The sequence below is a fragment of the Tamandua tetradactyla genome, chromosome 1 (assembly GCF_023851605.1).
Source record: "Tamandua tetradactyla isolate mTamTet1 chromosome 1, mTamTet1.pri, whole genome shotgun sequence".
NCBI classification, from domain to species: domain Eukaryota; kingdom Metazoa; phylum Chordata; class Mammalia; order Pilosa; family Myrmecophagidae; genus Tamandua; species Tamandua tetradactyla.
This window is the reverse complement of record NC_135327.1, coordinates 182,381,222-182,525,400: the sequence shown is the minus strand read 5'-3', so window position 1 is coordinate 182,525,400 and position 144,179 is coordinate 182,381,222. Positions and strand designations below refer to the sequence as shown.

General features: G+C 35.5%; 1 protein-coding gene and 1 pseudogene across 3 annotated transcripts; both read right to left on the bottom strand.

Moving 5' to 3' along the window:
- Positions 1-26,373: 26,373 nt before the first annotated feature.
- UBN2 (ubinuclein 2) lies at positions 26,374-139,819 on the bottom strand. Of its 3 annotated transcripts, none has more exons than XM_077144932.1 (17): positions 139,729-139,819; positions 133,308-133,400; positions 116,755-116,856; positions 110,444-110,581; positions 108,325-108,428; positions 104,861-105,353; positions 80,412-80,482; positions 77,097-77,226; positions 71,920-72,038; positions 71,381-71,494; positions 70,692-70,835; positions 69,980-70,030; positions 69,564-69,606; positions 57,666-59,216; positions 43,352-43,583; positions 42,859-42,948; positions 26,374-36,606 (listed from the first exon to the last, which is right to left on the bottom strand). In XM_077144932.1, exons 2-17 carry the CDS (start codon positions 133,335-133,337, stop codon positions 36,557-36,559), a joined length of 3,462 nt encoding a protein of 1,153 aa, XP_077001047.1. In that variant the 5' UTR covers positions 133,338-133,400; positions 139,729-139,819; the 3' UTR covers positions 26,374-36,556. The 3 variants fall into 3 exon arrangements, with proteins under 3 accessions (XP_077001047.1, XP_077001116.1, XP_077000973.1); XM_077145001.1 differs by lacking the exon at positions 139,729-139,819 and adding an exon at positions 139,578-139,695; XM_077144858.1 differs by lacking the exon at positions 139,729-139,819 and adding an exon at positions 138,202-139,389.
- On the bottom strand, positions 108,465-109,235 carry LOC143679687 (small ribosomal subunit protein eS12 pseudogene; annotated as a pseudogene).
- Positions 139,820-144,179: the final 4,360 nt, after the last annotated feature.

Here is a 144,179-nt window from a genome sequence, read left to right as displayed (position 1 = left end):
AACAGATAAAGTTTGTACCTAAATTATTCCTTGATAGAGTTGATAAGGAAGAAAATGGACTGGTGAAAACTCAAGTTTTTAAAATATTTACTTTTATTAGCAAGTTTTAATTCTCTTCTAGGAGTACATTCCAAAAGGGTCCCAAGAAAGGGGTAGAAGTGGGCTGCACTGGTCACCATTCCCAGCAATGTTTAGAATTCAAAATCTGCCACAGTGTGATTTCCAAATGGTGATTTCCAGCAGCATGACTTCACTGTTGAGAGTATGTCTGGAATGCCAAAAATAAAGGAAAATAACCTTAAATATAAAGTAGGATACCCCACAATAGGAACTGAGAAAAATGGAGGAAAAAAAATCCTCCAAATACAAGTAAAAACTAGCTAACCTATAACACTTATCAAAAGCAAAAATTTTAAATATTCTAGTCAAGAGTTTTTATGTTTAACAGGGAACATAAAGCTCCAAAAATACAGCAAATACAATGTGTATTTATATATAATGACCACTTACAGGAAGCAAGAGTCAGAAAAAGAAGGAGAGAACAGGGTAGAGGAATATAAAGGTCCAGATAAATAAAAGACTCTTTAAAAGGAAGGAAACAGAATTGGGGGAGGGCACTCATTGGATTGAGTTATGTATAAGTTATAATTTTACTATCCCAATCACCCACTGTGCGTGGGCTCTGAGTATATCAGTGATCCCCTGCTCTTTCTGACCTTATTTACCATCTGTTTTAATGAAAGGCTAAGCTGCTGTAATAAATCTCAAATACAGTGGGTTAAATAATGTATTTCTTTCTTATATGATAGTCTAGAAATGGTAATTCCAGGCTGGCAGGATAACTCTGTTCTAAAAAGTCATCTAGGGACCCAGCTTTCTTTCATCTTATTTTCCTTGTGCTCCCAAGGTGCTGTCCTTGTCTGTATGGTTAGGAATTTTATGACCGCCATGTCCACATCCCATCTCAGGGAAAGTGATTTCCTTTTAAGTCAGGTGTGTGGAACTTGCACAAATCATTTTTACCCTTGCTACTTTTGGGAGAATGCAGTCATGCTACCACACTTAACTGTAAGGAAGCTAGGAAATGTAATCTCCAATTGGGTGCCCCTGTGCCCAGCTGACATGCTAGGACTTTGGGAGAAAAGGTGAATATAGTTGGGGAAATAATCAGCAGTCTGCTATACCGTTTCTTCCCCATGATCCTTCTTCAGCCTTTCTGTCCCTGCTTACCCCATTATAAGTTCCTGTTCTTTAACTTTTCTTGGAGCCCTTTGTTGCCCCTGATTCTTTAAGACTTTTTAATCTTTTCACTCTCTAGTGTACTATCTGCTTTTCCAAACTGTATTCTTTCCCTCCAGGCCCATATTTCATCATACCCACTCATTAATTCACATATGAAAATAAGTATTATCACAATTGACCATAGGCCCCTCATCCATCACTCTAGCCTCTTTGGAATATTTTTAACTCTACTCTAGCCCTCTTCTACTACCCTTCTTCCTCTCGAGTCACTGGGTTTCAGTGGAAGAGGATTTCCTCATTCTGAAAGCCGTATTTTTTTCCACTTGTTCATCCTGAGAGATAGTCTTCTTACACTTCCTATCCTCTCTACCATCTTGAGTGCCCCTCTGCCTAAAAATACATTTAAGTCTTCTTGCAAAAAAAAAAAATCATTTGAGGCATAGTTGGGTTAAAATTTTCATCATCTTGATATTGTGAATTACTGATTATATATGTAGAACAAAATGATCACATGTAAATGTTTTAGTTCATTTGTTAAATTTTTTTCAATTAATAAATAAATTTTTAAAAATTTCATCATCTGATTCCTTGAAAAAGCTTCATTGCCTGTAGAATTATGTCTGAGCTCTAAAGCCTGGCAATCAGGATACTACATTGTCTGATTTTTCTCTTCTCCTTGTTCAACCTCATCTCCACTTCTTTTCAAGATGGACACATTCTCTGGTGAGGCCTTTATCCTTATATCCCTGGATATCCTTGAATATGCCCTTGGTAACCTAACTCCCAATCTTTGCTCATGATATTCTCCCTGTCCTGAAGCTTCCTTCCCCTTTTCTCTAGATGCCCAAATTTTACACAAATATGAAGGGCTCATTCAATCCTATTAGGAAGCTTTTGTGACAGCTCCAGGCCATAGAGAGCTCCATTTCCTCTGAAACTCTAGAAACAGGGATCCACAAACTGCGCTCCACTAGCCAAACATGAGTAACTGCATGTTTTTGTAAATAAAGTTTTATTTGAACCCAGCCATACTCATTTGTTTACATATTTTCTGTGGCTGCATTCACACTATAACAGAAGAGTTGAATAGTTGCAACAGAGACTGTATGGCCCACAGAGCCTAAAATATTTATCTGGCCCTTTAAGAAAAAGTTTGCCAACCCTTGTTCTAGAACACTGATGAAATATACTTAATCATGGACTATTTTACATTAAGTCATTATTTCATATATATATATATATATATATATATATATATATATATATATATATGCCTTTTCTCCCTACTGTAATCCATAAATGTTGAATAATGGCTTGTGTTTTTTTTTTATTTTTAACTTATATACAATAAAATTCCCTTTTTTCTTTGCATGTGTGTACAGTTTTAGGAGCTATAACACATGCATAGTTTTATATAAACACCACTATAATCAGGTACAGGATAGTTTTATCATCCTAAGAAATTCCCCTGTGCGCCTTATTTGTGGCCAAACCTTCCCTTTCTGTTCCCAAATCTCTACTTACATCACAAGTATATATCCTGTCATAATACTGCTTTGTCCAGAATGCCATATGAATGGAATCACACAGTAACTTTTTGAGATTGCATCTTTCTCTTAGCATAATGTATTTGAGGTTCAACTGTGTAGTTGTGTGTTGTCAGTAGTTTTTTCTCATTTATTGCTGAGTGGTATTCTGTTTTATGGATGTACCAGTTTGTTTATCCATTCACCTGTTAAAGGACATTTGGATTGTGTCCAGTTTTGGGCGATTATGAATGGAACTGCTATAAACATTCATGTAAGGATACATATGTAAACATAAGTTTTCATTTATCAGGAGTAAATACCTAGAACTGGGATTGCTGGATCATATGGAAAGTGTATGATTAACATTTTAAACAACTACTGACTTGTATTACTCTTTTGTGATTACCTAAATACCTATGATGATCATACCAGTCATTTATCTGACACTAACTCTGTGCCAAGCACTATGCCAAATGCTTTACATATATCTTTTTTAAAATATTTTTTATTATGAAATATATATAAAAGCAATGAATTTTAACGCACATTGTAACAGATCATTATAGAACAGATTTTAGTTTGGTATGGGTTACTCTTACACAATTTTATGTTTTTCCTTCTAGCTACTCCAAGATACTGGAAACTAAAAGAAATATCAATATAATGATTCAGCACTGATACTCATTTTTAAGTCCTGTCTTCTCTGTTGTAACTCCTCTTTCTCCTTTGATCCTTCTCCCAATCTTTATGGGTATTTGGGCTCTGCCCATTCTAACTCTTTTTTTCTTTTCTGTGGAAAAATAACATACATACAAAAAAGCAATAAATTTCAGAGCACATTGTAACAATTAATTGTAGAACAGATTTCAGAGTTTAGTTTGGATTACAATTCCACAATTGTAACTGCTCTCAGGTACTGGAGACTAAAACAAGTATCAGTATAATGATTCAGCAGTCATACTCATTTGTTAAATTCTACCTTCTTTGTATAACTCCACTATCATCTTTGATCTTTTCCCCACTCTTTAGGAGTAATTGGGCTATGCTCATTCTAATATTTTCATGTTGGAAGGGGCTGTCAATAATATGGGATAGGGGCATGGAAGTAGCTGATGTTCTGGAGAGTCTGGCTCCTGTAAGTTTCAGGACTTACCTGGTCCACAGACCCATCTGGAAGTTGTAGGTTTCTTTAAAGTTACCCTAGCACATGGAACCTTTGTAAAATCTTATGTAACACCCTAGGTATTCTTTAGGATTGGCAGGAATGGTTTTGGTTGGGGTTTGGCAAGTTATGGTAGGTAGCAATGTCTAACTGAAGCGTGCGTTAGAGTGACCTCCAGAGTAGCCTCTCGACTCTATTTGAACTCTCTCAGCCACTTAATTAGATTATCTTATTTAACCTCATAGTGATCCTGCAAAGTAAGTACTATCATTTTTCTAATTTTACAAATGAAGAAATCCAAGCTCAGGGTAAGTATATTGCTGAAACATAATATGATCTCAAAGATAAGACAATCTTCATTTTTCTCAAGAACATTTTTAAAAAAGGATTTGAGACAATTTGAATATATTAATTTTTAAGGATATAGATAATATAGCTAATTGCATAGTTGTACTAATTAATCAATTTAATTTGGACTTACATCTTTAGATTCTACTATAAAATATATTAATTTAGAAGCACACTTTGGATCTTTACTTCTTTTTTCCTTTTGGAGTGCATGGGCCTGGAATTGAACTTGGGTTTCTTGCATGGCATGTGAGAATTGAGCACTGAGCTACCCATGCACCCCCTCTATACTTCATTTTGCACTAAAAAATGTTGTTCCTTGGTATATACTCCAAAGAATTGATAGCAGGAACTTGAGCAGATATTTGAACACTGATGTACACAGCGGCATTATTCACAATTGCCAAAAGATAGGAGCAACCCAAGTGTCCATCTACTGATGAATAAATAAAATATGGAATATATATATATTCCATGGAATATTATTCAGCTGTGAGAAGAAATTAAGTATTGATATGTGTGACAACATGGATGAACCTTGAGGACATCATGTTGAGCGAAATAAGTTAGACACAAAAGAACAAATATTGTATGATCTCACTGATTTGAAACAATTAGAATAAGCAAACTCATAGAGTTAGAATCTAGACCACAGTTTACCAGGGGACAGAGTGGGGATAGGGAATGGGAAGTTAAGGCTAAAAATGTAGCACAACATTGTGAATGCTATTAATAGCACTGAAATATATATCTGAATGTGATTAAAGGGGGAATGTTACATTATATGTATGGTAAAACAATATAAATTTTAAAAAGAATCCACGGAACTATACTACACAGTGAACCTTAAGTTAAACCGTGTAATTTATTTAATAGCACAAAGTATAAAATATGCTATCATCAATTGTAATAAATATTCCACACCAATGGAAGGTGCTGATGGTAGTGTAGTATATGGGAATCTTGTATTTTATGTATGATTATTCTGTAAACCTACAACTTCTCTAATAAAAAATTAAATAATAAAGGAGAGATAGAGAAGAATGTTCTTCCAAATAACAAATATCTGTTCACATAACCTTAGAACAGGTTTTATTTTTAATTTCTTGGTCTCCACTAATACTCATTACATTGATTTTTTTTTGTATGCTGTATGGCGGGGTCACATTTCATTCTTTTTCTACATGAGTAGCCTGTTATTACTGCACCATTTTGTTAAATTTTGTTTGTTTTTGTTGATTTCTTGGTTTGTTTGTTTGGGAAGTGCATGGGCTGGGAATTGAACCCATGTCTCCTGCATAGCAGGTGAGAATTGTACCACTGAATTACCCTAGCACCCCTTTGTCATACTGATTTTTAAGAGAATTTTAAAAACATTTCTTTACAACATCAAGTGCTTGCAAATGTGTGGTGATACTACCATTCGTACTAAGAATAAATCTGTATAAAGATTTCTCTGCTATTTTTTTAACTGATATGGTTGGGTAGCCTATATAAGCATACCCAAATTGAATTAATTGATGTCACCTAAGGCCAATGTGCATTTGAGACAAATACTACTTTTTCAAAATAAAGTAATTGAGAGGGTACTCTACATGAAAGACTCTATAAGAGCTCAATTATAAGGTATCTCATTTCAAGGATTTTTGGTGGGGAAGAAATACATGTTAAATCAAGCATATATTGCAAGGGGAACACAGCTTATTTAATAGGGGAGCCAGCTCAAGAACCTAGGAAAATTAACCATAAAGCTATTGTTCTTAATCGTTGCACCTTAATACCTTTGCAATCATGGACAGTTATTTGTTGAATTAATTAAATATGATCTGGGGGATGCTTTTCTGCTTTTTTTTAACTTTTTTTTATTGTATAATATAACATATGCTTTTCTGCTTTTATTTTGAAATTATGCTAGTGATCCAGTTCCTTTCTCATGGATGCTAAATTCTGGTCTGTTGGCAGCTAGCCAGCTGTGCTGGTTTGGAAGGATGTATATCCTCTAGAAAACCATGTTTTAATCTAAATCCCATTTCATAAAAGCAGAATAATCCCTATTCAATACTGTATGTTTGAAACTGTAATCAGATCATCTCCCTGGAGATGTGATTTGGTCAAGAGTGGTTGTTAAACTGGATTAGGTGACAACATATCTCCACCCATTTGGGTGGGTCTTGATTAGTTTCTGAAGTCCTATAAAAGAGGAAAGATTTTGGAGAATGGGAGATTCGGAGAGAGCAGAGAATGCTGCAGTACCATGAAGCAGAGCGTCCATGAGTTAGCAACCTTTGGAAATGAAGAAGGAAAACACCTCCTGGGGAGCTTCCTGAAACCAGAAGCCAGGAGAGAAAGCTAGCAGATGAAGCCATGTTCACCATGTGCCCTCCCAGCTGAGAGAGAAGCCCTGACTGTGTTTGCCATGTGCCTTCTCACTTGAGAGAGAAACCCTGAACTTCATCGGCCTTCTTAAACCAAGGTATCATTCCCTGGATGGATACCTTTGATTGAACATTTCTATAGACTTGTTTTAATTGGGATATTTTCTTGATCTTAGAACTGTAAACTAGCAACTTATTAAATTCCCCTTTTTAAGAACCGTTCTGTTTCTGGTATATTGCATTCTGGCAGCTAGCAAACCAGAACACCAGCCTACATAGAGCAGAGTTAAATTTCAAAAAAGGGTTTGGCCTTTGTTGATTTTTTTTTTTCATCACATAGCTGTGTATTAATTTCCATGGTCCTTTTTATAACATTTGCATAACTCCAGAAAAATAAGTAAAAAAGAAAATATCCCATACCACTTGCCTCTCCCTCTCATTGATCACTAGTATTGCAATCTACCCAATATTTTTTTACCCCTTATTCACCCTTATTTATTTTTTGTCCTTATTTTTACTCATCTGTCCATACCCTGTATAAAGCGAGCATCATCCACAAGGTTTTCACAATCACATGGTCACATTATAAAAGCCCCCATATAGTTTATAATAGCTATAAGTTATACAATAACTATATAGTCATATAAGTCATATAATCACCTTCAAGAATCAAGGCTAGTGGAATACAGTTCAACAGCTTCAGTTTCCTTCTAGTGTAACAGAAGGATATAGAATATATTTCCTTCTATTACACTAAAAACTAAAAAAGGATATCTATATATATTATAAAAATAACTTCCAGATTAACCTCTTGACTCTATTTGAAATTTCTCAGCCATTGAAACTTTATTTTGTCTCATTTATCTCTTCCCCTTTTGGTCAAGAAGGCTTTTTCAATCCTTTGATACTGGGTCCTGGATCATCCCTGGGAGTCATGTCTGTTGTAGTGGGGAGGGCAGTGAGTTCATCTGCTTAGTTGGCTTAGAGAGAGAAGCCAATATGAGTAACAAAAGAGATTATCTGGGGGTGATTCTTAGGCATTGTTAAGTATGGCCTTCATTTTGAATAACTGCAAATAGGAACATCTTAGGGGAAGAAGATGTTCTGAGGCCTCTAGAAGCTCCTACATATAGCAGCCACGTGGGAGTGCTTTCTGTCTGATTTCTGCTGGTTTGGATTTTGGATTTATGAAGCTTAGGGTGGAATATCTATTTTTGGCAGTGGATTTGCCTCTGTTTCTCTGAGGGTGAAGGTGTTTGGCAGTCTGTCTTAACTCTGGCTACACATTAGAATCACCTAGGGAAACTTTAAACAAACAAACAAACAAATAATATCTGGGACCTACCTTCTAGAAATTCTGATTCATAGTTTGGGGAGAGTCCAGAAAACAGTTTTTTACTTTTAAGTTAATGTATAGTCAGGGTTAAAAACTGCTGTCTCAGGCAGATGAGCAATTGGAGCAGTCGTTACCTGTGGGAAATCTTAGTAAATATTCTTCCTACCTGTCAGGGTCCAAACTGCTCAGAGATATCTCTAGCTCAATAGCCCTTTAAAAAAAGGAGGAGCAGGTTTGTCTTTGAAAAAAATTATTTTACTCTTAGCACAGAATTCACAGCAACTTGCCACATTGGCTTCCAAATCCTGCCCCAGTCTTATTTCACTCTAGCGTCTTAGGCATTGAAATTTATGGTATGTCATTGCTGCTGAACATCCCTGCATTAGTTTATAGAGTACGGGTCATCTTTACTTTCTACTCATGGGTTTGGGTCTTCTGATTTAATATATTCCTATCATTTCCGTAGTACTGACCCTGAGTCATCTTTGGCTTGACTCAGCATTTATCCCTATTACTTCCCATGTACTCTTTCCCAGTAATAGCTAGATTACCTGTGTCTCAGCCCCATCATCTTCTACAGGATGCAACTGTTCAGACTCCATATATCCTTCCTAACAGTATTACCCTAAGTCCCTGTCGGGGATCCCAGCTTCAACTGTGGCCACCTTTAGTATATAACCTTTCATATATTGGCTGGAATCCAGACACTCACCGAGTCAACAGAAGAGGAACTAGCATGACTTAATGGGAATTAATCTCTCCCTGTCACACTCATACTCATTTTATTGACCTGTAGTTCACAGGTATCTGATCTTAAAAGGCAAATAGGGAGAATGCTATTATTCTTCTCTTATTATAAATGTTTGATCATCTTGCTAAGATGTAGCAAATTTTAGCCAATCCTGAGGAAGTGGGAGACTTAATGGGAAATAGGTCTTCAATAATTGTTGAATTGTTGTGGTCAGAAGAATAAGAAGTAATTCTAGAATTCCTTTTTATTGAACTGTCAAGGAGCTCTTCTCTTCCACCCTAAGTCATTCTTATACTAAGGCAGAGTAAATAATCATAAAATTTATGTAAGCACTATGTGTTCCTTAGTCTCCAAAGATGGCTTCCCAATAGTCCACTCTTCCTTATATATATGTGTTGCTCCTTACTTCAACAACTAAAGTTTACTTCCCATCCTGTCCACCCCATACCATTGAATCTGAGTTGGCCTTTGACTAGCTTTGACCAAAAGATTGTAGCAGAAGTGACATTCTGAGACTTCCAAACCCAGGCTTTAAGGACACTGGCAACTTTCACTTCCTGCTTCTTATCCAGCCACTGTGCTGTGAAATGCTCAAGGTAAATAGAGGAGTACTAAGACAGACCCAGCTGAGCTCTCTGTTGACAGCAAGCATCAACTGCCAACCATATGAGTTATTTTCAATGTTCCAGCCCAGTGGATGCCCAGGATGACTGAAGTCCCAGCCAATATCACACGGAGTAGAACTGCCCAGATAGACCCAGGTGATCCAAAGAAACATTGATATAATAAAATGGCTGTTGTTTTAAGTGAATAGGTTTTGGAATTATTTTTTGCACAGCAATAGAAAACCAAATCAGTCTGAAAAAGTTCCTAGAGACTTGAGCCAAACTTTAAAACTTTGCAGCTTTAGAAAATTTTTATATCCCCTAGTTCAGGGATACAAATTCAAAACCAGGTAGGTAACATTGGGAGTATGTCAGGCCAGGAGGGTTCCTCCAAACAAGGCAGACTCTTTTCAACTTATCTCATTGTCACAATGTAGGAATGTGATCCCAGTGTTGCCAGAGACTGATTTTTCAAAAGAAATCATAAATCCAGAAGCTTTATGAAATACTCTAACTTGTAAATTTTAGCAATCAGTTAAAAACAACAATACCTATTTGTCAAAGAAGATACTTCTGTCGGCCTTATATAACCCAGGGTTGCAAGTTTGTGAACTGTGTCCTGCACCACTATAGAGGCAATATATATATATATATATATATATTGGCCATTTGTATATCTTGTTGGTAGAGAGGTCTGTTCAAGTGTTTTGCCAATTTTTAATTAGATTGTTTGTCTTTCTGTTGTTAAGTTTTCTTTATATAGTCCGGATATTAATCCTTTATCAGATAGGTGGTTTCCAAATGCTTACTTCCATTGTGTAGGTTGTCATTTTACTTTCACGCTAAATGGAATTCATACTGGTCAATGGTAGAGCAAAGGCAATCTAACTCCAAAGCCCATTTAAAAGTATTTTTTAAAAATTTGTATAGCAGAAAAAGGATATTTATTAAAAGTTTGCTAGGTGACTCTCAAAATTTCCTGGTAAGGTTAAAGAACCAGGCCTGGAAGCTATATAGCCAAAGGAACCCACTCACAATCCTACCACAGATCTAGTCCAGTAGAAACTCCATGAGGCACAATTACTACTGCTCGTAGTATTGACATGGTGATATTGGGCAGCTACTGGACACTGCTGCTCCAGGACACTGAATTGGAATTGGATTCTCTGCTTCCACTTGCACCAGAATGGATATAAGTCATTACTCAAGAGTCGCTTCTCAGGAGGGTGCTTCTAACTGGTAGAGCTGGGATCATGTGCCCATGCCATGGCTTCAAGGGAGGATGGGAAAGCAAATATGTTACTGTTCAGTACTTTACTGAGCACCTACTGTGGTCTGTCCTTCTAAATGCCAGGGAAACAAAAGCAGGCAAAATAAGTAAAGCTTCCTGTATTCATGAGGCTTCCATTCGAGAAAGGAAAAGACATTAATCAATCAATCAAGTAAAATGAAGTTTTGTCAAATGGTGACAAGGCTATAGAGAAAATTCCAGCTGGGAAAGGGATTGAGGAACCTGCCATTTTATAATATGTTCAGAGAAATCCTAACCAATAAGGTGATAACAGAGCAAAAACCAAATATGATATGAGGAATATGGCATTTTCAGTTTGTTTGTATGTGGGCGCATATGTGTTGGGGTAGGACAAAGCCCATATTTTAAACTAGAGACCCTACCTCCATTAATCAGCCCTTTTTAGGTCACCTTTACCTTGTACTTTAAGTTCTGTGTGAAGATAAAGGAGAAGTTCTGGGACAATAGTTTTCCATGCCCCATGAACAGACCTCCTAGGGTCCAGTCTTTACTCTTTGTAACTCCAGCCGTGACTGAATACCTGGCCATGCATACAGTAATCTGGGACTAATTTTGGTGAGAAAGCCAGGACTAATGAAAAGGGGTGTGTACAAGACAGTGTATATGTGTACACACTAGCTTCCATCAATTGTGATATTGTAGATGTGTATCATAAGCAGTGGCTTCCAAACTTTTTTTGATTATGTACCCACCTTGACAAAAATCTTGTGCCCCACCCTACATAAGTCTTTGTAATATTTATTTTAAAATTATTTACATATATTACTGAACAAAGGATATAGCCCAGATACTATAAAACATGCTGAGAATAGAAATTAAAAGCATGTCATGGGCAGGCAATGGTGGCTCAGTGGCAGAGTTCTCACTAGCTATGCCGGAGACCTGGGTTCTATTGCTGGTGCCTGCCCATGCAAAAAAAAAAAGTATGTCATAAAGATGAAATAAACAATATTTTGAAAATATTTTTATTTTATTTAGTAACAGTAAAAAGTCCTAATTTCTCTCAGTAAACAAAGATTATTATTGTTTATTTTAGTGAAAACAATGTAATTCAGTATGTTTCATTATTTTGAAAATCTTGGTATAACACAATGTTTTAGACAACAAAATCACATAGCAATAACCATTTCTTAACATCCATTTTCACATTTCTCCATAGCATGAATTTCTTTTAAAAGGCAGTTAATTTCTCACTTACAGCTTTAAAAAAAAATCACTTTTAACTTAGAGGGACCAATTAAGTATGTTCATTTCTTTCAAAACATCAACTAGGTAAGTCAGGTTTAAGTCAGAAAAACAGAAACCACTATAGGCATGTTAAGCAGATAGGGAGTGAATGCAGGACATTTAGATGCTTATAACACTGTTAGAAGGAAATATAGGAGTTAGGTGTTGGGTAAAAGAAGTTACCATTAACTTTAGGTGTGCCATTGTGCAGTAGTTCAGAGTATTAGGAGGATGCTGCTGTCACCTAGGTCAGAACGATGCAGTAACACTTCTGTTGTTGATCATGGCTGCCCCTACATATTGCGGTACGTGGCTGATAAGAGATCCTTGAAGTCTAATACAAAATTTTAAGTCTACCATGACCTACACAATTGCTAGATGCTGCCAGAGGAAAAAAAAAAACACATTTCCTCCCACCTAGGAAATATCATGTGAGTATACTGGCAGAAGTAAATCATGTCCCAGAACCTTGAAAGCAAGGGAGTTTCGGAAATACAGTTTCCTTAATTCTGGTAACTATAATAAAGACAGTAGCATATAAGAATGTGAGAATGAATGCTGATTGCCAAAAACACATGCCAGACCACACAGTACAATCCTCCTGATAGCCCCCTGTTATCACAGAAAAGGCTAGCAAATTAAAGGATATAGGTAATTAATACTTTTGAATAATTTTCAGCAAGATAATCAGTAAATCTCTGTGTGGTATACACAATTTTCATGGTTACAGCCCAATTCTTTACAAAGAGCTAGAGTTTCTGCTCTTAAAAGGTCTTTTAATAAAATGAACCACATTGTTAACATCCTGTAGCATATAAATTGCAGTACATCATAATACTCAAATGTAGATATAACAATTAGCAAACAAGCTGGACGCAAGTAGAAAGTAATTTATTCCTTCTCACCACTGCTGCTTGTGAACCCCCTGGGTGACTTCTTCCTCTCCTGCGTGAGATCTTGAGTGGTTCACACAGCTTTTCCAGGAAATATCGGGAAAATAATAAATTAGATAAATAAGTCAGGACAATTTCTTTGGTTTTAAAAAGTCCAGGCTGTATAACATTAAATCAAACTTCATCCAATCAAACTTCTCCCCATTGTCAGTTGAGGCTGCTCTGGGATGAAAAACCAGTAGTTGGGGTAGGAGAACAGGGTTAGCCGGTCTGTTTCCCTAACTTGCTCTTCTATTCCTCAAATACAACCTGTTTACTAAATAAGCTAGACGTGGTAAGGTACAAACAGAAGGCGATTTTGTTTTCTTGTGAGTGCCCCTACAAACCTGCTGTAATGATTTATTCTTTCCTGTGCCTGGACGAAATGTATAGCTTTTTCAAGCTCTTTCAGGTAACAGACAGGTAAAATAGTTCTATTATTAGTAAAAGAATTATTTCTTTTTCTGAAGTTTTAACAAGTCTCATGCGGTGTAATATTAAAACTTCAAATGTCATTTAATTTAAAACTTCTTCCCTACTCCAGCATGGAAATCTGTGGTGGAGAAGTGGGTGGTTAAGGTTAGGTTCATTTCTATTTTCCACACTACCTCCTCCCAACTTGTTAGTTGCTGTTCTGGACCCATCTACAGTTGTAGCAGGGCAAGGAAGGAGAGGTAAGGTCTTACTCGGGGACAGTTGTAAACTGGTGTTAGTGTCCTCTTGGAGTAGCAGAATCCAAATGTTGCTTCTTTCTCACAGGTTCTCAAGACAATCTCCATCACCGAGGATCTCTCACCTGTGGTTCCCTTTTAGGCACTGCCTTCTCTAGACAGACACTTAGGATTCCTGCCTCAGCCCTCTTAGTTTCCATCAATCTTCCCCTCCATTGAGGTAATCTCATCCCTCCAGGTTGGATTTGGCTGGATTCCTTCTTAAAATGACCACATCTGGCTTCCTTTCTCGAGAACCACATCAGGCCCACAGGAATGCAGGAACTCTGGGAGTGCAAATCATTTCAAATATAGCCATCTGTCTGCTTCTATTTTCTTAAGAAGCTAGCCGTCCACAACTTGACTTTTTAGGAATGAGTCAAATACGAGTCCCTGCGTCCCTCAAATTCCAAAGGACGCATCAAGCTTTCCAGTTGTTCTCTTGAAGTGCCCCCTCATTTGGCACAAGTTGATGAGGAAACACCCCCACCCTTTCCTGTTTGGGGAGACAGGAAATGTCCAGCATACTGACAAATGCTTCCAAAGAAATCTGCTTACATTCTCTTATATAGCCTGGAGGTGGATGTCGAGTTAATGTTTCCCAAAAGCGAACTAATGCTTCCCAATATTGGTTTCAGAATTTCTTAGCACGTGGTACATAGGTGATCTAGCTCCTCATCCCTTTAGAATGTGGAAGTACTTGGCACCTATTGTTTTGTTCTCAGCCTTTGGGGTCTCTGGTGAAACTGACACAGAAAGAGTCCCATTTTAGTAAAGGCAGTTATCATTGTCAATCCCTCCTCCTTATGGAACTCCCATTCTTCCATCAGGATACCTGATGTGCTGTAGGTCACATGTGACAGTCTGGCTTATGAATATGAATGTACAGTCTTACTCCTTATATTTAAACAGTTACATTAACTATATAAAACATATAGGACATTTGTTTTTAGCATTATAGAAGATTAGATGTGAGAGAGATCTCTTTCAATATAGAATACCTTCAAGTGTGAAATGAAATCTTAACAAAAATAATTTTTAAAGCACATCTAAGCTATCAGGAAAGTAAGGGAGACTAGAATAACCAGAGGTCAGAAAGACACAGAAATTGGCAAGTGCGTACTGAAAGCAGCATTTGTCCATAGGTTATCTACTGATTCTGGTATCCTGGAGTCTGAATTTTAATTTGCCTCAGGCAGACAAAAGAAAAGAAAGCCTGGGCTGGGAATGATGCTAACTAAGTCTTTGACTAGCCAAGAAGAGACTTTTCTATCTGAACCTTAGTTCTGGTTAGGGTGGTAGGGTGGAGTACTATCTGAATTCTTAACCATAAGCTTGCACTCACATACATTTGGGGATACAATTCATACTATCTCTATGATCCCAAAATCCTTTAACTGAAAATTTAGTTTAAAGTATTCCTGGGTTGGTAATGTCCTTAGAAGCCTGAAAGAAGTAACTCAAATACTCTTTGGAGGAACATAATTTAATGCCAGACCTCAAAGTACGTCCACAGCTAAAATTCCAAAGAGCACAAGTATATAACAAAAAATTGCACACACAGAAATGTCACCATGTGTAAGTTAGTAGAAACAATAAACTGCAGAATCAGATCCACAGTTTGATTCAAAGTCTGACACTGGTGGCTGGGCCTTTTCTCTGGGAAATGGCCCTGATGCTCCCAAACCCCTTCTTGCAGCACATGCAAACCTTGGCCTTTCCACTTAGTATATACATCAGCAGCTAAGAAAGCTGATAAACTCAGGGAAAGATAAACTCACAGATTGAAATAACCAGATATCTGAAGAGTACAAACACAATAAGAGATAGAAACTAAATAACCCGAACTAGATAAAGCAGAATGGAACAATGCAGATAAAAATCTAAATAAGTATAATAAAGATCCTCCCAAAGAAAGAGGATAATAATAAGGGTCAAGTTATACAGAACCAAATCAGAAGAGTGGGTGCGAGATGTGTAATGGTAAAGCAAATCCAATAGACTTTACCAGAACGGCAATATTATTGAAAAATGAATAATGACTTAGATGAGCTCAAGGAATTTATTTACCTAGGAGTTGCTGGGAACTAATAAAGAGAATAGAAGTGTCAATATCTGCACAGTATGAGTCTCAGAGAAAAAAATTGGAGGGAGGAGAATATTTACAGAAATTATAAATGAGAACTTTCATAAAACAAGGATAAGGATTTCAGTTGAAAGGTCTCATGGAGCGCCAACAATAGATAAGGAAAAACCTAAACTTTGACACATTATAATGAAATTTTAAAAAAGACAAGGAAAAAATACTAAAAGCTTCTACAGAGAAGGAGCAGATAGCACTCAAAGAAATAAGAATTGGATTGGCATAGTCTTAAAAGAGACACTGGAGACAAAAAGCCAATGAAGTTATATTTCCTAAGTGATAAAGGTAAAGAACATTGAAATAATATATCCAGTTAAACTATTATTTAAATGTGAGAGTGAAAAGAAGAAACTTTCAAACATACAAAGCCTTAGAAAGCTTACACCACAAGACAGTCTTTGAAAACTCTTTCAGAAGTACATTTTTTAAAAAAGGAATAAATCTAAGAGGATGTTAAGGCAAATGTGGAAAGTTAGAATGAATGAATAATCTAATATAAGTTCAGTATGGCCTTAAAAAGCGTGAACCTAAAGAAAGATTGAAAATGTATCCACGAAGCTGACAAGCCTTTAGCTACAATGACCAAGAGAAAAAGAGATAAGACTCAAATTATTAAACTCAGAAAGGAAAGCAAGGACATGATTACTGACTTTTGCATATGAAAAGGATTATAAGGAAATACTATGAACAACTGTATTCCAAAAATTGGATAATCTAGAGTAAATAGACAAATTTCCTAGAAAGATGCAAACTACTGGAACATAGAAAATCTAGATAGACCTAAACCAAGAAAAGAGATTAAATTAGTTATCAAAAACTTCCCACAAAGTAAAGGTCAGGCCTATGTAGCTTCACTGGTGAATTCTACCAAACATTCAAAGAAGAATATCAATTCTTCATAAATGCTTCCAAAAAAATAGAAAAGGAGAAAACACTTCTCAACTCATTCTTTGAGGCCAGTGTTACCCCGATAGCAAAATCAAAGACATTACAAGAAAAGATACTACAACAAGGGTGCCAAGACAACTCAATGGGGAAAAGAATAGTCTTTCCAATTAATGGTGCTGGGACAATTGGATAACCATATGAAGGTGGAGCCCTACCTGTGCAACATAAAAAGGTTATCACAAAAGTGATCAAAAATCTAAATGTAAGAGCTAAATTCTAAAACTCTTGGAAGAAAACATAGGAGTAAATCTTTATGACCTTGAATTAAGCACTGATTTCTCAGATACAATCTGAAAAGCGCAGGAAACAAACAAAAAGATAATTTGGACTTCATCAAAAATTAAAAAAAAACTTTTGTGCTTTTAAGGATACCATCAGCAAAGTGCAAAGACAATCCACAGAATGGAAAGAAATATTTGTTCATATATCTGATAAGAAACTTGTAACCAGAATGTATAAAGAACCCTTACAAGTCAACAATAAAAAAAAATCTTATTTTTAAATGGGCAAAGATTTGAATAAACATTTCTCCAAAGAAGATACATAAATGGCCAGTCAGTACAAAAATATGCTTAACACCATTAGCCATTAGGGGAATGCAAACTAAAAATACAACAAGATACCAGATCATATCCTCTAGGAAGGGCTAAACTAAAAAAGAGAATAAACAAGTACTGGTGGTGGTGGGGGGGGGGAGGATTTATAGAAATTGGAGTCTTACATTGCTGGTGGGAATGTTAATTGCAGCAGCTTTGAAAAAACAGCTTGTTAGTTCCTCAAAAGGTTAAAAATAGAATTACCATGATCCAGAAATTCTACTCTCAGGCTAAGTATATACCCAAGAAAAATGAAAACTTATATCCACGCAAAAATGTAAACCCTGGTTGCTCAAGTAACTGAGCCACATAGGTCTTCACACAAAAAATTCATACAATGCAAGCTGTCAATAATAGGTGGGGGTAATACAGAAATGCTGTAGTTTTTAAATGATTTTTCTATGAATCTACAACTTCTCTCTGAAAAAAAACAAAGGGCATATGTCACAGGCCTGTGCATTGGGTGTTTTAAATGAAGTAATCTATGTAAATTGCCTCAGACAGTGCCTAGAACACTGAATCAATAAGTGCTAGCTACTACTATTAAGAAAAAAAAGTACAATGATATAAAAGTACTATCATCAGTTGTAGCAAACATTCCACACCCCACGCAAGGTGGTGGTGGTGGGGTGGTATATAGGAGTCCTTAATATTATGCATGATTGTTCTGTAAAACCACAACTTCTCTAAGAAAAAAAAAAAATTTAACAAAAAAACCTTGCATACAATGTTCATAGTAGCATTTTCATAATAGCCCAAAAGTGGAAATATCCCAAATGTTCATCTCCTGATGAATGCATAAATAAAATACGGTATATTTATACAATGTAATATTATTTGGCAATAAAAGGGAATGAAGTACTGGTACATGCTACAATATGGATGAACCTTGACAATATTATGCTAAGTAAAAAAGCCAGAGACAATAGGTCATAGAGTATATGATTCCATTTATATATGTCCAATGCAGATAAATTCATAGAGACAGAAAATAGATGAATGATTGCCAGGGATTGGGGAAAGTGGGAAGGAAGGTGACTGCTAATGGGTATAAGGTTGCCTCTTAGGATGATGCAACTTTTCTGAAACTAGATAGTCTTATAGTTGTACAACTCTGTGGATATCCTAAAAACCACTGAATTCTACACTACAAAAGGGTTGACCTCTATGATATGCAAATTATATCACCTAATAAAACTTATAAAAAAACCCAAAATCTATCCATAATGATTAAAAAATTAAATAGAGGTCATTAACTTGGCCATGGCAGGGGTAAAAGGGAAAATGACAGCAAAAGACTGGAGAAAAGTATCTTATTGCCAGGGAAGTTGTAGATGTTGATAAAGTAAAAGAAACTCATAGGGAAAAACAAACATAAATATGAATAAAAAGAGTGTGTGTTCATAACTTAAATTCAGCAAAAGAAAATTCAATCTATGCATTGAAAGGTAGGAATAGGGAAAAAATAAAGTGTGGCAAGTAGAAAATATGAAAAAACATGGCAGAGAGAACCAAATTACACTAAATACAATAAAGTTACAATAGAATAGCATTGTAATAGATTTATTAAACAAAAGACAGACTTAGAATGGAATAAAAAATCAAGATTTGGAAAAATGCTTTAAACAAGTGATGCCTAAACTTTGAAAATAGAGATGGAGAAAATATGGCAAGCAAATATATACCAAAAGATAACTGGTTTATCATATTTATTATTAGGGCAAAAAACACATCAGAAAGAATAATGAGGGAGTTTATATATTGGCAAAAGAACAATAAATTAAAAAAATATATATGCACTGAATAAGAAAGGACAACCTTTGGCAAAACTGACTGAGAAAAAGGGATGAAAATGCATATAAACAAAACAAATCAAAACAGGGAAAAAAGTATAGATACAACAAAGATGATAAGAATAAAAACTTTTATGAACAACAGCAAGTGAATATATGTCTATGAAATCTTTTGCAAGTTTGATTACATATAATGTTAAGGGAAAAGCATTAATCTGGTTCAACACATACATAAGATAAACATTTCCAGAAAATTAGGAATAGAACTTTCTTAATATCAAACAAACATATACAAAAACCTAGAACAACAACCAAAAAAACCTAAAACAAACACCATAGTAGATGGAGAAAATTTAGATATATTCCCATTAAAATAAAGACAAGACAGAGATGTCATTTTCACCACTACCATTTATCATCATATTAAAGGACCAATGTAATGCTCTAAGACAAGAAATAAAATGTACAAGAATTGGGAGAGAATACATAGATCAGTCATTATTTAAAGATTACATGTTCATATACACTGAAAAATTAATAATCAGATGAGTTATTAGAATAAGAGTTTGGCAAAGTCGTTGGATATGAAATCAACTTTCAAAATCAATTGCATTTCACACTAAAGACACAAGGAACACAAGAAATAAAAAGATAAAATGGACTTCATAAAATTAAAAACTTCTGTGCATCAAAGGAGATTATCAAGAAAGTGAAATGATAACTTACAGAATGGAAGAAAATATTTAGAAACCATGTATCTGATAAGTGTTTAATATCCAGAATATATAAAGAATTCCTACAACTCAACAACAAAAAAAGATAAACAACCCAACTGAAAAATGGGCCAAAGATCTGAATAGACATTTCTCCAGTGTAGATATTCAAATGGTCAATAACTGTAATGCTCAACATCATCAGCCATTAGGGAAATGCAAATCAAAAGCACAATGAGATACCACTTCATTACCCACTAGGAAAGCTACTATTTTTAAAAATCTAAAAATAACCAGTATTGGCAAGGATGCAGAGAAAAAGGAACACTTGTACACTGTTGTGGGAATGTGAGATGGTGAAGCCACTGTGGAAAACAGTTTGGCCATTCCTCAGAAAATTAACATTAGAATTTCCATACGACCTGACAACTCCACTCTTAGGTACATACCCCAAAGAGCTGAAAGTCAGGGCCTGAATAGATATCTAAATATGATATTTATCACAGTACTATTCACAATAGCCAAAAGGTTTAAGAAAGCCAAGTGACCATCAACAGATGAATGGATAAACAAAAAAGTGGCATATCCATACAATGGAATATTATTCAGCCATAAAAAAGTGAAGTGCTGGAACATACTACAACATGGACGAAACTGGAAGACATTATAATGAGTGAAATAAGCCAGAAACAAAAGGACAAATACTGTATCATTTCTCTTATGAAATACTTAGAATAAGCAAATTCATTTCATAGAGACAGAAAGCAGAATAGGGGTTACCAGGAGTTGGGGAGGGGGAGAATGGGGAGTTACTGCTAAATGAGTATGTTTTGGTTTGGGATGATAAAAATAGTATGGAAATAGTTAGCATGGAAGATACATAATATTGTCAATATACTTAATGTCAAAGAATTGTCCACTTACAATGGCTAAAACATTTTGTCATACCCTCAAAATAAATATTGTAAAATTCAATAGCATTCCTTAATATCAGTACCAAGTAAAAAATATAATAAAGAATAACATACCATCCTCAAAAGCAACAGCATCAAGTACCTAGAAATCAATATATGGTGACTTTAAAGAGAAAAATTTTAAGCTTTATTAAAAGAAATAAAAGATCTGAATAACTGAACAGATAAACAATGAGTGGGATTACCTAAAGATTCTGTTAATCTTCCTAAACAATTCCTCTAATTAAATTTAATCCTTATCAATATTTCAACTGGATTTTTAAATGGAACTTGAAAAAATACTCTAAAATTTATATGGAAGAACAAAACCCCACAATTAGCTAAGACAATATAGAAATAGAGAGGGAGACTCTCCTTACTAAATATTAAGGGGTATACAAATCCACAGTAATGAAAAACGGTAAAATGCAGGAATAAATCGTACAATGGAAGAGAATAAAGTTTGAAGTAGACATTTGAATATATGAGAACTTGACACATGATAAAAATGGTACCACAAATTAATGGGAGAAGTATTGGTTTACTAGATGATTTTGGCAAAATCGGCTAACTATATGAAGAAAATAAAGCTGGACTCTACATTGCACAATATATAAAGTGGATAACAGTTGGATTACAGACGCAAAAAAAAGTGAAAGGTAAAGCTATAAAACTAACAGAAGAAAATGTAGGAGGATATCTTTGTGATGTAGGTTTAGAGAAATATTTCAAAAACAAATCCCTGAAAACACAAACATTAAGACAAAAGTAGATAGGTTTTACTGTTAAAAAGTAAGGATTTCTGTCCAATAAAGGATGTCATATAGTTCAGAGACAGGTAACAGACTAGGATATCTGCCACATCTAAAATTGATAAGCGATTAATATTGGTAACATAAAAAGAACTCCTAAAATCAAAAAGAAAAAGAAAATAAATTGACTAAAGAGCAAAGGAGATGGACAGGCAATTTACAGAAGAGAAGACTGACTATAGCCTTGTTTGTGTTAATCAGGAACTGAGACAATCTAGGTATCCATACCTAGGGAAACAAATATGTAGATATAATATGGTAGATGCGTACTACAGAATACTTAACAGCAGTGAGAAGCGCCAAACAAAATGTACATATGGCAACATGAATAAATCTAGGAAAGTATCAAGTGAGAAAAGTAGGCAACAGCAAAATTTATAGTATGAAACCATTTGTATAAATTAAAATGGCATACACACAAAATAATACCATTTATTTTAGAAGGCTACATGCATAACAAAGGCATATATCAAATAAGAATGTGTGCCTATGAGAGGAAAGGGATTTAGGATTAGGGAAGAATGGGGAAGGCTAATGTATAATAAAATGAAGGAATGAGTTCTTGGACCAACTGAAGATGACAATGTGCTATTAATTGAGGCATATGATTAATGCACTTCTTTGCATTTGAGATACAAGTAAAAAGAAATTATTACTTTTGAAATTAATGCATTTGTGATAGAAGTAAAAAGAAATCATTACTACACGCTCACACATGGTTTGGAACTACAGCAGCCATCTGGGAGAGCCTGTAGTTGTTAGGGGGGTCTACCTGTCGAGTCTGACAACGAATAGCAGAGCAACGAGACAGAGCCCTGGGTCTTGGTGACATTGTTTGAATCACTAGATAAAGCTTCACCTAAAACTAGATTTACCTCATTTTTAAGAATAAAAGCCACTTTGGGGTGGCAGAAAAGAAACAGAATAATAATAGCCACCATTTAATAGCTCCTGTTACGTGCTAGGCACTATGCTAGGTGCTGTCCCTACTTTGTCTCTAATTCAAGCAACAAATCCCACGATAGGGCATTATCACTGTATAGATAAGGAAACAGGCTTAAAGTAGCTAAACATCTTGCCTAAAGTAAGACAGCTTCCTAGTGAGAATTTGAGAACCCAAGTCTGTCTGATGTCAGTCTGTGCTCCTTTACATCATGCCACCATTTGGAAAAGAAAGATAGTGGGGAAATAATGAAGGGACAGACAAGGTACACAGAGGAAGATGTCAGCAAAGAGACAGGAAAAAACCCTAAACAAACAAGCCATGTCAAGGCACATATGAGAAAGAGCAGTAGTGTCAGAGGTTAGCACTCTCCTGACATACCAGAGTACACCTGCATCAGAGGAGGTTGTCACTGTCCTATGAAAAGCTCATGATCTCGATTGCAATGCAAATTGGTCCTTGGTGCACCCAGAATGAACTCTTCTGTTTTTATTTCCAATTTTCAAAACTTTTACGACAGAAGATTTTTTTTCAAGTATTTCTCTAAACCGTACTTGCATATGAAGCAATGTCACAGATTTTAGACACTGATTTTCAAAGAGTGTTAGATCATTTATTATCCATGCCAGAACAAGCTTTTCACTGTCCATTTGATATATGTACACAGGGGTTTAAATACATAAAGGATAATGCAGTTCTACCTGTGAGGATAATCTAAATGCCCATCAATTAAAACTAAGTACAATAAATTACGGTGACACAACAATTATAGAATATCATGCAGCTGTTAAAAAAAAAAAGCAGACATATATGTTTATATGGACTAATCTCCAAGGTAAGTCATAAAATGCTAGCTACAGAACAGTGCTTTATTAAAAGGCATGCTAAATTTATGTTTTAAAAAGTCAGATGCATATTTAAGCTTGTAACAGGAGAAATTGGTAGTGTGGTTGCCTGGGAAAGGAAAATGGGGATCATAGATAGGAAGGAAATTAACTTTTTACTCACTGTACAGTCATATACTCTGTTCTTATTTTTTAATCTTTTTAACTAAGTGCAAAAATAATCTTCAAAAACTCTTTATTAAAAATTAAATTTAAAAAAGAAAGAAGACTCTTGATTTAGCTTTCCTGGTTGAACTTATTCCAAGGTACCTGAAAATTACTATTTTTAAATTAAGCAGTTTGTTATGTCTTCCTTCCAAGCCAAAACCAATTTTGGGATTTAGTAGGGGGCCTGAGTGGAAGTAATACACTCTTTTCTTTTCCCTTCTCCCAGTGACGAAACAGGAAGACCTTCCTTCCCATTTCTTCCTCCCTCTCTTCAACCAATGTTTATTAAAAAAAAAAAAGCAAACTTACCCATTATCCACATTCACTGAATAAAGTAACAGGAAAATTAAGAAAAAGCACTCATACCAACATTCTTTATGTTTTGAGATTTATGCCCATCTATATATTTTCTATGTATAAATACATTTACATTTATGAATGACAAACTGTTCTTTCATTGAATATGACATCTTAGTCATTTAAAACTATTATTTTTATTTATGTAACCAATCATCTCTAATAGTTTCCAACTTTTTATTCTCATGAACATTGTGATGAACATCCTTGTACACAAATCTTTGTACGAGTTCATTTTCTCCCTAATAATAAATCTATAAAAGTGAAACAGCTTAGTCACCATTTTGTTAAATTTGCCTTTCAATTCCATCTCGAGTTATTGCTCCATGCATTCTTTTCTGAACCAGCTACAGATACTTTCCTATGCCAAGACTCAGATATGAGACTATTTCTTGCTTAAGTGGAGAAGTATGTTAACATGCTTCTTGCTTTACAACTTTTTCTGTATATGCTAGCATAACCCCACCTTCTGGACACTTGATACTCATTCAGCTTTAGATAACTGGTTTTACTTCATTTTCTTACTTACTTATTGGTCTCTAAACCATTAGTTTATTCTCAAATCCTTAACTCCTTGGGCCATATCATCTAATTTTAAAAACTTTTCTGAGTTATTTTTTAAACTCAGGCTATAATAAATAATAAAACAAAACTAATTGGACTCCTATCTTTAACATTTATTGATTTCAATTATAAAAGACATTGCTACTATTATTTTGAAGTATGTCTTTTTGCCCCTTTTTGAAAAATGTTTATATATGTTTTCAACAAAATTAGCACAACACTGTAATAACATTTTTTATCACTTCTTCATATTTAATACATGGAGAGCACTTCCTGTAACTACTCAAAAAAATTGCTTGCAAAATATTTCATCATATGGATAATGTAATATAACTGCTCTTAGAGCTAGACTTTTTTTTTTGCTACTATGTTTATGACAAGAACACTTCTATACATAGTTCTTTGTCTTTACTTAGAATAAATTCCCACAAGTAAAAATCAGTGTGATAGAGTAAGAATACTTAAGATTCTGGAAGCATATGACAAATTGGCCTTCATATGAAATAAGTACTCATTTTACAGCATTTTTGTGATAGTATTAAAATACGATTTGTATTCTTTATTAATGGAATTGAACATCTTTCATGCATTAACCAGTTTTCTGTATTTATTTTGCCACTGAGCCTTTATCAGACACTTTATATAACACTTCAGTTCTTATTTGCCCTGAAAAAAGAATCTGCTACTTTGTATTTTTTCTAGTGTATGCTATGGAACACTAGCTCTAAGAATGTTTATAAAAGTTAACATTTACCTAGTGTTTATCATGTGTAAGATATTATGCTAAGTGCTTTGCAAGCCGTATATTTAATGTTAATTGGAGTTACATGAAACAATGTTCCATGGTCAAACTTGGGAAAATAATGGGTTCAAAAACATCTTGTTTACCAATGGCACTTCTAATATGTAAATGTTATACATTTATAAGATGGCGAAAACATAGTAAAATGTAGTCAAATTATTTGCCAGTTTTCCTTTTTTCAAAGAGCATCTTGAGGGGTTATTATTCCCAAGAATACCCTTTTGCAAAACTGTCCTTAAACTAGTCTTTTTTTTTTTTTTTTTTTTAAGAAAAAATACTTGTAGCCCACCTCCTCCCTCTATGCATCAGGACCACACATTTTTGAAATTCTAATTTCTATTTGTCTCGACAATACTACACTTAAAATAGATTGAATAAAAGGAAAAATGAGAAAAAGCACTCAAACCACCACTCCTTATATTTTGGGGTGCATGTCCTTCTGTACACTTTTTTTTATACCCAATTTAACTTACAAATGACAAATTGCTCAATTTCTCAAGTAAATTGCTTTCTATCTATTCTTCATCTATTCTCCACCCTCTATCTGGGTTTTTATAGTTGAATTCTTTCTCTGCTTTTTTCTTTTAATAGTACTTTTCCTAGAAATCCTCTACTCACAAAGCCTTGATAATAATTTCCATGTTTATATTTCAAGCCCTGCCACTGGTGGCATCATTTCTAAAAGCAAAGAAAAACGTATTATCCAAAGGAAGAATCTATTGAGGCTGCATTCAAGTACTCTGAAATCTGGCTCCCACTATTCCAGTGAATACCCAACATCAGACTGGTCTAATTCTTGCTTCTTCCTGACTCTGCTCAGGACTTTTCCATTTACCTTCTTCCTAACAAAAGCCTACCTATGTTTGGAGGCCCACCTCAAACATATTCACAGTATTCCAGTTCACGCCAATCCATTTTCTCCTTGTCTCTGAACTCAACTGCCAGATGGCAATGGACCACACCTTTGTGACCAATTTTGAACTGTTATCTTTTAACTTCTCATGTGACTGCAAACTGTTTGAGCATACTGAGGGTGGGGACTGTGCCTTTTGCTTCTGTATCCCACAGTATCTAGCCCCGTGTAATACAGACAACAGGTGCTAAGCCACTACTGAAAGAAGGAAATAGTAAAATCCAAGTTAACCGAATAATACAACAGACACGGGAATAATATGTACATTCCTCTTTATTTAATACAACAAACATGTAACACATACAAAAAGAAAAAACACTCAGGTAAAAGGCCCTGTCACAAATAATAGACAGGAAACATCTATTCTGAATCAAATAAGGCTCCTGCTTCAGAACAGGGGTTTGCTAGCTACACATGGAATATGAGCAAGGCTGTTGCAAAAAAGAAAAAAAAATTAAGAAAAGAAGAAGAAAAAAATCCCTGCACTGAAGGAGTATGTCCATGGGGTTAATTTACTACAGATCCTTAATGCAGGAATGTTTAAGTCCTCTCACATAACCAAAATTCATCAGAGTTTTATGAAATGTGTTAGATTTGTAGTATAAAAATTTTACCTGCCCTCATTTCTTTTTATAAAGTACTGACAAGAGTTATCTTAAAAACAGAAACCAGCAACCAACCAAGAGGGGCTTGGAAACTTTTTTTTATCATTAAAATTCAAAGAGCATGTGGAACCGATAATGCAAAGCCAAGATGACAGTGGGAAGAATTTTAACTTCTTAGTCAATTCCTGGTAGCCAGCATTTTATTAATCGCTGGAAAAGACTAAATGGAAATACTAGGCTCAGTGCAGGGTTCAGTAGCAGCAGTTTGTCCATATTCCTGCTCCTTAAGAGCTGGAAATTAAACAAGCACCAGTTCATCTCAAAAGAGCCTTATTCAAACACACATACACACACATACCCACACCCATTCACATATTGTTATCCCCCCCTTTTATTTAAATTTATTTTTTTTTTTACTAAAATAATACAAAAAAGGGAGACAGGTATATTTACAAAAATCCATGGCTGGTACAGTACATAATTTTAAGACACACTAAATGCTACAATCTTTCAGGTCCTGAGATTATTACAAATATCAACTCAAAGCTTGTGTTCAGGTCCAGTTTTTAAAGGAGGAAAAAACCCCAAAGTATTAAGTCATACACTTATTTAAAATACAGTATATCCCTTCAAGTTAGCAAAAATGCACCTCCCTATTAACAAATGCAATACAGTAATTAGTGCCATTCACCTAGAGGAGCAGCAATTATTTAGGCCCCTTCCTTCAAGCTTGGTTTTGAAACATGTTGGCATCTTTATCAAATGTGGAGGTGGCTAAAGTAAGGGGAAAATGTATAACTGGAGGAAAGTTCCCCTATAGAGTGAACATTTACTGTATAAATATAAGTCCTATTTTTTTTCTGTTACCAAACAAAAGTTTTCCCTTATCAAAATTCATACTGCAAGGTTTGGAAATATGTGCTTTCCCAGACTAAAAATCAGAATGATTATTTCCAACCAGGATAGCAAATAGGTTTGCAGTCCCATAGTAATTTTACAACTGCAAATTAACTTTCTTCCTTATAATAAAAGAGAGAAAACATCCATAACTTAGTTATCTTGGTAGACTTTAACATATTACTTGGGGCACAAAATTTTCACCAGCCAGAGATTTATTTTCCTCTTCTTTTAAGCTTGACAATGTTTAGCAAGCAAAACACAGCGGAAAGCCCCAGATTTATATACTTTCCTTAAAGAACAATTTGATATTTTTTATATTTCCTACAATAAAACAATTTATTGTGCAAAGTTTAAATCTTTTTCTGTGGAGGCTGGCCATGGTTCAGAGGAAAAGTACTTGAAGGATGGGAATCTACCTCTACTAAAGGACCCCTTCCTTTTCTAAAGGTCTCAGAAGGTAAATGTAGTTATATAGGCATAGCCAGGCCTTAAAACATTGGCCAAAGTTGGTCAAATTTCTAACTAGCTAAAACAGTAATACTTTTGTCAACTGAGAATAACTTCTCTCTATTATAATTCCTCTAGACAAAATTGGAGTAATCCTTGGTAATTTTACAAATATGGGAAAGAAAACCCAATTTTCTGGCAGAGGTCATACTACCCCTGAAAACATCAGAGATAAGCAAAAAATGAGGAAAGTTCATGGTTGCAAAGATAGAAAACACACAATAGTTAAGATATAACAAATTAAGGGCATGATGTCATGTAGAAAAACATGCCAACCGGCTGATCTTGGTTGCTGCTGACTCCTAAATGTGGTCTGAGGGTCAATGGAGTTGTTAACTTAAAAACATGAAGTATGGTTCCAATTTATCTAGGGTAATAGTCATATCATTTTTATTTCAATTAAATTTCCATTAGTGTTCTATTACAAAATATTTTTAAATCAGATTTAAGATAAAATAATTATTTTATTATAGCAAAATGGGGGCTAAATTATGTAAGGAGAGATTTCTGAGGAACATGAAATTGGTAGTAAGAATTCATATAGTCTGTTTGGCTCAGACCTTTGGAAAGCAGTGTGAGAAAAAGCAGAGTATTATGAGAAATAAGAGCCCCCAATAAAGGTCTGCTTCTCTCTCGAATAATGTTGCAACAACTTTGCAAAGTAACAAGAGGAAGCCATGTCTACAATATTATTTAGTAGAGAACTCTATTTTGTAATACAAACCAGAAGCAAAAAAAAAATTTCCTGTAGCCAGTGATGCAAGTGACTCTTAAGTCCTGGACAAATAAAACTTTAATTATACAACTTATTTCTAAAAGTATTCTTGACTTGTTTGGGTAACAGTTTGGAAAAGTGTCTGAGGTTTAATTACTAACCTACAACGAGATGGAAATATGTAGGAAAGATTGAGATGCAGAAGTGTTACAACGTGCAGAAATTAAATAAAGATCACAAATACCTACTTTTAAGCAAATGATACTTTGGGAGTCTAACAAAAAAAATGTAAATTGATATCAAGTTATCCAAAGGCAGTCTCATAAAAATTCTAAGAGAGACCCTGTTTGCATCCTCTGCTAGGGTGTAAACAGTCTCCTGGAATATACCTGTAGCCTTTACTTTTGAATTCAAAAGGGACTAAGGAGAGATTGCCAAAATGAGTAAGAAAAGGATGTGAAAGACAGTTTAACCTTCCTTCCCTAGAATCATAACAATATGCAAACTTGATGAAATGATGACATAATAGCTCAGACTAAAGGAAAGCAAAATGAAGACTAAAAGAAATGAAGAAAAAAGAATTCAACATTAATATTCAAAGCTATTTCTGATTAGAGTCTGACTTCTTTCAGCTCTATAGACCTGAACATCGTGCCACAGAATCTAAAACTTTCTCAGAATCGAACACTGGGATGATTTTATCACAACAACCCAAAGACATTCCATGACACTAGTTTTGCACCAGTAAAATTATCTGTACTTAGTTTTTGAGTATAAAGTTCACATTTTAGAACAGACGAACACACAAAATATATCTATTTTATCCTTTTTAAAATTTTCCCTAGAGGAACACACATTCAACAAAACCCTTTTGCCTTATTTCTTTGGGTAGAATCTGAACATTTGTTATTTGAAGAATGGAAAAAGAAGAAAATGTGGACAGAGCAGTGGAAAATAATATCTGCATAGTTGATATTTGGAGCTACTAACCTAAGACCTTATCTGAAAAAAGCAATAAAAACCCAAAAATTAAAAAAAAAAACAAAAATGACACCTCACTAGAGATTAACCCGGCCTTGGCCAATTCTGGGCATTAAGCCAGATGCTTTGTTTGCTTGGGTTTGGTGCTTTTTACTGACCCACTTCAGCTGGATAATTTGTTCTTCTTCCCCCCACATGATCTTTCTTTGACCCTGAATATGTGTTACAACTTAAATCTACAAACATACCCTAACAATTGCTGCTCAGTATTTAACCTTAACTAAAAATGCAACATCAATTCTTTCTGTGGCTGTCCTTTTTAAATGATAAAAGGAAAACTGTATGCATTACTAATTAATATGTAGTATTGGAAGGTGGGATAAAATGATCTTCGCATGCTCTTGGGAGTTTCCCTCTGTCCCCACCTCCCAAACCCGCTCCAGCTAGGAAATATATCCGTGCTTTTCCGCTCCCATTTTCCTACAACCTGAACAACAGCTAATGGCTCCAATTCTTTTATGGGTTGAAGAAGCATAAATTACAAATGTAGACTGGCTAAAAGTATACACAGCTGTGTGTAGTGCTTGCCCCATTCAGTGAAAGCTGGATAAACCTAGAATTTCAGGAATAGTAAACAATCTTTGACTTACAAGAATAAGTAGATTCCATTCATTCTTAGTAAGTTAAAAGGTGAAGCTATCCATCACCAAACAAGTACTCTAAGGAAATTAGACTGAAAAGATGGAAAAGTGAGGCAGTTAAAACTTTTAGGGTCATTTATCATCTTCAATAACTAATTATTCAAACTTGACCTAGCTTTAGCTCCACAACCTTGGCAAAAGTCATGCTAGTAATAACACCATAAAGGTTACAAAATCTACTTATAACTAAGAAACTCAGTCTCATTCCCTCCCCTTTATTAACCTGAAACTAACCATTTCATCCCACACAAATATAATATGTTTAAATAACAAATACATATCTAAATTAGAATTCCAGTGATTTTTTTTAACTTAAAAATCATATGGTACTTTTAATACCCATTATAAGGGAAACATTTATAGCCTCTGTGGGAAAATGATAATACTACCTTTAATTATATACGGCATTTTTAGAAAAACTCAAAATACTTTTGAAATAGTAAAGTCTCTGATATCCCTGGGAGGTAGGTGAATATTATTATACCCAATTTTCTAGTGGGTAATCTGAGGCACAAAGGTTAAATGACATTCCCCCTAAACAGGAATTTCAGAATAACACTTATGACTGAACTCAGGCCGCCTGGTAACAGTTTTGCTATCAGTTAACATTACCAGGAGTGTCTGCTTTCTCCTTTTGGTCACCAATTTCCTCTTTCCAATTAACATTTAATTTTAAAGGGGGCACTTAGAAATATTTGCACTGGGTTTTGAGGATAGATTCAACTTAGTCTCCCTTAACATGTCACATCACTTTGTCTTTAACAAGAAACAGATGAGTCTTAGATTCTGAAAATTAAGTTACTTTGCTTAAGGGAGAAATCTAAGTAACCATATAATCAGATTTAGCCAAATATAATTATCTGACAAATAAGAAAACTGAAGACCTCTCAAGAATGCTATAGGTTATACAAATGTTCTCCTCAGTATCTGAAGTCTTTCTCAGTTTATTAACTTTTTAACAGATATGCAGCTATATGAATTCTTCAAAAACCACTTTTCCAAAATAAAATATATTTTTAATGTTGATAAAGTTGCTAACTTCCTTCAAAAAATTTAGATAAGGTACCATAGTTTGAACTCTAGCCCTCCTGTCTCTTTAGTCTTTCCTGCCACAGTGCACCTCATCAATCTGACCACAAAATACTCTTGTTATTCCAATGCTTTCTCCTGTATTACTTCATCAAAAGTTTGATGGGCACAGAGCAGTGGGTTACATCCAGAATAGTCAATGAGTCTACTAAATTTATTTTACTTATAATAGCCAACTTATTATATATATTTTTGTTAACTTCTACAACAGATATTCAAAGGGGGAAGATAGTGTCTTGTGAAAAGACAATTTCCCAACTGCCCATTTTAATCTACTAATAGCAATGGAATAAACAAGGCAGAAATTTTGCAAATATTATTGAAAGGGAGTTCTTGGGACAGATGCATGGTACAGCAGCTACTAATTATATATATATATATATATATTACATATATATATGTATGTATGTATCTTACACATATATCCATATACATATAAAGAAAAGGAAGGGTATTACAGCATTACATGACGACCTTGGCAAGTTTGAGATTCTTCCTCCTGCATCCCTGACTTATCAGCCTGTACTTTAGAATATCTGAGAACAGTTTCAAAAGAGGGCGGGGAAAGAAAGAAAACAAAAAGGCACTTAACAAAGACAAAGGCCTGAATAGAGCATGTTTTAGAGGAGTAATATAAGCATTTTACCAGAGCTAAGAAATGATTTACAAAGAGCTAGACTTTTCTGCTTAAAATTTTATAAAGTAAAATTGCATAACATGTTTGTATTCATTTACCTACTACTACATTTTTCTTCTGCTTCATTATTACAAAAAGAAAATACCTCAAAAAGCAAAATAAAAACCACCATTCAAAACAAAAAAACAATCATACACGCACAATAGAAAATAAAAGTGCCCCTTTTGAGAACATAAGATCAGCAGAAATTGAGTGCTGAAGTACACGGTAAGTTCTCAAGTTTGGCCTGATTATAGATTTTTCTCATTTTTCAATATTCAACTTTTAAAAGAAAAACAAATGCAAATTCAAAACCTAAAGGATAAAAATAATACAGAAACCAGTGTGCTTTTATGGTACACTCCTAAAATAAAATATCCTAATTCTATACATGGGTCAAATTATTTTCTAACTCCCCCTAGAAATAAAGAACTGTAAATTAAAGTCAACCAATACAGGCAAAGTTCATTTTACAAATGTAGCAGCATATATGATAGATAATTTGAGTTCTAAAAGGATCCCAAGGGATAAAGAGTTCTCAATCAATGGCAGTTTGAATAACAGTAGAATTTTCATTTCAGAAAATGTCTTGAACCAAGTAGAGGTGGGAAGGGGTATGGTAAAGGACAACCAGGGGAGAAAGAGTAGACGTGTCTGCCCTTCCCAACCCTGGGTAGTAAACAATTTAGATCTGCTTTGGGAAAAAAAATATCCTGGGTTAAAAATTATTTCCAATAAATTGTTTCCAAACAGGTGTCAAACCCACAGTATTCAAACATGTACCCGGTTCTTCCCCTTACCTTGGTGATATATTAAACCCTAGTCAAATTTGATGATATAAAAAATGTAATTTGGGTAACAACATCCATCAAAGGGGTGGTGGGCATGAAAGAATGTACTAACACAATCTTCTATCTCACGATGAAATCAGGATTTTGTAACTTGAGATTAACCTTACTTCTTTTCCCAAAACTTTTTTTCTTCAGGCTGTTTAAAATTCATGATTTTTTAAACCCTCTGATTGCAGAAGCATATGAGAAAGAATTATATTTGACTTACAATGGAAATTATTGCTAGCATTATCTTGGAGGCTCTGAATGAGCTTGACACTTTGCTCCCAAACAGTCTCCAACCGGAGGCTCAGCATTATTGTCTCTGGAGACAACTCTGCTGACCATTATTGCTTGTGAATACTGAGGAGTAACTTGTATGTACAGTAACAGCTTATATATCAGTGAAGGCAATTTAAAATATAAGACAGCTGAAAACAGTTTAGTCTTCCTGAATCAAGAATCCCGCTGAATGGGACAAAATTAAGTGTGCTGATTATTTTTGCATTGGGATGTTGCTAACGCTCTTCAGAAATACACATTGCTCTATATTCTTTCCAAGTACTCATTATTTTAAAAATAACATAATTTGATTAAGTGCAAAAATACAGTATGAGTCACAAGTCTCTGTGCTAAAAATAACCAATTTATATGTTTGTTTTTTATTAAGAAAAACTGTAAAGAAAGGTGACCATAAAGTATGGACACCATTTTCAATGTCATGATCTAGAAAAGAAATAATTTGTATTTACATGTAGGAACTCTCTGAACATACTTTATCTATATAGAAATACAAGGATGTTTTGCTCATTTGTACAACATAAAATGGTAGACTAGATTAAAATGGATGTAACTTGGTAGCGAAAATGTGGTGGTGGTAGGGGAACTAGGTGGAGATGAGATAACAGTCTGTAAGGAACCAAGAGAGAAGAGAATAAAATATAATCTCCATACATATGGATTTATCAGAGCTGAGGGCCTTCAGATATTTTTATTGGTTAGTATAAAATTATTCTGGGGGAGGAAGTCTTAATCCTGTTCTTTTCTAATGATGACAAAGAAAAGAATCATCAGGGATCTTCATATGACATGATTGAGAATGGATGGACTTGAGAAATTAATATTATTATTCTTTGATTTAAACTAGTAAAGAATTTATGTATGGCTGTGTGTATATATATAAGTACACACATGCATACACACACAATTATGAGCAGGAAGAGAGATTCATATGCACTTTGAAAGACCTGACTTCCCTCCTGGTATGGGAAGTAAAAGAAAAGTTATCTTCTCAAAGAAAAACTCCTATCACTTATCCAGTTAGTATTAGTAAAGAAACTTTTTTTTCCTTTTTCTACAAATTAGATAAAAAGAAGATATCCTCTACCTTGGAATAAACCAAGAATAGGGTGAGCTTTCCTAATTAAATAAACAAAACAAAAAAACTCTTAACCAAACATACTCAAGTTAAAACCCTCTACAACGTTCCAATATCCTTCCAAAATATCCACTGGGATTGGTTGATATACCACTCATTTGTTTTACTGGTAAACTAAATTCTTAGGAGCAAGAAATTATATCAATGACTCCTTTGAAATAATCCTTTCCCCTTATTGTAACAAGTTCTTGGAACTAAAGGTTTTAGTTATTTATTAACTTTTTTCTATGAAGCAAGCCAATGTGGCTTTGAAAGCAAAATACAGGTATACAGATCTAAGTCCGCTCTATGGTAATTTATTCATAGTCCTATAGGCTTTCAGGGACCTTTTGTTAAAAAATGAAAAGAACTTGTTAATTACCTTAATGTCAATAAAGTTAACAGTATAGGGTGATGTGAAATGAAAACAAATGCAAGAAATACTGCTACTAGTAACAGACCACTACTACTACCAGTCTGATGCTGAACAGATTTTGTTATTTAGTTTTTCAGATTAGTCTTTTATATACCGACAAGTAAAGAGCTTATACTATTCTTATGGGTTCAGTTTGAAAACATTCAGAAGCCTAAATGGAGGGGTGTGGGATGTGGATAGAACAATGAGATGAAAAAATCAAACTGTATTCAAACAGAACCACAAGTTTCTCTCAACATCTTTTGTTGAATATGCTATTTGCATAAGGAAGCTGTACTAACTAGGGAGTCTTGATGGCTGCAAGTTTACTCTCATACCAACACTCTGAGTAAATATTAGAAAAGCTTTAAGGTACCAAACACTCCAAATCAATGACTACACTGGATATAGGGATTAAAAATACTACCCTGTGATTGTTATAAAAAAGCAATCCTTTGTATACATAATGACCCTAATGTAATTTCTTCCCTTAAAACACCATCTTCAAAATTCAAAAAAATATATGCTATTCAGAATGACCAATGAAGAAGTATATGCAGTACACATGTATCCCTGTTTATATCAGTAGCTAATAATCACCAGAAACAACACTAGCTAAAAGAATAGGAGAAATTGTGAGCAGAGGTAAATTTAGGGATAATCTACAGTTCATGTTGATAGGCCTGCAAGGGCTGAGAGCACCAAAGCAGCAGCCATATCTCCAAGGATCCCCATTTCTCAAGAAAAAAATGTGAACACAGTCACATTTAAAAATCAAGAAAGGAAATACCAGATGCACAAATCACCTGAAGAAAAGAGTTAAGTACCTGCTTCTGAATGGAAGATGAAATTGACCCTTTTACAAAAAGGGAATATTTAGGTTTTGTTTCTTAAGAGCAACAAGCTCAATTTCTTGACTTCAAAAAAATCTAGGTGATATAATAATATATATCACTGTGCTAATAACTTTCTGGCAGCATCTTTAGTTCACTGTTCTACATGGAAAGTTGCCACATGCTGGATAAGCTTCAAGTCTGTTCAGGATTTCTGAGGATACAGTAGTTACTCAGATACTGTTTGTATAAGACATAAGGTCATGACTTTTTTTTTATGGCAAATCTATCATTTGCTGCATAGTCCACTCAAACAGACATGATTGTTACTCCTGACAAACTGGCCTAATTCCATATATATAAGACTTTTATTATGCAATTATATCTATGAGTGCTCATATTCAACCCCAAGGATGGATGGAGTTTACCCAAATCCTCTTAACTTCCTTCTTCCTCCCCCGGGAAAAATCAAATTTGTAGTTCTGTGGGTTTGACAACTGAGTCTCTTTCAAGTCAGTTTATATGGTAACTCTTGTCTTTCTTTAGAAGAGACCAAAGGTCACTAGCTTTGCATGAAAGCATTTCTTCCTCCTGCACCTGGCTTTGATCAAGTAATGTTGTCTTTTCTTTTTTCTCCTCACCACAGTGCTTGGGACGAGAGAATGTAAACATCGACAGAAACAGCAGCCCTGTGACCACATAAGTACTTTCCCATCAGGTAGGTTCCATCAGTCAATTAAATGTTTCATCTCCTTTGCTTGTTGCGAAGTCATTGAGATTTCCGTGGTAATTTAGTGTCTCCTTTACTTTGGCCTCCATCTGAGAAAAAGAGAGCTTGGATTGGTTATGGGTTGACATGTTATACAAAATAGATGAGAAAAACAAAAAGAACAATATTAACTTTTAATTTTTATGCAGATATTGTTAAATAATTTTTGATATCTTCTGTAGCATTAGAGAGGTCAATAAAAACATAGCGGAGACAAAAATGCAACAAGAACAATCCTCTATCTCAAATGACTGAGGTTCAATTGGTTTTCAGAATCTTATAAATACCACTTCAACAAATATATAGTATATATAAAGGAACCGGAATACATAATTCCCACCTTCAAGGAACTACCACATCTTTCAATTCCTTTAGAAGATAGAGCCAACTTCATTTTCTCACAAGTGGAATTAAATTTCTTGCCATGATATAGCAGTTAATAATTAATTCTCAATTACTTAAACAAATAAAGGGGACACAGCAGTAGTGAAATATCCAGCTAAGTCCTTGTTTTCGTCCTAACCTAGCTATAAGTAACAGGGAAGTCTACTACTGGGAACAATGGCTTCTATTTTTTATATTTGGATACTTAACTGTTTTTAGAGAAATGATGATTCCCCCATTTAAGTCCCAGCTAAGTTACCTACAAAAACTGGAGAGAGGAAAAGAAAGTGGTACCTGGGCAAGAGTAGAACTCAATGACTTTATAAGCCAACAAAATATAGGGAAAAGCTAACAGGTCACTGCGTTAGCAAGGAAAATGAAGGCCCAGACATAACCCACACCTGATATAAAAGACAGTGAAAGGAAACTTTTATTTTAAGGGAAGAGGAATGAATGGTAGAAATGAAGAATTGAAAAGGAACAAATTATTACATTCCAGCAACAGGATCTTATGGCTGGAAGAGATCACAAAAGTCACACTGCCAGGTCTACTCATGATATTTAAATCCCTCTGGAAAAATATAAACAAAATGAAACAAAAAAAATGCTTCTGTTGAAGAAAAGGTAAATCATAGAAATAAAATTGTTTCAAAAGTTGCATAAACAGAATAGTATTAAAACAGCTTTGGTTGGGGACAACCAAATCAATAGGCTGAGCCCTTGATCTTGGGGTTTGCCCCTATGAAACTTATCCCTGCAAAGGATAGGCTAACCCTACTTAAAAGGATACAGTAAATCTAATAGAGTCACTCCCAGAGAACCTCTTTTGTTGTTCAGATGTAGCCTCTCTCACTCTAAGCCAACACAGCAAGCGAACTCATTGCCCTTCCCGTTCTACATGGGACATGAATCTCAGGGGTGTAAACCTCCCTGGCAACACGGAACAGAAAGCCTGGGATGAGCTGAGACTAGCATCAAGGGATTGAGAAAACCTTCATGACCAAAAGGGGCAAGAGAGAAATGAGTATCTGAGAGATTCCCAACAGAGCCTTCAAGAGGTTATCCTGGAGTTTATTCTTACACATTATATAGATACCCCCTTTTTAATTTATGGTGTATTAGAGTGGCTAGAGGGAAGTGCCTGAAATTTTAGAGCTGTGTTCCAGTAGTCATGTTTCTTACAGATGATTGCATAATGATATAGCTTTTGCAATGTGACTGTGTGATTGTGAAAACCTTGTGTCTGATGCTCCTTTTATCTACGGTATGGAATGATAAGTAAAAAATATGGATAAAAAAATAAATAATAGGGGAAACAAAGGTTAAACTAAATTGAGTAGATTAAAATACTAGTGGTCAACGAGAGGGAGGAGTAAGGGATATGGCATGTATGAATTTTTTCTTTTTTATTTCTTTTGCTGGAGTGATACAAATGTTCAAAAAAATAATCATGGTGATGAATACACAACTATGTGATAATAGTGTAAGCCACTGATTGTACACCATGTCAAGAATGTTTGTATGTTTGTTTGCTGTTTACAATAAAAATATGAAACAAAAATAGCTTTGGTGACATCTAAGAAATTGGCTTTTTCATTTATAATGAGATATATACCTCTGCTTATACTGAAAAATGATTTGATCTGAGGCATAGTTAAATCCATAAAATGGCAAAGTGCTTTTTTTTCCCTCTCTTTCTTTCTTCCTTTTTTTTTTTTTTTTTTTTGCTTTGGCAGGCACTGGGAATCAAATCCAGGTCTCCAGCATGACAGGCGAGAACTCTGCCTGTTGAGCCACCATGGCCTGCCCACAAAGTGCTTTTTAAATAAGATTTTACTCAAAGAAATTTTAGTTAATGACAAATACTCATATTAACTGTACTATGAAATTCTTTGGGCAAGAGTTTGGCAAACAGTGGCTTAAGGGCTAAATCTGGCCTGCTACCTGTTTTTGTAAATGAAGTTTTATTGGAACTCAGCCATGCTCTTTGTTTACATACTGCTATGGCTGTTTTCGTACTACAATGGTAGAGTTGAGTAGATGTAACAAAGACCATATTTATAGCCTGTAAAGTCTAAAATATTTACCATTTGACTCTTTACAGAAAAAGTCTGCTATACCCTCCTTTAGATGATAAGAAAAGAGAAGTAATATTAACTGAGCTTTTACTATATATACCAGGTACTGTGCTGAAAGCTTTAAATCAATTCTTTTTATTACATTTTCATAAGAAACCTATTAAAAACATCTTACTGTCCCCAGTTTATAAGTAAAGAGAAATGATGGTCAAACACGTTAAGAAACTTGCTCAAAGTGGGCAGGCCTGGAATTCAAATCCAAGCCTGATCCCTAAATTCTGTATCCTATACTTTAAATGTTTTTAAAATGAAAAATGTATAGCCTTTAATTTTAATTACTTGGAAAATATTGATAGTCATATTTCATTTTTTTCTCTAGAAGCGTAGCACTGCCCAGAATAATCTAGATCAAGATGGTGCAGTGAGATACTTCAGGGCTCCATAAGCTTCCACAGAAGCTTTGAACTAGCAAAATCTGACTTCTCAAAGCTCCAGAAAACAGTTAAAAGACTGCAGTAAGAGAGCAAGTATCAAGTCAAGAAAAAGATTACATTAACAGGTAGAATCTCATGGCACCCTGATTGGCCCTTCCCCAACTCCTTACTGGCTTGGTGCAGAGCCAGTCCAGGCTCCCACTGTGTGGACCCCTGGTCCTGGCTGCAGAGGCAGAACAGTAAACCTTATGCAAGTACTGGGAGCATTTACTTCTGGCATAGTCCATCTCACTGTGGCCAGAGGGACTAACTGCCCCAGAATCTAATCTGTCCTGCATATAGAAGGCCATTCATCAAACTCTCCTACAGAATGTTATAGGAGAGCAGCCAAGTCATGCCGTCTGAGGCAGGGGATTGCTGGCTACAGGACACAAAGTGCAGTGACTGGGAAGGTGAGGAAAATGTTTCTTAGGGAAAAGGGGACATTCATAAACACGTAAATGGCATGACTTCCTTAGAACCAAACGTCCATGCTCAAGACTAGATATCTGCTGCACCAAGAATCAGGAAGGCCTCTATCTATGCTTTGGCCAAGAGCTATTTTCTAAACTCATTGTATGGAGAAAAGAAGACAAGCACTTGCATAAGTCAATCTGTAAAGACTGGAAAAGGTGTATTCTTTTTTTCCTTGTATTTTTTTTTGGTTAGCTCCTGGCATCTAAGGAAAGTTCTATCATAATACTAGCTAGATGCTTGCTTAAGGAATAGATACTTGAGTCAATTCCAATGATAATACATTAAAATATCAAAATGTCCAGGTTTCAACAAAAGGTCATAAAACATACAAAGAAACAGGACATGACAGCCAAAGGAGAAGAAAAAAGTATTAGAAACCATCAATGAGGAGGACAGATCTGGGATATATACCATACAAAGACTTTGAAAAATGGTCCTAAATATGCTTAAAGAGCATATTTATATGAAGACATAGACAAAGAACAAAGGAAATCAGGAAGACAAAAGATGAACACCAAGAGAGTATCAACAGAGCAATGGAAAGGAAACAAATGAAGTGGAAGACCATAGTAACAGAATTTAAAATGCCCTAAAGGGGTTTAACAGCAGACTGGAGCTGACAGAGGAAAGAATCAGGGAACCTAAAGATAAGACAACTAAAATCACCCAATCTGATGAGCAGAAAGAACACTGGAGAGACGTGAACAGAGCCCGAGGAACCTTTGGGACACTATTAAGTATACTGATGTAGACACTATGAGAATCGCAGAAGGAGAAGAAATAAAGGAGCAGGGAGAATACTCAAAGAAATAATGTCTGAAGATATCCCAAATTTCAAAAATGAGGGAGAGATAAAGATATTCCCAGATAAATAAAAGCTGAGGGACTCTTTCACCACTAGATTGGCCCTACAAGAGATGCTAAAGAAAGTTCTGCAAGTTCAAAGGAAAGGACAATAGACAACAGGTTGAAGCCACATGAAAAAATAAAGATCTCTGGTGAGCACAAGGACATGGGTAAATATAAATGCCAGTACTATTGTACATTTTACTTTCTGTAAGATCTAAAAGCCAAATGTATAAAATGTCATGAAAAACTGATGGTTCTGGACTCGTAACATATAGATACATAATTTGAAACAAGAACTACATAAAGGTGGGGGGTGGAGGGGTATGGGAATATAGTTTGTGTATACACTACTGAAGTGAAGTTGGTATCAAAGAAAATGAAACTGCTATTTATTTAGGATATTACATTTAAGCCCCATGGAAACTATAAAGAAAATATCATAGTATGCAGGGTTTTAGAGACAAAAGTAGAGTACAGGTTGCCTGGGGTAGGGCAAAGGAGAATGGGGAATTAATGCATAATATTGGGGGAGATGGTAAGTTTCAGCAATGAAAGGTGATGAGGGTACTATATTATTGTGAAAGTGATTAATTCTGTTGAATGGTATGTTTGGGAGTGGTTGAAGGAAAGAAACAAGAGCTACTAAAGAGACAATAACTATGAAATACATGATCCTGGGTAAGATCTAGCAGGGAAGAGAAAAGGTTCAAAAGGACATTTGAAAAAACTGGAATATAGACCCTAAGGTTTATATCAATATTAAATTTCTCGAACTTGGTAACAGCACATAAGGTGGTTACATTAGTGACTATCCTTGCTCTTAGGAAATGTACATGACAATATTGTGTTCAAGGAGTGTGATGTATACTATCTATACTCAAGTATTCAGAAAATGGATTAGACAGACAGATAGGTGGATCTGGATATCTGATGGGGATAGGGGTGTTGGAGTTCTCTGTATGGTGTTTGTGTTATTATTTTAACTTCTCTGTAAGTTTGAAAGTATTTCAAAATAAAAAGTAAAAAAAAAAAACCTTAACATGGGGATGATTTTGAGCAATGAGAATCCCATATTGTCTAATTCCTTGTAGGTAGTCACATTCATATAAGTCTGCTCCCTAAGTATACAGCCTCTAAGCTGGACTCATTATCCCAAGCAGTTAATACCCAGGCTGCTTTAGTCACTAGATAATTAACAAGATAAAACATTCAAGAATTTGAATAAAATCCCTTCAACACATTTAAATGTAATCAGGAGTTCAGGAAGGTCAGGATCACCTTATACCAATCCTACGTCAGCAATTAAATAAAATAAAATAAAAATAAAGCTGGTTTTCTTCAAGGGCTGAGTTTGGGACAGTATAACACTCAGGTCTTTCAGAGGATTAATGCCAACCTGTTGCCTCAAGATTGCTACACAGTTCCCATTTCCACATTGTGGTCAACTGTAAACTGGTGCAAAGATAATTTTGCATACAGTATCCAAAAAGGAACAGTGAAGTCCCAATCAACTTCTAACTTCTGTGTATATAATGTACACAATTTGGATTATATTAATTTAATTACTACTAAGAACCAGAAAAGTTTAATGGCTAAGAATTCAGGCTTATGGCATCAGATTTCCTAAGTTTATATCTCAGCTGAAATATTCTGTGTATTGTCTTGGGCAAGTTTCATTACCTCTCTGATTCAAATTTTCTGATTTCTAAAATGGGACTGTCATCTGTCCTTCACAGGCTTGTTGTATAACAGTCTCAAGCCATTTACTCAGCATGGTTTCAGTAAAGGTAAACTATTATAATTATGTATATGATTTTTATAAATTATCTGATGAATTCTCTTCAGTTATCATTTCCATAATAAACATTTTCAAAAAGTCACTTCATATATATAACAAAAGACCTTATTCACCAATTTCTTCACTCTTATATACGAAAATTTTTTTCCCAGTGTCATTCCATGCAAACTTTTTCAGAAAAAGTATAATTTTTATCTAAAAACATAAATAACAAACATATGAAGAAATAGGTAGTTTTCTTACCGTTAAATGCTTGCTGTAAATGTGTAGGCAGAGGTGAGTGGGAAAGCGTTGCTGCATGCTGAGCTCCTGGCTGTAAACCCTTTAGTAAATCTAGGAGGAAAACAGACTTGTCAGTGTCTTCTTGAAATTAAGATATGAGCCCTCTTAGATAAAAAATGAAAGTAGTTTGATTTATCAAATGCAATTACAGTCCTAGTCTTCAAAATCCTTCTAAAACTAGAGCAAATACATTTTTTAAAAAATGTACATATATAAATGTATATAACAAATAACCAAGCAAATTTCACTTACTCTAGAAATGTGGTTTGGATGGTTCATTAAAAATTGTAACAAAAATCCCAGAGTCCAGAAATTTGACTTATTAATAAGTGAAAGAGCCTGCATTTCTTTAAAAATACCCTATAAAATTCACTACTCCAACCGGACTCTCAGTTAGTATAAATTAGCGAGGTCTCTGGTTAGGTAGCCAAATAAATGAAAGAGCCCCACTTACTCTGAGTTAGGCTATGGTGGAAAGCGGCTGAGGTAGATCCCGAGGTGGTTGTCACTCCAGCTGTGTCCGTTCCAAAGCCAAGTAGCTCCAAGGGAAACTGGAAGGGCATGGTCACTGGAACAAGGCCACCCAGCATCCCAAAAGGAGTCACATTTTGATTTGTTACAGACAAAGGTGATGTCATGAGAGTCAGAGGTGAGGCATTAGCCAATAATGATGCTCCTGCTGTGGACTGTGCAGAAACCAGGGGTAAAAATTTGTAAGAAATAAAGTATATAACCTAAAATGATTTATTTTATTTAATACCTCACGGATGCAAGATTGTGTCTTATCTCTGTTCTAAGAGAAACTCTGAGAGACAGAAATTAAGACTGAGGTGAAAAATACATTTCAAAGAGCTACTTTTGAATGGTCTTGAAAATATGCAAATTATATTTAGAAATATTAATATACTTCAGTTCTTTATTGCCACTTTAACTCCTTCTTAACATTTATTTTAATGGTGTCTATATTAACACCCATTTACATTCTTAATCCACTAATTCTCAACCACAGATTGCTACTTCTCCACATCTACTCCTAGCCTAAAGATCTACACCACTAGTAATTAATTCCATACAATTTCAGTTTGGTCTCTGAAAATGCTCAGCAATTTACTATTTGTTTTACAGTCTTTCTTGGCATAATCCCTGCAGTTGCTGCTTGAATATTACTATCTTAGAGCCCCCTAATATATCCTTTATCTTCATCACACAGCTTTAAAAAGATGAGGTCATCCAGGATGTTCTTCCTCATCATTAGCCTTACCTGCTTCTCCCCAAAAACTAACCCCTTGATACGCCATTAATTCCACCTCTGCTAAACATTCTTATACAAATATCTATTGCTGTTGCATTTCCATGTTTCCTCTGTCTTTTCATATACCTAGACCTCATCTCTTTTTATAACCATACAATTCCCAGCTCTTCCTTCAGTCCCTGGTAACAGTCTTACTGATATACATCCTTTATTATCAAGAAATGACAGTCTCTATTTTCCACACGATCTAATCTTTCCTTAACCCCTGAAAGTTGTTTCTATTTCCACTTCTTTTTAGAAATTAGACACCCTAAGGTAAGTTGGAGACTATTTTGACACTTTCCTATATGGCCTTTCATGCCATGGTTATAATAAAAAACTCAAGTCAAAAATACATTAACATTGATAAGCTTTCATTTAGAAATAACTTAAGTATACTCATTAAGCTAATTATTTGATCAAATTTCTACACAGCAATTAAATTACTTTTCCCATTTTTGACTTTTCTTTTGATGTGTACTCACAACAAAGATTTGATACAATAAAATTTTCTCTTATCAGATATTACATATTATTGCGTCTGACACTGAGTTTTTTTGTTTTGTTTTGTTTTTTTGCATGGGCACGCACCAGGAATCGAACCCAGGTCTCTGGCATGGCAGGTGAGAACTCTGCAGCTGAGCAACCACGGCCCACCCTTGAGTTTTCTTTTGTAGACTTATTTTACGGATTCCAAATTTCTCTGGTCAGAAATTTTACATTTCTAAATTTGTTCAAGAAAACTGAAGTCTTTAAATTTTTTTAAGTCAATAATAAATGTTAGCTATTGTCAGTTTTATTTTACATGTTCATTATTTCTACCAGTAAACATAATTAATAAAGTGTTGTTGGTTTTATTTCTTAGCATGAGAAAAATGTAGGCAAGTTGCCCAAATATATATACCACATTACACATATTTATACACTTAATAGCCCATGCCACTGCTGAACAAAAAGGAAGAACATCCTTAAGAAACCTATTCTGGTTCTTTCACTAGTTCTATAATCTTGCTCTCACCTTCCTTCCAAATTTCCTCTCTTATCTCTCCAGTTTATTTCCACAATCCTGCCCTATCATCTCAAATCCAATCCTGAATTTCTAAGAGCTTAGTGAAAAATTCAACTTTGGATATCTAACACTCACCATCCTGTTATGTCCAAAACTGAATTCATCATCTTCCTCATATCAGTTATCCTACCTTATATGTTAAATGCTATCAGCAATAATCATTCTTTCTAGTTACAAAACCTAGTCTGAAACCTTAGTTTTTAGGCATGAACAAAATGAAGGACAAGGTGAGCTCACAGTCAACAAACCTATTCTTTCTTTTCTACCATAACTTCCTCAAATATTTAAGTTCAAGTCTTCATCACTTTAACCTTGGGCTCAACTAGTTTTCTTATTTGTCAATCTTTTCCTCTACTGTGCCAACCATGATATACAAAGTAGGTACATTTAGGAAAGAATACGCTAGAAATAATAACGTCTTGAAGCAACTTGGATTGAAATGACCCCGTATCAATTTAAAAATCAAGAAGAGCTGTATTTTTCTTTTAATCATAATATTATTGCAGTCTTAGGATGATATAGAATCTCCAAGGCTGAGTGCCCCAAGTACAGTACCCTGGTAAAGAACATGAAATCCAGCTTATAAAGAGAACTCTTTTTTAACTTTTCTGGAAGGATGTAATTAAAATATTAAAATAGAATGAAAGTACAAATTAGGGCCACTGCAAAGTTAAATAACTCAGTACGAGCAATAAGAAAATTGATACTTCGCCATAACTGTCAACATTTTTAGAGAATTCTGATATCTATTTTTGTTTATAAAACTAAATTGAAATATTAGATAGTCAAAATGCTACAAGGCCATTTATAAATTTTTTTATGCTAGAAGATGGACCTTTCAGAAGTGGGATATCCCTCTGTCAAGATCATTCAGGATCATACAAGAGAAGTTGGCAACATGCAGTAAGCAAATAGCTCAGGCTAATGTCCCATGACCAAAAACACTTTCCATGAACTCCACATTTATAGGGAAAAACATGAAGGAAAACTTTGCTCTTCCTGTGGTGGGCATTAAATCTTTTTTGTTTTTTTCTTTAATCACCTGTTCTATTTTGGTAAGTCTATCTGTCCCCCATTCTCTATAGCACCAAAAGCGATGTTTTGAAATGTAATTCGGACCATACCACTTCCCTATTTCAGACCCTCCAACAGGTACGCACTGTACACAGCATAAAGCCCAAAATTCTGATCATGGCCCACAAAGTCTTCCATGGTTCTGGCCCACATGGTTTTTGTCCATGTCTGATCTCATAACCAATCCATCTCTCCCTTCAGTCCAGCCATGCGGGGGTTCACTTCATGCTCTTTCCCATAGATATGAACAGTGATCTTCATATCTACTGTTTTCTCTTTCCTGGGCTTTTTATTTACCCTTAACTTCACAAGGCTGCCTCCTCCGCACACTGAATTCTCAGCTTACATGTTACCTCCTCAGAGGTCCTCTCCAACTCCTCTATCTTTATTAGCAGCAATCACTTTTTATACTAGACTGTTTTATTTTTTCTTGGCACTTATCAACTTTCTCTTAAACTGCTTTTTTATCTTCCTACCTAGAATATATGTTCTATGAGAGGAGGGTTTTGAGTATGTTGTTTATCCCTATTATCCCCAGCACCTAGAAGAGTGCCTGACACATACTAAACACTTAAAAAACATTCAATTAATGAATGAATCATTTTTAGAATTACAAAGTGGCAGAGAGAGGATTCATTAAAAATCACTAAATGGAAGGGCAAGAAAGAAGAGATAACCCTGAGTGTAAAGTTATAAAATAGAAAGCAGGTAGAGCTGATAACCTGAACCCTGAACTAAAATATTTGAACTTTCATTAAACTCAGACCTCCAATTTTAAATCTGCAAATGAGTACACAGCTGAAGATGCTTTTAGACGGGAGCTGAATGATTTGCAGATATAGACAGGAAATATGCTTTTACTATTGATACAGGATCTGAAGGCTATAAAGGAAGCTGATAAGACTTCAGTGAAACATTATGTTAAAACAAAAAGAGGATAACAATAGACAGAGAGTGCCAAGATGGCAGCTTAGAGAGGTATGGGATTTAATTTGTCCTCCAGAACAGCTACTAAATAGCCAGGAACAGTAGAGAAAAACTGCTGGGGCCACATCAGTGACCGGACAAACAGCGTACCCCAGTTTGGACCAGCTGGACCGGCTGCAAGCCCTCCCAGAACCGTGAGTGCCTCAAGCCACAGTAGCCGGTGCCCCTCCTCCACAAGCTGCTTCGGAGAGGGGAGAGGAAAGAGACTTTACTAGCAGCAAGGGCTGAGCGCAACTAAGCTTCAATTCTGGAATTAATACACAAATTCTGACTACTAAAAATAAGCCCCAAACTCAGCTGAACCTGGTCAAAGCGGAGGTTGCTGATTTTTGCCCTGGCGCCAAGAGGGCAGGGCTGATGGCAAAAGAAAAAAAAGAAACAGAGGTTTTTTGGATCGGAAAGCACATAACATTTGAAAAGGTCTGGGCCCTGAAGGAAAGGAGGGGGCACATAGGATCTGAAGGTAGACAAAGAAACATACCAATTTATGTTCTTGATTGGCAAACCTGAGGAACAAGGGTCCTGCTCTGAGAAAGATTTTCCTCTTTCTTTTTTGTGGCTGTGTTTCTACAAAGACTTGACTGCCTTTGGATACAGCCACAGGGCTTCTCAGGCTGCAAATGCCCCAGGCATAGGCAGAAACAATCTTCTTTGAGAGGTTTTCTGGAGTCTGTGCCTTCTCAGTGGAGGAGTGGGGCCCAGCTCAGGTAGATTACCTCCCTCAAGGAATTCAGACCCCAGGGATTAGAAATTTGAAGAATTAAAGCCAGCCTACAACTTCTCCTCTGTCTCTACCACGTCCCCAGCAGGGAGAGTTTGCCAAAGTTAAAGATACCACATCACCTAATGCTGGTGGGACCCACAGGCAGCCAAGCACCACATACTATGCAGGATAGGAAAAACACAGAGTCCAGAGACTTCAAAGGAAAGTCATTCAACCTGCTGGTCTCACATTCAGGGAAAACTGACGCAGATCTTTCCTCCTGACAAAAGACCAGTTTGGTCTGGGAAAATCTGGCTGGGGTCTATAATACCTAAGTAGACCCTCCTAAGGGTCGGGGGGAAAAGGCACCATACAGGCAGGGCAAGAAACAAGAACTGAAAAATTCTGCTCTGTTAAACAAAACCTAACTTAGTGGTCCAGAATAAAGCTGAACTGAATGTCAAAGAACAGATGGACATCCAGCGAGAAAATCCTAGGTAAAGAAGTGAAAACAATCTCCAGAATAAACTAATTAAGGTAATTAAATGCCTAGAGGCCAGCAAAAAGTAACAAATCACAATAGGAAAATTGAAGATATGGCCCAGTCAAAGGAATAAACCAACAATTCAAATAAGATACAGGAATTGAAACAACTAATTCAGAATGTTTGAACGGACGTGGAAAAATTCATCAAAAATCAAATCAATGAGTTGAGGGAGGATATAAAGAAGGAATGAACAAAAAGAAGAAATCGGAAGTCTGAAAAAACAAATCACAGAATTTACGGAAATGAAAGGCACAGTAGAAGAGATGAAAAAAAGCAAGAGAAACTTATGATGCCAGATTTCAAGAGGCAGAAGATAGGATTAGTGAATTGGAGGAGAGAACATCTGAAATCTGAGAAGCAAAATGAAAATATAGGGAAAAGAATGGAAAAATATGAGCAGGGACTCAGGGAACTGAATGACAACATGAAGCACACTACTATACGTATTGTGGGTGTCCCAGAAGGAGAAGAGAAGGGAAAAGGAGAAGAAAAACTAATGGAGGAAATTATCAATGAAAATTTCCCAACTCTTATGAAAGACTTAAAATTACATATCCAAGAAGTGCAGTGTACCCCAAACAGAAGAGATCCAAATAGATGTACTCCAAGATACTTACTAATTTACAGAATGTCAGAGGTCAAACAGAAAGAGAGAATCTTGAAAGCAGTAAGAGAAAAGCAATCCATCACATACAAGGGAAGCCCAATAAGACTATGCATAGATTTTTCAGCAGAAACCATGGAGGTGAGAAGACAGTGGGATGATAAATTTAAATTACTAAAAGAGAAAAATTGCCAACCAAAAATTCTATATACAACAAAATTGTCCTTCAAAACTGAGGGGAAAATTAAAACATTTTCAGACAAAAAAATCACTGAGAGAATTTGTGACCAAGAGACCAGCTCTGTAAGAACTAGTAAAGGGAGCACTAGAGGCAGATCCAAAAAGACAGGAGAAAGAGGTATGGAGATGAGTGTAGAAAGGAAGACTATCAGTAAAGGTAAAAAGAAGAAAAATTGTATGTGACATATAAAATCCAAAAGGCAAAATGGTAAAAGAAAGTACTACCCATACAGTAATAACACTAAATGTTAATGGATTAAACCCCTCAATCAAAAAACAAAGACTAGCAGAATGGATCACAAAACAGGACCCATCTATAAGCTGTCTACAGGAAACACATCTTAGACACAAGGATAAACATAGGTTGAAAGTGAAAGGTTGGGAACAGATATTTCATGCAAATAACAATCAGAAAAGAGCAGGAGTAGCTACACTAATATCCAACAAATTAGACTTCAGATGTAAAACAGTTAGAAGAGACAAAGAAGGACACTACGTATTAATAAAAGGTACAATTCAACAAGAAGCCATAACAATCATAAATATTTATGCACCAAGCCAGAATGCTCCAAAATACATGAGGCAAACAATGAAAAGTGAAATAGATACATCTATAACAATAGCTGGAGACTTCAATTCCACACTCTCATCATTGGACAGAACATCTAGACAGAGGATCAATAAAGAAACAGAGAATTTGAATAATACAATAAATGAGCTAGACTTAACAGACATTTATAGGACATTACACCCCACAACAGCAGGATACACCTTTTCTCAAGTGCTCATGGATCATTCTCAAGGATAGACCATATGCTGGGTCACAAAGCAAGTCTCAATAAATTTTAAAAGATTGAAATCATACAAAACACTTTCTCAGATCATAAAGATATGAAGTTGGAAATCAATAATAGGCAGAGTGCCAGAAAATTCACAAACATGTGGAGGCTCAACAATACACTCTTAAATAAACAGTGGGTCAGGTCAAGGAAGAAACTACAAGAGAAATCAGTAAACATCTCAAGGCAAGTGAAAATGAATACACAACATATCAAAATTTATGGGATGCAGCAAAGGCAGTGTTAAGAGGGAAATTTACTGCCCTAAATGCCTATATCAAAAAAGAAGAAAGGGAAAAATCAAGGAATCAACAGTCCACTTGGAAGAACTAGAGAAAGAAGAGCAAACTAACCCCAAAGCAAGCAAAAGGAAAGAAATAATGAAGATTAGAGCAGAAATAAATGAAATTTAGAACATGAAAACAACTGAGAAAATCAACAAAACCAGAAGTTGGTTCTATGAGAAAATCAGTAAGATTGATGGATCCTTATTAGTAAGGCTGACAAAAAGAAGAGAGAGGATGCAAACAAATAAGATCAGAAATGGAAGAAGAGACATAGCCCCTGACCCCACAGAAGTAATGACAGGATACTATGAACAACTTTATGCTAATAAATACGACAATGTAGATGAAATGGACAACCTTCTAGAAAGGCATGAACAACCAGCATTAACTCAAGAAGAAACAGATGACCTCAACAAACTAATCACAATAAAGAAACTGAATCAGTTATTAAGAAGCTCCCCAAAAAGAAAAGTCCAGGACCAGATGGCTTCACATGTGAATTCCACCAAACATTCAAAAAAGAATTAGTACTAATCCTGCTCAAACTCTTCAAGAACACTGAAGAGGAGGGAAAGCTATGTAACTCATTCTATGAAGCCAACATCACCCTTATACCAAAGCCAGACAAAAATATAACAAGAAAAGAAAACTACAGACCAATCTCTTTAATGAATACAGATGCAAAAATTCTCAACAAAATTCGAGCAAATGGAATCCAGTAGCACATTAAAAGAATTATACACCATGACTAAATAGGATTCATCCCAGGTATGCAAGGATGGTTCAACATAAGAAAAGCAATTAATATAATACACCACATCAACAAATCAAAGCAGAAAAACCATATGATCATCTTGATTGATGCAGATAAGGCATTTGACAAAATTCAACATCCTTTCCTGTTGAAAACACTTCAAAGGACAGGCATAGAAGGGAACTTCCTCAAAGTGATAAAGGCAATATATGAAAAACCTAAAACTAACATCATCCTCAATGGGGAAAAATGGAAAACTTTCCCCCTAAGATTAGGAACAAGACAAGGATATCCACTATCACCATTGTTATTCAACATTGTGTTGGAAGTTCTAGCCAGAGCAATTAGACAAGAAAAAGAAATACAAGGCATCAAAATTGGAAAGGAAGAAGTAAAACGCTCACTGTTTGCAGATGATATGATACTATACGTTGAAAACCCTGAAAATTCCACAGCAAAACTACTAGAGCTAATAAATGAGTACAGCAAAGTGGCAGGGTACAAGATCAATACTCAAAAATCTGTAGCGTTTGTATACACTAGTAATGAACAATCTGAGGGGAAAATCAAGAAAAAAATTCCATTTACAATTGCAACCAAAAGAATAAAATATTTAGGAATAAATTTAACTAAAGAAACAAAAGACCTATACAAAGAAAACTACAAGAAATTGTTAAAAGAAATCACAGAAGACCTAAATAGATGGAAGGGCATACAGTGTTCATGGACTGGAAGACTAAATATAGTTAAGATGTAAGTTCTACCTAAATTGATTTACAGATTCAATGCAATACCAATTAAAATCCCAAAAACTTACTTTTCAGAAAGAGAAAAACCAATAACCAAATTTATCTGGAAGGGCAGGGTGCCCCAAATACCTAAAAATATCCTGAGGAAAAAAAAAAAAAAGAAGTCGGACGTCTCAAGTTACCTGATTTGAAGGCATATTATGAAGCTACAGTGGTCAAAACAGCATGGGACCGGCATAAAGACAGATATACTGACCAACGGAATAGAATAGAGTGTTCAGATATAGACCCTCTCATGTATGGACAACTGATCTTTGATAAGGCAGTCAAGCCAACTCACCTGGGACAGAACAGTCTCTTCAATAAATGGTGCCTAGAGAACTGGATTATCCACATGCAAAAGAATGGAAGAGGATCCGTATCTCATACCCAATACAAAAATTAACTCAAAATGGATCAAAGATCTAAACATTAGATCTAAGACCATAAAACCATTAGAAGAAAATGTAGGGAAATATCTTACAAATCTTAGAATAGGAGGCTGTTTCCTAGACCTTACATCCAAAGCACAAGCATTGAAGAAAGAAAGAAAGAAATTCTTTCCTCAAAATTAAACACTTTTGCACATCAAAGAACTGAACCAAGAAAGTAAAAAGACAGCCTACACAATGGGAGACAAAATTTGGAAATGATATATCAGATAAAAGTCTAGTATCCAGAATATATAAAGAGATTGTTCAACTCAACAACAAAAAGGCAGCCGACCCAATTACAAAACAGGCAAAAAAGACTTGAACAGACACTTCTCAGAAGAGGAAATACAAATGGCCAAAAGGCACCTGAAAAGACGCTCAAGTTCCCTGGCTATTAGGGAAATGTAAATCAAAACCACAATGAGATATCGTCTCACACCCACCAGAATGGCCATCATCAATAAAACAGAAAATGACATGTGCTGGAGAGGATGTGGGAAAAGAGGCACACTTATCCACTGTTGGTGGGAATGTCAAATGGTACAACCGCTGTGGAAGGCAGTTTGGCAGTTCCTCAGGAAGCTAAATATAGAATTGCCATATGACCCTGCAATACCATTGTTAGGTATCTACTCAAAGGATATGAGGGCAAGGACACAAATGGACATTTGCACACCAATGCTTATAGCAGCATTATTTACAATTGTGAAGAGACAGAAACAGCCAAAATGTCCATCAACAGATGAATGGCTACACAAACTGTGGTATATACATACGATGGAGTATTATGCCGCTTTAAGACAGAATAAAGTTATGAAGTATGTAACAACAGGGATGGACCTTAAGGATATTATGCTGAGTGAGATTAGCAAGAAGCAAAAGTACAAACACTATATGGTTTCACTGATATGAACTGACATTAGTGAATAAACTTGGAGAATTTCATTGGTAACAGAGACCATCAGGAGATAAAAATAGGCTAAGATATTGGGTAACTGGAACTGAAGCGATACAGATTGTTCAACAGGACTGACTGTAAAGACTCAAAAATGGATAGCACTATACTACTTAACTGTAATATAATAATGTTAGAACACTGAATGAAGCTGAATGTGAGAATGATAGAAGGAGGAGGCCTGGGGGCACAAATGAAATCAGAAAGATAGACAATAAAGAGTGAGATGGTATAATCTAGGAATGCCTAGAGTGTATAATGATAGTGACTTAATGCACAAGTTTAAAAAATGTTTTTGCATGAGGAAGGACAAAGAAATGTCATTACTGCAGGGTGGTGAAATTAGATGGTAATTAATATGTAAAAATTTTAACTTATGTTTGAGTAAAGGAAAAAATGTTTATTTGGTACAAAATTTATATTTTGACTAGTGCAGTTCCTAATATAACTTATGTAGGCAGCTTAACTGAACACCACAAGTACATGGAACCTTGAGTAGGGCGTGAGATTAGTCCAGAGTGATTCCCTGATAAATCCGAGAATGATTTGAACAGTGAATAAAAAAGTATTTGCAAAGTCCCCTTTTGGGAATGGTGAGAAAGGGAGAAAATTCAACTTTCCCAAGCTGAATTCTTGATATTCTCACAAGCAGTGGGGACAACCAAAGCAATAGGCTGAGACCCCAGACTTGGGGTTTGTTCACATGAAACTTAACCCCACAAGGGATATCGGTCAAGCCTACTTAAAATTAGGCCTAAGAGTCACACCCAAGAGAACCTCTTTTGTTGCTCAGATGTGGCCAATATAACAAGCAAACTCACTGCCCTCCCTCCTGTCTATATGAGACATGACTCTCAGGGGTGTGGACTTCCTGGCAGTGTGGGACAGAAATCCTAGAATGAGCTGAGACTCAGCATCAAGGAATTGAGAAAACCTTCTCGACCAAAAGGGAGAAGAGTGAAATGAGACAAAATAAAGTGTCAATGGCTGAGAGATTCCAAACAGAGTTGAGAGGTTATCCTGGAGGTTATTCTTACACATTAAGTAGATATCACCTTCTTAGTCAAGATGTAATGGAGAGGCTGGAGGGAACTACCTGAAAATGTAGAGCTGTGTCCCAGTAGCCATGTTTCTTGAAGATGATTGTATAATGATATAGCTTTCGCAATGTGACTGTGTGATTGTGAAAACCTTGTGTCTGATGCTCCTTTTATCTACCTTATCAACAGACCAGTAAAACCTATGGAATAAAAGTAAATAATAGGGGGAACAAATGTTAAAATAAATTTAGATTGAAATGCTAGTGATCAATCAAAGGGAGGGGTAATGGGTATGGTATGTATGAATTTTTTTCTGTTGTCCTTTTATTTCTTTTTCTGATTTGATGCACATATTCTTAGAAATGATCATGATGATGAATATGCAACTATGTGATGATATTGTGAATTACTGATAATATATGTAGAATGGAATGATCATAAGTTAAGAATGTGTTTGTTTGTTGTTATATATTTTTTTTAAATTAAAAAAAAAAAAAAAAAAAAAAGAGGCTAAATTCACCCAAAGGTAGAAATAAACATTCAATTACTGACCGTTCTTTAGTCAAACCAGTAAGACAGAAAAAAAAAATCGATCAGAAATGAAGGAAAGAAGGAAAAAGAGAGCCTCCACATCATAAAGCAAGTTAGGAGAGGATGAAAACCAGAAGTGTGGTCACTTTTCAAAAACATAAAATTGTCATATGGCTTCCTTCTTGACCAACCAATTATTTGTCAGGTAATATCAGAGGGTTTTTTTTGGAAAATATATATGATCAAATACAAGAAGATCTCTAGAGGAAAAAAACCCAGAAATTGTAGATTCTAGAAATGATAAAGAATGGAGAAAACAACACTAAGTGTAAAGAACACTAAGCAAATGAAAAAATATAGCAATTTTTAACTCCAGGAAAAAAATAAAACCTGTTATCAGAAAGCAAATGAAGGTAAAGTTTATTATACTTAGCTCAACAGAGGCAATATTTATACAGTCATGGATAAAGCCAGAAATTGTGGTATTTCTTTTATAGGAGAATGGCAAAAGTTTAAGAGAGGTAAAACCTTATTTATCATAATGAGAAGTCAAAAGATAATGTGAAAATTGATGAAATGAAGGTTTTTCTGTTCATTCTTATTATTTAAAAATACAGAGAAAAAATATAGGAGAGTTGAAAGTAGTTGACACTAGGGAAAAAGATGTGAAAAGCAGGGAACTGTCATTTCTGCCTCTCACATATTTCTCTGATTTAAATAAAGATTAGTTAAAAAAAGAACGACAGCCAATATTTTTAATAAAAATAATGCAAACTGGAATGTGGACTAACTCCCAGAACTTATATACAATTTAAATTCTGACATATAATCCCTATATCAGTTTTTTTGTTTGTTTTGGTTAACTTATTTTTAATGAAAGTAAAATTATATTGATAAAATGTCAATAAATTCTGGATTTTAATTAATGAAATACTAGTTAAATTTTGTTCTACATTAGAATTATAGAATTAATTCATACCTAAGCCTACATTAAAGACAGAATAATGAGTTGGGTTTTAAGTGGTTATTGAATACTAATGCTTAGAACTGTAAGCTAGCAGCAGAGAACGTTTATAAATAGCAAGGGAAAAATTCTTTCATTACAAGTTTCATTCCACTTAAATAGAAGGCAGCATAAAGTTAAATCCCTTCCTTAGACAAAAGAATTAAATAAACCAATAAATATACTTTCATAGAATATTTAAGAACATAAAACTTGTCATTCATGAAATGCTGTATATTTTAAAGCTGGTTATGAAATAGAATATATAAAACACACTTACTGGAAAAGAGTCTAAAAATGTACCAACAAAATATAAACAGTTGTGGGATGGGTGATTTTTATTTTCTTTTTTCTGAATTTGCCTGCCATGAGTATGTATTTACTTTCCAGAAAAACATAAATAAAAATTTAAAGAAATAAAATCAATAATGTGAAGGACAAAAAAAAGTCTCAGAATAAAAAGAAATGGAAAAGATAAAAACGGACATGATATGGATAATATGGAAGACAGAGATAGGAAATATTTGAATAATAAGAGTCCTCAAAAAAAAAAGTAGGAGAAATGGATTACAAACTATAATCTGACACATAATAGAAAAAAATTTTCTTGAACAGGAAAAAGTAGCCAGGTCTGAGACTGAAAGGTATTACTATGTTCTAAGTACAAAATTAATGATATGATGATACTATGAACCACTGACTGTATACTTTGGATGATTGCATGGTATGTGACTGTATAATATATAATCAATAAAATTGCATTAAAAATTAAACTAGACACATTTAGCCATAATCTGGGGGATTTTGAGGAAAAATAAAAAACATTACTAGCATTTAGGCAGAGTAAATACATTACTTATAAAGGAACAAAATATCAGAATGGCCTCAGACTTCTATATACACCTGCATATTAGGGAAGGGTCAGTGGAGTAGTATTTTTAAAGATTTGAAGTGGTAAGTTAGTAACCAAGAAGTGTTTAACTACATTCAAGTGTGGGAGCTCAGAAAGAAATTATCAGGTATGCGAGAGTTAAGAAAAAATAGCATACATGCTACTCTTCTTTAAAAAATTCTTCCAGATAACTGAGACAAAAATTTAAATGAAAAACTTATGAATGGGAAAACGTGGTAGAAAAGGACTACCTTTTAATTTTACTTAGCAAATTACACACAAAAAATTATAAAATTAATGAAATAAATTTTATTTGAAAAGATAAATGGTGGAAGAAAAAAAAATAAATTTGATGAAATAAAAAAAAGTTGGTAGGAGAAAGGGGACTACTGCAGAGAAGAGAGGAAACAACTGAAAATACATTAAATTTGTAAGTTACTATTTTGATAAGATATATAGTTTGAAATACGCATTTTAGTTGTGCTTTTCAAAAAGCTTTACAGTGAATATGTTACACTTTACTTAAAAAAAAAGGTAAACCACTCTCCCAAAAACTCTCCATCAAGTGTCTCCATCATTGTGTTATCAATATCAAGAACATTCCATGTCCATAAAATACAATAAGCCTATTATATATACCTCATATATTAAAATGAGCTTATTAAATTGACTCACAAGGAAGATTATACACTCTTATATTTTATCACATGAACATATATAACATACATACCTGTACACTGGCTGTTACCACTGAAGACCCTGAGGCAGAGGATGGTCTATGTGGAGTAGACAACGATTTAGTAGCACCCTGTGTTCCACTTCCTGCTCCCCCAGATAGATTAGTCCTATTAGTTCCGCTTGAGTTAAGGTTGCTACCTCTGCTGGCAGGTACATTCACTGCAATTCCACTCAAGCTGTTTTTCCCAACAGTTCCAGTGGATGATGAGTTTGTTAGCTTTGAAGAGGCCTGAAGATTTTTTGTAGATGGAAGGCCTGAGGTGCGATTAGATGGCAATAAATTCAAGGTGGGAGACTGTCTGCTGATGTTTATTCCACTGGGCTGTTTATGGACTGGGTTGTTACTACTGGGGTGGCTACTCTGGGCTACTAGTGCATTTGGACTGGAAGAATTTGGAGATACGGTGGGCTTGGGAGTTGGGATGGACTTAGAAATAAGTTTAGTTGATACTGAAGGCTTAGCTGACAGAGAGGGCTTAGGTGAGGCAGAAGGCTTAGGTGAGGGTAAGGGTTTAGGAGATGTGGCAGGTTTTGGAGAGGTGGCAAGTTTTGGGGATGCAGCCATTGAGAAAGGAGATTTGAAACCCTGCGTAGAGATTTGTGACACCATAGCCTTGGCTAAATAGTTACTGGAGGTAGTGGTGCTAGGTACTGTCCTAGAAACCAGGGGATGGGACCCTTGAGAACCATTTCCAGATGAGGGAGTAGATATGGGAAGGCGGTACATAAGTGGCTTATCTGAAGTCTTAATAAGTGGGGATGTACAGGAAAGTTGGGGATTATTACTTAATTTCACTACTGGGTTGGTCTGTGACTTACTAATGGTTGCTTGTAATGGAGACACATAGTTTTGTTGGAGAGCTGAATGCTGGTGCACCTTTGTTACTTGTGTTAATGAAGAAGCATCCTGGGTGTCTGATGTTCCCAGAGCATGAGAGGAGGCAGCAACTTGGGCTTGGGAAGAAGAGGATACATGGGTCTGTGAAGAGGAAGAAGTATGAATCTGGCTTGATCTCTGTAGTCCTTGTTGAAGTAGCCTGGCTGGCAAAGGTTCTAAGGAAACTTTAGGGTTCTGAATTGAAGAACCAGCAATAAGGCCAGAAGAGATGCCAGTATGAGCTAAATCCTGGGGTTTCTTTGGTACTGGCCCTGTGTGGCCAGCAATAAGACTTGATGAATGTGCAGTCTGAGTAGAATCTAGTTTTTTGGGAGTAGCCAGTGGCAGCTTACTCATGATACTTGCTAATTTTTCTTCTCTCAGTCCTGGACGAGGTTTTACAGTTGGCATGCTTATCCTTGATCCAACCGGAGGGCCCTTGTTCCCATTGTTGATAACAGCTAAAGCTTCAGAAACAAGATCCAGTGAAGATGAATGGAAAGAAAGGTCTTCATCTAGTGAGTCATCAAGGCAGATGGTTTCTTGGGCTGGTGTAGAACTAGAACTGGTTGAAGCAATGGCAGATGTGTTGGAACTCGTTGAAGGACCACCAACTGAAGCCACCAAAGATGCAGGAATTTTCTGGTCCTTTTTCGGACTGCACTCCTAGTACAAACAGCATTATATTAGAAAAAATAATCAATAAAAAACTACAGAGTCCATTTGTAAAGGGCTAAGGCAATCTCAAAATTAAAACTGTCTTTTCACAGGAAATCTTAAGAGACTATCTAAACAAAAATTATTTTTGAGAAGACACTGCTCCTGACTGAGCTGTCCTTACAAGCCCTAAGTATCTGATTTATATAGCACACACCTGCCATACCTTAGTAAGCCATTCTAAGAGGGCTTAAAATCAAGCTATGGGAACGTTCACATACTGACTACATTATGGATGAACCCCTGCCTACCTGTATCAGGTGTTCAGACACTATCACCTTTTTAATAAAAAAATAAACATTTTTTTATTGTGAAATATAACATATATGCAAAAAGGAGATAAACTTCAAAGTACATTTTAACAAGTAGTTATAGAAAATATTTCAAAGTATGGTAGGGATTACAGCTGCACAATTTCAGGTATTTCCTCCTAGCTGCTCCAAGACACTGGAGACTAAAAAGAAATATCAAAATAATGATTCAAGATTATTCACTTTTTATTCTCCTTGTATCCAGGAGAAATTCTGCCTTTACATTAAGACTCCAGTGCTCTTGTCTAGTATGGTTTGCTAAAATGCTGACTTGTACTTTGTGATTCCTTGTATTTCTGCCTCTCTGTATGTCTTGAACTGCAGCTACCCACACAGCCTGAATAGAGAAACACTGAAACATCTGGTAGATGATTCAATCCAAGGAAACATAATTTATGTTTCCTGTTCCCTTGGTAGAAGTCATTTGTAATTTATTCAACACGTATTTATTAAGTGCATACTACAAGCAAGGTAGTATGCTAAGGATAAAAGGTAATGGGATTAAGGCTGCACAGGTGGTTCAGTGGTAGAATGCTAGCCTTTCATGCGGGTGACCCAGGTTCAATTCCTGGTGCCTGCCCATGAAAAAAGAAAAAAATTCAAAGAGCAGAAGAACTAAAAGTGTACCATTTTTTTCTTTAAGAGAAAGATAAAGTATTTGATTAATTTCATTTTTAAGATTAAGAAACAAAACTATTAAATAAAAATCATTTCAAAGTTTCTTCAATTTGTTTCTTAAAAACAAACACCAAATAAATCCAGAAGTCTTATATTTTGTATTGATACATACAAACACAGCACTTATGTAAGCATAATGGAAAAATAATGGACAAAAGAATGGTCTTTACTATCACCTTCTAAGATATTATAGCAAATAAGCTATTAAGAACACTGTTATAAACTACCTTTCTTGGCAAGTTTTCTAAACTTCTCTTGACAAGTCCCTGGCTGCCTATCAGAAGAACAGGTATAAATAATTGCAGTATGGTCAAAATTGTCTGCTAAGATGAATGGGCAATGCAGCTAAGACCTGTTAACCTTGACATGCCATCCAATTACATAATTAGCAAATATTCCATCACTATAAAAATACAGAAACTGAGGGTGGGAAGAGTAATTGGAATATTAATGTTTGCAAAGTTACTAGCATAAAACTGCTGTTTTAAGTAACTTTCTTAATAATCGTTCTTAATAAAAGTAACATTAAAAAAATAATAACATTAAATCGACCCAGTACAATACTTTATAGTACTTAAAAAGGATGGAACAGATTCACATTTACTGACAGAGAAAACTGTCAAGGATATATAATTGACTAAAAATGTTAAAGCAATCTAAATAAACAGTCAGAGGGAAGGAATGGAGGGAGGGACAAAGATCCAGGAGAAGGGAAGGCAGATGGATACTAGAAAGTTAAGAGCTTTCTATATCTGAATAAGGAGAAATTTCTTGACATTTTTCTTTTCTCCTTCATTTACTATAAGCATTTCCTTATATAATCTTTATAATTAGTTATATAAGGAGAGGAGAGAAGTGGAAGGTAGGGGAAAAAACGAAACCTGCAATATAGTTTTGGGGAAAAAAAGTACTTCATTCATAGAGAAAAAAAATTGATATTAATTCCCCCATATCATCCTAAAACATCCATTATTAGAATTGTGATAAATTCCCTACCAGTTCTTTTATTAATCATATGTTTGAAGAGATGTGTCACAATTTAACCCATCCTTTATGGAGAATATCAGAGCTTAATAAATAAACTGAAGTGTCAAAACAACACCTGAACTCAACAGATTTAATGAAAGATTTAATGTTAATTGCATTAAAACACAAGGTAGATTACTAAGAAAAAGACTATTTACTCTACAGTCAAAGATGCTCTACCACCAAAAGTCAAGAATGCTGCAGAGAAACAAATATTGAATTTCTGTCCATAACCTCAAAAGCAAAGAAATTCATCTACACAGGGATAAAGGGATTTGGGCTTTTAGGGAAATTTTAATTTCAAATAATTATACTTTTAATTTCTAGAGGTTATGCCTGATTCTCATTCAAATTTGCTTTGTCTACTTCAATAAGATATATTTTATCACCTCTTCTACCTCTTTAGGTATTTTAAATTTTTCAATATAAATATTTTATACTGGATACCCAATAAATCTATTACTTAAGGTTCTTAGGGGTCTAATTCTGTTTTTTGTTGTTTCTGCTGGCTCTCATTCATTGTTAATTATTTCCTCATATATTCTGTAATTCTGGATTGTGAACTCATGTTTGACATGGTTTATTTGTATTAAGCCTCAGAGGACTGGGGTGAGGGGACATCATATCAGAGAGCATTTGCTTTTGCTTTTGTCAACTGTCCTGGGGTATTTATTAGCCTAAAAACTTTAATTTCTCAGCTTGTAGTAACACAGATCATGCAAGTAGTGTAAATAAAACTCCTCAACCAGGAAAAATTCTCAGGCAGGACTTTCTTCCCTTATTCTAGAGACTAGTCCAAGATAGGTTTCTTAATCTCTTTGCTAGTGGATAGATTTTTTTCCATCTTTCTTTTATATTAAAGATGTTATTCTTTGAGGGTTCCAGCTTTTATGCTGCGTTCTTGTTCTTGTACAAGCCCAGGAAGACCCTGTCTACTGTGTTCTGAAAAGAAATTAAACAATAACATAAGGGGACAAAAATCACAAATGTCCCAAGGGCAACCATAGTTTCACTGATAGATTAACACTCTCGCAGCTCATTCTCGGTGTTTGACCCTTAGAGATTTTGCTCATATTTTTGCAATCTCACCTATGTTTTCAAAGGTATTTGTTATATTTTATCTAGTATTCCTAAATAGAATTAATTAAGCCTCACAATTAATTACTCTATGCAAATTTCCCACTATTACACAGTCATCTATTCTTCCCAATATATAGGTTCTATGATTTTTAAAAAGTTTGAAGACACCCTTTTAGAGTATGGCATTATTAATCTACAGTAAACACTAGATAACATTTTCATTTTAAGAATCTATTCCCTCTTTTTCTCCGCCGGCCCGCCGCGCGGCGCCCAAGCCCCGCAGCAGCCGAGCCGCCCGCCCTCCTCCTCCCCTCTCTTTCTCCGCCGGCCCGCCGCGCGGCGCCCAAGCCCCGCAGCAGCCGAGCCGCCCGCCCTCCTCCTCCCCTCTCTTTCTCCGCCGGCCCGCCGCGCGGCGCCCAAGCCCCGCAGCAGCCGAGCCGCCCGCCCTCCTCCTCCCCTCTCCTCCCCCTCCTGCTCCGGCTGCTCTCCAACCACCACGGTGCCCTCTTCCCCCGCCTTCACCGTGCTCCTCCGCCACCAGCCTCGACAGCCTTGCCGCCCTCACCCTTCCTCCTCCAGAACAGCTACTGGGGGAGTGGAGATAATACAGAGCAGCTCCCGGAACCACGAGGGAGATCAAAGGGACAGCGTACCCCATCCTGGAACGGCTGACTATCTGGGAGAACCAGCTCCGGTGAGATCACCAAGGAGCACGGGCTTTCCTAGGTGGGACGGCAAGCGACCGGAGTCCCTCCCTTCCACCTTCCTGGGCCAGCTGGTAGAATTGGACAGGCGGTCCCCTTAGGCCGTGGCGGCTGGTGCCCCCACCACACGAGGCCCCCCGGAACAACTGAGATAGTTGGGTCGGAAATCCCCAGACTGCGGAGAACAGTGACCGGGGGATCCCTTCCAAACACGTGACTCCCCCGTGGGCTGGGAACAGTGTACTCTCCCGGGCTGCGACAGCTGGCGCCCTCCCGCCACGCTTGGTGCCCCGGGTCGACTGGCTAATTTGGTCGGACGCTCTCCTGTGCTGCGACGGCCGGCGACCCTCCCCGCGTTTGGAACCCCGGGCCGGCTGGCATTCTTCCAAGACGCTTCGGTTGCCGAACCTCCCCTACGGCGAGAGTTTTCCAGAGTTGAGGGACCCACAGCAACTTTCGCTGGTGGAACCCACAGACAGGCGTGTGCCACGAGCGCCACCTACTGGGCAGGATAGGAAGAACAGAACCCAGAGATTGCGCAGAAAAATCTTTCAAGCTGTGGGGTCGAACACCCGGGGAAATCTGACTAAATGCCCAGACGCCAGCAGAAGATAACGGATCACGCTCAGAAAACTGAACATATGGCCCAGTCAAACGAAGAAACCAATAGTTCAAATGAGATACAGGAGCTGAAACAACTAATGCTGAATATACGAACAGAAATGGAAAACCTCTTCAAAAACGAAATCGATAAATTGAGGGAGGACATGAAGAAGACATGGGCTGAACATAAAGAAGAAATAGAAAAACTGAAAAAACAAATCACAGAACTTATGGAAGTGAAAGATAAAGTAGAAAAGATGGAAAAAACAATGGATACCTACAATGACAGATTTAAAGAAACAGAAGATAGAATTAGTGATTTGGAGGATGAAACATCTGAATTCCAAAAAGAAACAGAAACTATCCGGAAAAGAATGGAAAAATTTGAACAAGGTATCAGGGAACTCAAGGACAATGTGAACCGTACAAATATACGTGTAGTGGGTGTCCCAGAAGGAGAAGAGAAGGGAAAAGGAGGAGAAAAACTAATGGAAGAAATTATCACTGAAAATTTCCCAACTCTTATGAAAGACCTAAAACTACAGATCCAAGAAGTGCAGCGCACCCCAAAGAGATTAGACACAAATAGGCGTTCTCCAAGACACTTACTAGTTAGAATGTCAGAGGTCAAAGAGAAAGAGAGGATCTTGAAGGCAGTGAGAGAAAAACAATCCGTCACATACAAGGGAAACACAATAAGACTATGTGTAGATTTCTCAGCAGAAACCATGGAAGCTAGAAGACAGTGGGATGATATATTTAAGTTACTAAAAGAGAAAAACTGCCAACCAAGACTCCTATATCCAGCAAAATTGTCCTTCAAAAATGAGGGAGAAATTAAAACATTCTCAGACAAAAAGTCACTAAGAGAATTTGTGACCAAGAGACCAGCTCTGCAAGAAATACTAAAGGAAGCACTAGAGTCAGATACAAAAAGACAGAAGAGAGAGACATGGAGAAAAGTGTAGAAAGAAGGAAAGTCAGATATGATATATATAATACAAAAGGCAAAATGTTAGAGGAAAATATTATCCAAACAGTAATAACTCTAAATGTCAATGGACTGAATTCCCCAATTAAAAGACATAGACTGGCAGAATGGATTAAAAAACAGGATCCTTCTATATGCTGTCTACAGGAAACACATCTTAGACCCAAAGATAAATATAGGTTGAAAGTGAAAGGTTGGGAAAAGATATTTCATGCAAACAACAACCAGAAAAGAGCAGGAGTGGCTATACTAATATCCAACAAATTAGATTTCAAATGTAAAACAGTTAAAAGAGACAAAGAAGGACACTATATACTATTAAAAGGAACAATTAAGCAAGAAGACATAACAATCATAAATATTTATGCACCGGACCAGAATGCTCCAAAATACGTGAGGAATACACTGCCAACACTGAAGAGGGAAATAGACACATATACCATAATAGTTGGAGACTTCAATTCACCACTCTCATCAATGGACAGAACATCTACACAGAGGATCAATAAAGAAATAGAGAACCTGAATATTACTATAAATGAACTTGACTTAACAGACATTTATAGGACATTACATCCCACAACAGCAGGATACACCTTTTTTTCAAATGCTCATGGATCATTCTCAAAGATAGACCATATGCTGGGTCACAAAGCAAGTCTTAACAAATTTAAAAATATTGAAATCATACACAACACTTTCTCGGATCATAAAGGAATGAAGTTGGAAATCAATAATAGGCAGAGGGCCAGAAAATTCATAAATACATGGAGGCTCAACAACACACTCTTAAACAACAAGTGGGTCAAAGAAGAAATTGCAAGAGAAATTAGTAAATACCTAGAGGCAAATGAAAATGAAGACACAACATATCAAAACTTATGGGACGCAGCAAAGGCAGTGCTAAGAGGGAAATTTATTGCCCTAAATGCCTTTATCAGAAAAGAAGAAAAGGCAAAAATGCAGGAATTAACTGTCCACTTGGAAGAACTGGAGAAAGAACAGCAAACTAATCCCAAAGCAAGCAAAAGGAAAGAAATAACAAAGATTAGAGCAGAAATAAATGAAATTGAAAACATGAAAACAATAGAGAAAATCAATAAGACCAGAAGCTGGTTCTATGAGAAAATCAACAAGATTGATGGGCCCTTAGCAAGATTGACAAAAAGAAGAAGAGAGAGGATGCAAATAAATAAGATTAGAAATGAAAGAGGAGACATAACTACTGACCTCACAGAAATAAAGGAGGTAATAACAGGATACTATGAACAACTTTACGCTAATAAATACAACAATTTAGAAGAAATGGACAGGTTCCTGGAAAGACATGAACAACCAACTTTGACTCAAGAAGAAATAGACGACCTCAACAAACCAATCACAAGTAAAGAGATTGAATTAGTTATTCAAAAGCTCCCTAAAAAGAAAAGTCCAGGACCAGACGGCTTCACATGTGAATTCTATCAAACATTCCAGAAAGAATTAGTACCTACTCTCCTCAAACTCTTCAACATAATCGAAGTGGAGGGAAAACTGCCTAATTCATTCTATGAAGCCAACATCACCCTCATACCAAAACCAGGCAAAGATATTACAAAAAAAGAAAACTACAGACCAATCTCTCTAATGAATACAGATGCAAAAATCCTCAATAAAATTCTAGCAAATCGTATCCAACAACACATTAAAAGAATTATACATCATGACCAAGTAGGATTCATCCCAGGTATGCAAGGATGGTTCAACATAAGAAAATCAATTAATGTAATACACCATATCAACAAATCAAAGCAGAAAAATCACATGATCATCTCAATTGATGCAGAGAAGGCATTTGACAAGATTCAACATCCTTTCCTGCTGAAAACACTTCAAAAGATAGGAATACAAGGGAACTTCCTTAAAATGATAGAGGGAATATATGAAAAACCCACAGCTAATATCATCCTCAATGGGGAAAAATTGAAAACTTTCCCCCTAAGATCAGGAACAAGACAAGGATGTCCACTATCACCACTATTAGTCAACATTGTGTTGGAAGTTCTAGCCAGAGCAATTAGGCAAGAAAAAGAAATACAAGGCATCAAAATTGGAAAGGAAGAAGTAAAACTATCACTGTTTGCAGACGATATGATACTATATGTAGAAAACCCAGAAAAATCCACAACAAAATTACTAGAGCTAATAAATGAGTACAGCAAAGTAGCAGGCTACAAGATCAACATTCAAAAATCTGTAGCTTTTCTATACACTAGTAATGAACAAGCTGAGGCGGAAATCAAGAAACGAATCCCATTTACAATCGCAACTAAAAGAATAAAATACCTAGGAATAAATTTAACCAAAGAGACAAAAAACCTATATAAAGAAAACTACAAAAAACTGTTAAAAGAAATCACAGAAGACCTAAATAGATGGAAGGGCATACCGTGTTCATGGATTGGAAGACTAAATATAGTTAAGATGTCAATCCTACCTAAATTGATTTACAGATTCAATGCAATACCAATCAAAATCCCAACAACGTATTTTTCAGAAATAGAAAAACCAATAAGCAAATTTATCTGGAAGGGCAGAGCCCCGAATTGCTAAAAACATCTTGAGGAAAAAAAACGAAGCTGGAGGTCTCGCGCTGCCTGACTTTAAGGCATATTATGAAGCCACAGTGCTCAAAACAGCATGGTACTGGCATAAAGATAGATATATCGACCAATGGAATCGAATAGAGTGCTCAGATATAGACCCTCTCATCTATGGACATTTGATCTTTGATAAGGCAGTCAAGCCAACTCACCTGGGACAGAACAGTCTCTTCAATAAATGGTGCCTAGAGAACTGGATATCCATATGCAAAAGAATGAAAGAAGACCCATATCTCACACCCTACACAAAAGTTAACTCAAAATGGATCAAAGATCTAAACATTAGGTCTAAGACCATAGAACAGTTAGAGGAAAATGTCGGGAGATATCTTATGAATCTTACAATTGGAGGCGGTTTTATGGACCTTACACCTGAAGCAAGAGCACTGAAGAAGGAAATAAATAAATGGGAACTCCTCAAAATTAAACACTTTTGTGCATCAAAGAACTTCATCAAGAAAGTAGAAAGACAGCCTACACAATGGGAATCAATATTTGGAAACGACATATCAGATAAAGGTCTAGTATCCAGAATTTATAATGAGATTGTTCAACTCAACAACAAAAAGATAGCCAACCCAATTACAAAATGGGAAAAAGACTTAAACAGACACCTACCAGAAGAAGAAATAAGGATGGCCAAGAGGCACATGAAGAGATGCTCAATGTCCCTGGCCATTAGAGAAATGCAAATCAAAACCACAATGAGATATCATCTCACACCCACCAGAATGGCCATTATCAACAAAACAGAAAATGACAAGTGCTGGAGAGGATGCGGAGAAAGAGGCACACTTATCCACTGTTGGTGGGAATGTCAAAGGGTGCAACCACTGTGGAAGGCAGTTTGGCGGTTCCTCAAAAAGCTGAATATAGAATTGCCATACGACCCAGCAATACCATTGCTAGGTATCTACTCAAAGGACTTAAGCGCAAAGACACAAACGGACATTTGCACACCAATGTTTATAGCAGCGTTATTTACAATTGCAAAGAGATGGAAACAGCCAAAATCTCCATCAACAGAAGAGTGGCTAAACAAACTGTGGTATATACATACGATGGAATATTATGCAGCTTTAAGACAAGATAAACTTATGAACCATGTAATAACATGGATGGACCTAGAGAATATTATGCTGAGTGAATCCAGCCAAAAACTAAAGGACAAATACTGTATGGTCCCACTGATGTGAACGGACATTCGAGAATAAACTTGAAATATGTCATTGGTAACAGAGTTCAGCAGGAGTTAGAAACAGGGTAAGACAATGGGTAATTGAAGCTGAAGGGATACAGACTGTGCAACAGGACTAGATACAAAAACTCAAAAATGGACAGCACAATAATACCTAATTGTAAAGTAATCATGTTAAAATACTGAATGAAGCTGCATCTGAGCTATAGGGTTTTTTTTGTTTTTGTTTGCTTGTTGGTTTGTTTGTTGTTGTTGTTTTTTACTATTACTACTATTTTTATTTCTTTTCTTTATATTAACATTTTATATCTTTTTCTGTTGTGTTGCTAGTTCCTCTAAACCGATGCAAATGTACTAAGAAACAATGATCATGCATCTATGTGATGATGTTAAGAATTACTGAGTGCATATGTAGAATGGTATGATTTCTAAATGTTGTGTTAATTTCTTTTTTTTTTCTTTCCGTTAATAAAAAAAATAAAAAAAAAAAAAAGGAATGAAGATCTTTCATTCTACATGGAAAATATATGCTACAACAAAGATGAATTCTGAATTCATCAAGTTGAGTAAATAAAAGAACAGACACAAAAAAAAAAAAGAATATTAAATTCCTTGATTAACTGAATCTTTCATTCCTCTTTTTTGTTTCACGTAACAGTGGAATAGATTGTTCTATTATCATTCTTACCAGAAAATTTATAAAAATGTATAAATCTATTCATAAATGTATTTTAAACTGGAGACATGTTAATGTATTATTGGGTGTGTTGAAGAAAAAACATTTCTTTTCCCATTTGAATGGCAAGCACGTGATTTTAAATTTGCTCCCTACTGCATATTAATCAGCAACTCCATATGCGTGGTGGGGAAAGCATTGAGAGTCAGCCAAGAGATGTAAATTCTTACCCTCATCATGCAGTTTTTATGTGGTTTTGTTTAATGTTTAAAACTAAGTGACCTCTGAATTAAAAAAATAAAATTACTCTTCCTGAGAAGTTCAAAAAAAAAAAAAAAAAAAAAAAAATAATATATTCCGACACTCACCAATTTCGACATGACTTACCTTAATTTTGGGCTTAGGTGCAGGAATTACCTTTTTCTTTGCCCTAAGATAGATTTAAAATGAGGCCATTTTAGTAGCACTTAGATCACTCATTAAGAAATTAAAACATATAACCTTGCTTTTACAGGATAAATAATTTCTTCTACTACGTGCAAAGCTCTTTGAGAGACGGAACTATTATATAACTGTTCAATTTATATGTGAATATATCGTAAGATGTTCCACAATTTGGATTTACTAGAAGAAAGGCTAAGTAATTAGTAAAACAGAAACATAGAGGATAAAGTTTTTTTTAATTAAATATAAATACATAAAATATAAAATTATTCCAAGTAGCATTTAACAAATGATATCTTGTTAACTAAAACACATAAAATGAATAAAAACAAAGAAATCTGGAGTCTGCATTTACTCACGGAGCAGAAGTAAGATGATTATGTACACTTCGACTTTCCTTAAAAAGCATTCTGGAAAAATTAAAGATACATATTTTTAATAGCAGATAACATGGTTATGAAAATTTTTTTTTATCATTTGATTTCCAATAGGCTATTACTTGTTTATTTACTAAATAAAACTAATAATGTTACAGTAAACTCCACTATTTTATAAACCTTTTAACAGCTTAACCTTTCAAGAGCATTTTAAGATGACAGGTTGAAATAGCCAAGTTTACTAATTTTAACATTCTTTACTTAAAACTCTTTGATTTTAAATAGAGCCACTCTAGTTTTCTGAAATACCACTCCACATTACCTACTGTCAACAGAATCTAAGGAGTTGTCTCTTCTTCTATGCTCTAAATCTCATATTCGTTTCCTTATCTTCATGTTGCCCAGAGGAGTTCCTCTCCCAAAGTTTACAACTTTCTTCCCTTTCTCCCTATTTCTCTACTAACAAATTCTGAATGAAAACGAAGAGCTGGCCAGTAAAAATCACCTTTATGAATATCTCTATGTCTATATGACTGTTTTGTTATTTAAGCTCTTAAATTTTCAAAGCAGAAATAATCTGAAATACCTGTACAGACTTCTTAGCAAAATGAATGTAATATATACTTGTGTGAATGTATATTTTAATAATAGCAATAAGAAAGTAAAATAAAACCTAAGATGTCACACTTCTTACCTTGCCTGCATCCAGCCCTTAGGCCACAATGGTTTCACCTCTGTCTCCATAAAGGATTTAAGATAATCCTCAGCAGACTGGCTTTTATTTGGCTCTAACTCATAGCATCCCAATTTGATCTCAACAAGGTTGCATAACAAAGTTCTAAACAGATTTAAAAATACATTTACATAGAAAAATGGTCTTCAATATTATAGAAAATCAAGTTTTAAAGATATTTTTTAAAAGCACATATATCTGACAGCAAAAAAGTATGCTATCTGAAGAACTGAGAAAATGACATGAAGATAAGTAATTCTTATGTATATAATCCATTACACTACAGTCAAATTCTTTACATGAAATTATATCTTCTGATACCTTCAAGCACGGCACCAAAAACTTCAAGTCCCATACTCTACTTGGAGTATAGAAACGCTGGTAAGAAAGATGGCTGAATTATACAAACACTTTGACTACTCCACCTTCAGACAAAAGTATGACTTACTCAATAAGTGATTAGATTAGCTTATAAAAAGTATATCAAAATAAAATTTAGCACACCAGGGTCAAATTAATCTTACTTTTTCAACATAATAATCTTTGGTAGTTTCCAATCGAGTCTTCCATTTACCACAGATTCTTTTTATGAGAAATCTTATTTGTGCATTATCTATTTGGTTAAAGTGAAGGCTTAGGTTAAATCTTACCTAATGGTGTCATTCCAATGGAATTTCTTTCTTGGCCCTATGACACGTTTCCCTGGTTTTTCATCATCATCTTCCTCAGAGCCATTCTTTTCTCGTTCCTCATCTGTCTGCAACCTAAAAACAAAAAACATTTCATGAAGCATAAAACCCAAGAGTACCTATAATATGCTCCATAAACACTTGTTTATGGATGTTAACCCAAAAGACAGGGTAAAATAAGGCAATCTACATTTTCACATCATATTTTATACTGAATGTTCAACTTGTAGTTCAGAAAATATTTGTGGTCAAATGTGAAATTTCTGACCACAGTGGCTCTTGCTTTTGATCACATCCACATATTAAATCAACAGACATCTTTTACTTTGATACCAAAGCAAGTGAGTGGGAAGTCACATGTCATTTAAAATATTTAATTATACCATTTCAGTAGTGAATCTGGAATTCTACTTGATGATGAGGTTCATTTAAGACTAATCCCTAACAGCTAAATGTATTTCTCAAATGAAAAAGCCAGTTCAAATAGAAGAGGTACATACTTGGCACACTTTGCTTGACTACGAGCTTGGCAGTCTTCCTGGTATTTAAATAGTTGTTCAGGCATGACATTGCTAACAGCCAGTTTCAGTTTTTGCAAAGGCTCTCTTAAACGATCATCCTGAGAGGAAAACATACTAAAAGTTTTTCAAACATATTTACAAAATTTATTTTGCAAGCAGATCCTCAAAAGATTAAATTTAACTTTTAGATATTGATTATATATTTGAAATGCTAGTATATTTAAATATGGGCATATATTTTATAGTGCTCAGTTTTTACAATGCAAACTAGATACAATTAGGATGACCATATTCCCAGTTAGCCAAGAAGAATCCCAGTTTTTGTCTGTTGCCTCACCATAATTATTTTTTATTGTGATAAATAACACATAAACAAAAAAGCAATAAATTTCAAAGCACACCAAAAAAAAATAGTTATAGAACAGATTTTAGAGTTTGGGATGGGTTACAGTTCTACAATTTCAGGATTTTACTTCTAGCTGCTCCAAGACACTGGAGACAAAAAGAAATATCAATATAATAATTCAGTACTAATACTCATTTGTTAAATCCTATCCTCTCTGTTATAACTCTACCTTCTCCTTTGATTTTTCTTCCATACTTTAGGGTTATTTGGGCTATTACCATTCTAACTTTTTCATATTGGAAAGTGCTGTCAATAATATGGGATAGGTGAATGGAATTAGTTGATGTTCTGGAGAGGTTGGCTCCTCCGGTTTCAGGACTTATCTAGCCTACAAACCCATCTGGAGATTGTAGGTTTCTGGAAAGTAATCACAGTGCAAGGAATCTTTGTAGAATCTCAGATAAAGTCCTAGGTGTTCTTTAGGATTGGCAGGAATGGTTCTGGTTGGGGTTTGGCAAACCATGATAAATAGCCAGCATAATTACTAATAGTCTTCCTTTACATTCTTAAAGTCCCATGTTTGACCAACAAATTGTGTGGACGCTTTAACTGTTATACAAATGATTAACTATAGCACAAAATCTACAATATGCAGACAACTACTAATTAATTACCATTATGATGGGGAACCATGAATGTAATAAGAAATACTTCTCTGGAACACCAGAATACAGTATTTGGCTTGGGTACCTATCAACAGTGTGTTAGAATCCTCCTGTTTTCCTATTTACTGTTAGTAACTATGACTTACATTGTAAGCAGAAATGTAAGGTCAAGGCCAAAGTGAAAAACAAACTAGGAGACTTATCCATTATGTAGCTCAGGATAAAAAGGAAAAGCAAAGAGCTTTCTTTCTGACAGCTCTATTCAACCAATTTATAATATTTATCTTGGAAATAACAAAAAATATAGCTATTTTAAACATACTTTTATCATCATAGGTGCAGAAAAATTTTAAGTATAAATAAATATTTTAATGCATATGACAGTGTCTGCTATAAAATCTCATTTCAAAAAAGGAGAATATCCAGTACCATGATTCCTGGATGATCACTTTTTTTGGGGGGGTGGGGAGTGCATGGTCCGGGAATCGAACCTGGATCTCCTACATGGAAGGCCAGCACTCTAACCACTGAATCACCCGTGCAACCTTGGATGATCACTTTTTAAAATTATGCAACTGAGACTTTTTTTGCCTGGAAACAATCCAAATACATATCACCGGTGAAAAAATACATTAATCGGGATATACTCATACAGGAATGTATACATAGCATTAAAATGAATAGATGTCCCCTACATGTAATAACATAGCCAAATACAAGGTATGAAATGTTGAGTATAAAAAGGAAGTTGGGGAAAACAAACAGTATGAATTCATTTACATGAAGCTCAAAAACATGAAAAACTAAACAACATAATATCTACATATATATATATACATATAAGTTATAAAATACAAACATAAGTGATAAAACTATATCAAGAAAAGCAAGAATAAATGTCTTTCTTCATAGTTGGTAGTGACATAACTTCAAACATTAAATCTGAAATGTTCCTTAGAAAATATTTATCTGCAAAAATTGTTTTCTATTTCCAGTTATTTTTTATTGGCTCCCCATTTTTGTCATTTGAGCTTACAGCAGTAGGCTCCAAAAGTCTGCATCTGAAAGAACCAGGCACGAGCACAAAATCTGAGACTTCAAGTAAATTTCATTTGTTCATTAACTTATTTTAAATTAAGACACACTATAGTTTCCCACTTCAAAACAAGTATTTTATTAACAGAAGTATATAAACCTATAATAAAGAATACTATGCTTACCAGATCAAATGTACTACATTATATTCAATCCAGGGTATACACTATTCCCTCATTCCCATGGTGAGTCTTAGATAGCTATGTTTACGCTGTCTCCCACCCTCTGGCCCAAAAAGATTGGGTTGACCCAAGATGGTATAATCACATTCTGGCCCCCAAGAATTTGGACTGGGTTGGGAAAGCTGATGACATCTCTGTGGGTATCTTTTCTGGAATATAAAACTTTGGGAATAAAATTAGAGGCTGGATTATAAACTCTTATAACAGCCCAACAATCTGGAATTCTAAGTGTATTTCTAAATTCTGAGGTGCTGTGCTGTATGTGGATAAACTGGTATTTTCTCTGGAACTTTGGGTACCTCTGTAATAATTAAGACTCAGAGCTGGAGTTCTGTAGCTCTGAAAATCAGCATTGCTATATACAACAACTGTTAAAGTAACTGAAAAAGTGATCAGGCTTCTAAATAGAAACAAAAACAATGCCAATCTGGTTGGGACTAAGGTAAATCAAAATATAGAGCAAAAGATACGTACTCTAGAGCTTCACCTCCTATATGAGACCAAAGGCAGAGAGGTTCATCGTGTCTAGAACCTAAATTTTCTGTAATACGCATGATAAATCAACCCGTCTGGACAGCTCATTTAAACAACCCAAACACATGGAGCCCAAAATGGGAACAAGGCCTTGTAAATTCTGTACAGCTTAATGTAATACTCAGATACACCCCAAACTATGGTGGGCTTACAAATAAAAAGTATTAGTAGACTCCCATGAGGCACTGGAGAAAAAATATGGAACTATCAAACTTTCCCATCTGGGAAACCCCTGATACTCTCTCAAACATCAGGGACTCCCAAGAAAATAGGCCAAGCACTTGATTTTGAGGCTTATCCTTACGAGATTTATTTTTGTTAGTACAGAAGCTATGACTACCTATAATTAGGCCTAGGAGTCCCTTCTGGGAAACCTCTTTTGTTGCTCAGATGTGGCCTAAGTCCAACTCTGAAAGAAAAATCATTATTCTCCCCACTACATATGATTTAACATTTATGGATGAAAGTCTCCGTGTCAACATGGGAAATGACTCCCAGGTATGAGCCTGGCCTTGGCACCGCGGGATTGACAACGCTTGCCAGACTAAAAGGGGGAAAAGAAATGCAACAAAATAAGATATCAGTGGCAAAGAGAGTTCAAATACAGTCAAGAGGGTATTCTGGAGGCTACTCTTATGCAAGCTTCAGCTATATATTGTTAATCACCATAGTGTGCCAAACCCCAACGAACATCATTCCGGTTTACCCTAAAGAACACCTAGGATTCTAACTGAGACTCTACAAAAATTTCATGCACTAAGTTTATTTTCCTAAAACCTATAACTTCCAGAGGGTTCCTAGGTCAGATAAGTCCTGAAACCCAGAGGGGCTAGCCTCTCCAAGAATATCAACTAATTCCATCCCCCTATTCTATATTGTTGACACCTCTTTCAACATGAAAATGTTAGAATGGGCATTGCCCAAAGATCCCTGTAGAGTGGGAAAAGGATCAAAGGAGAAGGAAGAATATTATAAAGAGAAGATAGGATTTAACAAATGAGCCTGACTACTGAATCATTATACTGATATTTCTTTTAGCCTCCACATTTTGAAGCAGCTTGAAGGAAAAATGTGAAAATGTGGAATTGTAACCCATAACAATCTTTGAAATCTCTTCTGTAACTACTTGTTTAAAAGGTACTTTGAAAATTATTGCTTTTCCTTTTTTTTGTATATATGTTATAATTCACAATAAAAATGTTAAAACATGAAAAAAAAACCAACCTTGGAAATAAAGTAATCTTATATGCAGATATACATAAAAGGACAAAAATTATACAGGGAGAGGGGCAGAAAGAAAACTATTTCTAACGATCAATTTCCATCCCTTCTTGGTTATATTCTTACTCTTAAATTCCATGAAATAGGTTCAACTCAGAAAAATTTTCCCTTTTTGTCTTAAACTGCATTCAAGTTATTTTCTATTACCTGATGGTTATAAGTATTTTTAAAACTGTATTGGCAAACAGAGTCATTAAAAGAAGAGTAATCAAGACAGTAAATGGCACTAAAAACCCATATTTTCTATTACCTGATGGTTATAAGTATTTTTAAAACTGTATTGGCAAACAGAGTCATTAAAAGAAGAGTAATCAAGACAGTAAATGGCACTAAAAACCATTTCATATAAAGTCAAATAGGGGCATAATAAATGTTTTCAAAAATAGGAAAAGCCATGAATTGGAAAAATGATTCGATTTGGGAATGGACCCAAAGGTAGAACTAGGACCAATGGAGTGGAAAGAGTCTGCATATTTTGGTTCAATGGATGGGAGAACTTCCTGGTATTATAACAAAGTGAGTTCCTGACCACTGGAAGCATTCAAACTTGTACAGTCACTTAGAGGGGTTGCAGTAGAGGAGATTCAAGCATAATATGGATAAATAATCTTTTAAGTTTACATCCAAGTCGTTGACTCTCTCCACTGGTTTTCAAAATGCCAGTACGAACAAGTGTGAGATAAGTATAGACATTTCAAGAATAAGAAAATTGAGTTATAAATAAATTAAATGTGTTGAGAGCAAAGTTGATCAGTTGTGGAAGAACTGAGATCACTTTACAAGTTCAAGAATCGATGTTTTAGAAAACATTACTATTTCTCATCTAATCTTTTCAATTGTTGAAAAGGCAATTTTTCAGGGGATCCATCATGCCTTTAATAACTAAATTATTTAATGCATAAATGTGTATTAAATTAAACAAAACACATACAATGTGACAAAATACATACAATATGACTGTAAAACACTACGTGTGCAAAGACCCCAAACAGAAACTAGTCCTTTTCCAAGTTATAAGACCCCAAATGCAGATACTATAGTTGTTCCTCTTACCTGGACATTGAGATGTAACTTCTTTAGACGTTTTACCAGTGTTTCTTTATTACATGGCACAAAAGCTTCAAGATGGGAATAGACACCACTACGAATGACAGGGCCTAGTTCCTGTAGCTGTAACTCAATGCTGACCAAAAACAACAACAAAATAAACAGTGTAGAATTTCCTTTAGGTAGTATCACATAGGAAAGAAGGAAAAGCAATGGTACGTTTTTTCTTATTTTATCATTCCACGGTTTCTTAGGCAGTAATTTTCAAAAAAAAAACTAAAAGATCCAATAAACATAGTAATGCTATGGAAAATATTCTGTGAGTCTAGTTTAATAGTAGAATTTATACAATTACAAACAATCGCCAAATACTATTTTAGTGATGGGGTAAAGCATGGGAATCCCATTATCAATTGAAAACCAATTTTTCAAAGCTATTCCACCCACCACCACGCAATGGCTATACTAGGCGTCAGTCATAAACAATAAGCGAAGTCTTAAATCTGTTTTTTTCCTTAGAAGAGTCTGAAAAAATTACAACTTCAGAAGAGATACAGCTACAGACACAGACTCTCCTATCCATCTTTATTTCCCTTATTGTATATTACACTGCACAAACTAGACATTTAATAGCGTGTTAGAATTATTCAGATTCTGCAATTCCTACTCCCAATAATAAATTAAGTTTTGGGAAAGAAAACTTTTAAGTTGTTAAATATTAAGTTTAATAACAATTTTAAAAAAAGAGGAAAAGAGTTTTAACAGGTATATTCTCAGCAGAACAAGCTTACTAATAAATAATTGAAGTTCCTCCCAAAACAGAAGAATTATACCTGGCAGCTGCTACTGCAGAAAGATAAGAAGAGATGTTCATTAGAAGGCCAAGGTCAAACTGGGACACTTGGCAAAAAACTGAGTACAAATCACCACATTCAATCACAGGAGAAGCTGCAGATAACTTAAGTGCCTCATAAATTTGCAAAATTTTTGGTGTTAGAGAAGTCAAGCAAACAATAAAAAAATGGCAAGGATTTATTTAAGATCTGTAAGAACCAGAAAGTTGAATACAGAGGTTTATTTGGAAAATAACCACTATGATCATGAGTTCTGTATATAAACATTTGGTGTGTTATCAATATGTAGTTAGATCTTTAATAAAAGTCTAGACTCTGGGTAGAAGGCCTTCTAGTTTGTCCTGTTATTGAAAGTTAGTTGAAAATAAAATATAAACTTCAAGTACTAAGAGATTCCAGGTAAAGGGCAGAAGAAGAGCTACTCAGAACTCTGATTATAGAATCTGGAACAGTGCTGATGAGTAATGATTATAATGTTTATGGAGTATGAGTTTAAAAGAGAACTGGGGGGCGGGCCGCGGTGGCTCAGCGGGCAAAGTGCTTGCCTGCCATGCCGGAGGACCTCGGTTCGATTCCCGGCCCCAGCCCATGTAAAAAACAAACAAACAAACAAAATACAATAAAACAAGAAAATGTTTAAAGATGTTTCCCTTTCTTCCTTCCTTCCTTCCTTCTCTCTGTCTTTCCTTCCCTTCCTCCCTCTCTCTTTAAAAAAAAAAAAAAAAAGAGAACTGGGTAAGAGGGTATGAGGGTGGTTCCGTGATAGAATTCTTGCCTGCCATACGGGAGACTCAGGTTCAATTCCTGGCCCAAGTACTTCCCAAACAAGGAAGGAAACCAACAAAAGCAAAAAAAAAAAAAAAAAAAAAAAAATTCAAAAAATGGTGCCGTAATTACGGGATACTTACATGGAAAAAGAATGAAATATGACCCCACCATAAAGCATACAAAAAAAAGAAGGGAACTAGGTGAAAAAGGAGATGGGGCAGAGAAGTAGTATTTGCTTTGCTTCCAGATAGAATCAATCTGAAAATCCCTAAAATAAAGAACAGAAGGAGAAACTTCCTTGCTAGCAGCATATTAGGTTATATGTTTCATATGTCCAAACATTTTTTAAGTACTCCAGGATACTGAGAGAGTATAATAAGAGCAATCAGACCTAATCCTTCCTTCTTTGTATCTCATGAGAAAGTGTCTCCACTATGTATTTAAAAGACAGGGACAAAGTACTAGAAATACTGCTTTCCTGTTTCTTCTTATATGATGCTCCTGGACCACCAAAAGTATGTATGCCCTATTTTCATCAGAGAGGAATAAAACTTGCTGTTTTCTCAATGATCACTTCTTTTTTGCTCAGTTCTGCTTGCAACCAATTATATACTCAATTCCTGAAACCATTAGCCAAAATCTATGAGCTAATAGGTTTAAGTACACCTTATTTTGTCACAACATGAAAACCACACCTTTACTGGGATGAAACACCAACCCAAGAGTGCAAAATTATATATCACAAACCATCCTTCACTCTCTCTTTCCCAATCTAACTTTTGTTTTCTCTACATTGCTTCATCCCACCTGATTAGGTTTTGGTGTCAACTTGGTCAAATGATTATGCCCAGTTGTCTGGTCAGGCAAGCGCTGGCCTGATGGTTGCTACAAGGATATTTCAAGCCTGGATAATAAACTGGAAGGCTGGTGTATTAAATCATCAGTTGACTGCATCTGTGATCAACTAAGGCTTGTTTCCTATCAATAAGGTAATCCAATCAGTTGAAGGCTTTTAATGAAGAAGGGAGATTCTTCCACTTCTCTTCAGCCAGTGAGCCTCTTCTGTGGAGTTCATCCAGCCCCTTTACAGGAACTGTCAGCTTCACAGACTGCCCTATGGATTCTGGATTCTTCCATTCCCATGATTGTGTGAGACACCTTTATAAATCTCATATTTACAGCTCTCTTCTGTTGGTTCTGTTTCTCTAGAGAACCCTAATATACCATCCTACAACCATAATTCTTCACTACACCACACTTTCCATTTGACTATAAATATTTCTATGAATTATAATTGACCACACTAGATGATAACAGAATTATTTCTCTCCATGTCTGAATAATGAAAGTAGGTGGAAAATTATATCAAATTATCCATAAACATGCTGAGTCTCCCAGAAAGGTATTTTCACATAAGGTAACAGAAAATACATTTAAATCTAGATTAATATTCAATCTCTACCGTGGCCACTTGCTCTGGCAGATATAATATTGGAAGATTTGACTATCAGAAGTGGTCCTTGAGAGCCATGATATGCAGAAGCCTAGTTCTGCTGAAAAACAAACATTAATCATATATGCTGTGGAGCTGAAAAGAAAGAGCTAATGCATGAGATTAGACAACCACTTAGCATCTGTAGCTCAAAGACCTGCTATTGCTTTAAATAAGGTTTTTTAATTAAAGAAGAAAATTACTTACTCCAGAAGAATATTATTCATATCCTGTGTAAAGAATTTTTTCCTTCCTTCTTCATCAAAAAGTTTGGCAGCCTAGAAAAACACAAGGATGTCAACAAAACCCACAAAAAACATTACTTTGAGATGAAAATCTATGAGAAAATCCGAAGTACTTCAGATCAATAGAATACCAAATCAGCTGTGATCAAAAGTCAAACAAATTCATTTGAGAGATATTGCATTTGCTTCCTGAAGCAGCTATAACAAATCACCACAAGGTTGGTGGCTTACACAACAGAAATTTATTCTCTCTCAATTCTGGAGGCTAGATCAGTATCAACATGCTGAAATCAAGGTGTCAGCAGGGTTGTGCTTCCTCTGGGAGCTCCAGGACAGAATCCATTCCTTGCCTCTTCAAGAGGTGGTTACCAGCATTCCTTGCCCTGTGGCTACATCAACTCTAATCTTCAAGGCCAGCGTCTTCAAATCTTTCTGCTCTGTCTCCACATTGTCTTTCTCCATTTGTGTGCAGAATCTTCCTTTGCCTTCTTCTCCTAAGGAATTGCACTTAAGGGCCACAGGATAATCTAGGATAATCTCCCCATCTCAAGGTCCTTAATTTAATGACATCTGCAAATCACCCCTCCTACTTTTTTCTTTTTTTCCTTTTTGGCCATAAAGATAACATTCACACGTACCACAGATTAGAATATGGATACATTTAGGGGAGTCATTTTTCAGCCTACCACAAATATAATTTAAAAAATTATGTGAGCCTAAGAACATAAAAGAATGAAAGATCGATTTTCATTAAGCATAAAGGTCTTTAGAATTGAATTGAAAAGACATTTAGAAATACTACAGGTCAAAGAAATGTAAAGACTATTAATCATGTAGTCAATTCAAACGGAAACTGCAGAATTTTGTGAACAGAAGAATTTGGTAATGAATTGAAGAATACAGACTCTGTGAAGAGGTCCTTAAGTTATGGAGTCACTGACAATTATAAATAGGGTTCACCGCATTCAATCAGGATCCCTGACAAGAATCTAGTCAACAATACAGCTGAAATTGTGGCTGAGGACAACTGACTATATATAGGGGGAAAAAACAAACCTTAGTTATGGCAACAAAGAAAATGAGCAGATTTTGTAATATCCAACAGGAGGTAAAAAGTCAAACAAATAGTGAATAATTAAATAATATGAACATGATGGCAGAAGTGTTGAAATAAATTTAAAAATTTTAAGAAGACCATTTAACTGATGATTTTTGGCAAAAGGAAAAAACAGTATTAAAAAGATGCAATGTGAATAATAAACAGTGCAGCATTTTTAGACTCCAATAATTATGGGTCATACCAGGTATGGAACAGAAAATAAAATAATCCTTTGCCTGGTGAATACATTGCTTATCGAAGGCTTAAAGTAAATAAAGATTAAATACATTTATTCTGAAGAAAAATACCTATAAATAAGAATTGTTGAAGGAATTTTAAGCATTATAACCTAAAAGCTTATATAAATCTTAACTACAGAAACTAGATTTAGTCACCTAGTATTCACAAATATGCATACAAATATACAAAATGCCATGCAACAATACTTATTGGCCCTACCTCTGATGTATTTTTTTCTAGTCCACTTCATTAAAAAAAAAAAAAAAAAGCTAGTCTTTACCCTCTAAAGTGACTTCAGAACCCATTAATAGGTCTCAATCCACAAAATAATAGACAAAGAATTGTTTCCATAGCTATGTACTAAAGAGTAATTTCCTTGTGGGTAAGGCATTTAGAGACTGATGGTCCTGACTTTGAATTCTGACTTAGAATCTATCTGACTTGGCAAATGTAAAACTCAGTTTCTTCATCTATTAAATAGAAAAATACTAACTACCCTACATCATTGTTGAAAGGATTAAACTAAACAATAAATAAAAAACACTAAATCCAGTCAGGATTTATTGACTGATTGGTAAATGGTGCCTTGTAAAGTTGTGTGACATAGCTAGCAGCACTGTACCCAATACACAGTACTGCTTTTTGCTAAATAAACAATAAATATTATTATTAGTAACCACTTATTGAAAAACTTAGATCATTATTACTAGCACTTTTTAAAATTTCCTAGAAGAAATTAGATTTTAGGGATGGGGCGACCTGGAATAGCAGAAAGCATGTATGATGAAGTGAGATGAACTTCTCATTAAAGTGGTTCCACCATTTAGTAGTTTTGTAGCCTTACACAAGTTAATTAATTTACCTCCATGTCAGTTTCTTGACCACAAAAAGAAATAATATCTGTACATCACACATAAGATTGCTGAGATGAAATAAAACAAATATCTATGTTTATAGATTGTATATCTTTCAAAAAAGAGCACAGAAAATGCAAGTGACTGAAAACAAAGGATGGGTGACGGAATACTAAAATAGAATATTAAAAAAAACAACTAAAGATCAATTATATTATTATAACACATGTAGGCAAGAGAAAATCATTTGTTAGAAGATAAGACTCAGATGAGGTCAATAAACAAATTTCCATTTACATAATAACTTTAAGAGAAAGAGTTAAAGGAACTCCAGTGATTCTTAGATTTATACTAAAAGCATGGGCAACAAAAGAAAAATCTGATAAACTGAACTGCATCAAAAAAAAAATGTTCTTTTGTGCATCAAAGAACATTATCAGGAACCTAAAAAGATAACCCACAGAATGGGAGAAAATAATTGGAAATCATATATCTGGTAAGATTTAAATATCCAGAATATTTAAAGGATTATAACTCATCAATGAAAAAGATAAACTACCCAATTTAAAAATCAGACATTTATCCAAAGAAGATATACAAATGGCCAATAAATACATGGAAAGAATATGCTCAATAGCATTAGCCATAAGAGAAATGCAAGTCAAAACCACAAGAGATACCTCTTCATACCCACTAGAATGACTATAATTAAAAAAAAAGAAAGCAAAGAAAGGGAAAATAACAGTGTTTACAAGAGATGTGAAGAAATAAGAATCTCCATGCATTGTTGCTGGGAATGTAAAATGGTGCAGCTGCTATGAGAAAGTTGGTGGTTCCTCATAAAGTTAAGTATAGAATCACAATGTAAGCTAGCAATTCCATTTCTAGGTACATACCCAAAAGAACTGAAAAGAATTGAAAGCAGGTATTATAACAGATATATACATATTTTAATGTATTTTTTATTAATTAAAAAATTACAAGAAGGAAACACAAACATTCTTAGCATATGATCCTTCCGTTATACATATATAATCAGTAATTCACAATATCAATCACATAGTTGCATATTCAACATCATGATCATTTCTTAGAACATTTGCATCAATTCAGAAAAAGAAATAAAGAGAAAAATAAAACGAAAACAGAAAAAAAGAAAAAAAAATTATACATACCATACCCCTTACCTCTCCCTTTCATTGATCACTAGCATTTCAAACTAAATTTATTTTAACATTTGTATAACAGATATTTTTCACCAACATTTTGAGCAACATTATTCACAACAAGCCAAAAGGCAGAAACAATCCAAGTGCCCATCAGCAAAGGAATGGATAAACAAAATGTATATAAATACAATGAAATATTATTCATCTGTAAAAAGGAATAAAGTCCTGATACACGCTATGACATTGATGAATCTTGAAGACATCATGTTGAGTGAAATAAGCCAGACACAAAAGGGCAAATTGTACGATCTTTCTTATATGAAAATTCACAAAGGCAGAAAGTAGATTATAGGTTACCTGTGGTAGGGTGGGTAAAAGGTGAATGGAGTGTTATTACTTAATGGGTGCAGAGTTTCTGTTTGGGGTGATGGAAAGTTTTGGCAACAGTGGTAATGGTTACACAACATTGAGAATGTAATTAATACCACTGAAATACATACCTGAAGGTGGTTACTATGGGAAATTCTGTATTTATGCTACCACAGTAAAAATAAAAATAAACCCACAGAACCATACCACACAAAGAATGAACCCTAATGTAAACTATGGACTTCATTTAACATTAAAATTTTAATAATATTGGTTGATCAATTGTAATAAATGTGCCACACTAATGCAGAACATTAATAGGGAAAGCTACCTGTTTATCCGTCACAGAGGGGGAGAGGGTAAATGGGAGCTCTTCTTTCTGCATAATTTTTTTATAAACCTATAATGGTGTTAAAAAATAAAGTCTATTAAAAAAGTAATAAAATAAGAGAACTCAAAATGATTCAAAGTAAATGAATAAAGCCAGGCCATGCAAAAATAAAGAGAAATGCAAAATATAGAGAAAGGAGTCACTAGAGTAAAATCTGACAAAGTTGTCTCAAGGTGAAAAGCATTAACAGATCAAAATGGTCACCACAATGAACATACAGTCATTAAGAAGCTTATGGGAGGATTGTAAGAAGATGGGGGAGTAGGAATAATACCCTCTACCAGAAGAGCTATTAAAAAGGCAAGAATTGTCTGAATCTACTATTTTGAAACTCTGGAGTCCAACAAAACATGTGCAGCATCCAGGGAACAGCATGAGGAAGAGGCTGGTAAACTGTGATAAATACTGGTAATGTGCACTCTCTGCATGGCCAATCTTCTAATCTTGCAGCAGGCAGCTGCTTGCTGATGCCAGAATGGGACATAAAAACCCAGTTCCCTAAGATACCCAGGAATATAGCCTAAGAACTGATCACAGTTCTTAATTAGCTACTTCAGATCACCGGGGGCCCAACTCTGAGGGCAGTCACTGTTCCAAACAGCTCTAGATAAAGGCTACAGAGGAGACTCAAGGGTAGTATGCTTCCTCAGAGTTGCAGAGAACAACGAAAGGACTGCACTTACAGGGTAAGGGCAGAAACAAGAACACACAGCTTTGGGGAGCCTTGAGGGAAGCTCCTGGCACTCTTTCTGGTCCCTTCCTCAGCCCCTCTCCAGAGCAATTTAAGCTGGTCAGCTTTTCCTTTGTGGGTCTCTGGCCTTATTTTATTTTTTATATTTTATTATTATTATTTTTTACATGGGCAGGCACCAGGAATGGAACCCGGGTCCTCTGGCATGGCAGGCAAGCATCCTTGCCTGCTGAGCCACCGTGGCCCACCCTCTGGCCTTATTTTAGCTGAGAAAGACTGACATAGGAAACTTCTCTCCAGTGCACTCTCTCTCCCAGAATTTGTCCTCCTGGGCAAAAGTAGCTCAAGACAGCCAAAGCAGATTAAGAAACAACTGAGGCAAAGGATTACCATAAGTCTTGTAGAGGAACACTCAGTAGAGGGAGAAGGTCTACTTTCTGAGGAATACAGGGGGTAGTCAAATTCCTGTAAACGGTGAAACTGCTAAGGCCACAAGTACATAGGCCCAAGACAAGATGCAGATCCAGAAAAGACAAGAAAGGACCCTGCACTTTGCTTCTGCCATGGGCTGAAACTTCTGATAGGAAGGCTGAACTCTGAAGGACAGCAAGAGCCAATGCAAAGCCAATTAGAAAAGACTGTGAAAAGTGTTTTTTGCTTGCATTTGCTTGGATTTGTTAGCTTCTGACACTCAAGAAAATCTCTGTCATACTGCCAGCTGAATACAAACTAAAGGATATCTAAAGGAATAAATCCCAGACTTAATATTTTAAAATATTAAAATGTACAGTGTATAACACGTTTACAAGATAAACAAAGAAACAGGAATTGATGGTCCACCCAAAGAAAGACAATAAAAATCCAGAAAATATAAATGAAGACCAGACTGTGGACACAGCAGAAAAAGACTTATAAAAATCCACTAAACTAGGAAAGAAATAGCCACTTCAACAAACAGTGGCAGGGAAACTGGATTTCCACGTCCAAAAGAATGAAGATGGACTCCTACCTCACACTATATATTAAAAAGAATTCAAAATGGATCAAAGACCATAAGAGCTAGACCTATTAAGCTCCCAGAAAAATACATTGTGCTAGGCAATGCTTTCTTACACCCAAAGTACAAGCAACAAAAGAAAAAAATAGGTAAGACCTCATCAAATTAAAAACTTTTGTGCATCAATGAAAGTAAAATGACAAACTTCAAAATGGGAGAAAATACTTGAAAACTATGTATCTGATAAAGGTTTAATATCCATAATATATAAAGAAATCCTACAACTCAACAACATAAAGTAAAAAAATCCAATAAAAAAATAAGCAAAAGACTTAAGCAGACATTTCTCCCAAGAAGTTAAACAAATGGCCAATAAAACATGAATAGATTCTTTATATCATTAACCATCAGGGAAACGCAAATCAAAAGCAAAATGAGATACCACTTCACATTCACTAGTATGGCTACTACTAAAAAAAAACCCCACAAAATCACCAGTAGTTAGAAAGGATGTGGAAAAATAGGAACACTTTTTCATTGTTGGTGGGAATTTAAAATGATGCAGCTGTTATGCAAGACAGTTTGGTAGTTCCTCAGAAAGCACAGAATTACCTTATGACCAAGAAATTCCACTTCTAATAATAAACCCAAAAGAATTAACAGCAGGGTCTCATGACATGGCAAGCGAACTCACTGCCCTCCCCTCCTCTACGTGACTCCCATGGGTGTAAATCTCCCTGGCAATGTGGGACAGAAATCCTAGAATGAGCTGGGACTTGGCATCAAGGGATTCAGAAAACCATCTCTACCAAAAAGGGGAAGTGAGAAATGAGAAAAAATAAAGTGCCAGTGGCTGAGAGATTTCAAACAGAGTTGAGAGGTTATCCTGGAGGTTATTCTTATGCATTACACAGATATCCCTTTTTTAGTTTATGGTGTATTAGAATGGCTAAAGGGAAGTACCTGAAACTGTAGCGCTGTTTTCCAGAAGCCATGTTTCTTAAAGATGATTGTATAATGACATATAGCTTCGCAATATGACTGTGTGATTGTGAAAACCTTGTGTCTGATGCTTCTTTTATCTACAGTATGGACAGATGAGTAAAAAATATGGATAAGAAATAAGCAAATAATAGGGGGAACAAAGGTTAAAATAAATTGAGTAGCTTGAAATACTGGTGATCAATGAGAGGGAGGAGTAAGAAGCATGGCATATATGAGTTTTTTCTTTTTTCTTTCCTTTGCTGGAGAGACGCAAACGTTTGAAAAAGTGATCATGGTGAATACACAACTATGTGATGATATTGTGAGCGATTAACAGTAACCATGTCAAAAATGTTTATATATGTCAAGGATATTTATATGTTTGTTGTTTACAATAAAAATACTGAAAAACAAAAAGAAAACAGGGGCTTAAACAGACATTATTCACAATTACCATATGATGAAGGGACCCAAGTGTCCATCAACTAAAGAATGGATAAAGAAAATGTATATATACACAATGGAATATTATTCAGCTGTAAAAAGGAATTGAAGTTCAGATACATATGACAACATGGATGAACCTTGAAGACATCATGTTAAGTGAAATAAGCCTGACACAAAAGGATAAATTGCACGATCTCACTGATATGAAATAATTAGAACAAACAAACTCACAGAGTTAGAAAGCAGAATACTGGTTACCGGGGGACGGGGTTTAGAGTAGGGAAAAGGGAATTAATGCTTAAATGGTAGAGGTTCTATTTCAGATGATGGAAAAGTTTTGGTAATGGATGGTGATGAGGGTAGCACAACATTATGAACATAATGAACACACTGAATTAAATATATTTTGAATGTAGTAGGGAACTTTTAGTATATATGTTACTAGAGCACTTTTTTTTTTTTTTAAGTCATGGGGCTGTACAACAAAAACAGTGAACCCTCAGTTATAAACCATGGACTCTAGTTAATAGTACAATTTTTAAAATGTGGTCTCATCAATTGTAACAAATGTACCATGCAAATGGCAGGTGTTAATAATAAAGTAGTATATGAGGAAACCTTATTTTTGTTTTTTTGTTTTGCATGGGCAGGTACAGGGAATCAAACCTGGGTCTCCAGCAAGGCAGGCAAGAACTCCGCCTGCTGAGACACCATGGCCCGCCCGGAAACCTTGTATTTTATGTATTTTTTTTTAATTAAAAGGAAAAAAAGAATCTCAGGGTCAAACAACACAGCATAAAAATAAATACAGCAAAATCTATGGTAAACACAAGATATAACTGAAAGAAACACCAGCAATGAATACTGTGTCGTGCTTCTCTAAGTTCTGGACTGATGAAGTAGATCAAAATATAATAAGGAAGGACACAAGGGAATGCATTAGTAAGTCATGACCTCAGAAGAAATATTAATGCACATAAATAGAAAAAAATAATAGAATTGATAAATTAAATCCAAAGGCTAGTGTTAGAAAAATTAGATACATGTCTCACTCTATACTATACAGATGTGCAGGGATTAAAACCCAGAAAAACAAATTATTAATAGTGGTTCTCTTTTCTGGGGGTGGAGAATGACAGATTATGAGGGATCTTTCCCTAAGCATGAAATACATTCTGTATGCTTTGTAGTACTTTTGTACTTAGAAGAAAAGACAGAAAGTGTCACTGTTAGGAATAAACATTCTAAAGTAATAAAAAAGGGCATTTTATGGTAGGTTTGGTACATTTTAAGTAAAAATAAAATCTTCCTGCTAAAATGGAGATGATGTATGATATAATTGCATTTGTAGCTAGTAAAACAAATGAAGATTATAAATACAAGTCAATTTGGAGAGGAATATATTTTGACATGCAAAAGCTGACGCTTAGGGTTGTCCTCATGGAAACACCGAATGTATGCTTAATGAAAGCAGCTGATTAGCTAGAAGGGATTAGTTGGTAAAACAGATTTAAAAATAACTAGATAACATAGTTTGGGCCAAGTTTCAGCATTTTTCCTCAATGTTACTATCTGTTCCTCCTTCTCCATTTTCTTCTATGACTATGTAGTCCACAGAAATTGTATTCATGAAACATACGCAGAAAAATACTCATACAGTGAACTGAAACAATGTAAGAATCAACTGTATCCATGTTATATTTTTTTCTATTTAAAAAATTATACATACATATAATTTTTATTATATACAGCCAATGCCAAAAAGGAAATACGGAAAATAAAAACTTGTTATAAGGACATTGGGATTGTTGGTATTACATTTTTCTTTACAAATGCATATACCGACAGGAGCTAAGATGGCCGCTTAGCGAGGTGGGGGATTGAGTTCATCTTCCAGAGCCCGGAATACTACAGAACAATTGCTGGAGCCACATGAGAGACAGGATACACAGCCTATAAGAGTCTGGAAAAGCCAAACTAGCTGTGATCCCATCCAGAACTGTGATTCCCCCACACTGTGGCGGCCGGCGCACCTCCCCAACAGGGCTGCTTCCCAGAGGGGAAAGGAAAGAGACTTTACCAGAGCAGGGGCTGAGCTCAACCAAGCTCTAACTGTGGAATTAATCAACTAATTCTGACTACTAAAAATACACTCCCAGCTCAGATGAACCTACAATGTGGAGGTTGCTGGGTTTTGCCCCAGGACAGAGGGGGCAGAGCTAACGGAAAAATAGAAAAAAAAAAAAGAAGAGGTTTTTTGGATTTGAAAAGGTCTGGCCCTAAAGGAAAGGAGGGGGCACATAGGGACTTGAGATACACAGGGCAATATTCCAACTTAAGCTCTTGATTGGCAAACCCAAGGTGCAGGGATCCTAGTCTGAAAAAGACTTTTCTTTTTCTTTTTTTGTGGCTGTGCTTTTACACCTTGACTACTCTTTAGATAGAGCTGCAAGGCTTCTCATGCTCCAACTGCACCAGGCATAAGGAGAACTGAGCTAGTTTGAGTGCTGGTCTGGAGCCTATGCATTTCCTGGGAGAGGGGTGGAGCCCCGCTCAGGTGGAATCCCTCCCTCAAGGAATTCAGACCCCCGGGTCTGGAAAAGTGAAGCGATTGAAACCAGACTACAACCGTTCCTCTGCCTCAACCACGACCCAGCAGGGAGAGTCTGGTGAAGTTAAAGGTAGTGCATTACCTTATGCCGGTGGGACTCACTGGTAGAAAAGCACCACATAATGGGCAGGATAGGAAAAACGCAGAATCCAGGGGCTTCATAGCAAAGCCTTTCAACCTGCTGGGTTTCACCTTCAGGGAAAACAAATGCAGGTGATTCTTCCTCCAGAGAGGAAGTCAGTCTGGTCTGGAATCATCTGGCTGGGGTATATAATACCAAAGCAGACCCTCCTATGCGAGGGGGAAAAAAGGTACCATACAGGCAGAGCAAGAAACAAAAAAAAAAGAAATGAAAAATTCTGATCTATTAAACAAAACCTAAGCTAGAGGAGTAGAATAAGCTGAACTGAATGTCAAAGAACAGACAGACAACAAAGTCATCCAGCAAGAAAATCCTAGGTAAAAAAAAATGAAAACAATCTCCAGAATAAACTAATTAAGGGAATTAAATGCCTAGACATTAGCAAAAAATAATGAATCATACTAGGAAAACTGAAGACATGTCCCAGCCTGTGCTGGTTTGAAAGGAAGTATGCCCCCTAAGAAAAGCCATGTTTTGATATAAATCCCATTTCTTAAAGGCAGAATAATCCCTATTCAACACTGTATATTTGAAACTATAATGAGATCATCTCCCTAGTTGATGTGATTTAGTCAAGAATGGTTGTTAAACTGGATTAGGGGATGACATGTCTCCACCCATTTGAGTGGGTCTTGACTGGTTTACTGGAGTCCTATAAAAGAGGAAACATTTTGGAGAAAGAGAGTCAGAGAGAGCAACACCACGAAGCAGAGAGTCCACCAGCCAGCGACCTTTGGAGATGAAGAAGGAAAACACCTCCCGGGGAGCTTCACGAAACCAGAAGCCAGGAGAGAAAACTAGCAGATAATAACACTATGTTCACCATGTGCCCTTCCAGCTGAGAGAGAAGCTCTGACTGTGTTCGCCACATGCCTTCTCACTTGAGAGAGAAACCCTGAACTTCGTCAGCCTCCTTGAACCAAGGTATCTTTTTCTGGATGCCTTTGATTGGACATTTCTATAGACTTGTTGTAATTGGGGCATTTTCTCGGCCTTAGAACTGTAAATTAGCAACTTATTAAATTTCCCTTTTTAAAAGCCATTCTGTTTCTGGTATATTGCATTCCAGCAGCTAGGAAACCAGAACACAGTCAAAGGAATAAACCAACAATTCAAATGAGATATAGGAGTTGAAACAATTAATTCAGAATATTTGAACGGACATGGAAAACCTCATCAAAAATCAAATCAATGAGTTGAGGGAGGATATAAAGTAGGCAAGGGGTGAACAAAAAGAAGAAACAGAAATTCAGAAAAACAAATGACAGAACTTAAGGGAATGAAAGGCACAGAAGAAGAGAAAAAAAAAAACAATGGAAACCTACGATGTTAGATTTCAAGAGGCAGAAGCTAGAATTAGTGAACTGGAGGATGGGATAACTGAAATTCGACAAACAAAAGAAAATATAGGGAAAAGAATGGAAAAATATGAGCAGGGACTCAGGGAATTGAACGACAACACGAACCACACGAATATATGTATTGTGGGTGTCCTAGGAGAATACAAGGGAAAAGGAGGAGAAAAACTAATAGAGGAAATTATCAATGAAAATTTCCCAACTCTACTGAAAAACTTAGAATTACAGATGCAAGAAGGGCAGCATACCCCAAAAAGAATAGATCCAAACAGATGTACTCCAAGACACTTACTAATCAGAATGTCAGGGGTCAAAGAGAAAGAGAGAATCTTGAAAGCAACAAGAGAAAAGCAATCTATCACATACAAGGCAAACCCAATAAGACTATGTGTAAATTTCTCAGCAGAAACCATGGAGACAAGAAGACAGTGGGATGATATGTTTAAGTTGCTAAAAGAGAAAAACTGCCAACCAAGAACTCTATATCCAGCAAAATTGTCCTTCAAAAATGAGGGGGAAATTAAAACATTTTCAGACAAAAAATCACTGAGAGAATTTGTGACCACAAGATCGGCTCTGCATGAAATACTAAAGGGAACACTAGAGACAGATCCGAAAAGACAAGAGAGAGAGGTATGGAGAAGAGTGTAGAAAGGAAGACTATCAATAAGGTAAAAGAAGGAAAATTAGATATGACATATAAAATCCAAAAGGCAAAATGGCAGAAGAAAGTACTGTCCATACAGTAATAACACTAAATGTTAATGGATTAAATTTCCCAATCAAAAATACACTGACTGGTAGAATGGATTTAAAAACAGGACCAATTCATATGCTGTCAACAGGAAACACGTCTTAGACCCAAGGATAAACATAGGTTGAAACTGAAAGGTTGGGAAAAAGATATTTCATGCAAATAACAATCAGAAAAGAGCAGGAGTACCTATACTAATATCCAACAAATTAGACTTCAAATGCAAAACAGTTAGAAAAGACAAAAACACTATATACTAATAAAAGGAACAATTCAACAAGAAGACATAATAATCATAAATATTTATGCACTGAGCCAGAATGCTCCAAAATACATGAAACGAACACTGAAAACACTGAAAAGAGAAATAGACACATATACCATAATAGTTGGAGACTTCAATTCCACACTCTCATCAATGGATAAGAACTCTAGATAGAGGATCAATAAAGAAACAGAGAATCTGAATAATACAATAAATGAGCTAGACTAGACATTTATAGAACATAACACCCCAAAACAGCAGGATACACCTTTTTCTAAGTGCTCATGGATCATTCTCAAGGATAGATCATACGCTGGGTCAAAAGCAAGTCTCAATAAATTTTAAAAGATTGAAATCATACAAAACAATTTCTCAGACCATAAAGAAATGTGGATAGAAATCAATAATAGGCAGAGTGCCAGAAAATTCACAAATATATGGAGGCTCACAAAACTCTAAACAAGTGGGTCAAGGAAGAAATTAAAAGAGAAATCAGTAAATATCTCAAGGCAAATGAAAATGAAAACAAGACATATCAAAATTTATGGGATGTAGCAAAGGCAGTGCTACGAGAGAAATTTATTGCTCTAAATCACTATATCAAAAAAGAAGAAAGAGTAAAAACTGAGGAAGTAACTGTCCACTAGAAGAACTAGAGAAAGAACAGCAAACTAACCCCAAAACAAACAAAAGGAAAGAAATAATGAAGAACAGAGCAGAAATAAATGAAATTGAGAACATGCAAACAACCAAGAAAATCAACAAAACCAGACGTTGGTTCTATGAGAAAATAAATAACATTGATGGACCCTTAGTGAGGTTGACAAAAAGAGAAGAGAGGCTGTAAATAAATAAAATCAGCAATGGTATAGGAGACATAATCAATGACCGCACAGAAATAAAAGAATTAATGAGAGGATATTATGAACAAATTTATGCTAGTAAACTCAACAATGTAGACGAAATGGACAACTTCCTAGAAAGGCATGAACAAGCAACACTGACTTGAGAAGAAATAGACGACCTCAACAAAAGAACCACAAGTAAAGAAATTGAATTAGTCATTAAGAAGCTCCCCAAAAACAAAATTCCAGGACCAGATGGCTTCACATGTGAATTCCACCAAACATTCAAGAAAGAATTAGTACTAATCCTGCTCAACCTCTTCAAAAAAACTGAAGAGGAAGGAAAGCTACCTAACTCATTCTATGAAGCCAACATCACCCTCATAACCAAAGCCAGACAAAGATATTACAAGAAAAGAAAAAATATAGACCAATCTCTCTAATGAATAGAGATGCAAAAATCCTCAACAAAATTCTTGCAAATTGAATCCAGCAGCACAATAGAAGAATTACACACCATGACCAAGTAGGATTCATCCCAGGTATGCAAGGATGGTTCAACACAAGAAAATCGATTAATATAATACACCATATCAACAAATCAAAGCAGAAAAACAACATGATCATCTCGATTGATGAAGAAAAGGCACCTGACAAAATTCAACATTCTTTCCTGTTGAAAACACTTCAAAGGACAGGCATAGAAGGGAACTTTCTCAAAATGATAAAGGCAATGTATGAAAAACCTACAGCTAACATCATCCTCAATGGGGAAAAACAGAAAACTTTCCCCCTAAGATCAGGAATAAGACAAGGATGCCCACTATCACCAATGTCATTCAACATTGTGTTGGAAGTTCTAGCCAGAGCAATTAGACAAGAAAAAGAAATACAAGGCATCAAAATTGGAAACAAAGAAGTAAAACGCTCACTGTTTGCAGATGATATGTAACTCTAAGTAGAAAACCCTGAAATATCCACAGCAAAACTACTAGAGCTAATAAATGAGTACAGCAAAGTGGCAGGGTACAAGATTACTCAAAAATCTGTAGTGTTTATATACACTAGTAATGAACAATCTGAGGGGAAAATCAAGAAAAAAAATCCATTCACAATTGCAACCAAAAGAATAAAATATTTAGGTATAAATTTAACTAAAGAAACAAAAGACCTATACAAAGAAAACTACAAGAAATTGTTAAAAGAAATCACAGAAGACCTAAATAGATGGAAGGGCATACAGTGTTCATGGATTGGAAGACTAAATATAGTTAAGATGTAAGTTCTACCTAAATTGATTTACAGATTCAATGCAATACCAATTAAAATCCCAAAAACTTACTTTTCAGAAAGAGAAAAACCAATAACCAAATTTATCTGGAAGGGCAGGGTGCCCCGAATACCTAAAAATATCCTGAGGAAAAAAAAATGAAGTCAGAGGTCTCAAGTTACCTGACTTGAAGGCATATTACGAAGCTACAGTGGTCAAAACAGCATGGGATTGGCATAAAGACAGATACACTGACCAATGGAATAGAATAGAGCGTTCAGATATAGACCTCTCATGTATGGACAACTGATCTTTGATAAGGCAGTCAAGCTAACTCACCTGGGACACAACAGTCTCTTCAAGAAAAGGTAACTGGAGAACTCGATAGCCACATGCAAAAGAATGAAAGCAGATCCATATCTCACACTCTATACAAAAATTAACTCAAAATGGATCAAAGACCTAAACACTAGATCTAAGACCATAAAACCGTTAGAAGAAAATGTAGGGATATATCTTATAAATCTTAGAATAGGAGGCTGTTTCCTAAACCTTACACCCAAAGCACAAGCATTGAAGAAAGAAAGAAAGAAATTCTTTCCTCAAAATTAAACACTTTTGCGCATCAAAGAACTGAACCAAGAAAGTAAAAAGACAGCCTACACAATGGGAGACAAAATTTGGAAATCATATATCATATAAAAGTCTAGTATCCAGAATATATAAACAGATCGTTCAACTCAACAACAAAAAAGACAGCCAACCTAATTACAAAACAGGCAAAAAAGACTTAAACAGATACTTCTCAGAAGAGGAAATACAAAAGGCCAAAAAGCACATGAAAAGGTGCTCAATTTCTCTGGCTACGAGGGAAATGCAAATCAAAACCACAATGAGATATCATCTCACACCCACCAGAATGGTCATTATCAATAAAACAAAAAACGTCAAGTGCTGAAGAGGATGTGGAGAAAGAGGCACACTTACCCACTGTTGGTGGGAATGTCAAATGGCACAACTGCTGTGGAAGGCAGTTTGGCGGTTCCTCAGGAAGCTAAATATAGAATTGCCATATGACGCTGCAATACCATTGCTAGGTATTTACTCAGAGGGCATGAGGGCAATTACACAAATGGACATTTGCACACCAATGTGCAATTTTGTGCATACCACTGTGCAATGTGGAGCAGCATTATTTACAACTGCGAAGAGATGGAAACAACCAAAATGTCCATCAACAGATGAGAAGCTAAACAGTGTATATACATACGATCAAATATTATACAGCTGTAGGCAGAATAGTCATGAAGTAAGTAAGAACATGGATGGACCTTAAGGACATTATGCTGAGTGAGATTAGCGAGAAACAAAAGAACAAATACTGTATGGTCTCACTGATATGAACTGACATTAGTGAATGAACTTGGAGAATTTCAGTTGGTAACAGAGACCATCAGAAGATAGAAATAGGGTAAGATATTGGGTAATTGGATCTGAAGGGATACAGATTGTGCAACAGGGAATGATTGTAAAAATTCAGAACTGGGTAACACAATACTACCTAACTGTAATACAACAATTTTAGAACATGGAATGAAGCTGAATCTGAGAATGACAGAGGGAGGAGGCCTGGGGGTACAAATGAAATCAGAAAGAAAGACAGATGATAAAGACTGAGAGAGTATAATCTAGGAATGCCTAGAGTATATAACGATAATGACTAAATGTAGAAATTTAAAAATGTTTTTGCATGAGGAAGAACAAAGGAATGTCAATACTGCAGGGTGTTGAAAATAGACGGTAATTAGTATTTTAAATCTTTAACTTATGTGTGAGACTAAAGCAAAAAATGTTTATTTGGTACAAAATTTACATTTTTTAAAAATATTTTCTCTTTAATAACATGGAACAGGTAGCTGACAGTTACCAAATTGTGTGCTCTCTGTGATTCTCCACTTTCCACTTCATTTTTCATGATTTTCTCTCCATTATTTCAGTAACAGAACCATTACCCAGTGTTTTTTTAAAAAACTATATGCAAAGGACCAAATAAAGAATAGTACAACAAAATAGCATAGAGACTCCTTTGTCAAAAAAATATGTAGACACAACAGAATACTGAGCAGCTGCAAGAGGAATGACGCTGTGAGGCATGCTACTAGGCGAGTGAACACTGAGGACAGTATGTTGAATGAAATGTGAGAAACAAAACAGCAAATACTATCATGTCTCCCTCATATGGACTAACTATCATATATAAACTCAGAGAACTGAAGTCAAGAGCATGTGCTGTCAGGTTGGGCTTATTGTAAAGGGTCCTAGGTTGTGAGCTCTTATAGCAGTCACATCTGTTCAGGAGTTGTAACTGTTATCTCTAAGTTCTGAGATACTAAGATATTGTGTAAAAACCTGTCTGTTCTCTGTAGCAGCTAAGACTGAGAGTTAAAGCACTGAAGCTATGAAAGTTGGCATTATGCCATACGGCTACTGTTTAAAAAGAGAAAAAGTGATCAGATATTGACTAGAGATATGAATCATCTGGACTGGACTAAGGTAAATCAGAATACAGAGTAAAGGATGATATGGTACATATTTTTCTGTTATTAATAAAAGAAAAAAAAGAAATTAACCCAACATATAGAAATCATTCCATTCTACATATGCAATCAGTAATTCTTAACATCATCACATAGATGCATGATCATCATTTCTAAGTACATTTGCATCGATTTAGGAAAAGAACAAGCAAAACACCAGAAAAAGATATAGAATGTTAATACAGAGAAATAAAATAAAAATAATAATAATAGTAAAAAAAAAGAAAAGGAAAAAGAAAAAAAAAGACAAACAAACAGACAGACAGACAAAAAAAAACCTATAGCTCAGATGCAGCTTCATTCAGTGTTTTAACATGATTACTTTACAATTAGGTATTATTGTGCTGTCCATTCTTGAGTTTTTGTATCTAGTCCTGTTGCCAGTCTGTATCCCTTCAGCTCCAATTACCCATTATCTTACCCTGTTTCTAACTCCTGCTGGACTCTGTTACCAATGACATATTCCAAGTTTATTCTCGAATGTCGGTTCACATCAGTGGGACCACACAGTATTTGTCCTTTAGTTTTTGGCTAGACTCACTCAGCATAATGTTCTCTAGGTCCATCCATGTTATTACATGCTTCATAAGTTTATTCTGTCTTAAAGCTGCATAATATTCCATCGTATGTATATACCACATTTTGTTTAGCCACTCACCTGTTGATGGACATTTTGGCTGTTTCCATCTCTTTGCAATTGTAAATAATGCTGCTATAAACATAGGTGTGCAAATGTCCGTTTGTGTCTTTGCGCTTAAGTCCTTTGAGTAGATACCTAGCAATGGTACTGCTAGGTCGTATGGCAATTCTATATTCAGTTTTTTGAGGAACCGCCAAACTGCCTTCCACAGTGGTTGCACCATTTGACATTCCCACCAACAGTGGATAAGTGTGCCTCTTTCTCCGCATCCTCTCCAGCACTTGTCATTTTCTGTTTTGATAATGGTCATTCTGGTGGGTGTGAGATGATATCTCATTGTGCTTTTGATTTGTATTTCTCTAATGGCTAGGGACATTGAGCATCTCTTCATGTGCCTTTTGGCCATTGTATTTCCTCTTCTGAGAGGTGTCTGTTCAAGTCTTTTTCCCTTTTAGTAATTGGGTTGGCTGTCTTTCTGTTGTTGAGTTGGACAATCTCTTTATAAATTCTGGATACTAGACCTTTATCTGATATGTCATTTCCAAATATTGTCTCCCATTGTGTAGGCTGTCTTTCTACTTTCTTGATGAAGTTCTTTGATGCACAAAAGTGTTTAATTTTGAGGAGCTCTCATTTATTTATTTCTTTCTTCAGTGCTCTTGCTTTAGGTTTAAGGTCCATAAAACTGCCTCCAATGGTAAGATTCATAAGATATCTCCCTACATTTTCCTCTAACTATTTTATGGTCTTAGACCTAATGTTTAGATCTTTGATCCATTTTGAGTTAACTTTTGTATAGGGTGTGAGATACGGGTCCTCTTTCATTCTTTTGCATATGGATATCCAGTTCTCTAGGCACCATTTATTGAAGAGACTATTCTGTCTCAGGTGAGTTGGCTTGACTGCCTTATCAAAGATCAAATGTCCATAGATCAGAGAGTCTATATCTGAGCACTCTATTCGATTCCATTGGTCGATATATCTATCTTTATGCCAATACCATGCTGTTTTGACCACTGTGGCTTCATAATATGCCTTAAACTCAGGCAGCGCGAGACCTCCAGATTCATTTTTTTTCCTCAAGATACTTTTAGCAATTTGGGGCACCCTGCCCTTCCAGATAAATTTGCTTATTGGTTTTTCTATTTCTGAAAAATAAGTTGTTGGGATTTTGATTGGTATTGCATTGAATCTGTAAATCAATTTAGGTAGGATTGACATCTTAATTATATTTAGTCTTCCAATCCATGAATATGGTATGCCCTTCCATCTATTTAGGTCTTCTGTGATTTCTTTTAACAGTTTTTTGCAGTTTTCTTTATATAGGTTTTTTTGTCTCTTTACTTAAATTTATTCCTAGGTATTTTATTCTTTTAGTTGCAATTGTAAATGGGATTCGTTTCTTGATTACCCCCTCACCTTGTTCATTACTAGTGTATAGAAATGCTGTAGATTTTTGAATGTTGATCTTGTAACCTGCTACTTTGCTGTACTCATTTATTAGCTCTACTAGTTTTGTTCTGCATTTTTCTGGGTTTTCGACGTATAGTATCATATCGTCTGCAAACAGTGATACTTTTACTTCTTCCTTTCCAATTTTGATGCCTTGTATTTCTTTTTCTTGTCTAATTGCTCTGGCTAGAACCTCCAACACGATGTTGAATAATAGTGGTGATAATGAACATCCTTGTCTTGTTCCTGATCTTAGGGGGAAAGTTTTCAATTTTTCCCCATTGAGGATGATATTAGCTGTGGGTTTTTCATATATCCCCTTTACCATTTTAAGGAAGTTCCCTTGTATTCCTATCTTTTGAAGTGTTTTCAACAGGAAAGGATGTTGAATCTTGTCAAATGCCTTCTCTGCATCAATTGAGATGATCATGTGATTTTTCTGCTTTGATTTGTTGATATGGTGTATTACATTAATTGATTTTCTTATGTTGAACCATCCTTGCACACCTGGGATGAATCCTACTTGGTCATGATGTATAACTCTTTTAATGTGTTGTTGGATACGATTTGCTAGAATTTTGTTGAGGATTTTTGCATCTATATTCATTGGAGAGATTGGTCTGTAGTTTTCTTTTTTTGTAATATCTTTGCCTGGTTTTGGTATGAGGGTGATGTTGGCTTCATAGAATGAATTAGGTATTTTCCCTTCACTTCGATTTCTTTGAAGAGTTTGAGGAGAGTTGGTACTAATTCTTTCTGGAATGTTTGATAGAATTCACATGTGAAGCCGTCTGGTCCTGGACTTATCTTTTTAGGAAGCTTTTGAATGACTGATTCAATTTCTTTACTTGTGACTGGTTTGTTGAGGTCATCTATTTCTTCTTGAGTCAAAGCTGGTTGTTCATGGCTTTCCAGGAACCCGTCCATTTCATCTAAATGTTGTATTTATTAGTGTAAAGTTGTTCATAGTATCCTGTTATTACCTCCTTTATTTCTGTGAGGTCAGTAGTTATGTCTCCTCTTCCATTTCTGATCTTATTTATTTGCATCCTCTCTCTTCTTCTTTTTGTCAATCTTGCTAAGGGCCCATCAATCTTATTGATTTTCTCAGAGAACCAACTTCTGGTCTTACTGATTTTCTCTATTGTTTTCATGTTTTCAATTTCATTTATTTCTGCTGTAAGCTTTGTTATTTCTTTCCTTTTGCTTCTTTGGGATTAGTTTGCTGTTCTTTCTCCAGTTCTTCCAAGTGGACAGTTAATTCCTGAATTTTTGCCTTTTCTTCTTTTCTGATATAGGCATTTAGGGCAATAAATTTCCCTCTTAGCATTGCCTTTGCTGCGTCCCATAAGTTTTGATATGTTGTGTTTTCATTTTCATTCGCCTCGAGGTATTTGCTAATTTCTCTTGCAAATTCTTCTTTGACCCAGTCGTTGTTTAAGAGTGTGTTGTTGAGCCTCCACGTATTTGTGAATTTTCTGGCACTCCGCCTATTATTGATTTCCAACTTCATTCCTTTATGATCCGAGAAAGTGTTGTGTATGATTTCAATCTTTTTAAATTTGTTAAGACTTGCTTTGTGACCCAGCATATGGTCTATCTTTGAGAATGATCCATGAGCACTTGAGAAAAAGGTGCATCCTGCTGTTGTGGGGTGTAATGTCCTATAAATGTCTGTTAAGTCTAGCTCATGTATAGTAACATTCAGATTCTCTATTTCTTTATTGATCCTCTGTCTAGATGTTCTGTCCATTGATGAGAGTGGTGAATTGAAGTCTCCAACTATTATGGTATATGTGTCTATTTCCCTTTTCAGTGTTTTCAGTGTATTCCTCACGTATTTATGGGCATTCGGTTTGGTGCATGAATATTTATGATTGTTATGTCTTCTTGTTTAATTGATCCTTTTATTAGTATATAGTGTCCTTCTTTGTCTCTTTTAACTGTTTTACATTTGAAGTCTAATTTGTTGGATATTAGTATAGCTACTCCTGCTCTTTTCTGGTTGTTATTTGCGTGAAATATCTTTTCCCAACCTTTCACTTTCAACCTATGTTTATCTTTGGGTCTAAGATGTGTTTCCTGTAGACAGCATATAGAAGGAGCCTGTTTTTTAATCCATTCTGCCAGTCTATGCCTTTTGATTGGGGAATTCAGTCCATTAACATTTAGTGTTATTACTGTTTGGATAATATTTTCCTTTAACATTTTGCCTTTTGTATTATGTACATCATATCTGATTTTCCTTCTTTCTATACTCTCATCCATACCTCTCTCTTCTGTCTTTTTGTATCTGACTCTAGTGCTCCCTTTAGTATTTCTTGCAGAGCTGGTCTCTTGGTCACAAATTCTCTCAGTGACTTTTTGTCTGAGAATGTTTTAATTTCTCCCTCATTTTCGAAGGACAATTTTGCTGGATATAGAAGTCTTGGTTGGCAGTTTTTCTCTTTTAGTAATTTAAATATATCATCCCACTGTCTTCTGGCTTCCATGGTTTCTGCTGAGAAATTTACACATAGTCTTATTGGGTTTCCCTAGTATGTGATGGATTGTTTTTCTCTTGCTGCTTTCAAGATCCTCTCTTTCTCTTTGACCTCTGACATTCTAACTAGTAAGTGTCTTGGAGAACGCCTATTTGGGTCTATTCTCTTTGGGGTGCGCTGCACTTCTTGGATCTGTAATTTTAGGTCTTTCATAAGCGTTGGGAAATTTTCAGTGATAATTTCTTCCATTAGTTTTTCTCCTCCTTTTCCCTTCTCTTCTCCTTCTGGGACACCCACAACACGTATATTTGTGCGGTTCATATTGTCCTTCAGTTCCCTGATCCCCTGTTCAAATTTTTCCATTCTTTGCCCTATAGTTTCTGTTTCTTTTTGGAGTTCAGATGTTCCATCCTCCGAATCACTAATTCTATCTTCTGTCTCTTTAAATCTCTCATTGTAGGTATCCATTGTTTTTTCCATCTTTTCTACTTTGTCCTTCACTTCCATAAGTTCTGTGATTTGTTTTTTCAGTTTTTCTATTTCTTCTTTTTGTTCAGCCCATGTCTTCTTCATGTCCTCCCTCAATTTATCGATTTCGTTTTTGAAGAGGTTTTCCATTTCTGTTGGTATATTCAGCATTAGTTGTCTCAGCTCCTGTATCTCATTTTAACTATTGGTTTGTTCCTTTGACTGGGCCATATTTTCAATTTTCTGAGCGTGATCCATTATCTTCTGCTGGCGTCTGGCCATTTAGTCAGATTTCCCTGGGTGTTGGACCCAACAGGTTGAAAGATTTTTCTGTGAAATCTCTGGGTTCTGTTTTTCTTATCCTGCCCAGTAGGTGGCGCTCGTGGCACTCGTTTGTCTGCGGTTCCCACCAGTAAAAGGTGCTGTGGGTCCTTTAACTTTGGAAAACTCTCGCTGTGGGGGGGGGGGGTTCGCCAGCCGAAGCGGCTCGGAAGAGTGCCAATCCGAATCTCCCAGCCGGCCCGGGGATCCGAACGCGGGGAGGGTCGCCAGCCGCCGCAACCCAGGAGAGCGCCCGTCCGAATCTCCTAGCCAGCCCGGGACGCCAAGCGTGGCGGGAGGGCTTCCAGCCGCCACGGCCCGGGGGAGTGCACCGTTCCCAGCCGGACCGGGAAGCCACGTGTTTGGAAGGGACCCCGGTCGCTGCTCTCTGCGGCCTGGGGATCTCCGATACAATTCTCCCAGTTGGTCCGGAGGGCCGCGCGTGGGGGGGGGGGGCACCAGCCGCCGTGGTTTGAGGGGACTGCCTGTCCAATTCTCCCAGCCGGCCCGGGAAGGAGGGAGGGAGGGGCTCCGGCCGCCTGCCGCCCCAGCCCGGGGAAGCCCACCCCCCTCGGTGATCTCACTGGAGCGGGTTCTCCCAGCCAGTCTGCCGTTCCAGAATGGGGTACGCTGTCTTCTTGATCTCTGTTGTGGCTCCAGGAGCTGTTCTGTATCGTTTCTACTCCCCTAGTAGCTGTTCTGGAGGAGGAACTAAGACCCGCACGTCTTACTAAGCTGCCACCTTCTCCGGAAGTCCAAAATTTACATTTTGATGAGTACATTTCCTAATATAACTTATGTGGAAAGCTTAATTGAACACTCTAAATACATGGAACCTTGAGTAGTGCATGCGATTTTGTAGGTTTGTCCACAGTGATGCCTAGATAAATCTTAGAAGGATTTGAACAGTGAATAAAAAAGTATTTGCAAAGTTCCCTTGGAGGAATGGTGAGAAAGGGGGAAAATTCAACTTCCCCAAGTGGAGTATCCTTGATATTCTCACAAGCAATGGGGACAATCAAAGCAATAAGCTGAGCTCTCAATCTTGGGGGTTGTTCCTATGAAACTTAACCCCGCAAAGGATAGGCTAAGCTTATTTAAAATTAGGCCTGAGAGTCACCCCCAAGAGAACTTCTTCTGTTGCTCAGATGTGGTCTCTCTCTGCCAACATGACAAGCAAACTCGGTGCCCTCCCCACCCTCTCCGTGGGACATGACTCCCAGGGGTGTGGACCTTCCTGGCAATGTGGGACAAAAATCCTAGAATGAGCTGGGACTCAGCATCAAAGGATTGAGAAAACCTTCGCGATCAAAAGAGGGTTGAGAGAAATGAAACAAAATAAAGTGTTAATGGCTAAAAGCTTCCAAACAGAGTCGAAAGGTTATACTGGAGGTTATTCTTGCTCACTAAATAGATATCAGCTGTTTAATTAAGGTGTAATGGAAGACTGGAGGAACAGCCTGAAAATGTAGAGCTGTGCTCCAGGAGCCATGTTTCTTGAAGATGACTGTATAATGATATAGCTTTCGCCATGTGACTGTGTGATTGTGAAAACCTTGTGTTTGATGTTCCTTTTATCTACCTTATCGACAGATGAGTAAAACATATGGATTAAAGATAAATAAATAATAGGGGGAACAAATGTTAAAATAAATTTAGAGATTGAAACACTAGTGATCAATGAAAGGGTGGGGTAAAGGGTATGGTATGTATGAATTTTTTTCTGTTTTCTTTGTATTTCTTTTTCTGAATTGATGCAAATGTCCTAAGAAATGATCATGATGATGAACACACAACTATGTGATGATATTGTCAGTTATTGATTATATAACAAGTTTGGAATGATCATATGATAAGAACGTTTGTGTTTGTAGTGGTTATGTTTAACAAAAAATAAAAACATTAAAAATGCATACATCATTATATTTGTGAGCAAGTAAAAATCAAAAGAATATTATACTTACTATGCGGAGGTCTTCGATACGTTTTTCAAGAAGTACAGGTAGACCTTCTGGGAGTGTAGGTACCAGCTTGGGCATAATCTGGGAGGTGTAAATTGGCTGAGTAGTGTTTCCATTCTCTCCCCCTGACTCAGACAGAGGGCTACCATCAGAAGCAGCATCCAATAATCTGTCAAAGTCAAAGTCATCTAGCATCTCTAGGGCATTTTCAGCTTCCTGAAATAGTTCATGTTCATTTGTGCTAACAAAAATGGGGAGGTCTGGATCAGCACTGTTCAGATTTAAGTCAGAGACATCATTTCCCAATGCTACAGCAGCAGAGGGAGATTTATTCATAGAGGAAGCCGGTAAGGTCACTGGGACTTTGGGATTAGAATCCTTCTTCTTTAATGCATCTTTCTCTTTCTGAAATTTTCGGATCATTGCAGCTAAAGAAAGAGAGTCTTTATAACGTTTCTTCTTTTTTTCAGACTTGTGTGAATTTAGGGCCACAACTCTGTGAAGAAAAAAGTGATTGATTAGACTATGTATGATTTTGAAGGTTAAAGTGCTGCATAAAATAAGTAGGTAGAAGATTTAATCATTTGATAGGTAGCAGAGCAGGTGGTTTTCACCTTAATTTTTACTTAAATTGTACTTTTACAATTGCATCTTCTTAAACATCGTATGGAATAAGCCACCCCTGAAAGGTAGATAAGTAAACAGTCATCAAAGTGAAGAAAATGAAAGGAATAAGGGCAACAGAGAGAAAGAAAACTGTAGTCCAGGATTACTAAAGTATACTAGATTATATTTACTACTTTAAAAAAAATTCACATTATTTAGCATATATATACATACAGAACAAAATTGGGAGACTCATACTTTCTCATTTCAAGATTGACTACAAGGCTACAATAATCCAAACAGTGTGGTACTGGAATAAGGACAAATAAAATGGAATAGAATTAACAGTCAAAAATAAACCCCACACAGCCATGGCAAATTGATTTTCAACAAGAGTACCAGGTACACACAATGGGGAAATAGTATCTTTAACAAATGGTGCAGGGAAAACTGGATTTCCACCTGCAAAAGAGTGAAGGCGGACCCCTACCTACCGTATCCTATACACCAAAATTAACTACAAATGTATCAACAACCTAGATATAAAAACTAAAATCATAAAACTTAAAAGAAAGTATAGAGAAAAATCTTCACAATCTTGGATTTGCACAAACAACAAAAGAAAAATTTGATAAATTAGACTTCATTAAAATATAAAATTTTTGTTCAGCAAAAGAAATTATCAAGAAAATGGGAGGAAATAGTTATAAATCATATACAATAAATGTTTAATATCCAGTATATATAAAGAACTCCTACAACTCAACAACAAAAGACAACTATCCCAATTTAAAAACGGGCAAAGGACTTGAATAGACATTTCTCCAAGGAAGATATACAAATGGCCAATAAATACAGAAAAGATGCTCAATATTATTAACCATTAGGGAAATGAAAATAAAAAAACCACAGTAAGATATCATTTCACATCCACTTGGTTATTTTCAGGAAAAAATGGGAAGTAAGTGCTGGCAAGGCTATAGAATAATAGGAATCCTCATGCATTGGTGATGGGTACATAAAATGGTTCAGCTGCCTTGGAAAATAGTTTGACAGTTACTTAAAAAATTAAGTATAGAATTGCCATATGAATTGACAATTCCACTTCTAAGTATCTACCCTAAAAAACCAAAAATGGACAACGTTCAAAACAGCATTATTCACAATAGCCTAAATGATATGGAAGCAACCCAAGTTTGCATTAATTGACAAATGAGTAAAAAACATGTGGTATAAGCATATAATATAATATTATTCAGTTGTAAAGAGGGATTCAGTTCTAATACATGCTACAACATGAATGAACTTCAAAACCACTATGCTATGTGAAATAAGCCAGACATCAAAGGAAAAATATGGTTCCCTATTTTTATATTATTTTTAGAACATGCAGATTCACAGATGCAGATAGTAGATTAGCAGAGATTGGGGGGAAGCAGAAATTCAGAGTTATTGTTTAATGTGTAGAGTTTCTGTTTTGGGTGATGAAAACTGTTGGTAACGGATGGTAGTAATGTCAGGATACATTGTGGGTATAATTAATATCACTAAATAGTGTATCTAAGATGGTAAATTTTGTTATATATATTTCAACAAAAATATATAATTAACTAAATAAAAAAATGCACTTTTGCAGAAAATAGGGTTGCCTTACAATCAACAAAGCCCACATCATAGAACTTTAAACTGGTGCCCCAAGTTGTCTGTGCATCAAACTGGCAAAGAAAATGTAAAACCTACAATATCAAACTGTGAACCTTTATCTATCATGTCATGTCTTCTATCTGCTACTTCCTTCTAATCATTTTTCACTTTCCATTCTAGTCAAAGCAACACTAGTGTTAGGCAATCAGACAGGTATCTGTAATTTTCAATGAAGTTTCCCCTACAAGAGGTATGGGAAAAGGATAGTGTCAGTTAAGCTGTCACTTCTCCAAATCCTATGGCATAAATGCATCTATGTGTACTATAGAACCTAAAAGATTACTTTGAAGGGAGACACGTATTTGAGTGTACTGCTATACATTCAAAACCAATAACAGTGCTTGATATACAGTCAAGTTATAAAGTTGAGAAAACAGTAATTTTAATAAAAAGGCATTACTTACAGTCTTTGTTCCCAAAGAAGAACTACTTGAAAATAATAAACATTTAAGACAATTAGTAATATGTTGATTTTAAAAAATAATTTCTTAATGAATCTACAACAACCTTTTGGATACTGAAAGCCTAAAATTGAGATCTACCCTTCCATCTAAGGAAGGTAAGAAAATCCAGGCTGTCATAAATTTCCTTTCCTTTTTTCTGCCAAAAAAGCCAGAGACAAGTAGGGACAATTGCTAATTTTATGACAGCATAGTACAAACATTTTACCCCTCTGAGATAGGGCTTTTGAGAAATTTCATTTTGTTTTTAGAGGCAATATTTTTACTTAAATCATAAATGTTAAGAATGGATAAATTTAATTTTTTATTATTAAAACAAATTATACCTAAGATACTGCCCATCCTTAACATCAGGCTTCTAAACTTAGTTTTAGTATAACAAGATTAAAACAATTTGTTCAATGTTATACCATCTTCTCAAACTGGTTCTGTTTGGTAAAAAGTTGTAATGAACATAATACTTAAAGAAACAATCTGTATATTTGATTTAAAATATCCTGAGTCTCTAAGATGACAAAGTCTTCTGCTTATTAATAAATAAATGCAAGTTAATTGGTCATTAACATTTATAAACACTGTATTAAATTAGATCCAGTTTATGCTGAATTAATAGTTAATGCTGAGTCTGTCTTTTTAAAAGGAAAGGTAGTCAGACCATGATGCTAGTTCTCATATGACAGGTCTAATTTAACTTACCCTAGCTGTTTGGGCACTTTTTTCCTTGGCTTCTTCTCCTTTTCCCCCTCCTCTTTCCGCTTCCGCTTCTTTATCTCAATATCATCTTCTTTTATTTTGGAAACCTGAAAAATGAATGAAGAATATATCACTTATCTGATTACCAGTGCTTTTCTCTGTGATGTTAGCAATCCAGTATGCAGGGCAGTGGTTTTCTCAAGTTTCAGTGTACATTAGACTTGCTTGTTAAAAATGCAGATTCATGGGGTCTGTCAACAACCCATTCCTGGTTTTGGTTTACTTGAGTTTCCTGGGGTCCAGCGCACTCCTACCCCGTTGTTTTTTTTTTAATGAGAGCCAAGTTTTTTATTTGTTCATTTCCTGTGTGTGAAATATCCTTCAATGACATCTTTGGCTTCCGATTCTTTGCCATAGCCCTTAACAACGACACAACTAAGGCCAACCACTTTACGGGGTTTCCTCTCTATCAATTTTACAGAGGCCTACCCATTCCCCAAGTTTCTTGTTGTCATCAACCTTAATTAGGCTGATTTGGTGCTCAGCACAAAGGGCCTCCAGCAACTTGACATATATAAGTTCATCACAGTTGGATGCGAGCACACAAAATGGGCTTGGTGCTAGTCTAAAGCTTTGGCAGCTTCTAAGATTAAACGTGAGAGGCCATCATGGATGAAGGTGGTCTTCAGCACCTCTTGTAAAGCATTCTTAATGTCCCTTACACCACCAGCAACAATGCCTTCCCTCGGCCATAGTGGTGGGGTACGGATAGAACTGAATTTTGAGAGCACCTGGCCTGCGCCTCTGCAAAACCTGTCAGTGGTAGGGAAAGAGCCGCCCCTGGCTTTTTTATTCAGCTGTCTGGGGTGGGGTCTTAAAATTATTCTTTTTTTTTTTCCATTACAAAACAATTTAATTCATTCACTTCATAAATATTCATATCACTTTCCAGGTAAAAGGTAACATGTTAGGCTCCATGTTAAATAAAGAGCTGAACAAACTTACACAGCTTATTTTAAGAGTGGATCAGAATATAGTCCAATATTTTATTAGGGTGTCCAAACTATATGTATAGATTTTTTCCTCACGCAAAGACATTTTTTGATTTGCACATTTAGTCACTATCATTGTACACTGTACAGATTATACTGTCTCAGTCTTCATCATTTATCCTTCCTTCTGATTTCATATGTGCCCCCAGCCCTTCTCCTATCATTCTCACATTCAGCTTCATTCAGTTTACAGACATTATTGTGCTACAATCAAGTAGTATTGTGCTATTCATTTTTGAACTTTTACAATCTGTCCTATTGTACGATCTGTATCCCTTCAGCTCCAATTACCCAATCTCTACCCTATTTCTATCTCCTGATAACCTCTGTTCTTAACTGAAATTCTCTACATTCACTTATTAATGTTAGTTCATATCAGTGAAACCATACAGTATTTATCCTTTTGTTTCTGGCTCATTTCACTCAGCATAAGGTTCTCAGGGTCCATTCATGTTTGTTATATGCTTCATGACTTTATTCTTACAGCTGTCTAATATTCCATCGTATGTATATACCACAGCGTGTTTAGTACTCATCTGTTGATGGATATTTAGGCTGTTTCCATGTCTTGGCAATCGTAAATGATGCTGCTACAAACACTGGTATGCAAATGTCCGTCTTAAAATCATTCTTAACAAACATTTTGGTGATTCTGGTATACATAGTGTTTGGACTGCATTTCAAGAAACACTTACCTAAAGACACTACCTATCCATTTCCCAAATACAGTATATACAAATTCTATAGGGTTTACTTTATAAATTCCATCTTAGGAAAGGTAATTGTGCTATTAGTCATTTTTTATAAGTCTTAACCTCCTACAAACAGATTATCAGTCACATATGGAAGAGAAGTTTTAAAAGAAGATAAAATTTTTCTATGATGCAAATACTAAAATTTCCTATATCTAGCTAATTTTATTTTAAAGCATGCAATTAACTAGAGATTCATTAAACAAAGATTAACATTTTCCTTTTCCTTACATTCACAGTTGTGGCACAAACAAGATGCAAAAAATAATCCTAGTAATTGGACAATCTCATTGCTGTTGCAATGTTGGATAAACTCACTTTGGGTGGCTTGTGCTTTTGGTTGTCTGTAATATCTTCCTCTTCAGTATCTGAAGCTTGGCGAAACTGTAGAGTGCCCGTGTTGATATAAAAGCCTCCATATTTTGTTGTTAAAGAAGCAGGAACTAATTCATCATACTAGATTAAAAAATACAAAGTTTCAGATATGTCCTATTGTTTTTAAGTCTACAAATATAGTAAAGAAACTCATTTACCATATTATCATCTTCCTCAACTACCAACTGGAAAACTTCTGCTACAACTGACTGCGATTAGGATGTTTGTGGAGTAAGTTTAGAAAAAGTTACTATCTGGAATAAAAATTAGCTCTGATCATTCAGTATTTATTAAGAAAGGAACTTCTGGAATAATGAAGTAAATTCTAATTATTATTGTCTGCTGAGAAAATTTTAAGGACCATTGCTACTATTCCTAATAATAATAGTTATGATGAGAAATTGAGACAAGTTTAAAAAAGATGACTAACTGTTCTACAAGGAGTAAATTTCATTTCCTACCATATCAGCATATAACAATGTTATTTTTTCTGTCATAATTCTAAGCTTTTAGGTACGGGAAATCTATTTTTTTTTTAACCATAGGTGTAGTTAAATAAAGTATCCATATAATCATTATAAAACCTGTGTTTGTGCAGTAAGTTTCCTAAGCCAATTTAAAATTAAGGTAAGAAGGAAAAAATCTACAAATTCAGATAGCAAAGTTCTTAAATTCTAAGTATTAAACACTAAATTTAGATATCATTTGATCAGCTGTCAAAACTGTGAATGTTCTCAAAATATCAAGCAGAAAGTTCTTAGAAACATCTGCATTGCTATATATATATATATATATATATATATATATATTTTTTTTTTTTTAACATGAGCAGGCACAGGGAATCAAACCCTAGTCTCCAGCATGGCAGGCAAGACCTCTGCCAGTGAGCCACCATGGCCTGCCCTGCATTGCTATATAAGTGGGGGAAATTTTAAAAACAAGGTTTAAAAGAGAAATAGTACATACGGTTTAAAGGGAAGGAGAACAATAATTTTCCAATTTAATAAGCATATACAAAGGCCTATAATGAGCTGGGCAATTTGCATAGAGCAAGCAATTCAAGTTGTTCTTTATTAGACTAAAGGCCTAATATAGAATACCATTTAAAGCTTATGTCTTCAAAGTTAGGATTTTAAGGTTTATCATTATCTCATCTGATAAAGATGGGCAAAAGCAAACATTAAATGGGATGGCCAACTGTAGTCACATTAAAGGTATTCATAATGGAAGAGAAAAAAGGAACTAATTATCTAACAGTCACAAGCCAACTGATAATCGTGGTCCTCAAAACTTTACTTCTAGAGTTCTTCACACTATATAATCAGTATTTAAAAGTAAGATTTTTAGGGACAGTTCTTCACCAAAGTCAAGGAATATGCATAGCCTCTTAGTTATTGTTAAGAATATCAAAGGTTAAGTACAAAAGCTGTGATTTTAACCTGTATCCTTTTGAATAATATGAAGAGTGAAAAAAGAATCATACTGAATAAAAAAGAAAGAAAAGAAACAGAGGGAAATACTTTTTGGTGTTACACTTGCACTATTAAAAACATCTACAGGTTAGATCTGTAAGAGAATGATGTAAGTAAGGAATTAGAAGTGAAAAGGTATTATAATTTTTTGAAAATGCATGTACTTCTCACTTATGTATAATTGTATAATGTTATATTATTTTCAATGCTTCTTTATTAAATTATTTCATTTGGTCCTCATGATACCCTTGTGAAGCAAGGAAGATAAATATCATTTAAATTATAAGTGAAAACTAGGTTCAGAGAGGTTAAGTATCTTACCAAAACAACATTTTTAGTTTATGGCACAGTCACTGACTGACTCCCACCCTGTCTAGTACACCAAGCAGCTTCTTCATGTGGGAAACGCATTTACCACCAGATATATAGGGAAATCGTGATGTGCTCAAAGAGCGTTTTCTTATGTAGTATTCTGCTGAACTTTCCCTATTCGGACATTACTCAAGATAATAAATTCTTTATGCATATCTAATTTATCCATTTACAGAAAATGTGTTAAGAAGCAATACAATCAAAAGCCCTAGATTAGATCCTTTGAAATGACCAGCTATTGTGACTCAGGGCCAATCCCTTATCCTAAATTTCAGGCAATTGTAAAATGGGACAATATAACTTACTTCGCAAGATTCTAGTGAAACTGAAAAGGGACAATCTAAATAAAAGTACAACTGTCCCTCGTATTATTATTTATTAATAATAAAAACTTTTCTTTCAGTCCTTTTAAAATTTGGCAGCATAAATGGAAAACTAAAAATAATCTTCAAAAGCATTCTTTGTAAGGAATTTGTAGTAATAAATAGCATATGACTCTGAAAATTAATTAGAACCAGATTATTTTCACAATTCAAGCAATGAAAAGAACAGAGAATCATATTGGTTGGATTATAATTGTTTTATAGGCCTGAACTATTTCACACAAAAAAATCAAAGAACCTGTTAAGGGAAAATGATATTATTTTGCAAGTCAATAAAGGACCTGTATTTAGTTCAATTTCTTCTTGTAAAACAGGAATCTTACCTTGTCCTAAAAACGTCAGAAACTAATTACATAACCCAATCATTTACACCTATGCAATTTATCCTTATTTATTAGAGAAGTGGCTTTCAACTTCTCTTCATTACAATTCACAATGTATAATACATTACATCAAAATACAGCATACATACTCACACACAAAAAGTTACATAATCTCACTACCATGATGTACCATGATAGTCTCATAATTTCATTTTCTTTAAAAATGCTTGTCAATCTTTTAAACTGATATATGACCCAGTATTGATTACAAAAGTTAATTTAAAAAAAACTTTATTCAAATATTCTCAATGCTATAAAAGAAGATTTTGATAATGCTATTTATGTAAGCCTGAATACATCCAACATCTATTTATATATGGCTGAGATCCCCTCTGGGTTGTTTATTATTCCAGAATCCTCTTTCCATACAATGTTAGCACTAACACTAATATGCTTTATAACTACTCTTTGCATTTCAAAGCATGTTTTCATTTATTATCTTATTTGAGCCTTAGGATAATTCTGTATGGCAAGCAGGTCACAGCAGAAAAAAACTGGGTAATGCTTTAGAAAAGCTTATTCCAGGTCTCACAGTGAATTAGATACTGAGCCAGGACTAGGACCTAGGTCTTCTGACATGAATTCCAATTTAAGAGTTGTAAATGAAGGTGAGGACTATTGTAAACATCTCATCCCCTAATCTATCAGTTATCAACCATAACAGGAAGGTACTACCAATAATTTACTTCTGCAGATCAGTTTGTCTGGTATTACAGTAAACCAGTTTATATCAGGATACAAGAAATAATTTAGGAATATGAACAGGTTTCCAGTATATCTTCTGCTGGAATCCTTCCTATCACTCTTTTACTACTCTATTACAACCAAGCACTCTAGCCACAGGAAAAAGACATTCTAATTTGTGGGTTGTATAATAGTCACTTTCGTGTCACTTTCTGCATATTCTGATTAATCACTGCACACTGCAGAGGATACTGTAATCCCAGGATTGAGATTACTCTAGTACTCTGAGAAGAATGGTACTCTGTTGGAAATTAAATCACGTACAAACAAAAGATATGTTCAACTATTAACTTGTATTCCTGTGGGTGCGAATTCATTTTAAATAGAACCTCTGAAGAATATTATTTTTAAATTAAGCTGTGGCCAAACTGAATAAGCAGGTCTTAATCCAATATGGCTGACGTCCCTATGAGCAAGAGTAATTGGACATGAAAGTAAAAGCCAGAAGTCAGCAGAAATCAAATACAAGAGGATCCAATACAAGGAGAAAGAGAAAGAGAGATGGCCATAAAATGGAGGATGTCAGCATACTACAGATTTTGAGAGAAATCAAGCCCTGTCACTACTTTGATGTTGGACTTCAAGCCTCCAAAACTGTGAGAAAATAAATTCCTGTGGCTTACATCAACCAATTTTGTGTAACTGTTATAGGAGCTCTTGCAAACTAAAAAATCCATCTACCTCAAAACACAGCATGCCCTCATTCACTCGCCATGTGATCAATGGACTGCTATAATCCTTAAACAGTTTTCTTAAATTTCTTTTTCTTTTTGAAGAGAAAGAATATTCCATGAGAAAAGGTATAGGCTCGATCAAAACAGACTGGTATTCAATATACCACCATTATAGTCAAGACCTGGCAGCGACAAAAAATTAAGTACATTTTAAAGATGTCTGCTAGATTTAACTTTAACCCAGTAGCATCAATATTCAAGACTGCATGGTTCTCATGTGGAAGTTATGTGAAAATACACCTGCCCAAGTTTGCAAATGTGTCTGAAAACACTTCAAATGTACATCAATGAGAGACTGGTTAAATAAATTATGCAACATATATTCTCAGACAGCCATTAAAAGGAATTTATCTATGTGCTAAAATGGATATATCATTGAAACACACTGTTAAGTGAAAAATCAAGTTTCAAAACTATCCTATAATACCATGATCTCATTTGTGTCAATTTTTTAAAAGGATATGTAGGTACATAGGCTTATACATGGAAATTTCTGGATGACTACGCAAGAAGCTTAATAGTGTTTTACCTTTTGAGTATGGACACTTTGGAGTTACTTTTACTTTCTACTTCATACCATTCTTGTACTTTATGGTTACTTTACCATAAACACTAATTGATTTTATAATTAAAGAAACAAAAAAGAAAACAAAAATCTCCTGTTTATGCCTTGTCTCCAGAAATTCTAACCCAGCAAGTCTGGATTACGACAGGAGTATCAACATTTTCCACCCTTGACTGAGAACCATTAGTCAAATAGTATCTTGTTGTTTTTTCCCACATTTGGCTACAACTTTCTCTTTTCTTTTTCTTTTTATCCCAAACTAACATTTGTCATGAGTTTGGGCAAGAAGCAGAGATGATGGAATCAACGTCCATTATTCATGTCTAAAAACAAACAATCATTAAAGATTAGAGATTGTTTCAAGAACCCTGAAATAAAACAAAGCATATTGAAGATAATGGTCTAGTACAGGGGTCGGCAAACTATAGCATGTGGGCCAAATTCAGCCTGCCATTTGTTTGTGGGCTAAGAATGGCCTTTACACTTTCAAATGGTTGGGAAAAAATTAAAAGACCAAAATTTCATGATGTGAAAATTATATGAAACTTAAATTTCAGTATTCATACATAAAGTTTAACTGGAACACAGTCAACTCATTTGTTTAGATATTGTTTATGGCTGCTTTCACATTGTAACAGGAGAGTTGAGTAGTTGTGACAGTGATCACATGGCCTACAAAGTCTGGTCCTTCACAGAACAAGTTGGCCAAATCCTGGTGTAACATAATAGTATAAGAATGATTCATTGTGGACTAATCAAACATTAAAAAATTTTAAATATGCAGTATTCTTTTTTTTTTTTAAAGAGTGCAAAAACTTTAAGCAGTGAAAATGGCTTTAAAAAGCAAAGCAAAAATTGAACTATAGTTACTGTGCTGGTTTGAAAGGATGTATGTCCCCTAGAAAAGCCACATTTTAATCTAAATTTCATTTCGTAAAGGCAGAATAATCCCTATTCAATACTGCATGTTTGAATCTATAATTAGATCATCTTCCTGGAGATGTAACCCAATCAAGAGTGGTTGTTAAGGATTGGGAAAAATGTGTCTGCACCCATTTGGGTGGGTCTTGATTAATTTCTGGAGTTCTATAAAAGATAAGAGGGAACATTTGGAGAATGAAGGCAATTCAGAAGAGAGCAGAGCAGAATGACACAGCCACGAGAAGCAGAGTCCGCCAGCTAGTGAACCTTCGGAAATGAAGGAAAACGCCTCCTGGGGAGCATTGTGCAGGGAAGCCAGGAGAGAAAGCTAGCAGATGATGCTGTGTTCACCACATGCCTTTCCAGATGAGAGAGAAACCCTGACGGTGTTTGCCACGTGCCTTCTCACTTGAGAGAGAAACCCTGAATTTCATCGGCCTTCTTGAACCAAGGTATCCTTCCCTGGATGCCTTTGACTGGACATTTCTATAGACTTGTTTTCATTGGGACATTTTCTTGGCCTTAGAACTGTAAACTAGCAGCTCATTAAATTCCCCTTTTAAAAGCCATTCCGTTTCTGGTATATTGCATTCTGGCAGCTAGCAAACTAGAACAGTTACTTTACGCTTAACATCTACTATTCCCGACAAAGAATTTGTGGATATATTAAAAATACTCACAGCCTCTGAGTTATCAATAAATGGATCTGTTTCATCATAGCCAAAACCTATGTCGATTAAATCTTGTAGGCGATCCTTCCGGTGTTTACGGGGTTTCCCACCCTGCAAAGAAAAGATATGTTAGAGTGATTCAGTACTTATACTATTTTCTATCAAGTTAAATACATGCTAGAAGAATTCCAAATAATTTCTGTAGATAATTCTCCCCTCCAGGAAGTTAACAGCCCCCACACCTTGAGAGTAATTTGCACTTAATGCTTGGTTTTAGAGCATGAAAAGATAAAGGAGGGGACAAAGTAATTTTATACTGGAAAATGTGACCAACCTCAGCCAGGTGACCACTGTCAACATCAACAGTGATAAGTTATGTTGATAACATGTGCCTGTGATATGATGTGATGAAATGGCACTTTACCTGTGTGGTCTTCCTCCACAAAATCCATAATCCCCAGTCTAATTATAAGAAAAACATCAAACAGGCTCAAACTGCAGGACACTCTACAAAATAACTAACCAAAACTGTCTCAAAATTGACAAGATGATCAAAAACAAGAAAAATCTGAAAAAATAGTCACATTCTAGATGAACTTAACAAGTCATAATGACTAAATGTAATCATGGAATGTGATATCCTGGACTGGATTCAGGAATTGAAAAGGACATTTGGGGAAACTTAGTAAAATTTGCATAATGTGTAGAGTTTAATTGATAGGAACACAGATTCTTAATTTTAATAAATGTACTATACAAATGTAATAATAGGGGATATTGCAAATATTTGTTATCAGTAAGCGAACGTGGGTGAGGGCTATATGGAAGATATTATCTCTAAGACGTTTCTGTGAACCTAAAACTATTCATTTTTTCTAATATTTTTATTGACAAATGTTCACACACATACATGGTGTACAATTAATGGCTCACATTATCATCACATAGTGTGTATTCATTACAATGACCACTTTAAGAATATATCACTCCAGAAAAAGAAATAAAAAGAAAAAAATAACTCATACATCAAATACCCATTACCCCTCCCTCTCACTGACCACTAGTATTTCAATCTACCCAATTTATTTTACCCCTTCTCCCCTCTATTATTAATTTATTTATTATCCACATTTTATTACTCATTTGTCCGTACCTTGGATAAAAGGAGCATCAGACACAATATTTCCACAATCACACAGTCACATTGTAAAAGTTATATCATTATACAATCATCTTCAAGAATTAAGGCTACTATGATACAGCTCAACAGTTTCAGGTACTTCCCTCCAGCCACTCCAATACACCATAAACTAAAAAGGGATATCTATATCCCATAAGGATAACCTCTTGACTTTGTTTGAAAACTCAGCCACTGAAAGTTTATTTTGTCTTATTTTTCTCTTTCCCCTTCTGGTCAAGAAGGTTTCTCAATCCCATGATGCTAGGTCCTGACAAATCCTGGAGTTCTCTCTTATGCTGGCCAGGGAGATTTACACCCCTGGGAGTCAAGTCCCATGCAAGGGAAGGGCAGTGAGTTCACCTGCCAAGTTGGCCTAGAGAGTGAGGCCACATCTGAGCAACAGAAGAGGTTCTCTGGGGGTGACTCTTAGGCATAATAAAACAGTTCTTTAAAAAATAATTTTTAAAATGTCACAGAACTATACACAGAGACCTACAAAAAAATGAGAAATGAATATATGCAAAAATTGGTGAAATGTGAATAAGGTCTACAGTTTAGTTAATTGTATTATAGCAATGTCTGTTTTCCTAAGTTTTGGTAACTATATTTATATAAGATGTTACCACTGGGAAAAGCAGGATGATGTGTATAAGGGACCTCTTTGGACTTTATTTGCAACTTCTTGTGAGTCTATAATTCATTACTTTTTTTGCATGGGCAGGCACTGTGAATTAAAACCGGGTCTCCGGCCTGGCAGGTGAAGAATCCTGCCACTGAGCCACCATTGTACTACCCTACGATTCGTTTTAAATAAAGTTTTTACAATGTGAAAACAAATCTGTTAGTGTAGATTCTATTAATCAGGTCTTGCTTTCCAGAGCCTTTCAACTCCAATTACAGCTATAAAGAAGACACTATATTTCAGATTTAAAATGTCACATGTATTCTGAAGGCTATGTATAAATCTGGTATAAGTAGTTTAAAAGAACAAGAAGTCTAATATTGTGACACTACCAAATAAAAGAGAATGTTAGCTCAGTCTCCTAGACTCATCTTAGATACTAAATTATACTCAATTAAATTCAAGTATATTTTCTGAGCATCTTTTCTAAGAACTGCTCCAATATTTCTTTGGTGTGGGAATAAGGAGGTGGGGAGAATATTTGGAAAGAGGAGAAAGAAAAAAATTAGTTCTAAGAAAGAAAAATTAGTTCTACCTGCCACCACTGAGCCAGAGTGATCCTTGCACAGAGCATGAAATCCAAGGTAAGAATCTCTCTTACCTCATTTGGTTTAAGTTCTCACAGTGCAAACCTCACAATTGAAAGTGTGATTTTTATTCTAATGGTTAAAGATGGATACGTTTTGTGCAACACGGCCCTTAAATGGAAGCAAATTACTTTGTCTTATTTTAATCTATTTCATTGCTTGCGGGGAGAAAAATGGAATGCTGGACCTATTGAGAGATGCCTCTCTTCCTAAGTAATTTACAAACATATTGTTGATGAAATGTCTATGTTTATCTTATATACTGATGTTAAAAACCTACCCCCTACAAAAGCTATGACTCCACTGTTTGCTTCAGTGGACAAAACAACATTATTACTATACCACCACATTGGCATTATAGTATGATATAAAGTAGGAGCTCCCATATTTTTTTATTTTATAAGTTAGGCAAATTTCAAAAACAACATACAGTGGCAACTCTTTTGTTTTGTTAAATAAAACACTGAGGATATAATCTCAGAAGAACACTCCTTAAGAAATAATAGTTGGCAGCCTTAACCAACATACATTCAAACGTACACACATGTGTATAGTATATATACAAACATCTCAAATGTGTGTGCTTAAACACAACACACATACTAAATTGTCTTTATTTTTCTCATTTTGCCTGGTCTGCAAACTGGGACCTTAACACTAGGTTATAGAATTGTAGTAAGGATCAGAGGTCAGGAGAAGAAAAGAAGTAATTTCTAGGATAGGAGTTATTCTATTAAGAAAAAGTTGCACACAGCAGTAAGTACATGAGAGACTGTTTCACCCTGAGATACATAGATATCTAAGAAGTATATAAAAACCCACAGTAGAAAACTAATAACTACACCTTGTGGTATGTACTATGAAAGATACAACAAACATAGACATGGTTGCAGACTTCATGGATTTTACCATATAGTGGAGGGGAGAAAGATTAAACAAATTATTACAGTGATAAAATGGTAAAGGGAAAATAGGCGGTAATGAGAAAGGACCTAATCAAGGTTTCCCTAAAACATCAAAACTCAAACAAGGAGGAGTAAAGCTAAGCACTTGTGGAGGCAAAGTTAAGGAAGTAGAATAGGGAAGTAACCTGAATAGATTAGTGTTTAATAAAAATCACTCTGGCTTTTATGTGGAGAATGAACACAGTTGGGGAGGAAATCAATCAGAAAGGTAATGAAGAGATTTGCCAGAAAGTAACAAGTTACTTGGGGCATAAAACACATATTTAAGTAACTAGGATGATGATGGTGATGATGATGGCTACTGTTCATTAAGTGTCAACTTTGTGTTAGATCCTATTTTAAGTACAACCATCTAGTATTTCACATTTGACGATGAGAGAAACTCTAAGTTAGAAAGGACAAGTAACTTGTCTAAGGTCACACAGTCTAAAAGTTGTAGCACTCATCTTCAAACCCATGACATCTGATTGCAAAGAGGCCTTCTACTAAAAGTGCTATAAGAAACAGAAAGAATCTATAGGATCATTTTTAGTTGACAACACCTTAAACTCAACATACCAAAATTGAAATCAATGTTCCCACTGTTTGCCAAACTAGCTTCTCCCATTTGATATTCCCATTCTGTTCATTCTTACTAATTTTCTGCCTAAAACTTCATTATTATAAACTTCATTATTCACAAGACTATGGAGTAATTGGAACTATTATACATCACTGGTGGGAATGAAAAACAATACAGACACTTTGGAAAATAGTTTGGCAGTTTCTTATTAAGTTGAACATACACATATCATATAAGAAATACTTGACTCAAATGTTCAGAATAGCTTCATTCATAATAGCCAAAAACTGCAAATGTAAAAAACACAAATGTCCATCACCTGATGAATATGCATAAGCAAATGTGATATATCCATACAATAGATTACAACTCAGCAATAAAAAGGGATTAATACATGTTGCAACATGCATTAATCCCTTTTTATTTCAGGCTTTCAAAAGCACTGCACTAAGTGAAAGCCAGATAGAAAGACTTAAATTCCATTTATAGGAAGTTCTTGAAAAGACAAGTAACTATAGTGACAGGAAGTAGATCAGTATTTAGCAGAGGCCAGGGCTAGGGGAAGAGGATTATCTATAGATGTACAAGCAAATTTTGGGGGGTGACAGAAATGTTCTATACCATGATTGCGGCTTCAGTTACACAATTGTATGCCAATTCTTCAAATGGTGTACTTAAAATGGATGAACCATATTTATTTATATTTAATGTTGACTTTTTAAAAAAAAAACCTCATTATCATTTCTAATTCAACTCTCTCCATCAATAAACCTTTGTTCTTATAAATAAGCAATAGATAATTGCTTACATCTATTGCCTCCTTTCCATTCCAACTCACTGCTCTAATGCTAGACCTTATTTTTTTTCACTTAAATGCAATCAATGTCTTAATTAGTCCCTACACCCTCAAATTTATCCTACATAATACCACCTAATTAATATTTCCAATATAGGATTTCCTATCACTTCCCTGCTCAAAATGCTTCAGAAGCATCCCACCTATTACAAAGTAAACCAAAAACTCCTAATATTATACTTATGATATGTTGATTCAAACTCCCTTTCCAACTTTTTTTTTTTTTACAGTTTTCTAACTTAAGCACTTTGATTCATTCAAACTATCTACTCACCCAAAAAACACTTATCTTTCCTTATCCTTTCCCTTTATTTGAAATACTCTTCTCTCCGAATTCTTCTACCCTTGACAGCTCGGCTGTTAAGAAGTTTTAAACTTTTTCTGTGAAGCTTTCTAATTAAAATCACAGTGATCTTTTTCTATTTTTCTAATATATATATATTTTTAACCTAAGTAACAATCAGTTGCCTGTAAGATTTACCTAGGAAAAAATTTTAAAGGAAAGAGGAACTGTTTTAATGGGTAATGTGATAGTTAATTTCATGTGTCAGCTTGGCTAGGATATGGTGTCCAGTTTGGTTAAGAGGCACTGGCCTAAGTGACCATATTTCACAGATGGATTTACATCTATAGTTAGCTGATTGCACCTATAGCTGAATGGTTCTACAATCAATAAAGGAGATTGCCTTCAGCCAGGAGAGGAGTCTCCTCATCCAATTAGTTGAAGGCCTTAAAGAGAGAACTAAAGATTGCAGCAGAACTAAGCAGATTAGCAGAAGATTAAGCAGACCTAAGGATTTCTTTTATTCAGAAAAAAGGATTTCTATCTCTACTTCAGCAGGATAGCTTCTCCTGGGGAATTCATTGTCACCTTCACTGAGTTTCCAACTTGTGACTTGCCCTATGGAATCTGGACTTATCAATCCCCACAGGCACGGAGACCAATTTTTATAATAAATCTCAGTTCTATTTCTCCAGAGAATCCTAATACAGGTACAATCAGACAAATACAGAAGTGCAAATAATTTATGGGTAACTAGAGATAATTACAAATGTCTAATAAAGGTGACCAATTTGTTACCATAGGAAACTATAATTGTTAACATTTCTGAGTTCATAATCTAACAAATACTTGTAGTAAAATGGTTAACGCTATTAAATAAGTAAATGTGAAACTTGTCAATCAAAATAATTAAAATGGCTGATGCTTTACGCAATTATAATAGCATTTATCTGACCAAAATGCCTTCTAAAAGAGGATCTTAAAAATATAGAATCTTCAAAAAGCATCATAACAATTACAGCATCAAGACAATGAAAAAGGCATAAATTTATAAACTATGACATATCCACCCAACAGTAACAGCCATTTTAAAACAACATTGTTGAATAATAGTAATATAAAAAGTATAAAAGCAATTTGCCAAATGCTATGTATGGTTTAGGCTATTCACAGAAAAGGTAATATCTATGTTCACTAAGCATTTGAAAAGGTGCTCAACCTAACTGGTAAACAAGGAGACAACATTAAAGTAACAAGATATCACTTTCTCAACTATTATACAAATAGTATGATTTCATTTATGAAAAACACAATAAAGCAATACACATCTATAGACATATACAAAAGCTGGAAGAATATATAAGCAAATAATTGTGGTAATTACCATGGAGGAAGAGATATAATTACCAAGGAAGGAAATGGTGATGGAGACTGGCTTAATATGAATTATTTAGAAATAATTTCAATAAAAGAAATGTGTTCACATATTACTCAGATGATTAAAAATTTGAAAAATAAGTCCAAGTGAGAATATATGTAAGCATACATGCATTTTAAAAAGCCCTGAAAGGATATATATCAAATTATTAACATTAGTTATGCCTGGCAGTGGGCCTACAGATGTTTAGGTGATATTTTATTCTTTTGGCTACTATGTATTTATACATAATTTGATAATGAACAACAAGCAAAAAAAGAAAATTTTTTACATACACAAAGATGGCATCTGGGAAATGAAGCTCAATGATTGTCTCTGAACAGGGAGCAGTGTACATGGGAGTCAAGGGTAGGAGACAGTTTTATTTTTCATTGTTACTTTTGTATCTTTTGAACTGTATTAAGTACATGTATTACCCATGTAATACAAAAAGAAATTTCACTTTCTTAGGTCTGATCCACCAAATGTTCAATACCTATCAGACTTTCCAACTCCTTTTTATAAGTCTTTGCTTCACAGGCCCACTATGGGGAAAAAGCTTTGGATAACCTGTATTTAACATAACCATACCCGAGTAACTATCTCTCAAATCTTTCTCTAGTAGTTAGGCTCACACAGCCTTTACTCTACCTATTAATAGCTTCCTGCAAAGCACTTGCTGTTGGGCACATTCCAGTTCCCTCCTTCCTCACTGAGGCCAGCAGAGTATAGTTTTCTGACCTCAGTTTACTGTTCCTTACCTTTTGACCTTACTGGGAAAACATCTACTCTTCTGTCTTACTTGCCCTTTGCCATTCTCCAACCTCAAGTTCTCTAGTTCCCTAATTATGCTGAAATTCAATGAGATGCAAATTGAATAAGCTGGAACCAAATTTTCAGTTTACAAAAAGTCACTTATAAATTAATCCACAAATAATAAAATTTCACCTAAAGACCAAACATCATCAGAATGAGAAAACCTTCTTGACCTAAAGGGAGAAGAGAGAAATGAGACAAAATAAGTCTCAGTGGCTGAAGGATTTCAAACAGAGTGGAGAGGTTATCTTGGAGATTATTCTTACGGATTATATATGTATCCCTTTTTAGTTTACGGTATATTGGAGTGGTTATTTACGGTATATTGAAGTGGAGGGAAGTACCTGAAACTATTGAATTGTGTTTCAATAAGCCTTGATTCTTGAAGAAGACTGTATAACTACATAGCTTTTACAATGTGACTGTGTGATTATGAAAACCTTGTGTCTGATGTTCCTTTTACCCAGAGTATGAACAGATGAGTAGAAAATAAAATAAGGATAAAAAGCAAATAAATAATAGGGGAAGATAAAGGGTAAACATTGGGTAGATTGAAATACTACGGGTCAATGAGAGGGAAGGGTAAAGGGTATGGGATGTATGAGTTCTTTTTTTTTATTATCTTTATTTATTTTTCTGGAGTGACACAAATGTTCTAAAAATGATCATGGTGAAGAATACACAACTATATGATGATGCGAGTCACTGGTTGTATAGTATGGTTGGACTGTATGTATGTGGATATTTCTCAGTAAAATTATTTTTTTTTAATTTCGCCTAAAGGAACTCAAGACTGCCATAGGTTCATATTACAGTGTCTTCCCAATGAGACTTATGAGACTTAAGCCCAATGAGGCTTATTTTTGAACTGCTCTCTTTTTCAACATCCTTACCAAGGATACTCCCTGCAGTATAATCAAAGTCTTACTTGATAAGTCTCTGGGTCTTTGCAGTTGCTTATATTACAGTATACACTCTTAATACATCTCATAAAAATCCAAAACTTGTTTTCCAAACAAAAAAAACTTTAATTTTGTTATATCTAAAATGAAAAAATTCCTTGAAGTCTATTCCTCTAGCATACTAGCTCACTATGACTCGGAAGAATACTTACTGAGTCATTAGTATCTCCTTAACCTGATAATCATTATTTCAAACCAGTGCTTTCTGATTATATTGCAACATTAAATTAGAAAACAAACAAAATGTTCTTAGTTTAGTACCCCTTATTGCCTCCACTTAACAGTAAATTAACAAATAACCAAAATTCATTGATCATCTACAGTAGACAGAGCATGATACTAATTGCTAAGACTCTAGTCATCTCTGAGAATTAAAAACCCCTTGTCATTGAGCATCTTTTCATGTGCTTTTTGGCCTTAATATTTGGACTTAATATTTAATTGGTATGAAGTTTCTGTTTGAGGTGATGGAAAAGTTTTGGCAATGTATTATCATCCATTGATGTGATGGAGGCACAACTTTGTAAATATAATTAATACCACTGGATCCGTATATTTGAAAAGATATAAAAAGGGAAATTTCAGTTGTATATAAGCTACTACCAAAAAAAAAAAAGGGTACCATAGAACTGTACAACAAAAAGCCTAATGTAAACCTTGGGCTAAAATGAATAGCAAAATTATAATACGGTTTCATCAATTTTAATAAAAGCATCTGTGCTGGTTTGAAAGGATGTATGTCACCTAGAAAAGCCATGTTTTAATCTAAATCCCATTTCGTAAAGGCAGAATAATTCCTCTTCAACACTGTATGTAATTTAATCATCTCCCTGGAGATGTAACCCAATCAAGAGTGGTTGTTAAGCTGGATTAGGGGAGATGTCTCTCCACCCATTTGGGTGGGTCTGGAATAGTTTACTCGAGTCCTATAAAAGAGGAAACATTTTAGAGAAAGAAGGAAATTCAGAGAGAGCAGAGACTGCTGCAGCACCACAAAGCAGAGTGTTCACCAGCCAGCACTTTGGAGATGAAGAAGGAAAACGCCTCCTGGGGAGCTTCATGAAATAGGAAGCCAGGAGAGAAAGCTAGCAGATGATGCCATGCTCACCACGTGCCCTTCCAGCCAAGAGAGAAACTGTGACTGTGTCACCATGTGCCTTCTCACTTGAGAGAGAAACCCTGAACTTCATCAGCCTTCTTGAACCAAGGTATCTTTCCCTGGATGCCTTTGATTGGACATTTCTATAGACTTGTTTTACTTGGACATTTTCTCGGCCTTAGAACTGTAAACTAGCAACTTATTAAATTCCCCTTTTTAAAAGCCAAAAAAAAAAAAAAAAACCCTTGTCACAAAGTTTCTCTATTTAGCCCAGCCCGGTCCCAGCCTTATCTTTCTCTATCTCTGCTGATTCCTCCAACCTACTAATAGAAAAGAGCAGAGTTTTAAGTCAGTGGAAAGCCAGCAAAGACGTGAAAAACCCCTTGATATATTATAATAACAGCATATTATTATAATTTTGCTATTCATTTTAGCCCAACGTTTACATTAGGCTTTGTGTTGTAAAGTTCTATGGTAGCCTTTTTCTTTGGTAGTAGCTTATATACTACTGAAATTTCCCTTTTTATATTTTTTCAAATATACGATCCAGTGGTATTAATTACATTTACAAAGTTGTGCCACCATCACATTAATGGATGATAATACATTGCCAAAACTTTTCCATCACCTCAAACAGAAACTTCATACCAATTAAATATTAAGTCCAAATATTAAGGCCAAAAAGCACATGAAAAGATGCTCAATGACAAGGGGTTTTCATAGCACAGAAATAGACATAGTTTTCTATACTCACCACTTACAGATATAGGACCTTCCTCCCAAATACTCTAAAATTGTTTATTCTCAATTGTTCCTAAAAGATTTAAAGGGAGGCTGAAGGGAGAATTTATTTAGCTTAGAGTGGTCAAGGAATTAAAAGGGCATGTTATAGCAATGATTACAATTGCTAATGGTAATTAAAAAAACTATTATTTGAACTGGCATTTTTCCTTACTTTTTATGACACCCACTGGTTTGTTTTAAAAAGCTTACTTTATGTTTTTACTGTATATGTAGTAGTAATATTACTGCTGGTTTATAAAACCTTAAATACGTTGGTATTTGTGCTTTGTAAATAGAATTTATTTTATGGTAGTGTTAATAAGTTTGCCCAAACTCCTTTACCCAAAGTCCAATCAAGTTGATCCTTAGGGACCAGACCTAACGTAACATCAAAACAAAAAGAGGAAAACTAGCCAAGAAAGTTTACAAGGAAGCTTTAATCTCTCACCAAATATGGATAATCAATTAATAATATGAGTAACTGATAAAGATTTTTAAACTCACCAGAAAGAGCCATTTTACAACAGCCATTTATATATCAGTCTCATATGTGAAAGCACTTTTATTAAACCATCTGTAATTATTTTAAGTACACAACAGATTTCCTTTCTATTAATCTCAGTAGTATTAACTATGTAGAAGTCACCCAGTGGAAATCAGTTTCTTAAAAATATTGCCATTTCTTAAAACATATTCTTTAAGACAAAAATCAGTTTTAAAAGCCACACCAAAAGAAAATCAAGACATTTTATAAATATACTTTGTTTTTGAGTAAAATACTGTTAGTTCATTTGATGGACTTTATTCTGTAAGACTGCTCAGTATTTTTTTTAACCATCAAATCTATTCTTATTCTCTGTTCAAAAGTAAGCATGAAGCTACTAGATCTGAGAGTTCAAATTCACATAGAACTAAGCATCAAAGGTGGTATTCCAAGTCTACAGAGTACAGCAAACAGATTTTATAGTCACAATGTGATTTCATAAATGCTAATAAATGTATGGCAGGATACATATATTCCTATCCTGAAAGTCATTCAAATTCAAACAATCTTAAAACTGGTCCCATGCTAAGCACTAGATACTGCACTTTCATTTAGGTTACTGAATTTATATCAAAATTTAGGGGGAGTATCTTTCAAGATGGCTAGGGTAACAAAGGTGAGAAAAATCACTAAAAGAAATCTTCTAATCATCATAAATAGTTATTCTTTATCCTAGAAGGCTAAGAAAACAAGTTTTATCCATCCAAATGAGCCTCATTCCTCACTTTATAGTATATCATGGACTCAGAAAAAGTATACACAACCTAGACACTAATTTGGAAACTGAGTTGGAAATGCTTAAACGTTTGGAGTCTTGAAATTGGGAATGGAGGAAGACACAAGGGCCTCTTCAAACTACATCCTGCTCTCATTCTACAGTAACCAACAAGACTCATTTTGAGTCTAGAGAGTAGTAAAAATGACCTTTTTAATAAAATTTGGGCGGGTCGCGGTGGCTCAGCGGGCAAAGTGCTTGCCTGCCATGCCGGAGGACCTCGGTTCGATTCCCGGCCCCAGCCCATGTGAAAAACAAACAAACAAACAAAATACAATAAAACAAGAAAATGTTTAAAAAATGTTTCCCTTTCTTCCTCCCTTCCTTCCTTCCTTCTCTCTGTCTTTCCTTCCCTTCCTCCCTCTCTCTTTAAAAAAAAAAAAAAAAAAAAAAAAAAAATTTATGTTCAAGTTTAGTATACTCTAGGTAAAAACAAGTACTTAATAGACATATGTCTTTTTACCAAAACCCAAAACACACACTCACACTCACACACACACACACACACACACACACACACACTTAGCAACTGATGCTGAATATGCATTGTCACATTACCCAAGTAGAAATGCAGCACAATAGAAAACAGGATACAGGCATACTTCATTTTATTGTGCTTTGTTTTATCAAGCTGAAAAGATATGCATTTTTTACAAATTGAAGGTCTGTAGCAACCCTGCTTTAAGCAACTGCTATTGCATACTTAATAGACTACAGTGCAATGTAAACATAACTTTTATATGTACTGGGAAACCAAAAAATTTTCTGGCTTGCTTTATTGCAACATTCACTTTACTGCAAAGATCTGGAAAGAACCTGCAATATCTCTGAGAGATGTCTGTAAATGCAATAAAAATAGTACAGAATAGAGAAACCAAACGCATAAATCAAATATAGGGTATTCCTTTTACTATGTTATAATCTGTAGAATTTCTGACATCACCACTTTTCAAGTATCAGAACTATCTCATTCCTTCTTCACAGAGTAACTGCTGCAAGAGATAGGACACATCCTGCACTCTATGGTTATCCATCCTTACTTCATCAAGTGGCTAGTGTGTTCCATTTCACAAAACTCCTCTCCAGCACAAGCAATAGAAATATGTACTATGAGAACACAAAAAGCCCATATACTCTTCTCTGAAGACTTCCAAGAAACCAGAGAATTCATCATTAACATCACACACAGACCCAGCCACAACTAATATCTTATTCTCCCTGTACCTGGAAACCCCCAAATGAATTTAACTTCAGTTCTCTGAAACTTCCTACACACTCCCCTCCAAAACGGAAATGGAATAGCTTCCCACATAAATCACCAACCACTTCACCTGCAGAAGAGAAAGGACAGAATTTAAAAGTAGATGGATTCCTGAGTTAAATACATTGGGGGGCAGGGGGAAGGGGAGCAAAAGTGTGCCAAGGCCCCAAACTAGGGCTCAAGAGCTGAATTCTGCACACAGATGTATTTTGTTTGGGTCACCTGGTGTTGTTTTAGGTAGAAGTAAATATTTAAAAATAAGAGCTGACAGGAGAATACAGATTTTTGTCTTCTTTTGAGAAATGGAAAGATATGATAACCCTAGGTCCAAGTTACCGCAAAGTAATAAAAGGCTGGAGCTGCATGGCAGCTGCACTCTAGATGGGAGAAGCGCTATTACCAGTGGGGACAATCCTCCCATTTCTCATTCTCTATCTGGTATGCTTCACTGATTGATTGATTGGTGAGGATGTTGTAGACATGTGAATTTGTTCCACCTGAACTATAGGACACCAAAAAGGATCATTTTGTTTGTTTGTTTAAAAGTAATCTTTTGTAAGAAGCTAGAACTGGATGAGGTATCTTCTTCAAAGTCACTTTTGGCCTATGATTTTCTTAAAAGGTTCCAAACAATTTGTTGTAGTCTTCAAGACAATCAGTTAAATTAAGAAATATCTGAAAAAGTGATTCCAAGGATCCAAAACAGTGGGGTAGTGTCTGTTAATAGAGGTTAAAATCCCACATATATTTATGCTAGAATGTATTCACATTGTGTGTGGAATAAGACACAGTATCTCACATTTATATAGTACGGTACATATTCCAAATATTTCAAACACTGACAATCTATTTTTCATCTCATGTTGACAAAAACCCTGCATTGTAGGGAGGGCCACAGTGGCTCAGCAGGCAGAGTTCTCGCCTGCCATGCCAGAGACCGGGGTTTGATTTCCGGTGCCTACACATGCAAAAAACAAATAAACAAACAAAAAACCTTGCATTGTGAAGTAGTTGGATAGATATTATTTTCCTCTGACAGATAACAAAGCATAAAAAAAGCCAAGTACCTTAAATAAGGTCACACAGTTTATATGGCAAAGATAAGATCAGAGTTCAGCTGTCCTAACTCATAGTCTAGTGTTCCTTCTGCTCTAATTCATTACCTCTACTGCCTCTCATCTACCACTATCCTACAAGGGATAGAAAACTATTTCAGGGATTAGAGAAATTTGTTTGACGGTGGACTGAAATAACCACTCAATGACTGCACCAGTCTCAAAAATTCCTTCCAACTCAAGAGTGGAACTGACATGACGCTTCTACTCACTTTCAAATCTCCAAAGGAAAATCACTCATGTCTATAGGCATGTTTGGCACTATATTTGCATGTCCTATATATGTATTGTTTCCCTAATTATTTTTAAAGTTTCTTCAAGAGAAGACAAATGTCATACCCCTTTGTATGTTCACAATCACAAGGACATATAAATTATAAAATGAATGAAATAAAAGTAGGAAGAAGAAAAAATAGCTAGGGAAACAAGTTTATTTCTGTTTTACCTGTCTCAAAGAAGTAACCAAGTAAACCAGGTTAACAACTTATACGATTTCACATACAGTACTTAAAATATCTCATTTTACTTAACAAAAATATACATATAGTATATTTATTGCTCATAGGTATAATTCTTATGTCATGCTTTTAGGTTTATGCACATGAAACCATCATAATATAGGACATTTTAAATCTCCACTTAGAATGGAAATAAGAGAGTGAGTAGTTAAAATAAAACTCGAGACAAAAAATATAATTTGGATTATAACAAGAGTAATATTGTATCACTGGATCTATGCTAGTGCCTGGATATATCCAAGCTGTTTAGGACTCAATTTTACACATCAACCAACTTCTTGTGAATATTAGTTTTTCTATGTCAAGTACTAGGGTTCTCCAGTAAGATTTAATGCTAACTTCGAGGTGATCATATACCAGTCACATTACTTCTGGGTTCATATACTAGAATAGTCCCATTTGCAAAGCAATTATAATTTTCCTTAGTTTTCTGACCCATGGAAAAACAGGCATTCCAAAACAGTACTGGAAGGAGTGGAACTGATAATTTAGCAATGTATACCAAAATAACAAATAAATATCTGTTGATCTAAAAATTCTACTTCCAGGAATTTGTCCTAGAGGTATACTTGAAAATGTGTGAAGTGTCATGCTACAAAGCTATTTACTGTTGCAATATTTATAAGAGAAAATTTTTTGAAACAAACTAAATCATTTGGAGACTTGTTAAATAAATGATGATATTTCCATATAAAGAACTATCATGAAGCCTTAAAAAAATGGAACAAGAAAGTCTCTATTTTATGCCTTGATATGAAAAATTCTCCAATAGAGTAATTGAAAATCAAGTGTGTATAATATTACATATGTATAAAGAAGTGGAGGCGGTGGGATATATGTATATACAGTGACACACATAAAATAACTCTAGAAGGAACCCTAATACTTGCCTCTAGGAAGTAGGATTAGATAAGTGGGCAATAGAATAAAAGGAAGACTTCTTAAAACTTTTAAATTTTAAACCACATAAATGTATTGCCCAGTTAAAACCCTAAATTTACCCATAAATAGATAGTATTTCAGGATTTATATATCATTCCACAGCATAGCCTAGAACACTGTCTTGTTAACACTAAAAAGTAGTGAAAACTTAAGCTATTCCTGCTATCAAAACATCATCCTATGTCTATTATTTAGTCACAGAATATAGAGCCAGAAGGTCTTTGGAAATTCTATACCTTACTAATTGACAATTAGTAGATATGGCCTAGAACCTGACTTGCATTCCAATCTATTCTCATATATTTTCTCCCATGCCCAGTTTCTTCATCTCGTAAGAAACAAGCAAATGTAAGCCAAGATTCTAGTTACATCCTGAGGATATATAAATGACAGAGCTAGTGTGAGTTATCTTATCTTAGAGATACTTTTCAATGATCAACAGGGTTTATATAAAAAGTCCTGCTTCTCAATTGGGTTATGCTTCAGTAAAGTGCCAAGAGTAGTTAAAGCGATAGGATAAACACTAGGTAGGGAGTGGGTCTTCCTACAAGAATTTTCCTCTAGAAAATTTGAGGGAAAATGTTAAGCAATTTAATCAGGTAAATTAAAAATTATTTACTATTAGAATGAACAATATGTTATAGCACAGAATATAAAATATATATGAATTTTTAAGGTAAACAGAACGCTTTCAAAGAAATTTCATTCTGTTTCAGATTGATTCTGATTCCAGGGATCACTTTCTTAAAAACTCTTAAAAGGAGAGAAGGTTTGAAAATCACTAACCTAAAGGAATTAAAATAGCATACTCAATAGGGCTAGCAGAAAGAATACAAAGTTTGAGCTAGGCAGACTTGGTTATGTTACCTAATTTTGACCACTGTGAGATCTTACTTAACCTTGAGCTCAGTTTCAATTTCTTGATCTGTAAAATGTAGCAAATAAAACTTACCTTGTAGTTTTTTATAAAGACTGAAGACAATACATTGTTAAGTAACTGCCTAGACTGTAAAGGAGAACAGTAAAGACGGCTATTACTGTAGCCGTCAAAAACCTATCAGAATTTTCTTTTGACTGGCTAACCATTCATTTACACTCGATTTGTGAGAATAAGGCAAGGTGGGCAACGGATATTCAATAAGCCTTCCCAACCAATCCTTGGAAGAAAATAGACCAAGAGGATAAAATTATCTAAGTGAACACCATAATACTCACATATTTCAATTCAAACTTCTTAGCCAACATTTCCACTTCTTGCCTCTCCTTATGCTCATCATTAAATGGGTCTTCTATATGACTGGGCTTTTTCTGATTCAAAATGAAAAGGAAAAGAAATAGAAGTATTAGTATGACTTCAACCAGAGTTGACTACACCCTTAAATTTAATCAATAATGAGAATTAATTTTTCCAAATGAATCAGAAACACTACAAATAACTAGAAAGAAATACTGGTTCACAGCAAAAAAATTCACAATTTTAATGGATTCTTCTATAATCTACAGGTTTCTGGTGACTAAGAACTCAACAATTTAAATTGTCTCTGCCTGTGAAATGATCCTCTGGTCAGCCCACTCAAAACAACAGTGCTGAAAAGGAAAAAAAAGCACATTAGGTAAAAATGAAAAAAAATTGTAACTTGCTATCTTCCCTAACGAAGATTAATAGCTTTGGTCAAGGAATGCATATAAAAGGATTTCTAGATTATTAATTAGAGTCAATTTTTAATAATCTGTCTGAATTGTCACAGATTTATCTATAGATGAAACAGTTTTCTGCTGAGACCAGTTCATTAACACCCTCTATATCATCTACATCCTGTCAATAGATATTCATTCAGGGAATACAGATTACTTTTAAACAAAGCAAGAAAAGTGAAATAGCTGCAGAAAAGATTACATTACCATGGCTTCCTTCTAGCAGGGCAGAGAATAAAAGTTTACTATAATATATGGTTTTAAAAAACACACACAGAAAATAAACAAAAACTAAAAGAAAAAAAACCACATACAGAGCCAGGATCTCACATTCATCATCTATTTAAAAGATAAATCACAACTTTAACTTGAGTTAACTCGTTTAGCAGACACATTTCACAATTATGGTTTTTCAATATGCAAAAAAAAGCCAAAGCAAGGAGCTACTTATTATGGATAGTTGGTTAGAAATTTAAAGGAAAAAAAGGTTAGATGTTTTTATTGAAATAGCATCTTCAAATATTTAAATATGAAAGTATGCAATAGCTGAAGCACAAAAAGGGTCAGATTTGGGTGACCCTTAAGGGCATTAAAAAAATTCCAGAAGAGTGAAGATTTGCACACATGGATGGAATGAATAAAGACAATTCTTCATATCTGGGGCATTAGAATAGAGGGATACTCCTTAAAGTTTAAGGAGTTAATTTTTTTAATTATCCATTGTAAGAAGCAATAAATTTATAGAATCATTTATGCCAATAGGTAATACTATTGGAAAATATAAATATTGTCCAGAAAGAAATAAACAGGAAGAGACTCTTAATGAAATAAGAAACACTAGGTATGTTTAGGCTATAGCATTAACTTGAAGCTAAAGGACAGTGAGTAACCACCATGCCTTGCCATTATAAACTGTTCTTTCACATTGTTGTGAAGTCCAAAAATTGAGTCTTACTAAGTGGTCTGACCTATCTCATAAGTGCAAATATAAACACATGGTATATATTTTTAATAAGAATCACCTTACATGCCATTTAAAAATATTCTATGTAGACTTTACACAGGCATCAAAAAGGAAATCTCTTATTTATTCTTGATAGTTTAGGAAAATAAATTTAAGAAAACTGACTCACTTTTCTTTCATAGTTAAGAAAGAACTCCACTCCTCTGCCCCCCCCAAATCTACACATAACTTCTTTCTTTTTAGATGTAACTTCTTTATGTTTTTTCAGGTGAAGAAAAAGATCTTAAATTACAAAATATAAAAATTACCAATGTAACAATCTTGTCCTTTGATCTTAATTCACTAACATATTTTTAAGAATGCTTTCATATGTCTTATCCAAAATATGCAATATGACCAGCAATGAAATACCACAGAATTCTCAAATAGCTACACTAACACTACAATTACTTATTTTTCCTTTTACAGTACATGCTAAATTAATCATGTTCAAAAATGGGTGTTCTGGTTTACCAGGAGTTAAAAAAGAATTAATTGTATATTAATCACTGGCAAAATTTATTTCTAAAATGCGCTATTTCAATTAACAAAAAAAAATGGTGAGCTAATTAATCTTTCTGGATAGGGATGATTGCAATGCCTCACTCACCATCTTGAACTACCGTAATCATCTCTTGTTCAGAGATGACAAAGTTAAGGATTTAACTTAACTTTCCTGACAACCAGGAAAACAGTTTTGCTTTTCATATTTTGCTAACACATATTCAGTTAGTTGTACTTTTCCTTGTTAATAAAAATAGAGTACAGAAAAATTTTGATTGTATTCCAGTTAATCAGGGTTTTACTGTTCTTTTAGATTTATGAAGGGGCTGATGTAAACACACCCTAAACCATAGTATTCACATGCAACAAATAATTTCTAATAGCCCCACACCTGTCAACCTGGGGATCTGAAGTTAAAATCTTACTCAGTGATAGAATTAATTTTATAGCCTCTTTTTCTTTTAATTTTACAAGGTCTCTTTTTCTCCTCTTTCTACTCTCAGCCCACTACATGGTACACTGTTCAATTAAAATAACTCAAAATTTAATTAGAAAGTATTACAAATCTCTAAAAATAACTGGACACTCCTTGAGGGGAAGAAAAACCAAATTCATGAATTGCCACTTTCCAGACTAATTCTGTTGGTCACACTTTGCTTTTCTGATGGTCTTCCTTTCTAGAATTTCCTTTTATGGAAGCAAGAATATTTTATTTGTCAGGGTATGTTCTACATTTTGCTATGTAAGAATCATATTCACTGGGAGTAATTATAGGAAAATCTGGCAAGTCTTTGTTGCAAAGTTCTACTGAATAAACAGCTTATTTTCTATTTAGTGGAACATAAAAAATGTATGTGCGATTGCCCCAAAATTATCAGTTATGACTGAATATACAATGAGAAAATTGGACCAATTAACCCCTAAACTGACAGTACAGAATGAACACAAAAATTAAACTGAATTTCATTTTTCTCCTATTACTTGGAAATACTGATTCTGGTATTATCAGGTTAACAAAGGTAAGGTTTCAAAAATGAAATTTTCTTCTTTTTTATAATTATAAGATACATATCTTTTAATTTATCACAGCACAGAGAGGGTAACAAGAGAAGTCTTTGTATTTCTACTACGACTCTACTTCTACTTCATTTCAGCAGGATCATCTAAATTTAAACATCACAAATTAATTATAAAACATTTTGTTTTACTTAGACTTGGTAGTACTATGGAATATAGTGGTAATAAAATTGCATATTAGTCTCATCATTTATAAAATGAGGATAATAGTTTTTATCTCATAGTGTTTTCATTAGAGTAGGTAAGCAATGTACAGTGCGTAGAACTGTTTCTAACACATAGTAAGAAGTCAGTAAATGTATTATTTATTATGTATTTTTACCCAAATATGTCTTTCACCTAATTCATGAGGTAAATTAAAATTGAAAATTTACTTAGATTAGGAAGTCAAGCATAATTTATTTGAAAAATGCACTAGTTCAATATCTTCAAAACTATTTTGGGAAAAAAAATGACTTTACATTTATAAATAAAAGGGCCACTAGAGTGAGTCTAAAGGGCAAAACATTATGTGGAAGTGAACAAAATAATCTCTTCCCTTAATAATTATGTAGAAATTATTTAGCAATAATTTATTTAGCAATGATTTAACCATAAGACAACGTTTGTAAATAATGATAAAAAAAATGAATTGACTAAAAATAATCAAAATCTAGTGATAGTGCCTAATGTTATTTTTCGACTAAGCAGCCACTCATTTCAACACTAAAGACAACTGAGGATGAAAACAAAACAAGTGACTTTTGGAGTCCACTATACCTAAGCTAAGCAAAATATAATAAAATGCATAATCTCTAGACAACAGAGTAAACTGTTGTCTTTTTACTGTTACTTCTCGTTTCCCTTTCTAACTTCTACAGATCAACAAACCCACAACAATAAAAATTAAAATTATCAACAACCCCCTTTCCAATCTCCATTGTTTACCAGTTCCACGGAAAGCATACCTATCTTGTTTCAATAAGTTTTTGAAAAGTCATAGCTAACATTTAAAGAAATCCTCTCCAATAACTACAGTGGCCAAGTGCAATATCCTCCAACTTGGACCTATAAACGAGTTATTTTCAATCAAATAAGAATATGATGGTAGGCACCATATACAACAGATAAGAGAGACAACTTTCCACTCAATTACAATGTGAACAAACTCCGCAGAAAACAAAGCTAAGAAGGTTTACCAATAACAACACGAAAGAGAAAAATAAAATACTCAGATTACTCACTTCCCCTTCAGTCCTTAAGTGGGATTCTTCGTCTCTGAATATTTTTAGATTAACCTTTAAATCCCCTTCAATTGAGAGAAATATCACACAAAAACACACAAGCACATCTCAACAGCCACAGCGTCATGCATAACAAATATTGATGAAGATGAGGATGATACCCAAAGGGCTATACACAATTTCTCCGCTTCAGATTGGGGGGCGTGTCCCCCAAGGTTTTCTCTTCCTTTCAATTGAAAGGACAGCTGGAGCCCCACAGGAAAACCCAACCACAGAACTTGCAGGGCTCCAAGATTTTGCGTGAGAAGCAGAAAGGAGAAAATTTTGAGGCTACGAACAGAGAAAAACAGGCTAGGAACAACGTTTGGATAGAGTGGGGGGTGGGGTGGGTCAGTGAGCCGGGTGAGAGCGTTGGAAACACTGAAGGGGGAGGAGGGAAGTAGCACTAACTGTACCGTCCACCCTTTCTGCCCTCTCCACCCCACACTCTCTGGGGCGACCAGAGACGTGCAGATTGGGCGTCCAAAGGTGCAAACCAGCTCGGGGGAAGCGGACCGATCCTGAGGCTCTCAGGGGCTACGGGGGATGAGAGAGGACTCTTCTGTACCCGTTGTTCTCCACACAGCAGCAGCTCGGGGTAACTAAACTCCACGCAGCTTTCGTCGGTGGGATCCTTGAGCACCAGCTCCAGGCGCACTGTCTCCCTCGGCGGCCTCCGCTGCTGCTCGGCCCGAGAGGCTGAGTCCCGCGGCGGGGGCGGCTGCAAGTGCAGCTGCGGGAGCGGCGGCGGCGGCGGCGGCGGCTCGGGCCGCGGGGGCTCGCGCTGCAGCGACATGGGAGGCTCGACGCGGCTAACCTCGCGCTGGGGAAACGGCTTCTCCCGAGACGGGGGCTGCGAGTCCGACCGGGGGGCGGCCTCCCGCGGGGCTGGCTGCTCCGCCCGGGCCGGCTCGCGGTATGGCTGCGGTTCCAGCCGGGGAGGCTCGCGGGGGTACTCGGGTTCGCGTTCTGCCACCGGGTACTCGGCCTCGCGTCGCCTCACGGGTGACAAGCTAATAAACGCTACTCTGCGCGGCTCCGCCATCCCCTCTGTTCTGGCCCTCTGCTTTCGCTGGAGCCGGCTCTCGGCTCTAGACCGAGTTGCTTGCCTGCCCGCCCCTCCTTTTTCTCTCCGTCGTTTCTCTTCCCTCCACCTCGCTCAGCCGTCTCTGCCGACTCCACGGTGAGTGCGGACCGTTCCCCCTTCCCCGCTACTATGTTCTGATCGGCTCTACCGCCATCGCCCGGGTTGCTGCAGCCGCCATGTTGGATCTCCCACATAAATAGAAGCGGGCCGCTTAGCGGGCGCATGCGCAGACAAGAGACGCTCGCGTCCACAGTCGTGGCTGTTAATCAGTTTTCCTCTTTTCCTCCCACCAGCTTGGAGTCCAGACAGGTCCGCGGAAGTGACGTAAGGGCTCTGCTAGTTTCCTTGGAAACGGAGACGCTGTCTGCGCCCTTCCTAAAAGGGAGGGGTCCGGGTTTTCCGACTAGCTTTCTATTCGCACCCGGAAACTCCAGGCGTGCATGTGGTTTGCCAAGGGCGAGCCTCGGAGATGTGCCCGGGACCGACCTAATCATGGCGCGTGGTTCCGCCCGACAGTTCCTTCCTGCTCTTGGCAGAAGAGAGTTGGGTAGTAAGGTTTTTCAAGGCAGAGACCGGTAAGGGGTAGAGGGAAGTGCGGACCTGGCGCCGTTATCTGCCCGCCCGGCGTGCCCTCAGCCTGGCTACCATAGCGCGACATATCAAGGAAAGAAAGGAAATAGCTAATTCCAACGAGGCTCGACCCAGCTGCTTCCTTTCCGAAAGTAAAACAGTGAACCGCAGAGCCCTCCCTTTCCGGCCTTCAGTGTCTTGCTTCCGACCTGCTTCTATTTTTCTCTCCCGGCCGCGACTGTGTGTGACATGTTCGAAAGGCCTGAAGTTAATAGAAAACCTCTTACGTGGGTCTGATGGTATTTTAGGAGAAATAGTCTGAAAGCGAAGTGCTGAATGACTCATTTCGGGCTGGGAGAGGAGCCTTGATTAAGCAAGCTTCGTAGGCGCACCTGTGATAAACTAATTGGCATTCAGACTTAAAAGGATAAGACTTACGGTCTGTTTTTATTCATTTAATTTTGAGGGCTGGCCCTCCACATCTTAAAGAGAATCCATGCCTTAAATTCATTACATTAGCCGGATTATGTTCCTACTGATGACTCCTTGATTGGGTCAGTGACGTCATAGACATTCTGAGTAGGCGGGGTTTTTTTGTTTTGTTGTTTTGTTTTTGCCTCCTGTTACTTTTCTTAAATGTACGAAGATGATTTCAGAGGTCTCTTCCAGCTCTAAAATGCTATTATTTTTCCTTGGCACACTCTTCCGTCCATCTCCTTTTCCATTGCTTCTTTAATTCCGCACTTAAGGTCTTAGTTTTGAATGGTCACAGTTCCATTTAAGTTACCTTTCTGCTCTCAGTCTTTATTCCTGCCAGTCTTGTAATGTGACCATATTAATGCTTCTAAAACACTGTTTTTATTATATCATTCTCTGTCCTAGTTGTCAATATACCTACAAAGTAACTTCTAAAAGCCCTCGACAATTTAGCTCAGATACTGCAAATTATTGGGAGTCTGTGAGCCAAATCATTCTTCAGGCCTGTTCATCTTCTCCTAACCTCACAGGCAATGAGTGTTTTTCCAACTTTTTGAATTATAACCCAAAGTAGGAAATAGATTTTATACTGTGACCGAGTGTACATACACGCATGTCTAAAATACAAGTTTCTCAATACTTACTGTGAAGGATAAAGTAAAAACGAATTTAATGTGATGTAATTTTTATAATAAAATGTAATAAATTTTTATAATAAAATGTAAAAGCATTTCATTTTATAATATAATGTAAAAGCATTTCAATATAAATAATACAAAAGCAAATTAGGAAAGAATGTATTTAGCTAATGATAAATTTATTCCTTTCCAGAATGTGTGAGAACAATGCAACATGTGCATCTGGTGTACCGTTGAGCCTGATCTTTTTTTTATTTTTAAAAGTCAAAATTGAAAATGCTAATTCACATACATAAAATTATAATACCACAGACATATATCTGCACTGTACTATATGTATATCTATTTTGAATAGTAATAATGTAAGTCTACTTTTCTTCTTAGCAACAAAAAGTTCTTTAATCTTTATCCAACATGATAATTTCGTATATGGCAATCATTTCTCTGTGTAAATAAAGTACTAGGATGCACTGTTTTTTTTCCTTCATAAAGCACTAAGTTTAATTCATTTAAGGTTTTGAAAACCAAGTGAATCTTATATACAGTGTTGAATGTTTCTAATTATCTTCTGATTTTAGTTGTTTCTACCAATTTTTTAATATAATCCATTTCCTGGTCGTATTTGCTGTTCCATCACTTGCAATCCCTTTACAATTTGTATAGTTTAATATACAATGCTGTTTTCTAATTCTGAATATATATATTTGATCCATACAGGCATAACTCCTGTATAAAATTGTCTTGCTACAGTATCTGGTGCGAAAGTCTTATGCAATTTGCAGTATTAAAGCTCTCATCAAGTTGGACTGTAATTGCATACTAATCATTGCTTCTAAATGTTCTTTGGTAATAGAGTTGATATTGCATTATCACAAAGAAATATAGGTTTTAAGTTACCAGTTGGTTTGTCACCAAATATTGTAAGCTTCATATCCATACATACTGGATGAAGAAGTTTCTCAGCATTTAGTATGATACATTTCTCTCTTGCCACATTGATAGACAACTTTCTCATTACGATTTGTGGATCAACTGAGAAATTATGCCAATAGCTTTACACAGTTTTTAAAAGAACATTTTTTAAAAGAACATAAAAAGTTTTCAACAAATTTATAAAAAGTTTTTTAAAAAAGAATTTAAGGGGCTTATTGATAAGTTCATCATACCTGTATTTTCCAAATGTCCTCTTTCTTTGAAAGGTATTAATCTGTCATTTGCAAGCATAGCATTAAAATAATATATTGAGGTCTATAATGGGTTTTTTTTTTATTAATTAAAAAAAATTAACTAACACAACATTAGAAATCAATCCATTCTACATATGCAATCAGTAATTCTTAATATCATCACATAGGTGTATGGTCATCATTTCTCAGTACATATGCATCGATTTAGAGAAAGAAATAGCACGACAACAGAAAAAGAAATAAAGTGATAACACAGAGAAAACACAAATAAAAATAAAAAGTACAAAAATATATAAGAGAAAGAAAAAAAAAAAAACTATAGATCAGATGCAGCTTCATTCAGCGTTCCAACATAATTACATTACAGTTAGGCAGTATTGTGCTGACCATTTTTTTTTTTTTTTTTTTTAGACATCATACCATTCTACATATGCAATCAGTAATTCTTAACATCATCACATAGATGCATGATCATCGTTTCTTAGTACATTTGCATCGGTTTAGAAGAACTAGCAGTATAACAGAAAAAAATATAGAATGTTAATATAGAGAAAAAAAAATAAAAGTAATAATAATAAGAACAAAACAAACAAAACAAAACAAAACAAGAACCTATCGCTCGGATGCAGCTTCGTTCAGTTATTTAACATGATTACTTTACAATTAGGTATTATTGTGCTGTCCATTTTTGAGTTTTTGTATCTAGTCCTATTGCACAGTCTGTATTCCATCAGCTCCAATTACCCATTATCTTACCCTGTTTCTAACTCCTGCTGAACTCTGTTACCAATGACATATTCCAAGTTTATTCTCGAGTGTCGATTCACATCATTGGGACCATACAGTATTTGTCTTTTAGTTTTTGGCTAGACTCACTCAGCATAATGTTCTCTAGGTCCATCCATGTTATTACATGCTTCATAAGTTTATCCTGCCTTAAAGCTGCATAATATTCCATCGTATGTATATACCACAGTTTGTTTAGCCACTCGTCTGTTGATGGACATTTTGGCTGTTTCCATCTCTTTGCAATTGTAAATAACGCTGCTATAAACATTGGTGTGCAAATGTCTGTTTGAGTTTTTGCCCTTAATTCCTTTGAGTAGATTCCCAGCAATGGTATTGCTGGGTCGTATGGCAATTCTATATTCAGCTTTTTGAGGAACCGCCAAACTGTTTTCCACAGTGGTTGCACCATTTGGCATTCCCACCAACAGTGGATAAGTGTGCCTCTTTCACCACATCCTCTCCAGCACTTGTCATTTTCTGTTTTGTTGATAATGGCCATTCTGGTGGGTGTGAGATGATATCTCATTGTGGTTTTGATTTGCATTTCTCTAATGGCCAGGGACATTGAGCATCTCTTCATGTGTCTTTTGGCCATTTGTATTTCCTCCTCTGAGAGGTGTCTATTCAAGTCTTTTTCCCATTTTGTAATTGGGTTGGCTATCTTTTTGTTGTTGAGTTGAACAATCTCATTATGAATTCTGGATACTAGACCTTTATCTGATATGTCGTTTCCAAATATTGATTCCCATTGTGTAGGCTGTCTTTCTACTTTCTTGATGAAGTTCTTTGATGCACAAAAGTGTTTAATTTTGAGGAGTTCCCATTTATTTATTTCCTTCTTCAGTGCTCTTGCTTTAGGTGTAAGGTCCATAAAACCGCCTCCAATTGTAAGATTCATAAGATATCTCCCGACATTTTCCTCTAACTGTTCTATGGTCTTAGACCTAATGTTTAGATCTTTGATCCATTTTGAGTTAACTTTTGTATAGGGTGTGAGAGATGGGTCTTCTTTCATTCTTTTGCATATGGATATCCAGTTCTCTAGGCACCATTTATTGAAGAGACTGTTCTGTCCCAGGTGAGTTGACTTGACTGCCTTATCAAAGATCAAATGTCCATAGATGAGAGGGTCTATATCTGAGCACTCTATTCGATTCCATTGGTCGATATATCTATCTTTATGCCAGTACCATGCTGTTTTGACCACTGTGGCTTCATAATATGCCTTAAAGTCAGGCAGTGCAAGACCTCCAGCTTCGTTTTTTTTCCTCAAGATGTTTTTAGCAATTCGGGGCACCCTGCCCTTCCAGATAAATTTGCTTATTGGTTTTTCTATTTCTGAAAAATACGTTGTTGGGATTTTGATTGGTATTGCATTTGAATCTGTAAATCAATTTAGGTAGGATTGACATCTTAACTATATTTAGTCTTCCAATCCATGAACACGGTATGCCCTTCCATCTGTTTAGGTCTTCTGTGATTTCTTTTAGCAGTTTTTTGTAGTTTTCTTTATATAGGTTTTTTGTCTCTTTAGTTAAATTTATTCCTAGGTATTTTATTCTTTTAGTTGCAATTGTAAATGGGATTCGTTTCTTGATTTCCCCCTCCGCTTGTTCATTGCTAGTGTATAGAAATGCTACAGATTTTTGAATGTTGATCTTGTAACCTGCTACTTTGCTGTACTCATTTATTAGCTCTAGTAGTTTTGTTGTGGATTTTTCCGGGTTTTCGACGTATATTATCATATCATCTGCAAACAGTGATAGTTTTACTTCTTCCTTTCCAATTTTGATGCCTT

Coding starts and splice junctions, on each gene's coding strand:
- UBN2 (XM_077144858.1), bottom strand. CDS start 138,678: ATGGCGGAGCCGCGCAGAGTAGCGTTTATTAGCTTGTCACCCGTGAGG. Junction 133,401..138,201: donor TGCTGTGTGGAGAACAACGG/GTACAGAAGAGT, acceptor ATTTTGAATCAG/AAAAAGCCCAGTCATATAGA. Junction 70,031..70,691: donor AAGGGCTGGATGCAGGCAAG/GTAAGAAGTGTG, acceptor TAATTTTTCCAG/AATGCTTTTTAAGGAAAGTC.